The 121896-nt window shown below is 30.8% G+C and overlaps 5 protein-coding genes and 1 long non-coding RNA gene across 8 annotated transcripts; 2 read left to right on the top strand and 4 right to left on the bottom strand.

The window, feature by feature from the left end:
* Positions 1 to 300: 300 nt before the first annotated feature.
* Positions 301 to 1646, bottom strand: LOC125067873. Its single transcript, XR_007119747.1, has 4 exons — positions 1472 to 1646; positions 1150 to 1151; positions 746 to 754; positions 301 to 314 (listed from the first exon to the last, which is right to left on the bottom strand). It is a non-coding gene; the product is annotated as an uncharacterized LOC125067873 (long non-coding RNA).
* A 785-nt stretch (positions 1647 to 2431) lies between these two features.
* On the bottom strand, positions 2432 to 13762 carry LOC125067725 (poly(A) RNA polymerase gld-2 homolog A-like). Of its 3 annotated transcripts, XM_047676457.1 has the most exons (11): positions 13426 to 13762; positions 13034 to 13347; positions 8644 to 8808; positions 8081 to 8199; positions 7825 to 8002; positions 7535 to 7666; positions 7177 to 7305; positions 6982 to 7099; positions 6565 to 6589; positions 6468 to 6520; positions 2432 to 5879 (listed from the first exon to the last, which is right to left on the bottom strand). In XM_047676457.1, the coding sequence occupies exons 2-11, from the start codon at positions 13332 to 13334 to the stop codon at positions 5861 to 5863; spliced, it is 1239 nt and encodes a 412-aa protein (XP_047532413.1). In that variant the 5' UTR covers positions 13335 to 13347; positions 13426 to 13762; the 3' UTR covers positions 2432 to 5860. The 3 variants fall into 3 exon arrangements, with proteins under 3 accessions (XP_047532413.1, XP_047532411.1, XP_047532412.1); XM_047676455.1 differs by having other exon boundaries at positions 6468 to 6589; XM_047676456.1 differs by having other exon boundaries at positions 6468 to 6589; positions 8644 to 8799; positions 13426 to 13761.
* A 337-nt stretch (positions 13763 to 14099) lies between these two features.
* LOC125067748 lies at positions 14100 to 19915 on the top strand. Its single transcript, XM_047676490.1, has 2 exons — positions 14100 to 15856; positions 16368 to 19915. The coding sequence occupies exons 1-2, from the start codon at positions 14345 to 14347 to the stop codon at positions 16491 to 16493; spliced, it is 1638 nt and encodes a 545-aa protein (XP_047532446.1). The 5' UTR covers positions 14100 to 14344; the 3' UTR covers positions 16494 to 19915.
* A 3701-nt stretch (positions 19916 to 23616) lies between these two features.
* LOC125067826 (chondroitin sulfate synthase 1) lies at positions 23617 to 71128 on the top strand. Its single transcript, XM_047676617.1, has 6 exons — positions 23617 to 24716; positions 61938 to 62078; positions 66633 to 66813; positions 68070 to 68227; positions 68618 to 68819; positions 69609 to 71128. The coding sequence occupies exons 1-6, from the start codon at positions 23952 to 23954 to the stop codon at positions 70766 to 70768; spliced, it is 2607 nt and encodes an 868-aa protein (XP_047532573.1). The 5' UTR covers positions 23617 to 23951; the 3' UTR covers positions 70769 to 71128.
* Positions 71129 to 79308: 8180 nt separating this feature from the next.
* On the bottom strand, positions 79309 to 83968 carry LOC125067690 (pro-resilin). The gene is made up of 2 exons (XM_047676409.1): positions 83883 to 83968; positions 79309 to 79922 (listed from the first exon to the last, which is right to left on the bottom strand). Exons 1-2 carry the CDS (start codon positions 83898 to 83900, stop codon positions 79416 to 79418), a joined length of 525 nt encoding a protein of 174 aa, XP_047532365.1. The 5' UTR covers positions 83901 to 83968; the 3' UTR covers positions 79309 to 79415.
* A 35635-nt stretch (positions 83969 to 119603) lies between these two features.
* On the bottom strand, positions 119604 to 120511 carry LOC125067909 (retinol dehydrogenase 13-like). Its single transcript, XM_047676805.1, has 2 exons — positions 119750 to 120511; positions 119604 to 119699 (listed from the first exon to the last, which is right to left on the bottom strand). The coding sequence occupies exons 1-2, from the start codon at positions 120509 to 120511 to the stop codon at positions 119604 to 119606; spliced, it is 858 nt and encodes a 285-aa protein (XP_047532761.1).
* Positions 120512 to 121896: the final 1385 nt, after the last annotated feature.

The raw sequence follows: 121896 nt of genomic DNA, 5'->3' as shown, positions 1-121896 counted from the left end.
TTTTTTATTTATATGTTAAGGAATTTTCAGTAACAAATACTAAGGGAACCTTCGGCTTATTAAATCGAGTATCTTGTTAAACAATGACTAAATATTATTAAGACAAAACCGCCATGTGCTTTCGTTGTAACTTATCTGACGCCCCTAGTGTTTCGTGCATAATCAGAGGTTTACCTTCTTCATTGTAATCAAACTCACGTGCATTCCAAAGACAAACCAAATAAGGATACTAAGCCAAATATGAACAAGAAAATAAATCCTGAATTTGATCCCTGTCCACATTCCAAGAAGACTGGCCACATCTTATGAAATCGCTCATTACCAGATCAACAGGTTTGTTTTAATTAAGTGTGTTTTACACGGTCATATTGCTACCCGTTGCCCTAGTTCTTTACCAACGCATAGTAAACCATATGACGATTCTAATAGCAACATTAAAGAAATAAAATTAGTGCACAATTATAACGAGATTTACAAAAAGGTTGTTGAAAGTAAACGGATTTTCTTAATCTTCTTCTTAAATCATATATCGTTACGGGAATTCAAATGAAGCTCTCTACGACGAAATGTACTGACGGTAAACGCTATACTGTCATGTACTATCCTAAAAGGCTCTTCCTAATAAGCCGAGGTGTGGTAGATTTTAATCTGGAAATATATAACATTATAGGTTAGCGCATACTGAACAACAAATAGTAATTCTTTGTTTTTGGTTCTACTTTATTTTTGACCGACAGGTCAGGACCAACATACTCTTGCAAGCTGCATAGTGCACACACACTCACCCATTCCAATTTATTTAAGATGTTTGTGTTTGTATAAATTGACTACAATTTATTTATAATAATATTATAATGCAAAAGTAACTTTGTATTTCACGATTAAACTACTGAACTGAATTTGATGAAATTTGGTAAGAAGACAGCTTGAAGTCGATGAAAGGATATAAATATTTTTTAAGTCTAACACATGACGCCCAATCTCTCAAACGGTAATAACTAGTGCTGCTGAGGTTATCACAAAAACTAGATGACTTATAGTCGGGGCCCTTTATACTTAGTAATTAAAGCAGTGGCCAATGACAGATACAGGATCAGGAGCATAATAATAAAATATATATATAACATTGTTGTTTTAATCTTTAATAACTACTAAAACGAAAGGCAATGCTTTTCGTTTAAGAAGATTTAAGAACTCAAATATTTTTAAAAATATATCCAAACTTATAGGCTTTTGGTATTATACATATATTTTCAGGATAGGAAAAATCATCCTTCCAAATGAATGTGCGATTTAAAATTATGAAACGAATACTTCTCTTGTGAGCTAATAATACGTATGCAGAAAATTAGCACAAAAATATAATCAACCATTTTCTTCATTTCCTCTCACATAAATATTGTCTCTCGGCTATAAATTTGGGATATTTTTTACTTTTCAAGCAAATACGAAATAAACATGGTATTAGTACTACAGTGGATTTCATTTATTACGACCTTGGTTGTAGCGACCATTCGTCTATAGCGACGTTAAATCTAAGTCCCTTGAATTAAAGCATACTATAGTATGTACAAACATATGGCTATAGCGACTTTGGATGTAACGTCGAGTTCGGACGTAGCGACTGTTTTTATTGAATAGTTTGTAATAAAATCAGATGTTGCGACCGGAGTCGACCAACAAAGACACAAAAGAGCTTTCTTATCTTTTGTTTACATCCACACAGATGGTCAGCAATCTTTACTTATTGTTTATAGATATTAGCTAGGTAATTAGGTAGGTAAGCGTGTACGTTTCCGAGTTAAAATAGTTTAGTTACAAATTGATATTCTGAGTAGCAACTGTGTATAATAAACTTTTGAATGGCTCCTAGACGCACGTTCACTGTTAAAGAAAAGGCGGAAATCGTTTCAAAATTGAAAAATGGTGCAAACAATGCTGATTTGTGCAAAGAATACAAAGTTTCGCATTCAGCAATATCTACGATGTGGAAAAACCGTGATAAAATATTAGAGTGCTTTGAGTCCAAATCCATAAAAATCTGTTAAAAGTCTGTATCTTTTTGCCTTTGCCTGTAACGACATCCGGATGTAACGACGAAATAACAGTAGTCCCTTCATCGTCGTTATACCCGAAATCCACTGTATTTTGTAAAAATAAAAAAATCTATCCGCTTATATATTCGGCTGCCTACATCAGAGCTATAAATCGCTAAGTTATAAGATAAGTTAGAACATACAAATATATAGGTAAATATTAAAAAATGCAACATGGGCAGTTTGTATATAATTTATTGTTTATTCATTACAGTAATTTTGTACAATGTTGTCTGCGCTCAAAAAAATAAAATGCAATATGTATTTTTTTTTGCCTTATTTAAACGTTACAGGATTGTTATTTAAATATATATATATATATATATATAGACTGACAATACTAACATGCACTGTTTAATATTATTTAATTTAACATTTTTATATATAATTTTGGGATGAAAACAAATGAATAATTATGGCGATACAGAAAATAGTTTAAAAAGGTCAACAATTTCATTATTGCACTTAATTCTTTTGAACGACAAACGATAGTAAAGGTAAAGTTAAATTTATCAAGTTTTTGCGATGTTTTCACACAAAGAAAACTTACACAAGAAATTTACTTTAATTAAGTTACAATTCTAAATAGTATCAATAACTGCCTAATTTTTTAAATGCACACCAACCTGGCAGTGACGATTTATTATTAGGTCAAACCTTAATTGAAATGCAATAAAAAATTATTATTTGAAATATTTTTGTGAACTGGAATATGTTAAGATTAGTGTACGAGTTAAAAACTGAATTTTATTTATTTGTAAAAATTACTATTTAGACCAGACACTTTTAAATACTTGCAGTACAAAATAATCATAAAACAAGATTAGCTAAATAAATGATTTAATGTAAATGATAAAATATTATATTGTGCTATTTTGTTGTTCATTAACAAGTAAGTCCTGTCATAATTGTTCTAATGCTAGATTGCGATTTTTAAAAAAAATATACAAATTATAGACTATGTCAAATAATCTGTCAATTTTGTTTTAAATTCCACATCCTAGCATGTGCCATTTTCAAGGCAAGAGCAATTAATACTTTACATAAACATGCATGATATTAAAATGCCCCATAAAAAGTCAAAGTAGAAATTTTTCGTTGTTTTATTTTTTGTGTATATTTTTTTAAGGATTTTTTTATTTTTTTGTATTTTTTTTAAATATATATTTTCGCTTTTTGTTTTTTTATACAATTTTTTAAAATTAATATCTTTTGAGACACTATTATATATAAACAGTTTTCTTAGAGAATATTCATTTTTTATATTATTTATTGTACTTTTAATATTCAGCGCGGCAAAGTGCCTCTTACATAAAATCAATATAAAACTTATTTTAACAATGCTTATATAATTGCCAGGCGAAAATGTCTAATGCATGGGGTAAGAAGCGTTTAGAGGGCTGTAGAGTTAAAAAAAAATTAAAAGCATTAAATAAATGTAAGTACATACTTTTAGATTTACAATTAATTATCGGAAAAAGCAAATGTATAATACTCTATATTAAATTTAGGATTTTATTTATTTATAACTCATGGTTTAAAAAAAGATAAAATATTTATATAAAACAATATTTCATCTAGTCTGTATAACTGTCTGACTGTTTCAACGCGGTTGGTGTACATCTTAACAACATTTCATAAAGAATTCCTATATGCTAAGATATAACAATTGTACAATCTTTTCGTTTATTTTAAAGATATGCCTCACTTATAATTAACCTCAATATAGGAATTCTGAGGTGGAAGCCTATATAAGTGACTATATTAATGTCAAAAATGTAGCTTAGTTGGCTTAGCTTTATGTATACTGTAAGGCAACACAACAAATTAGCACCATAACTTTCGTTACATTACTTCTAGCTATCTTTTTAACATTAAAAAACATGCATTTTGCGGAATTTACGAAAAGTAGCACCCTTTTTTGATAAAATGACTGAATGTTTTAACTGCTACAAGATGGCTGCAATATTAGTTATGTGACAATATCTAAATAATATTTTGATGGTAATGGAATGTTTTCTCAAGGTCTTGAACATATTTGAACGTATCCAAAGAAGCAATTTTTTGAATATCGATATTTAAAGAATGATACAGCCCTACGCAACGCGATGTTATACAAATTCAACACACCGATGCACCGCCAAGCTTAAAACTAAACACAGATTATACATAAAGTTCAAAGGTTTTTTTTTCGCTATTTACTCTTTACTCGCCATATGTATACTATTTACATAAACTCAATCGTAAAACATTTTAATATTTTTTGTTTCTCTCCATCCTCACTATACACATAATAAATAACTTATAAATAAACAATATAAATATTAAAAACGAATAGGACGCATGGACGCAGCACCGTTTTATTATATATACATGTATATAAAATGTCATTGGGAAATGCATTTGCAGTTATTGTCTCAAAACAACTAGCGTGTTGTGTTTATTAGCCGTTAACGAATCGATCAGTCGTGTTGAATACAATCAACAAGAGACAAAGTTTTTAGTATGGTATCATTTTCAGTTATTTGTGAACTCTATAATTTTGTAACTAATATTTCTTTATAAGTATTTAAGGTTACTTCAGATTTAAGCTCTAACTTATGAGTAAATTGTGATGGCCTTTTCAAATAAATATGGCCGTTCCTATCCCTATTTCACTGGACCACATGACACTATGGGGTTCAAACATATTTTCATAGTGGCATCTGTTTATGTATAAATAAATATAAAATATGGTACTATTTAACAATATCGACTTAACATTATTAGTGGCTAACATAGTGGAGATAACAGCAAGGTTAGGAACTAAATTTAGCTGTTGTTTTAATAACTAAGGACTTTTAATCGACTAGGTTTTATTAACATGTTATCACTGCGGCTAAACTTTCAGTCTAAATATGTACTTTAATGAAACATTTAAGTGATTATAGTATATATTTATTTAGAGTGTAATTTAGCTGCACTGATGTTATTATCTATGTTTCTGTTCCCGAGTACTAGCTTTTTGATGGGAGAGACTTGTACAATTATCTCGAATTTCTTCGAACACATGTCTAAGTACTATGCTATATCTATGTAATATTTACATGGGAATCAGTCGCATATCACAGCCCGTGAGGTTAATTATTTATTGTTTTGTTTTTACTGGCTCTATTTGGGACTGTATCCTATATTATTTATCATATAGCACTTACTAGAGTCATGCTTCAATATATATTTCACTATTTTTGTTTAAAAATATATCATATAAACACAGAAGATTTTGGTTCCTATCGCGTCTTTGTATAATCTAAGGCTCTCATTAAACGGCCTTTAGCTATATTTACATCCAAAGTCGCTCTAATCGCATCAGTCCTTATAGCATAATAAATACAGCCTCTATATCGATCACTGTTCCCTAATAATGGCACGAGAATTTTTAACATCACTTTGGTGTGGAGGAAACTTAGGGGAGTTAAGATAATTATGTTCCAGTTGCACAGCACTAGGTCACTTCCCAGAGGGCCGTGGGCCAGCCGCGCCCCGACACATTACACGCACGCCACGGCGCGCCACTACACGCACGGTCACTGCACGCACGACTCTGCACGCTGCTGCTCGCACGACTCTGCACGCTGCTGCACGCACGGCGCGGGCGCGCTCGGTATCATCGCTGCGGCCACGCGTCCTGCAGGCGCAGGCCGGCGCTCAGTCGCGCGTAGCTCTCGCGGAAAGTGGTTACTATTTTCTCGAAAGTCTCCGGGTCGTATACTGACCGAGCAGTGTTAGTTAAGTCGAATGGTTCTGAAAGAATGTTTTTATAGATATTGTAATGAAAAAATATATAAGGTGTTTGCGGCAGCTGTTTTGTATTTATAGATAATTGTAAATCATAGGAGGATCTTTCTTACTTGTTGCCGGAAATAAGAATAAAAAAAACTGCCATTATTGCAGACGAGATGTATCCCAGTGATTTGGAAGTAAGCTATCAATTACTTGGAAGCACACTTGAATAGTTATGTCACAGATTCAGAATGGATGTAATGTAAATATAATTTCATATAATGTACCAGTTCGGAAAGTAAATTCTAAGGAACCAGAATATAAAACCAGCAATAACTTAGTAGTCAACTACATGATAATTTGATACTATTCAAGGTGCTGTGGCTAAAGATGGCAATATTATTCGAGCGAAACGCAAATTGGAGCACTGACATATTATATCCCCTTCAAATAGTTTTAATGTAAAGTCACCGACCACAGGAATTCGACCAATATAATCTTCTTCGAGGGGGTGGTAATATCGCTAGAACACTGCATGCACCCGGACGCTTGTAGGGTTGATGACGGGACTGGTCACCGTGCCTGCCTAGTGCCAAAGAGCGCGCGTACCTTCCACACAGAGCAGTTTCCAGTGCGAGGGGTCGGCGTGCGGCGCCAGCGCGGCGCGCGCGCGGCACTCCCACACCGGCACGCGCCGCGCCGCGCGCACCGACACCGCCATCTGCTCGTACCTGCACAGACATCACACACATTACTCTGATCCCAATATAAGTAGCTAAGGCACTTGTGTTATGGAAAATCAGAAGCAAAGACGGAACCACAAACACCCAGATCCAAGACGACATAGAAAACTAATTAACTTTTTCTACATCGACTCGGCCGGGAATCGAACCCGGGACCTCGGAGTGGCGTACCCATGAAAGTGTACACACTACTCGACCACAGAGGTTGTAATTATCTGTCGTCAAATTCACTATTGACGTGCATGAGAGTACGAGAAGTGATCGATTAATTATTATTCTTCGGGACTCACTGAACTGAGTCAATTTCAATATAAAATATAAGTCATCTCAGTCGCTACTCGTAGTCATAGATCATATGGGACAAGAACGTGAACACTAACGGGAACTCCGCGTAGTACTTGAGCATTTGCAGGAAGAGCTCGGCGAGCGTGCAGCGGTTGTGCGGCCGCGGACGAGCCGCCTCGCCCGCGCGCGGGAGCACCGCCGGACTCGTGCCACCTGACCGCAAGCAAATTATAGAGGACGTCGCGTCGCGTCGATAATGGTGCGTACCGATCGAATGGGGATGTACTCACACTGCAGGAAGTGCAGCACCATGAGCGTGAGCGCGTAGGAGGAGAGCGTGCGTCGTCGCGCGTCGTTGATGCGGTGCGCGCGCGCCCACAGCTTCGTGATCGCCACGAGCGGCCGGACGCGCCAGTCCACTGATAAACGATTAACATGTGATAATTGATATGAAAACGACAAAACAACAATTTTTGTTTTGTTTTTTTATTCTGTACGATTTAATAGAATTTGTAATTATAGGCATAGATAACATTACACTAGATCAATTGAGAATAATTTAAAGTAAGAGTTACGATGTCAATACTTACACAGGATAGAGTTACACGTTATGGATAAAAAAAATGTTTAAGAACTAAGCGCACTCACTTCTAGAATAGCAATAGAGGAGATTTGTGTTTCGGATGCCAACCACATTGTTACAGTTCAAGTCGACTTGAAGTCCATTACGTTCGTCGCGAAACTTCAAAATTGGCACTTTGGCCTGGATCAATTCCGCACCTGTAAAAATATACAACATGATCAAACATCTCCGGTTGATCCGGATCCGGATCCACAGAAAAAAACGTATCTGTCTTGTCATAGTCGGATTATAACAGAAAACCAGTACTACTTTCTATGATTTAAAAGTGATATGTATAAGTATTTTTTCAACTTACCAGGATCAAAGCTTTTGATATAATTGAGAATATAGTTGAGATGTAACAGCGCATGCGCTCTCGGTTCCAAATCGGCTAAAGCACGTACGTACAGGCAAAGGTCCATATCTGACGAGTCTAAGCCGAAACCGGACATCGTTGATCCTACCACGTATAAGCCGTAGCGGGGGAATATTGACTGTTGAAGAAAAAATATTTTATTGTTAGTGATATAGACGTATCAGATACTATATTACATGTAATGGAAATTGTATACCTTAATAGTGATGTAAAGATATCTCCATAAATTCATTTTCTTTCGGAATGTCTCCTCCGTCTGCTGAGATTTAACGAATTTGTCCCAAATCTCCTGTGACAAAGTGTCCCATTTTGATCCTGCCGAGTTCATAAGCAACATATAATTTCTGACTTACTCTTTTTATTTTGACGGATACAAAGGCGAAAAAAGGGACACGTAGAAAAAAAAAACTTTTAAAGTGTAAAATTGAAAACAATACTTTAGTGAGTCTTTACGTATCCAAAAAGTTCACACGTATTTTTATATCTCAACTGTTCTTTTTTAAATCACTGTTTCCGTTTCTTCTATTGAAATGATAATTGTCGTGACCTCTAACATTTTGCTCACCTGGACCGGCGAACCAACCGATAACTTGTTAGTATTCTTATATATACTTGTTAGGATTATTTTGCTAAACAGCGAGACGTGTTTTGGAGGTCAACTTCTATACGAATTCTATTGAAAGTAATGTTCTCAAGTTGTTTTTATATAGTGACGAAATTTTCATTAATAAACAGTGATACTTTTACGATGACACTTACCGTTCAGGAGGTCATCCGGTGTAAATTTCACCTGGAATGGGTATGCCGCACTCAGATACCGCTCCGGTGCGATTCGACGCTGTCGCTGTTCACGCCGACCTCGGCCGCGCCACTCGCGGGAGACCGTACCAACTTCACGATCACGACTACCTTCACCTGAAATAGCTTCTTTGATTTTTAAATCGTCCTTTTATTTGTGACGATATGCAGTGTTATGATATTGACTAACATGGAAAAATCCTATCATGCCTAACATTTTGAATTTCATATTATATCAAAATCATTATTATTAAAAATAATCACACCGTACACAAGTATCACAATAAAGAATAAGACGCATTAAAATATCGTTTGTTCAAATGCAAAATTATTTTATCTCTATTTTATTTTATACTTGGTCATCTGACATTATCTTAAGCCTTTTCATTTTAGTGCAATGTTGGACGATTTAAAATAAGACCAAATCGACGAAGTAAGTATCCAGATATATGAATGATCACTAATCGTAGTTGTTCTAATAGTTACGAGTTGCATTTTACTAATTCAGTATGATTGTACGCAGCAATAGCAAACACTTTCTCATAGATTTTTAGTCAACTATGTTATTTACATTTATGGAATTAAAGCTGAGATATACATATGAATCATGGATTGCGAATGTAATATCTAATATTATAAATGCGAAAATGTCTAGCTGTCTGACTGTTATTCTTTAACAGCCATACCATTGAACCGAATTTATTCATGACACTTGACGACCAACCACCTAATCACGAGCGAAGTTGCTGACAACTATATCACATATTTTCATTAAAATTTTGGTTGCGAACAAATTTTCACTAGAAAAACAGAGTAAATTCGTAACATTGATATTTATATGATTACTATTAAAATAGTGATGATATTTAACAAAGATAAATTGATTGAAGTATCTGCTCTATAATGAAAGCTACGATCTGTATAAATGTTTACAAACAATATCAACAAACGTTGTTTTTTAATTTAAGCATTTTCTTGTTACGTATATTCTTAAGTACTTTGCTTCGGAAAACAAGCATCATTCACTTATATATTGCATCAGTCACATATATTTTAATGATACATTTGATAGCAATCTTCAGCCTTATGTTTCTATATATATTTTGTACTTTACGAGTATTTATGTATGTAAATTTCTTAATCGCAGCCAGGGAAAATGTGTTTATTTGTGTCCTTAGATATAACAAAGAAATTTTTTTTCAACGCTTCGTATATATTTTTTAAAATCACGTGTTTTTTTATCACATTTAAATATTGTTTTTATGCAATTAAATAATGTGTGTGTTTGTGTGTGTGTAAATTCTAAATAATTCCAAATGTGGCAAATTTTATACAATCTCTTAACTCCTAGTTTCCGCCATTAGGCAAGCCCATCTTTATCCAGAGTTCAGGGGTGCATTACCTCGCGTTACGGATGATGGTCAAATCTTGGGCGCTTGTTGCGTTTAAGAAGCGCTTATTCCAATTGCCGCTGGCCAATTGTATTAGATTTTTAAGCGTGTGCGTGAAACTGCGTATAATACGCACACTACTATATTTGAGACAATCGATATAAAGCATTGTGATGCTATTAAATTATTTATTCTGTGTATATTTTCTATGGGTTTTATTTTTTATAGTGTAGAAAATAGAATGACATACATACATATGAATCATACCAAATTGCTGAAATAAGTATAATATATTGGATATCATTTATATACTTTTGATATATTATTTTGAAAATAAATCGAAATTAAAATTGAAGCTTAATATTGGGTTTGGTTTACATAACTTTTTTTCTCAAAAATAACATAGAAATACTATTTTTTTTATCAATACATTGTAAAAAAGGCAACATATTATAATATATTTGTTTATGTAGTGCTTACAGAAATAATTTACACATTTTGATGGGTAGAACAGCGTTCAAATCACACTGAATTGTATTTTTTTGGAAACAATCAATTTTAACAAATAATATCAATAAATGTATTATTATTTTTTTAGCATTAGCAGCCCTTAAATGTCCCACTGCTGGGATCCTCTCCCTTTGAGGAGAAGGTTTGGAGCATCGAGCATCCAATGCGGGTTGGCGAAATATACATGTGGCAGAATTTCGTTGAAATTAGACACATGCAGGTTTCCTCACGATGTTTTCCTTCACCGCCGAGCACAAGATGGATTATAAACACATTTTAAGCACATGAAATTTCAGTGATGCCTGCCTGGGTTTGAACCCGAAATCATCGGTTAAGATGCACGCGTTCTAACCACTCAGGATACAAATGGTTAGTGTGAGTTATCTATCTTAAATAAATATTATGACGCTGACTTTTAGGTAAATATTTTCCAGAACTACAAAACTTATACAAATTTTATACGCATCTATTACAGTTTTAATAGGGTCTGCTTCAAAAATGACTAAACCAAACATTTTTTTCCTCGTCATTTTAAACTGTAGGTATCTTAAAGAAATATGCAACATATTAACGTACTATTTAGCCTATGTCTGTCAAATTTTAACTTTAAAATAAAATAGAATGAAAGTTCCGTATCAACCCGCTTAGTTTTTGCGCGAAATCGGAATAAACATACAAAACTTTAACACTTAAACTATACTAATATTATCAAGTATTAGTACGTGAAACGCATTCTCAGCCCCTAAGTTTGTTTTGAATTGAAAAAACTTTATGTATTAATTGTTATTAGTCTCTTTATTGAAGAATAAGTTATAAAATGTTACGGGACTAACCAATGGAGCGAAACAGTAACTATGAACTTTCATATACTATCATGACAAACTAATCCGGGCTGGGTTAGTTAGTAAGCGAAAACAAGGACAGGGGACTCGGTGACGCGGTGAATTCGGAAGCGGTTTCTTGTTGTTTAAAAATAATGTCAGCCATCAAATTGAATATGCTTTATGTGACATTTATTATTTTTAAGTTAATGTTTTTTTTTTGTTATTCCACATTTAAGTATTTATTTAGTTAAATAGATTAGTTGTGATTTCGTCATGAAAGACTGCGTACAACAGCTAGTACGGTTATTATACATTATCGTGACTATTTAAAACTTTACAGGCAATTACATAACAGTATTATTTACGCAGTGACGTAAATATTTACGTTGTACTTGTAAAAAATGCGACAAATTGAACGTCACTAGAAATATATTACGTCGTGACGAACGAGTTAAAGTTAACGACTTAAAGACTGGAACGAAAAACAATTTTATAATTTACTATAATAGTACACAGAAACAGTCTACTAAATCCGACGGACAATAATTGTTATTATTAATAAAATATTTTATACAATCTTGTTTCCATTAAACATCTCAAAGTATCAGCCTGTTATATACGGACCCCCCCCCCCCCTAGATCTAATCAAGCTCAGCAATCTGTATTATAATTAATTGTGATGCTAGGTGTTCATAAGAGAAGAGAAAGAAGGCTAGAGAGAGAGGACGGTAAGAGTTTACTTACGACATTCTCCTACACCCTCAAACTCGAAACATATTTATAACACGAATTATTAAAGAAATAATTAGGAGTTGTAATTTAAGAGTTTCAGTTCTGATCTGTCTACGGAGTTCAATCCCATTTTGAGTAAATAGTACTTAATAATTAAGTAAATATTTATACCAAATGTTAATAAATGTTGACATAGTAATATCACATAGACATACAATCAAAACATAGCTTTAAATAATAACCACATATCTCGGGGGGCGATTAGGTCAGCTAAGTTATGATTTTATAGATATTATTTGTTTCACATAATCAGACAGCATACTTGCTTATAATATAATATAATAATAAATAAGTTGCTATTTTCTTTTGATAATATTACATTATAAAAATATTCTCTTCTACAAGTAAACAAGCATAGTGTAATTAAGCTTGTTTACTTAGCTAGTAATATATTATATATATCAAAATATATTTAGTTTCATAAATGTAATTCTTTAAGTATAATTTAAATTTAACATTATGCGACACATAATCACCTTTTTAAAAGGTTGTTTAAAGGTATAAAATAGCAGATGTACTATGACTCAGAACACATAAATGCTACTTTGTACTAAATCCACAGTGTATTTAGTTCAAGTATAAATTTAATGTCCATACACTATAAATTTGAGAATTATAAAAATATAACTGACAAGTTTTGATACATATAATCATAATTGAAAAGATTTTGGTATATTATTTGTCACTTGTTTAAAATTAAACTAAATAACAGTGCTATATATTAAATGAGGGTATTTACTAAAATAATAACATTCTGCTATTCTAAGGAATATCTTATTATTTGAATGCACAATTTAACTGAAAGTAATTTATAGAAAATAAAAATCAACATACCTTTATCACTTGATTTATTTGAACCAGAAGCATTACTGGAAAGGCTGGAGTCATCAGAATCATACCCAAAAGCAGTGTTATCTGTCTTAGTAGGCTGGCGTTCCTTACGAGGTTGCCATCGCCTTGGCGTGCCGTGTCCAGGAGAGCCCCCTCCTCGAGAACCTAAGCCACCTATCACTTGCAGCATTTCTAGAGGATAATGCCGTGGAGTCTGTCGCTCTACGTGACCTGGTATCATGTATATTCCTGGACCTTCGAACCCACCGTTCCCATGATATACTATAGGTGCACCTTCATTCATATTGCCTCGACGTCTGCCGGCATAAAGAAAATAATTAATATAATTAATCTGGGCAGGCCACCCTTAAATCATATGATATTTCAGTACCAACCTTTGCTCCGATCGCTAAAATTGATGACGTCTATTATCTTCAATCGATTATTGTGTCATTATACACGTAATTTTTAAAGCGACGTCGAAATTTAATTTTCTTCTTATTTACTACACCACCGAAATTCGAGACGATCCGTCAAACGTCTTTTCTTGATATGTCGATGGCTGATGTCGCTAATAATATCGAAGATTGTTCAACGTGCTTGTCTCTGAGCTCCCTCTTTGCGAACAGATCGAGCATTTATTATTTCGACGCCGGCTATAATAAATCTACCCACGAATTCGAAAGTAAATCTATAAATTAATGAAAAAATCCGCCATGACTTAAGGAAGCAAAACTAGCGACATCTGACACCCGCCAGCGAAGTCTACACGTGATACACTTTTTTTTAAATTCAAAAACTGAGTTTCGACCTATTCCATTGTCTGCCAGCAATAAAAAACAATTTAAGTATTTTTTATAGCTATAAAAGCTATAAACATTATTAAGCGACACAAAACGAAAGAAAACCACGTTGAAATTTATCAATAAGCAGTATGGTGTAATATGTAGGGTAAATTACAGCTTAGAAATTAGTACAATATTTAGATTCAAGTATCCAAACGCTTGTCACATGATTATATATATTTTGAAGTTTGATAAATTGTATTGACATTGGGTGTCAAAAGATTTTGTCAAATCAGTGTAAAAAAATATTAAAGTATTATTGTGTAAATTGTGTAATAATATTTAATTTAAAAAATAAGTGAGTAAAATGGAAGCTACAATACTGAGGTAAATTTGAAAATATAAGTGGTAAATCAGATGCCGAGAGTGATGACGTCGAAAGAAGACAATGTAACCTTAAAAGTGCTAAAAGTATACAGAAACAAACATTGTCGTCTTATTGTTTTGTCGTTTTTCTTAAAGTTTTGATATGTCTCATTTCGGTGACTTCATGGACGGCGTTCCCGTTAAAATATCAGAAAAATATAAAAGGCCACCACGAATCGAATTGCCTTATAATGTTACCGAGTGTCCTTTACGGGCGCAAAGCGTTGTAAATGCTGTCAAATACTGTTCTACATTTGAACGTAATGTACTTTCTAAACTCAGAGAACTAAGGAGTGCAAAAGAAACGAAAAAAAATGAGAGACGCCATCGCTTACAATTGTTAGAGGAAGCAAAACAAAAAAAATTAGATGCAATAGCAACTGCTGAGGCTGAAGAGAAGTTGAAACAATTAAGTGTATCTGAGGTGTCCTATCCCAGTACCGATGAGATAAGTGCTATGTCTCCTGATGATAAACCAGAAAAGAACTGTGATAATACCACACAAGACAGTAGTCCTGATGCTGACAAAGTGGTCAATACAGATATTGAGTTCCCTCATACATCTGCACAGAAGTCTCAGTTGAACATTCTTCAGCCAATACAAGTTCAGTCTAATTATCAGCATAATAATTTACTGGATGACCCTGACCCCCTACAAGAATTTAAAATGCAGAATAGGATGGCAAAAATCCCACATTATAGTCAAAATATTGATACCCTTACCTTCAGAGATTTCGAAAATGATACATCTAGTCCCTTTGATAATGTAGAACTTAAAACTATAAACGACATGGAATTGTTAGCTCAGGTACTACAGAGTCAAAGAGATTCTTCATCTAGTTGTCAAGCTCAAACATTCAATCAGGATCAAGTTTATCCAGGATATACTAGTTGTGCAACTCAGGCGCAAATCGAGGGTATTACATATTTACCCAGTGCATATGTAGACCAACAGATTCATGATCCTAATGTAATATATTCTTCTCCGCAACATTACCCAACATCCAATGGTTATTATGTACAAGCGGAAAATGTCTGTGATAATAATATCCCTATTGAAAATGTTTATGCACCTAATTACCAGTATTATGTTCCTCCGCAGCCGTATCCCGGAACTTATTATGGTACTCAATTACCAACTTGTTCAGCCGAATTACAAGGACCAAATGGTTCGACATTTATACCTCAGCCATACTATTTTTCTTATCCTCAAGGACCTTTGCCATATGTTGCTTCTCCATTGAATACCAACATAGTCCCTGAAGTTAAAAATCAGGAAGGAAATCCATCAGTAACATCACAGAACACAGTCAAGTCTCGATCAAGGAGTGTTCCCGATATTGTCAAAGAATTAAATGAGGAATTAGTATCAGCACGTCAAAGAGCCAATGAACGTTCTTACAATGCAAGCCCTGCCCCTACTATTATGCCTAGATCTTCATCGAGCAGTGATAAACGAGAAGAAAGAAGAAAACGTAAAATAGAGAAATTACCAAATCCATATGAAAAATTACCATTGCATTTACAAAATATATGCCAGAAAATACACGGTATGGGCTTTCCCCTTGACAGAGTTGCCAGGGTGTGTAGTCTTGTAGGCGAAAATGATAAAAAGGTAATAAATTCCTATTTTACTGCATTCTAAAAAAAATATATTGTCTAACTAATACTCATATTATAAAGGCTAAAATTAAAGTTCTTATTGTTTGTTATTTATTTGAAACCAATATCATTATTCTTTATGATATTTTTACAAGGTTATCTAATTGATAAATAAACAAGAAATACACTGTTATCATTGTCATATATTTAAAAATAAAAGTTAGTAAATTTATTACCAGATTATTTGGTAAGTTCTTAAGTGACATAGAAATGCCTTTAAAGTTAACAGTTGATTATATTAACTCTTAGCTCGAAAAGGATCTATAAGGTTATTGATGTATGGTTATTATTCCCCCATAAATGTGATTTTATTTTGCATATCTTATTATTATATTTTGCAATTAGAAACAGACTTTATAATAATTTTGAATCAATCAAGTAAAACTTTCATTGCTTAGATCCAACCTTGCATGCCAGATTTTTATTTATCTGTGAATTTTAACATATAGTTTATCACATTCCAGGTGATCGAGTGTCTCCTTATTTTAGGGGAATTAATAGATCTTGGGTTTTCTGAAGCAAGAGCATCGGCAGCGCTTGTCAAACATGAGTTCAACAAGGATAAAGCCCTAGATGAACTGGTTTCTTAACAATTAAAAAGGGAAATTAATTTTAAACAACTGAATAGATCTATAGTGAAGTGAAAGAGTTTATAATATATTATGTAAATTGAGATTATAAATGTGTATAAACCTGTAACCTCTGATAGGTATGTATTTTATGAAGATACTATTCTGCTATCTGTAGAAAATCTGTAAATCTCTAAATGTGTGCATTTATTGTAAATTTGAGGATATGAAGAAGTTTTTCCATTCTTGAAGAATATTGAGACTGTTCTACATCAATTTAATCTAACCATTGAAGTGTTCGTAAACTTAACATGCAAAACATATTATTCTTAATTTCGATTCTGAAAATTTTCAGTCAATTTTTATTCCAATTCATTAGAATATGTGAATACAATATATACCTCCATGACGCTACGAAAGTTGGAAAGGGACGAAGGTTTCAATATTCAAATAAAACATTGTAGTTGTTCATTCATTAAAAGAAACAAATTATTATCATTTTGTGTTAAATTTTCAGTTATGAGTTAATTTTATACAAATTCTATTGAAATGGGCTACATACTTATTTAAAAAGTTAATTTTAAAGTTCTATGTTTTAGGTAGTAAAGCATTATGATTGATTTGAAAACATAAGAAAATTGAAATAAAATTATATAGTGTATGGTAGCAAATACAGAGTCTTATTTTAGCCTCAGACCTACAGATAATGTAACAAATAACAAAATTATTTCTAGAAGGAATCTTTGTTTGGTTTTGTTATTATTATAATTGTTGTTTGTGCTCTGAACTTTAACCAATTGGAAGCACTGCCAAAAACAATAGGTAGTGTAGAGAAATAGGTTTTATATAAAAAAGGTTTACGGAATTAATTTGTGATGTGAAATTGTGTGAATTGTAAATAAAATCTAGAAAAAACCTTACATGCCCTTATTTTGTTGTTGTATTCTTGCTATTAAACAATAGCAAGAATAAATCATATATCCAATAAATATAAAGAAAGTAGAATTTATTCTTTTAAAAATTGCCGTGGCAGGAAGGGGGTGGTGTTGATTGTGTTGAGGTTTATCGTAGATTTAAATGTGACTGAAATTTTAAAATTCTTGGATAAATAAGTGCTAAGTATGCGCGAATTTTTAGTAATATCAATAGGATAAAGCATTAGATACGTATTTTTTGTGCAATTATAGAATTAAAATATTTGTTTATGCACGATTTTGCCATGGCACTGTATTTAATTATTTGCTTTCTTGCTTTGTTTGCCAACTTCCTTTTATGATTCAAGATAAAGGTTCGGCTACCTGTATTTAGCTTCGAAAGGTTTTATCTAACGCATATAAACAATAGTTTTGGTCAATACTTCGAATGAATCGAAAAATCAAAAAAAAATGTAAATTAAATACCCAATAGATTAAATTAAACGGGTTAATGTTTTGCTGAAATATTCTTGGATTCTATTTTAAACAGTCAGAACAGTAAGTAGATATTTTTTTAGACTTGTCCGTTAAAATAACACGGCGGTAGTTACGTTTTAACGCCACCACAGCAAAAAAATGCATCGTATAATGCGCCAAAATAGGTTGGGTTAGGTTTTATTTATTTAAAAAATATAACCTAATCTGCTTCGAGTGCGTTAATACGTAAATACCAACACAGCGATCATATTATTTTTTATATAATAAATTAGTTACGACTCGCCGAATCACTAATTACGAATAACACGTACGATTATTTGCTATTTACTCTTTTATAATCAAATAAATTAAAAATAATAAATTGCTTGTGTAAATGTATAAAAAAGAGATATATATTAGCTAAATTTAACTGCCAGACAAGAATGATATAATATATGTATACGTATTACGAATTATCTATTTCTATTTACTAAAAATCCAAAGCTTTCAACAAATTAATGTTCTAATAGTATAGATATCGTGTTTTCAAACATATTGACGTTATCGGTAATTTGGATTCGATATGTAAACTTTTTTAAAATTAATTATTGTGTCGAATACGTTCTATAAAGGTTCCATTATAAAGTATTAAAACGGCAAATGGTTGTTAGTGAAAAACCCGAGAATCAATTGACTTCTGTATAGCAAACTCGTTAATTGAGGCGTGTAAATCTTTCGAAGCTGTTTATCTGCATTACCATACTAATATATTGAATATCTTTAGTGTAATTTGTATATAAGGTAAAATTTGGGTATATTTTAATTGTCCATTACAGTTATGCTTATTTGGACTGTAACTATATAGTTATGTATTAATAAGATCTTTTAATATGTAAAGAAATTACTAGAATGATATATAGTAGAGTTTATACATGTTTGTCCGTCTTATTAATAAAAATTTCATTTTTTGTCTCTTTAAGTCACTGTGTAGGTAAGTTTATAGAGACAATAATGTTTATATTGTTTTTAATAATAAGGCTGCTTTTGAACATGATGTTGACTGTTAAGTAATTTTGTTTGCTATAAATTATGTATTTGGAACAATTATAATTAAAAAAAATATCATATGTCGCTTTACACTGAAAATATATTTTAATAATAGTTTTATCACCGATACACGTAGGATCATGTCATCTCGAATCGTTAAACTATGATATTTAAAATTAAAAAATGACTCGACACTTTATGAAATATCCCCATCCACATACCTTGTATCTATTTTAAATTATATGTTAGTACAAACATTTTTTTAATGACTAGTTTCATATAAAACCATAATTTATTACTGTAATTGTGATAAGCTTTTGTTTACTGTAATTATTATTGTTGGAAATTAGTTCGACTATAAACACATAATTTTTCGCTCTTATTACTTCGTTATGTAGGTATCTACTATATAAAATGGCAGAATGATACAATAAGGAATTGTCACTAAATATACCTAATACCTATATTTTGCACATGAGTTTATATAGGTATGTATTAAATAAACCAATGACACGTAAATGTACTTATTTAAAAAAAAAAAAAACCTTACATTTTATATACTTATTGCGTGTTCCTATGGTCCATTTCATTAGAATTTTGCGAAATATGAATAATATAACGATGAAATAGGTAATTTCTCTTTTTTTTTTTTAGTTTACCTTATCTTATTTTATTAATACACAAACTGTATGATTATTCTCATAAATATCATAGGCGACTAAAACATATGGATAGGCGAAAATATTCAATACCGGATTGATTAAATGTTTTATTTCATCATTTGCCGAATTAAGCTCTGATGGATTGAATTATATATTATAAATAGTTTTTATTCAAAAATATATTTATGGTTCAACATAGAAAGTTGTCTACAAACGTTACGGTTTTAATTTATTTTAGTTTAATGGAAACTGTTAGTGATTTTTCCGTGATTGCTTGGGCGTGGGGCGTGATTTTACAATGTATGGCTTCACATAAATGAAAAATTGTATGAAAAATAAAAAATATTTTCATTAAAGTGTTTTTTTTTTCACGTATACTGAATATTTTATTGTATAACAAATAGTTATTGTAATAGTTTATTACAAAAATAAACTCGTAACCCCTGCTTTCGGCTTGCATACGGTACAGAGGACGTTTTTGGACATTAGTATACGCATATATAATAAAATACAGGAAAAAATCAATTTACCATTTAATAAATAAAAAAATATTAAGAAAAAAAAATTAATAAACTTTATAATTCATTATAATATTACTTTTTGGATAAAGATACCTGGATTTAGACTTAACTCAGGTCTGATTAAACTATAATTGTGAATACTAACATAATCGTAAATCTATGGGGTTACCGTTTGAGCAACTGTTGCTATCAAATATTTGTTGCGGATTGATTAATGTTGCAGTCGATAAATCAGTATTTTTTAAAAGAGCAACTACGCAAGTTTCTTGTCGTTTCTTCTTGCTGCTTTCCGAAACGGTAGTAGAGTTGAAATATTGACGATTCAAAAATACTTTATTGAAAAGTTTAAAATAAGCTTTAGGTATATTGTATAAGTCTATAATGCTTCGGTTCATTAATAAAAAAAACAGTTTAGATAGACTATATTCTTATATCTATTTACAGTATTATTATTTGGTAAGATATTTTGTAAATATTGTCATCAATCATCATGGTTTATCCAAGAGGCATAAATGTAACGAAGAAGTATACGTTTAATTTTTATTTTATGTACGGTAAGTATGTATTTTGTAAATTATAATACTCAAACTCATTTTTATTAAAATATATTGAGAATACTATTAATAGCTAGATGACAAGGGTACTGCTCTCTAGGTCCCGAAAATAATGATTCGGCCATTTAAAATTTTTGTTTTTTTTTTTTTGTCCAAAAATCGTAAATTGAGTTAGATATTTGCTATAACTAAACACAATTATTGGTGACAAATACCGATATACTATAGAGTAAATCAAATTTTAAGTCGGTTGAGTAAATCAAATTTTCGGATTTGTGCAATACACACCTCTACCTACATTGTTTATACATTTTAAATATTTTGTACGAACAATGATTTAGAACATCTTTTATTATTCGTGTGAAATGTATAACGATCCCACACTCATTTTTCACATTTTTTACATCTTGAGTTCAGCCAGTGAGTAAAAGAGACGTCTTAAAAGAATAATGTAGCATTATTTATAAGGCATAAGCACATGAATGACCTTTTTGACTAAAAGCTTAAAAATTTGCAATGGAAACATTTACTTGTAATATTTTCATGAGGTAAAATATGGTAGGTATAGTTAGGTGCTGACTGTACTGTACTGTGTTTAATATGTGCTAAATATAATACAGAGGTAAAAAAAACGAACAGTGCCAATAAAAGTAAAGTTCGCCGTTTTCCTGTTGTAACAGACCCTTCTAATGTTACAAATAAAAATGAATTTTAGTTTTTAGACGCTTCCTAAGTGACTTCGTATTAACCACACAGTTTTATAGGGTTGCCATAATATTTTTTACACTTTATATTTTTGAATAAAAAGTGATTAATGGACCAGTAGTTTTAGTTAGTAGTTTTTTAGTTTTATCCAGTACTTGATGCACAATTCTTTGTTGGCATATATATTTTTTGTTTATATTGTCGTTTCTGAAGATAAGTTAGGAAGATCAGAAAGCATAAAACCAGCCTGTCTAAAATCTATCAAAATTGTATTCTTACAACAATTTATCAACTACGTTAGACACTTAAAAAACAATAAAGATTAATGTCGACTAAATCTTATGAAATAAAGTATGAAAAATAAATCAACTACATATTTATAATAAAATAGTATTCTCTACCTCTGTTGCACGTACCCTTATTTGCGTAATACCATCTGTCAAACAAATGACTCCCCGACGCCTTAACATCAACACATGTGCATTATTTCTTTGATTTTTATATCCGATGAGACTACATAATAATTTCTTCACTATATTTAAATAAATGTAAATAACTGTACATATAAAACTACCAAACTTTTTAATAGAATGGCACTCCAAAGGATCGGATAAAACGTCTAGGGAGATTAAAGAGAATAGAATAATAAGCAAAACGTTTATCTTGATTATAGAATAGGTAATTGTAAAAAAATTGTGCAGTCAAAATTAACAGATTTTTAAATATGTAAACTGTTTATTAACATAAACACCTTACCATTCTGAAATTGTATTCTGTTTCATATTATAATCAGAAATATAATATGTATGGATTCTAGGTAAACCTAGGTCAATTTTATGAGATACTTAAAATGGAATTATACAACGAAACTGTGCTCTGTTGTATTTAGTTAAATAAAAGCTTAATTTTACTTAATGACAGGGGTTTTTGAAATCCGCCTGGGTTTTTTTTACTTTATTACCTTCTCATCACATATTCTACAGTACAACAGCAATACTTGATATAATTGTTGTGTTCAGGTACAAGGGACATAACATCTTAGTCCCCTAAATTTGGCGGCGCATTGGTCATATAGGTAAAAAACTCGCCCTGACTTTTCACGGGTGCAATGATGGTATTAAAAATGTCTAAGAATGTCTACTATTACTATGAATACAACGTTCACAGTTTATTTGTCATAAGACAATAAAAACCGCGTTGTACGCATTTAAAAATTTGTAATATCTTCGAAAATATTCATTTAAATGACATGCTGTAAAAACCGCATCCGTAGCGTAGCGTAGGGACAGACAGACGAACGGAAAGCGACTTTGTTTTATACTATGTATATAGTGATGTCTATGGCCAGTGGTGACTACATACCATCAAGTGCACTATTTTCCCTTGGGCCTACCTGAATTATAATGCATACATACAGAAATCTACTACCTAAACTTTTCATTCTTAATTTGTTGAATAAAACTATTTAAAATTAGGTTTATCTATATTATTATTAGTGTCTTTAAAGTTTTATTAAATAAATCAGATTTTACTATATAAGTGGCGGTTATAAAGACTTAAAGCTTATTATTAATTTATATTTTTATAGCTGGTATCAATTATTATTTTCAGGAAATTTCAACATGAAATAGTCATTGGAATAATGATTAAGCACATTCTCGCGAATTTTTAATTTGAGTATGATGACGACTCTATGAACCATTAATACTTTGAATACATGCATATAGATACGTGTTTTGAGAATCTATACAGTACCTATAACTATCATTACGCTTCAATAAGCTACATGGAACTTTAGTAAATTTATAGCAATTCTACTGAATGCTTCATAAAACTGATAATTCGCGTATGAATGACATAAAAGAATGTTTTTGTTTTTTTTTTATCTTTAAAAGACGTCGGAAGCAAATAATTTACTCCTATGCAAATAGCTAGTCCGATCACGTCACTGGCATTTATGAGATCTTCGCCTTTAACGTAGCCGCGAAGTTCCTTACTAGCGTAGTGAAACGTTTCCGCCAGAGCGCCAGTCGCCTGCCAGACAATGCTTGCTCGAAATAAATAGCGAATTGTCTATCATTTCTTGTCATCGTTCGCCGATGAATGGGACAAGTTCATTCGAATCCAGTACACATTAGCTAAGATAAGGAGCGATATACGGTTACATGGGCGTGAAAGTGAGATAGCTAGCTACGGTCTGCGCGGACAGCCGGAATTACCGCTGCTTGAGTTTTGTTTTGAGACAGTCCAGTTGCAGTAGTTGGCAGTTGCACGGCGGGCGGCGCACGAGTTGAACGGGTTTCGTGTATCATCGTTTAGCGCCGTGTAAAATGAACGGGTCGCATTTCGACACGCGTCGCGACTCACCGCGCTCGCTTCGCCGATAACATCTGCAAAATTCGATATTTAGCTCGTGACATCGTGATAGTGTCGTTCGATTTCGCATGACGCGATAGTATCGGCCATGTGATAAGCGGCTCGAAGCCGCCCGCTTATGTCTACCCCCGCCGAAAAAGGGATAAAAACTTAAAATTCCTGGAATGCACACATGCGGACGACGGGTAACAGTGGGTGCGTTTGTTGAGGTAGTCCTATTACGATGCCGCGAAGAAGTAAGTGGATGCATCTGGTGGCTGGCGTCGTCGCCGGTGTCACGCTCGGTGTGTTTCTGAAATTGTGCTTAAGGACATCTTCGAGGACTTCTATTGAAGCCTGCCCAGATGCGGCGAAATTGTATGTCGCTCCAGATCCTTTGTCAATTATAGATTTAAGAACTGACGAAACTATTTACAATTCTAATAGAACTCTTGTGTTTGTTGGTGTTATGACAGCGGAACAATATTTAACCACGAGAGCTAGGGCTGTATTTGATACGTGGGCCCAAGATTTACCTGGACGGATTGCATTTTTCAGTTCAGAAGTTTCGCGGGCGCCAGGACTACCTCTTATTCCATTGCGTAGCGTTGATGATAGTTATCCTCCTCAAAAGAAATCTTTTCTTATGTTGCTATACATGTATGAGCACTACGGTGAAAGGTTTGAGTGGTTCATGCGTGCGGATGATGACGTTTATGTTAGAGGAGATAAATTAGGAGAGTTTTTACGTTCTGTGGATAGTAGAAAACCTCAGTTTATAGGGCAAGCGGGAAGAGGCACGAGCTCTGAAAGAGATGCCTTGGCGTTAGATTATAATGAAAACTTTTGTATGGGTGGACCGGGAGTGCTGATATCTCGAGAAACATTGAGACGAGTCGCCCCTCATGTCAAGTACTGCCTGAAGCACCTTTACACAACGCATGAGGACGTTGAGCTGGGTCGGTGTGTAGCCAAATTTGCTGGGGTCTCTTGCACATGGAGTTACGATGTAAGTTTTCGTTTTAAGGATTTTATTAATTTATACATACAGATAATATTGTCGAACAAACGCAAACATAACATACATGTATGCTTAAACTTTTTTGATGTTACAGTTTTTTATAATTATTATAATTATTAAGAGTTCTTGAAGGCTTAAACATTGTGTTCGCTTGTTCGGTTTTTAGCTCAACAGTTATGTGGAAACTATAATTTACTGCTTAAATAAGGTGTAAAAAGCCTCGAGGGGCCGATCAAACGAATCGAAGTTTCAAAGTTGCGAAGATTGTTTAAAACAACATTTATAATTCATGTGTGTGTTAGGCAAAGAATACTTCACAAGGAATCGGCAACGGAGAATTGAAAATAAACAAACATTTTAGTAAAATTTCTCGTACCATTTTAAACAAACGTTTTGCTAACTTGTTTCGGCTTTATCTATTTAAGTTAAGATATCTTATTATATTTCTTACAAGTTAAACATAAGCTGGTATAATTATTATAATATCATTATACTTATTATGAATAGCAGCGGTTGATATAATAACTTTTTAGAGAAACATAAACTAAAACCTCCATCATATTATTGTATTTTTTATTTTTTTTCGTAAAAGGTTACCGGCATCCATAAAGGTCCCAGTGCTGAGCTAATGCCTCCTCTAATCTTCAGGATATTGTTGAAAGCTTCTTCCTTCTACAGCGGGTTTTTCTCAGATGTGACAGCGCATAATTATCTTCACAAACGAGCCAAAGCGTGATGAAATCTCAGTGATGTTTTTTAGATTTAAAACCGTGAGCTTGATTTAATATATATGTATCGGCTAGGCTATCTCTGCTACTATGAGCGCACATTATTTTTATTTGGCGTCAACTTACTGATCTCGTTATTCTGTTTATTTTTTATTTTTTTTAATTAATTCAGAACTATATCTTAATCAGTAGTGCGTAGTTTCGAATATATCTGAAAAAAAGACAAGAAAGCATCAAGAATATATACTTATATTTTTTGTTTCATAAATGTCATGCTTTCATTTATATTTTTATAATAAATATCAAAACATTAATTGTATCTATTTTGTGTGTTTATATCGTGGTATAGTCTCAGCGTCTTTCGACGATTTCTCGTGTAATTGCAAACGAAAGTGGCTACAATTAAGTAATTCCCTCACCTACATTTCACATGTTAACAAGATTTTATAAGTAACAGGTACGAATACGTTAAGAAAAACCGTTATAGTTAATTAAAACAAAATATACCGTTTCAGCGACAAATCAATGTTTCAGTTTAGTACGGTATTGGTAACAGTATTTATCGTGATATTTTAAATGATATCAATTATTTGTAACGACTAAAAAGTAAAAGGATCCATGACTTTCGCCTTTCGCTTCAAAGAAAGTTTAAAAAGGGTTTTTCGTGTACCTACTATTCAAAAATCTCTGAAATAGCTTTATCGATCTCAAGTTTGTATTTTGGATGAATATAATTGTTTTTGTGTTAAAAGTAAAAAAAAGACTAATCAAAACCAATTTTACCATTAGGTTAACAAAAAACGCCTCAATACTATTTTATCACATCTCTGCTGGTTAATTATAATAATAAGTATTTTAATATAATTAATTTAACATACCATTAATATAATAAGCATAGTTTTGCTCAGAAGATTAGCCAAATTTTATTAAGTTATAGCTAAGCTCAGGGGTTAGAACGTGTGAATTTTGACAGATGGTTGTGGGCTTAATCCCGGGCAAGCACCGCTGAATTTTTAGAACAGGGGTTGGTCGTTTTAGGTATTAGGCATCAAAAAGTAGCCTATTTTGTAAAGTAGAGTTCATACCCAAATTTTATTAAATTTGTTTCACCAGGCAGACAAACAAGACTTACTTTCGTATTTATAATATTAGTATAGATTAAAATAATATATATATATATATTAAAAGTTTTGTTTGGTTTATGTATATAAATAATTTAACTTATTTATACATTCCTTTTATTAGAATTTAATTTAATGCAACATAAAATAAAACACCTAATTGTTACAATAAAAGACATATACGGTAACTTAAAACACTCTATAACGTACATATATTTAAAATGTTAAATGTATACAATACGGTGACTCAAATAATTACTTTCTTACGCCATTCATTGTTTTACGCCTTTTTGAATTATGGCGACTATTAAGTTTAAAGCGACTTGTTAGGAACTAAAGGAATTAAAAAAATTGTTCACGAAGCCCTTCGCATGATACAAGTAAAGTGCAAGTTATTAAGCATGACTTGCGATTTTTTTTTCTACAAACTTGGAAAACTATGGCATATTGAGGAATTTCCACATGTCTCACAATAACATGAAATATGTTAGGGAATTTATTAAGTAACAACGTTCGGATAAAGATTGGAACCTCATAACCGAGAATGGCTGGCTACAAACTCCACGAAGGAGTAAGCCCAGTCGTGAGTCATTAGTATGTTGTTAATTTTCTTAACATATTTATTGCAATATAATTGTATTTATAGATTTTGTTTTGTGACACAAAATAGCCATCAGGTAAACACTTGAGTCTGTCAGACTGGATACCATATAACTGAAGTAATTCAATATCTTTGATAGTGTTATGTCAACAGTTTTGTTACCACAGCTGTAAACATTTAAGGACAGTCCTGAAATAGTATTTATAAAATCTGTATCTTAAATCTAAACGAAAGCAATATAACAAAAAAAAAACCACTTTAATTACATTCTAATTCGAGAATATGTAAATGACATGTTCTCAGGGTAATTGTGAATACTTCTTTTAAATAAGCTCATATAATAAAATAATTATAAAGTCTCTGATAAAACATAAAATAGAAGGATATAAAACCATTCAACTTTTAAAAAATGGCTACTGAATTAAACACTGATTAAGTTTCCTGTTGCAATATATTTTCGAAACAATTTTAACTGCCGTTACGTTAGGTTCAATGTCTTTTCAAATTTAACATTAAGCTCAAATCCTGCAGAATCTCGCGCACCAGCGAAACCGGTTTCCAAAGGAGAGTATTGCGAATGTACATGTCACAGAGTGTGTTCAGTACAGACCCGACATTCTCTGAAAATATTTTGATTATATTGTTTAGCTTTGTTAATGTACATTAACTGTGACTGGAATAATCGTTAACATACCGTAGCCAATTCATTCTTCACTGTGAACTAATGTAGAACTAACTAGACTTTTTGTGGCCTTCATATAAATTATATTATACCAAAATATATTTTAATTTACTAAAACCCCCAAAAAAGGTAACATTTTCACGTTTAGATATTATATTCAAACATAAAAAGTACGATACTAATTTTTGTTAAACAGAAATTTAAATTGTTCATTATAAAGCTGTGTATCTGCACTGTTCTATCACTGGTGAGAAGTGTCAAGAAATTGTATCTATAACGATAATCGTGATCTTGTTTATCATTATTCGGTTGAGTAATAAACTACAGATTTAAAAGCAACATTACAACATTTAAATGTGAAAAATCTGTTGTAAAGGTAGGTTTTCTCCAAGTTGCGCAGTTTTTTGTCGAATTACTGATACTTAAACTTTGGTACCATACCAAAAAATTTGCAATTTTTTCTTAAATGTCAGGAACTTTTTAACAGACAATAATTAAAAAACTTTCTCGAAGATTGCGAGGAAATTTAAACTAAAATAAGTATAAAAATTTAATCATATAAAATACTATGAAACCTGATCTGGTTTTCCTACAGTTTTATAACATTGACCTTTTATTTTTTATGACTTGCGCTATTTTACTAATATTACTTATAAATATATTAATTAAAAGGATAATAAAATCGTCATAAATTACAACACTTCCAGCTAAAATAAGAAGAAAAATACTTAAAAACTCAATACAATTATGCAGGCTGACCTCTATCCAATATCGGTTATTCTTTGCACGACGTCACAAAATGGGGGACTGATAAGATAATCGCACCCAAATCTGAACTCGTTCGGCGCCCGCGCAGATAAGGTGGAAGACGGAATTGCGATTTCATTGAGCTATTTAGTTCTTATGGTATATGTAATAGAATATTTCATGCATAAACATATAAAAAAATTAGAATACTCAAAATCCAAATATACTTTATACAAGTAGGTAAAAGCCTACTTGAATCGTCATTTTACAGAATTACATATATTTAACGTAAAGCGGTAAATCCGAATTGAATTTATACGTCTTTATTTTCATACAGTAATAAATGTACTTAAAGTCTCAAAATTATTTATTATTAAAGTTTATTTTATTATTAAAGTATCAATTAAGTTATAATATTATTTGCAAGCGTTCCAATCACAATAATAAGCCAATGTGAAGTCATCCCCTTTTCATTATTTTACGAATTACTATCACTATTGAAATATATCAGTGCCAAAATGTAATAAATAATATAAGGATTGTAAAATAAATTGACGCAATAATTTCAAAACAATAATCGTAGGTTTGTCTTTTGTGTTTTAAAAAAGTAAAAGTCTCTTAAAACTCCCTAAGTCCTTGTGTTGTCACATTCATAACATCAAATAGAAACCAAAATCATCACATTAAAGTTATTATCAAATCCATAATAATTTGCATGAGGTATTCATTAAAATTTCGTCACAACTGATATATGTACACATATCGTTTAATAAATAAAAAATATCAACCGGAAATCTTACTAATCTAAGACAGATAATATTAATTTACGAGTAGGCAGTATAATATTGTGTCAATAACATTGTATGTTATGTTACAGACAAGAGACTTCTTTTCTATTGAAAAAAAAAATTTGCCAACGTCAAAAAACATTAGTCCTAAAACTATTTCTCCTATGTCTCCTTTTGCTTGGTCATATATCATTAAAAAACTAATACTATCATTTGATGTATGTATATGCATATTTTGTTAACAAAAATGATAACTTTTTGTTTTCCATGTGTTTTTGTAGCCGGCATTGTTTTCCTAATTGCCCTAACATACAGCTTGCTTTCTGGATAATGAATGGTTTCAAGGGGATGGTAAATAAAACTCCCAATTTAACTATAATTTCCTGTATGTAACATCCGATGCACTCGCAAACAAAGTCGCGAACTATAGTTTACGACTGGAACATGTTTTATTACTCTTAATGTTTCTCGTAACAATTTTATGAATAGGCTTGTTAGAAATTGTAAAAGTATTTTCTTAACACAGAAATTTAATATAATTAATTGTATAAAATCTTTGTAGAATAAAAATTTCTTATAAATATTCAGTTAATAAAATAATTTTATTAAATGTATATAAAAGATAGATTCACATTATTACACTCCCAGGAAATTAAATAAAATTAACTTGCGTTACAAGTTTCAAATTAGTTTTATTATGATCGTGTTCTGTTTAACAGCCTTGTTTATAAGGCCGTTTATCCCGAGGCCCAAATACAAACCTGGCTTGAATAAAAACTTATTAGGTTTTCTGTCAATAAGTTCTCAACAACAGCCCGGAGCTAGTAAGCTGGCTTTATACCGCACCATTTTTTAATTTGTTGCCTATCGAGGCAGGTATCATGATGGTAAAAATTCACCGTCGCTTATGAGCGTTTGCAATGCCAGGACACAGCTTTTTTTCTTTATAATAACGTAATACTTTTAATTTAGTCGCATTGGAAAAGTCAGTATTGTTTTAGAGGTAACTTAAAATATATTCCATAGTTAAACGCGTTTTGTTGCATAACGTATCATAAACGTTTTTAGTTGGTTGGGTACGGTCATAAATCATACTGGTGCGAAAAATTTAAAATTAATTAATTATTAGGCATTTAAAAGGTAAACGATGTTGTACGTTTGTTTGTTTTTATTTAACCTAGTTATGGAAAAAAATAGATACGATTAACATATAACTCTTGTATCATCATCATCATGATGTTAATTGATGGATCTAGGTTAAGTTACAACGCTGTCAAAACATTTTTATCCAAAATGAAATCTCTAAACTCTTATTTTTTATCGTCAAGTGCTGAATGAAACGTAAACAAGGCAAGATATTCAAAATATATCTAATATAACAAAATACAGAAGCCTTCGTGAGTTAATCTCAGTTGTTTGTTCAGGTTTGCCTTGAACGCGCCGGTGCCGGTGCTCCGTTCCGTGGTTTTTGCACGTTCACATATTTATAAAAGCAATTTATATTTAAACATATATTTAGGTAATTAATTTATCTTCCTTGCTAATTTAGATTTAAGAGGCGGTATATGATAATTTAAAGATTTGAACACTGTTTTGTTGAATACAAACCTGTCTATTATTTGTAATGCCATAAATTAAATAGTTAAATTATTTAGCTCGTGAAAAGAAAATCGTAGAACATAATCAGACATCATTTCTGTAAAATCAATATTTCCTTAATTATTTCGTATATTTCCTTCATCATTAAGTATTCCTTTCAATAGTTAAATCGTTTACATATAATATACATAATTCAACAAACTTATTTTTGTTTGTGATCAACTCTTTAATTACTAAATTTGTAAACATTGTTTGAACCCAAATAAAATTTTCCTTTTAAATACCTTTTGTTTATAATAATATTTTGTATATAGTTTCATAGGTCCGGGCAAAGACCTTTGAATGACGGCAACGGCTTACAAAATTGGGACGTTATTTATATCGCATGATATTCAACCATGCGGGCCGATTGTATGAATTTGTTCGCAAATATAATACTACCTACTCGTAATCCGTGATCATAGTGCAATTTATTATATATGCCCCGCGCAGGTCTCACACCCCCTGTGCCCTGTAATTGTGAACAAAAGTGTGACAGGTCTATTCAACACAAAGTTTCGTCGCGCACTGATCTATTTGGCGACCGAGGGGTTGCATCGCGATTTGCGTGTATCGGTTACGTAAAAAATATTAAAATAGACATTCTGCAAAACTAAGCCGAAGATTCCCTTAGTATTGCGCTAGTTTATATTTCAATATAAATAAAAAAATCTTTTGATCAATAATTTAGGAAAAAAATGTAATAACAAATTCGTTGGGTTCTTTGAATATTTTATCACTTCTAATTGTATTAATAGAGAGGAAGAGGAAATGCTGTGCTTTCGTATAATGAATGTTAACATATTATATATTTTTTAAGTAATTACGGCACTGAGAAAAAGGAAACGATGTCACTCAAATGCGACTATTTTGCGTTTATCCACGCCTTACATTATTGGTAATTCTTAATTAAATTTTGTGTTTAGTGTTTGTTTCTAGGGCTTTACTTTTCGTAAAATTAGATCTGGTCTATTTAAGAAGATATAAATAATAGATAAAGATATGCCATTGGGATAATTTTATCGTAATAATATTATTGCATAGTACTTATACAATACAAAAATATTGAGGAACCAAATAATTCATGGTTCATGTAATGGATTCTGTGTTGGTAATGCAGCGGCTACCTTTATAATTTATTTTTTTTATATGAGCGAGTCAAGGTGACCTAGTGATAGCGATTTAAATGTCATAACAACTTTTTTATTTGTAAAGATATTTTGATCTCCCATGGAACTAAATCTGACTTTACAGCTGCAAGAAAAATTGTAACCATAGTAATTTACATTATATATTAGATACATATTCTTTATACTAAATTGACAAATTTGTTTATTGATTTTATTGTACTATGTATATACATATTACTCACACTTTTACACTACTTTTGCTGTAACAAACTTACATCTGTAGTCGCCAGCATATTAATTATAGAATATTTCAAATAAATTGATTAAACTCTAATCAATTAATTGCGTGACTATTGTGGGGGCGGAACAATTTGCATTCGAAAATTGTTGAAGCGACTTCGAAGTTTTTTAAATTATCTAATTATCATCTTATTTAAATTATTCAATATAATACGTAAATATAATTAATTAAGTAATATATTGATAACATTTTATGTTGTTTCCACTCGCTACGGTAATTGTGAGATAGATCTATCTTTTTTTATTGATTTCATAAAATCGTAAACGAAATTCGTTTGTGTGCAATATCTCATTATACGATTTATGAGTTCACAGATGACACCACACCCTCGGTGAAAATTATGCCCGATGTTTAGTTGTAACTGATATTTGTAAACATTTATAAAATTTGATGTAAAAATAAAACCGCTGTGTTCCTTCTTGGTTCTGTGTAATTTATTTTCTTAATTATATAAATAAGCAACTAAAATGTTTCCATATTATATATAACTTTTATTTCAAGTATACCTACGGTTTGTAATAATTTTGTTCCCTTAATTGTCAGCATAATTCTTAATCGTGTTTGTATTTCACATTTAGCACGGTAATACTAAAACTGAATCATAATATATGGATTATAAGTTCCAAAATTAAAAAATAATAAGGTAAACCTCGCGGTGTATATTTATTATTTAGCTATCCGTTACAATTTTACATAGAATGTGTCTAGTATACGCTGTAATTAGCATTTAACTGAAAATAATTATAAAAAAAATGTGGCCTATTTCTGTTTATTTAAATTTTTGCAATTTGTTCAGAAAGTTACCAATCATCGTACAATGCGCAAACATTTTTTGTTGAGAGGTAATTTTTTGTCACCAACATAACATATGTTGGTGACATACTCTTCTAATGTAAAATTAGCAACATTTGTGGTGACTAATGTTGCAAATTTTACTGTAGAGACAGTCTAATACAAATCTTATTGACCATTGTTATAATTTCGCGTATCCCTTTATGTAAAGCGACTTATCTACGTCACTGTGTCCATTTATTTCGAATAGATCAGCGTCGGTACCATATTGTGCTATATTTTAATGAAAATAGGTATTATAATTGCATGAACATCACGCATCTCGGAGTCTGAATCGTTTTCACGGTCGTCGAGGACGGCACGTCACCTACATCTGCCGGGTCACTGAACTTAAAGAATTAGTTCACGATCAAATTTACTCTGAGTCATTTTAAACTCAGTATATTGAACTTTAAAAGTTTCAATTTGTCTTTTTTTAAACAGATCTAGTTTTAGGAACCTGACACGTGTTGACATGACAATTTGCGTACATTCTAAATTGTCAGACCGGTTTATGTGAGGGAATTGTTTGGGTTTTATTACACAAGATTGGTTTTTAAACGTGGACTTATAAGTATCCGAATGTTTTTAAGATAATGTTTGGCTAAAAGTTTGGGTTACTTTTGCCAGGCATTGCTAGGAGAAAATAAAAAACATTTTTGTTGAGGTACCAACTTAGTGGCTGATAGTATATAATATGTATACGGTTAATGTCACTATCTATGTATCTTAGTTGTGTGTGAATTATAAGTTTATTTATTTCATTTGTCTATAAAAAATACTTAAAATATTATTGATTACGAACCGACTGATTTTCGAAGGTTTACTCTCCAAGAATCTCATTTAAGTAAGTCTTTTTTCTCACACTTAAATCTGTACTGATATTACAAAGATGCTAAAGAACGTGTAAACCCGTTTATCTCAATTAAACAAAATATATACTGGTTTGAAAATATATTTGTACAAAATTTATTGAGCTAGGCTATACAGTACTTTCTCGTTACGATTCTAAAAAGCGGAGTAACCATAAATTTGTAAACAATCTTGCAACGTACAAGCAAGTTTACATCATCATGAAACGGGCGTGTATATTGTGTAATCCACATTTAACACGGATGAAGTCGCGGTTTTATTATTATACGATATTCCTGCTGCCGCTTTTTAAATCTTCTTTTAATTGAATTGTAATGTAACGTGTTTCCTGTTTGTGGTTTAAAACATTTGTTAAATCTTACTAAGAAAATTAAATGAAAAAAAAAGAGATAAAGTTTTTATATATTTTAACAAACCTATGTTATGTTAATGAAGATTAAGTTTCTAGAAACTCTTCCTAGGAAGACATTAATTATAGTAAATCTACACCTAATTTATTTTTTAGAAATAAAACCCCAAAATCTGTTTTCTTAAAACAAAAAATGTTTCCGTTGCGTTTATTTCTTAAAAAACGCGGCGAATATTTATCGTAGTGCATTTAGCGAGATTAAGATAATGGCCTTGTTAAAACATTTGTGTAAATATACGATACTATATTTTATTTCTGTAAATGTAATGTAATATTAAATTTTAACATTTAAAATTATATAACATGTTGTCCAAAATTAGTTTATTTAAACATAATTAATTACGTTATTGTTTTAGGACTTTTCTAACAGATATTATTAGCATAATTGTCACTAAATTTTTTTTATAAAATGTATTAAATAAAAATAACCTTACAATACCGGATATTTAAAGTTATTTCATGATAATTCTTACGTATTATGACGTCAATAGAATCATCCGAATTGTAGTATAATTATCTGTTTTGCGTTCTAGGTATAAAGTTCAAATTGCTGTGTATTTCTTTCGAAAGAGAAGGATAAGTGAGCATGTGTTTTTAAAATAAATACGAAAAGGTTTTTTTCGCCGAAACGACGACGTGCGGTTATATCAAAGCGGGTGGTATATTAATGGTGAGATGAATTTCAAGAATTTTGTAAGGCTTGATACGATGACCTAGATCCGACGAATTATTAATTTAATACGATTAAAAGATAAAAAAGTTACATAAAACGTAAAAAACAATATAGCGCGTAATTATCCACTGCCGAACATCCTATTTTATAAAAAAAACCTCTTTTTTTATTTTTATAAAAAGTATATTTCAATTACAGGAGCAGTAAATTTGACATTGAATTGTTATTATATAATTGGTCAAGATCTTGAATGATCTGTGGTAGTTAATTCGGGTTTGTATAAAATTTTAAATGTCATATATATATATATATATATATATGACATTTAAATTATATATATATAGTTAAGTGGAATAGTGTTGTATTAATATAAATAAAAAATACACAAGAACTATTTGTAGTACATTACATAGGTGATCTATGAGCACATCGCATGGAATATGTAAATCAACGGTTTGTTTATTTCTATACGCTCTATGTGCGTATTACATAATACAGCTCCAGAGTCCAGACCTGCTTGTTGGATGAACACACATAATTATGTCAAATTCTGAAATATGCAGGTTTCGCAACTAGTCTGGTATTTTACTTAATGTATGGTGCTTTGTGCATTTATCTACTGCCAAACAACAGTACTCAATACTTTTGTAATCCGGCTTGAAGGGTAAGATAGCCAGTGGAGGGGTGGCTTATTTGCACGTCCACTATTCCTATCCTATCATATATATAAAAAAAACATAATGCTTGTAGCCTTTAACCGAATATGCTTTTGGATATCTCGGCTCACATATTAATTACAAAATTGCAACAGAATACGGTGACGAAAAAACGATGGATAAAACGAAACACCGTGACTAATTATGGACGAACAGTTAACTTTTCTTGGGAAATACACAAGTGTAGCATTAAAATGTCCGGAAAATATATATCTATCTATCTAATATATCTACATCATATTCAGTATTTCCGACGCGTAAAACTCAAAGTAAAAATAAATATTAGAAGTAAGTAAAAGAAAAAAAATTGCCGAGCACCTGGTGGATTTTCAAAAACTTTTTTTATTTACTTTGGAATATTAAGGACCTTAATGATTTACCTTATGACCTTAATGATTTATTGATTACCTTTCAGCTCTTTTTAGTATATCAGTTAACGATTTTTTTGTGTAATCGATACAATATTAATTAAATCGCGATGCAACATCTCCTTAATTATAGCGGGATAAGGCGTTGTTCTGATTATACTTGTGACATTTTTCTCCATAATAGGGATTTTTTTCCAAGGCACAGAGGGAGAGAGGATTCAGCGCGGCAAATTTATCGATAGCGCCTCACCTAATCGACCAAGGTCAATATATATCCTTTTCTTATGTGGATACTTTTAAACATAAGATGTAACGGGTTTTTGAGCAATTAACTGAATATGTCAATTAGGAATCTATTTAAATAGTATAAAGTATCAAAACTCGGCAATTTCAAGGACGGTTAGCTACATTCTAAATTTTCTACTTTGTAGTAGTTATATTATTGTAGTAACATTTAAGTTACTACACGTCGAAGTAGCTAAGTTTACTTGTCGGAGAGTCGTCATGGCCACTGGGCCAAGTGTTCAATCCACTGGGATTGGACACTTGGAAGTCCCATCTTAACTAAGGCTGCGGATTCAAAATCGTTATTGTTATTTTTTAAATTCATGCGTTTCGATTAAGCGTTTATCTATATTTTTGTAACATTGCGATTTTAATATTTTTACCAGAATTGGGTTTGATTGCGTAATTACGAGTAAAAGATAATGATTCAGAGAATGTATAATTAATTCTGTTTTTTAGTAGTATCTAATCATCATATTATGTATTGGAACTTAAATATAACTATTGGATTATTTAATTTAAAAATCGGTGGCTTTCAATATGAAATAAAACATGAATATTAAACTAGCTTGAAAAATAAAATCTAGAGGTATTATTTTTGAACATAAATGTTGTTGAATTAATGGTTTAATTTATTACAATAAATTAAAACATTTATTTAGATAATCAATTATTTTTAAACATTTTATGTAAATTGTTTAGTCCCGCTGAGGTTGAGATGTTGATGGCTATTCCGTTGTGGCAGATTTGACTAAAAAGTTTTCGACTCAAATTTTGTAGTTATTTATGATTCTTTGTTAAAATACATTGAATAATTTTTATTGTTTTATTACATTAATACATTTCTTGAAAAATGATTTTCTATCATTGGAATTGTTAAAACCGGCGGACATGAATCAAAATAATGCCCTTGAAGATAAGTCCATTGTCATTAGCTTTCCAGCTATTTGATAACGAATACATTCCAAGAAATCAATCAAATGTTGTGTGTTTTTATCTGTAATTATTTTATTACCATCTCAATTAAATAATAAATTCAAATTTCGTTCGTCGGTACTTTCATGTTGATAATAATATTAATCTAACGGTTATATTGATATTGATTTTTTTATTAATTATATATTTTTCAACGCATTCCTGAATAGTGTAAAACTACTATTTAATCCGATTGATACGGAACTTTCATATTATATATAGATTGTATTTTACTAATTGTAATAGAGATATATACGTCAGATAGGTATAGGCTATACAGTATTCTGGTTTGTTGGATTTTATTTTTAGAATTGATACACAAAAACTATATGTACATACATATTAGAAATTTGTAGGCCTGTAAAATTTCAACAGAAGAGTCCGCATAGTTGGTAAAAGGGGATAATACATTAGCATATATGCATGGTCGAATTAATCGGTTAAAAAAAAGTTAATATTGTATGGTGTTATCTCTGGAATTATTGGAAGCGTTGTGAAAATGTTTTCGTATACATTTTAAATATTGTATTTAAAATTTCTGCTTACGGTACGGCAAATTAAATTGATATATAAAATATTCAAATCAAATACTTTTTATCCAGTACAGATTGCATGGTCAGTGACCCAATGTAATTATAGGCATAAGCCTATAATCACATTGGGTCATGTTTGTACATTATAGGTCATAACATCTTGCACTCCGCAGTTGCTGGCGTTTTGTCGGTGTTAGAGGTGGTTCATATTTTTATTAACTGTGTTTAGAGACCAATTAAAAGAAGCGCATTTTCCGTTTGCGTTCCTATAAAAAATAAAATAGTTCGTTCATTCCTATTCCAGACAGCTTATACATAGACCATTGACTAGGTTATATTTAGAATAAACAAAAGCGAGTAGTAATTGGTTTATTAATTTATTTATATTTAGAAATAATGAATTATACGTGCAATTTGATCTAAAACTCGTGTCAAGTTGACATTGCACGTTTTTATGTTTTATAGCGTAACATGACCCCAGACATGTTAAGTCATTTAGGTATAATCACACAGTCACCCGAATAATACCTATTCGTAATAATAGATTTCATTTATGCTAAGTCTTGGTCTGTACCCCTATTGAGGTTATAAAGACAAGAGTAGGTGTCTTTGTGTCGTGCCTTTTTGTTCAAACTACTGAACATGACGGTTACAATTTCGTGCTCAAATACATTTGGTGACCCAATCACTGATGTATACCGCAAATAAAAAATCCATTAACAAATCCAAAATATTCTACGAATATCTTAAATGCGATATGAAATTGGTAGTAGGTATGCACGTAGGTACTGGATGCCCAAATTGGAAACACAAATTGTTCTTATCTAAATAATCATATTTCCTGTCTCTATTTTAAGATTGCCAACCATTCAATTTTCTCAGGACAAAATTTTGTTAAGTGTTTCCAGTTTAAAAATTAATATACGTTTTCTGAATTTAAATATATTATACATTAAATGGATCATTTGTTTTCTAAAAAAAGTATTGTATAGCAGATGATTCAGTACATACTTATATTATGTAACGTGCATTTTTTTACGGTGAATTGATGAATAAAGTATGTATATATAAATATTGTGCTAAAAATTTGATAAATTTGATTCATTCCGTTAACGATACTCTTTATTTATCAAAGTAGTTCGTTACCAATACCTACGTAGCTGGTATAGAAAGATTTTGAATTTATCATTAAACGTCCTGATTTTCGATACATGACATGGCAACCCTACTCTATTGACAATGGCCTTGATGTTCGTTCGTCTTGCATAAATTCATCTACATACAATAAACGAAAACTTTGCCCATTTTTATGTATAGCTACTTGAGGTCTTTCATGTTTATAATCACTGTGGTCTGTAAACTTGGATTAAAAGTATTTTAAAATGATTGTACACTTTACAAATAATTTTACTTGATTTGATTGATTATATCCGAGATTGTTCGATCAATGTTGATTTAAACGTAAAGCTACCACAGGGTTCAGAAATTAGATTCAGGCAAGAAACTCAGTAGTTTCTCTTTATACAATTTATATAAACATTTTTATACATTTTAGTATTTATTGATTTCTAGGACCTGCCTAGAAATCAATAAATAGTTAGTTCACGCCTTTAAAATGTACTTGAATTGAGTAATGTGCCTTATTTATCAATGTCTTTTTGACACGAACTTTAATTATTTTAATATTTTTTTTAGTAACGGGTAGCAAGAGATATTTCTCTTACTAGTTAAAATTTATGTCAAATACTAAAGTCTCTAAGTAAGGTAACAAAGCTACGATTTTCCCATGGCAAGAACTAAGATTTTACATTAAAAATAATGACTGTAAAAACGAATATTGTTAATTTATAGTTACATCAAATACTAAAATACATAATTAATTATGTACTCGTACTTGTTTTTTGTAATATTAAAACTTGAAAATGTAGGTAAACTTGTAAATAATATGCACTGTAGCGAAGTATTGCTCAAAACCGAGACCAGGAATTATCTTTATTATATTGTATATGCATGTTAAAGTAAGCGGGCGCTTGGGGTGGCTTAAAATAATCGTTGAATTGATATATAAATACTATTAAAATATCTAAGAGCAATTAGAAGATACATTAGCGAAATCTATTCCATAAGCAATGAGGATTGCTTACAATGCATAAAGCTTATCAGATATCCATTGTACACAAAATGTAGTCATACTTAATGTATATTTTCATAAATTTGACTAATTCTGATCCCGAGATTTGGATTCAAATTCCATGGCTGCTTACTAAAAAACTTAACCTATAACAAAAAAACCTATTTACACAGAATAATCGACTTGCTTTGAATCAGTTAGGAGAGCATTATATTCATTCAAGAAATGGTTCTCTCTATAAAACTTTTAGCTTTATTCACTTTTCAAATGTGACATGGGTTCGGTCACCCTATATTAAAATAACAACAGTCAAATACGAAGGGTGAACTCGCGACCTTGAAATACATGACCGTTCTTTTCTACCGTTAAGTTTTAAGTAAGTAACCAGAAATAACAAGTCATAAACTATGAAGGATTCTATGTAAAGACGTATCCCGGATTTCATTTAACGAACAAAAGCTGCATTCAGTTTCCAATTAAAATTCCATTACAATGGCGGACCATAGATAAAATTAATTTCTTTTTTCCTTTTTTTTTATTTCAGACCATGTTTTCAAACTCAAACTCAACTCAAATTCCTTTATTCAATATAGAAGTATTACACTTTCTTATTGATTGTCAAGTTAAACACTACCACCGGTTCGGAAAAAGAAAACACCCTGACCTGAGAAGAACCGGCGAAAGAAACTCAGCGGGACTTTTTTTTTTTACGTCAAATTATATATACATAATTGTATATGAGTAGAAACAGCCAGGAGGCGATCGTTTCATTCCCAAGGTGTGCTATCAAACATAAACTCACTAATTGTATAGTAACCTTTCGCACTCAAGCGTTCCTTAACAATTTTTTTAAATTTCGCAACAGAAGCATTTTGAACGCTTTCTGGGATCCTGTTGTAGAAGCGTATACATTGCCCCACAAAAGAGTTACTGACTCTACGCAGTCGAGTAACAGGAGTAACAAGATTGTGTTTGTTCCTTGTACCAACGTTATGAGAATCACATTTTCTCATAAAAACATTAATATTTTTCCGTACATACAAAACATTACAGAATATATATTGAGAAGCAACAGTCAATATCTTAATTTCTATAAATTTATACCTCAAAGATTCCTTGGCTCCTAGGTTATTTCAACATGTTTTAAAAAATTAAATGTATAAAATGTTAAATAACCTCTGGGTAGAATCTTAACCTAATTTAATTTATTTATAGTTTTAAAGTATTCTATACATCTTAATAAACTTTGTTATTTAACTTGGATTTAACCGAACTGTTATAACATGATATATTTTTTTCGAGTTTTTTGAAAACGCTTTCAAATTAACCTTTTTATAAGTGTTTATATAATATTTTTATAATTATTAAAATAGTAATATATCATTTTATGTTGACTGTTCATTAAACTCAAAATGTAACAATTCTTTGCAAAATTAAAATGATTGCAGTGAATTTTAAACCAAACACTGAAATGAATAAGATCGAAAATTACATGTTTATAATTTATTATTTTTTAATAAATAGACAAAACTATGACTGTTAGTTTTACAATGTATTTGTAATTAGGACGTGAACTGGCGCTTTCAGCAAGTCGTAGAAAATTATGATGTAGGGTGACATAAATTTTACTACATATCGGTATTTTTGTTATTCATATATGAATGTTCTTTTTTTTTTAAGTGCTATGTTGTTTTTAATTTTGAAAACTTTGTTATCTTGCATTGGACAATAAGAATGTTTTTAATTATGAACGGGAAGATTTAAAATGAAAACGTTAAAAAAACAGTGTAATATTTCTCTATTTACCGTTCAGTTTGTATATACTTCTGCATCGACATAGTTGACATGAGTTCTTATTGGTTTTAGTTTATGGCACTTTGTGTATTTAATTTGTTTCGCAAAATAATATCGTCCGTTTTTTTACTTGCTATATGTGCCTAGATTTTTCGTTTAAATTCTGAAAGTTCTATATATAAGTTTATATTTATTTGCTTACATTCAAGGTTGTTTTAATCGCCATTTAAATAGTAGGCAATTTTTTAAAATGTCCTCAATTAATAAGCTTGATGTGCTACCTATTCCACGTAAGCGTACACCAGTCACACCATATTTACTCAGTCTATGTAAACTTTGAAATTTCAACACGGATTGCAAGATTATGCGATAATATGCAAACGTAGTCTTAATATAATTACTTCATCAACTTGTTCTCGGTTTTATGTGTAATGAATACAATATTATTTTAAACTATTGTTTCTAATAAATTAAAATCATGTTGACTCATCGTTGTTAAGCATTGATAGTGTGTTACAGCTAGAGGATTTTGAGGAAAATTAATACTGTTATACTACTTAAATTTTATTTTATATTTTAAAAAGCTTTTAGAATTTTATAATTTAGATCAGACGAGTAAATTATTGTTAGCCGGAAATAATTTGCAATACGGTTCGTTTCCTTCCTTATCAAAATATATGACTTACGAAGTGTCTTTAAAAACCTTGAAATATTTTAATATTAGAATCGTAATTTGACACAAATACTTCGATGATTTAAAATATTTAAACATATAGGTTGTGTAGTAGGTAATTATATATAATATAGCACTCTGGCACTCTCAGGGATGTTATACATATGTAATTTTGGATCTGGATATGGAAATATGAATATTATTTTAACGGTTTCAGATACGATTATGGATACGAAATAATTTCGGAATATCCGATTGTGTCGGATAGTTTCGGTTACGGATATTAGATTACTTAGAACTTATAAAAGAATTATAAGACGTAAATTTGACTTTATTTGTAGGCTATATTTAGTATTAGATATTATCAGAGAAAAACGATATTAGCTTATCTCTTTAAGTATAGCATGGAACACCATGGAAAAACAATATTATGATAAATATATTTTTTAATCGGTTTCGGTAACGGTTACTGATAGATTTTTGTTTCGGTTACGGTTACGGAGCTCCATAACATCATTGGCACTGTTAGTAGGTTTCGAGGCTTAATAATAATATAGCATCGTTCTATGGGAAAATCAGTATGGTTCCGCAAAAAGAGGGTGCGTTATTTTTATATTAATAAAATGGAAATTTATTTATTCATGCCAAATTACAATTTCATCAAGTTGCTTCCCGGGTAAGAATACGTTTAATTGTTCGCAATAATATTTGTTTTAAGTTTTAACTCACCACAGCTTTTTACAATAATTTTAATGTCACAAATAATTAATGTTTCTCACAAATGTTAAACAGCTTGATCTTACAATACTTATTGTGGTAACTCAGTTCTTTAGTGATGTCACGTTAATATCATACTAGCTGAACATGCGGATTTGCATGCGCGAAATTTATAAAATTTACCTATAACATTCAACCGTCACTTACCAATTTACCTCAATTAAATAAAGTAGTTTTTCCCTTGACTCTATCTCCAATTTCATCTAAATAGGTTCAGCAGTTGTGAAGATTAAAATATTATGGTATTATTGTCGTTAGAAATATAATTGTTAAATTTGAGATTTAAAAAAGAAACGGCTGTCTCTCAGAAGTTCTTGTTCTCTGAGGTATTATAATGTTGGTATAATGTTGGCAATCAGTAAGCAATAAGTGTAAGTGTACTGCAATAAGTGTAAGTGTATTTATATTGAATTGACTTAAAAAAAGAATCAAAATATAAAATAAGATTAGGTAGAGCCGGAAAGCAGGAAAATTTCTTTTATAACGACATTCTCTAAGCTCTCTAAGCTCACGCTTGTGGTAAGATCTTTTACAAATAATGTTAATTCGTGTAAATAGAATGATTTCTTCACCTATCTACAAAAAGTATATTAAGTAAATAATACGAGGCTCCATTTAAAAATATGAAGACAAAATATAGTATTTTATTAAAGATGTATTTTCAGCGCTCGCAAAGTGAAGAGGCATTGAAAATGATTGGCTGCTTTTGTATTATTTATTAACTTGAACACTCTTATTAAGGCCAATGTTTGGTCTCTTGAAACGAAACGAGACGGTCGCTTCGTTTCGTATTCCACTAGAACATTCGTTTATTAAGTGCATTTCAGAGAAATTAGCCTTATTCCGTTACGTAATGAGGACAAATGTTGATATTGTATTTATATCACAAATATATTAATGAATACATATCGAGTATATTCCACAGCTCAATCGTTGTGTGATACGTATTGCATTTTAATTTAACAAAAACAATAATTTTGTATGTCTTTTCCTCTTTTATGGCCAAAGTTTTGAACCGACTTTAATGAAAATTGGATTGAAGTAAGCTTGAACTCTAAGAAAGGATCAATCCCTAAAACGCGAGCGAAGCCGCATATGACAACTAGTTCTTCATAAAATCCATTCCATTTTGATGAGCGTAGTTCATTCTAGATGACATTTTTAAATTTGACATTGACTGCATAAATATTTTCTAGAGTAAAGCACCCTTTAAAAGTCTCATCGCTGGTCACAAGGTTTCTTCAGCTTTTGATGAGATGTTTTGAAACTTATTTCACCGCGCTGCAATGTGAGTTGATGGCTTATTTTCTATAATAAACTTTACCTACTAAAATTCCAAGTGGACAGCGCCAATTTTTATTTTGTTTTCCTAAAAGCTAGAACTAAATAAGGATTTTTCTTTAAATGATATAAACATTGAATCCAACCCATCTACATTTATTAACAACTAGTGGGTCGTCTGCGAAACTTGGCGTTTATTCAACAGTATTTCAGGAATTTAGAAACCTACAGGTTTTGTTTTGATTTAATTTCATTTTAAATTGTCGACTTCTGTTCGCACGTTTTTTTTACACTGCCATATCTGGCGCCGCTCTCTACCCGGCCACTAACTTTTTTCCGCTCTCTAAAATTTATTTTTTCTCAACCTTTTTAAAAATCGTAAGTATTTAGTAAGTTGAAATCAAGAATCTTCTTTAATTTTCTGCATATCCATTGCATATCTTCAAAATCACAGCCGATCTTCTACGTGCAGCTATCGTCCCATAATCACAGGGACAAAAATCGGTTTACGCTATAAATATATAAGAAGATACTCAATCTATTATTCCTAAAATCGATATTGTTCAGTTTTTAAGAATATTAGCTTTTGTTTTAATTGTTTTAAAATTAAAATATTTTCAAAATTAGCTTGAACATAAAGTACAATACTTTTTACAGTGTACATATCTATAATCTAAAAAACACATCGAGCTATGAAGAAATCTTATAACACAAACAAGTACAAGGCGATCCGATCCGATTGAGATTTTTTCACACGTATCAGTCGTTCTACGTCATTAAGTTAATATTTGTACATAATTGTATAGTTATACAATGCTCTGTCATCTTCTACCAAATATCAAATTACTTAAAACAGAAAGAGAGAATCAGTCTGGAACTATTTACCTGCTCGCTATTTGTAAGGTCGATAGTTTTAACTATAAAGCATATGATGCGCGTCTATCTGTTGTTTTTGCGATTATTTTTGCATTGAAAACTAAAAAAAATCGATTCAATTTGACAACTGTCAACATAAAAGATAAAACTTATCAATAAGTATCTTATAATAATTTTCGCACAGTAACACCATAGAAGGTTTTTATTACATTATACAAATATATGTAGCCTATTGCAACCACAAGAGGACAAAATAAACAACACACTTGAATAAATAAAATCAATGATATTCATTATTGATTTGTCAAAAAATGGCGTTTTGAACGTCAACAAAGCTGTTAGTTCTAAGGTTTGTTTATCTTTCTTCGATTGGAATAGGCTATACGTATACATATGTCTATGAGTACAATCACGGTATTAAGATGTTTATTTGAGTATTATTATCTATTGTATGACGCCGAAATAATTTTATTTTCTTAAACAATGGAGCATAAAATTTAGGTGCGTTGTTAGAACTACCCATTAAAATAGTTTGTCTTTTCAATGATTATTACGCAAGTAGCTCAAAAATATATATACATATATATACATATATTATGATTAAATATGTAAATCCCATTCGGATATACTACGGACTAAACTACTCCTTTAAATAATTATAAAATATAAGGGGATCTGTTATCATTTCCTTTATAGATATGTTATTCATACAATTTAAAATAAAAAGGCATGTAATCAAAATCAAAATATTCTTTATTTCAAGTGAGCTCATGCTCATCAACAAGACTCAGTTTTCAGCTACTCTTTTCCATCATTCTAATTACAGAGTATATCAATAAAGTACTATTAAATTATGTATATTATATAAGTATATCCTCCCTAGAAATCAACAAATATCAAATCCACACTTTTTTATCTTCTATTGAATAATTAATATGCCTTACTTATCCTTATTTTGACTTTTTTAATAGGCCGAGTTAAACATAACTGTGGAATATTTTTGTAGAAACGAATACCGTGCCCCAAAAAGGACGTATTTTTTAAGTTTGCGAAGTCGGAAACTAGGTGTTATTAATTTATCTTGATGATGACAAAAAAAATATTATTGTAAATATACATAATATTGTTGTAAACATCTTGTAGTATATCCACTTCCCGAAACATCCCGAAGCTCCGGTTTCAAGCTCCAAGATTATAAATAGACCGGACAGCTCTTTTTTTGTATAAAATAAAATTAAAATACATGAAACGCTTTTTGTTTGAACAAAAAGTGTAAGGAAATAACACGTAACGTAATTGTTGTAATCTGAGATATATGATCAGCTCTTAATGTTAATACATAATTAGAGATTATATTATAAGTATTACGTGACGAGCAGTACCTACATCGATCTGTCTCTTATGTTATTTCCTTGTAAGCTAAGGTCCCAGGTTCGAATCCAAGTAGCACCCAGTTTGTAATTTTGTAGGCTCTCATGTATTGTCAAGCAGGTGAAGCATTACCGGTTGTGTCTAATAGCCGTCTAGTCGGATTATCAAATTGAGAAACAGACAGCGAATCTCTGTTATGATGTGATTTTGATTTCAATAAATATTCAGTGTTTAAAACATATTTTCGAAATTTATGGACCATAGACTATTTATCACTTTCAGTTTTATTTGTTTTTTTATGATTTTTGATGGATGATCAAATGCCGAATTCGCCATCTGATTGGCAGCGGTCGTTGCTCTCGGTGTGGACGCTTTGCCGTTAGTTATTGGCTTAAACAGAATTATTCTGACCTGTTTAATAGGTTGGCGTACCACCTAAAGCAATATTAAGCTATTATTTTTTTACATTATGTTTTATTACATTGCTACAAGAAGTTAGAATATGATGTTCGTATATTATATAGAATTTTGATAATATGGATAAAAAAGATAATGAATGATATATATGGATTTTTTTGGAATCGGTCTTGAACTTTGAATATAAATTCTGGTTTGGTTAGTAAAAGAAATTCATAACAGTTTTGAACTTCCAGGGCATCTTTTTACATATATATAATAAATAAAGTGACAGAGTATATTATCTCTTTTTGTATTACAATTTATATTAGAAATAAAAGTCATATATGTTTATATAGAGGTGATATGGCGAGCTAGCTTTTCTTAAAGCTTTTATGGCATTGTAGCATCCTGGTCGGTGGTCCGACATTTTTCGTTGCCAATGTCAATTCAAAGAAATTACGCCAACAAACTCATTAGACGTGTATTTTTTGTACGTCTACTTGTTTGGTCGCACGATATAATACGTTTTATCTGAATAATCAAATGTATGCTTAACTACAATATAAATAAAGTCAATTTTGCTTTGTTTTATTTTCGTCATTATTGCTTGTGACAATTAAGTTGAATTTTCATTGAAAATTTATTATTGTTATGGTCTCAGGTATACGTAGGCTAGGTAGTTAGATATCAGCAATACGCAACCAAAGCATATAACTAATAATCATAAATTATTTAACTTTTTTAATGGAAATAGTTTAAAACATATTTTTGACAATATTATACCTATACCTATATTGTCAATTATATAAAACTAAATTTGTGATACCTAACATTGATAATAGTGTGCAAGGGGCCTTTGTTACTAAAGCGCATACGATTTCAAGAAACTAAAATGTTTACCACTTTTTCAATATTAGCGAAGTTTAATAATGTAATTGCAAGGAATTTCGTAATAGTAATCGAAACTGCGGTATATCCGATATAAAAATCTACGTTTTTTGCATAGTGTATGCTTAAAAAGAGCACATAAATTTGTTTTAAGGCTGTTTGATTTTTTTTTAATCATTCCTATTACCACAAAATAACCTACAAATAACAGTTACCTTGTAATTAACTCTATTACAATTTCCAAATAATCTAATGTTCGTAATTAAAAGTATTATTATATAGTTCATATCCGAAACAACATATCCATAACATCTCAGATTAATAGGTGCCAAGATGCTATATACTACGAAAGAAACGCAAACTCAATTTTATGAGTTATCATTACCCTGAAAGCATCTCTGTTTTTACGTTTTACGTAATGTCTCTAAGTTAAAATTAAAATAAAGGTACATTGTCAATACTCAGTACAATTTCACTTTTTATTGACTTCAAATATCTCTCGGGTAACAACTGTTTCATCTAGGTAAGTAAAAAATAATAAATATTTTAAATAACAATGTCTTAAACCTAACCATTTTTTTAATGATAGGTACAAAATTAATTAAATCTAGATTTTTATCACCTGTTTTTACCTTATCTTCAATTTGATATTTTGCATGCGTCGGTAATGTTTAAAGTTTGTATTAATTCTTGCGATTGCACTATCCTACCTTCTAATCATTCGATATTAGATTTTTAATCTCATTACGTTAATTAGTTTTGTTGACTACTGCAACGACATGATATGCTTTGTAAAAAAATGATTTAAATGTAAATACCGTTAAGATAATTGTAATTTATCAATAATATAATAATTTAATTAGTGATAAAATCTAACATTTTTATCATTTATGTATTTAAAAAAGTAAATCAAAATCAAATTATTATTTACTAATGTAGACTCATAAAAGCACTTTTGAATCGTCATGTTACAGTGCTGTATTAAATGGAAAGTAGATTCTACTGAAAATAACTCACTTGTTTCTCTTTTACACCATTTTAATTACGGAGTATGTCATAAGTAAAGTAAATAAAAGTTTCATTGAAAGTCTGATTACGATAGTCTATTCTAAACTTTAAATAAAGTACAACGTTTACATCTATTTAATTTTATTTTTTTAGCATTAGCAGCCTGTAATTTTTCCCACTGCTCGGCTAAAGGCCTCCTCTCCCTTTGAGGAGAAGGTTTGGAGCATATTCCACCACGCTGCTCCAATGCGGGTTGGCGGAATACACATGTGGCAGAATTTCGTTGAAATTAGATACATGCAGGTTTCCTCACGATGTTTTCCTTCACCGTCGAGCACGAGATGAATTATAAACAGAAATAAAGCACATAAATATTCAGTGCTGCTTGCCTGTGTTTGTAACCGCAATTATCGGTTAAGATGTACGCGTTCTAACCATTGGCCCATTTCAGCTCTTATAATAGATTATAATAACAATTAAAAATAAAGTAATTTTTTTATATTTTTTTAATTTGTACAGTCGTTCTGCACACATTTATTGTAAATCCAAACGCAGGAATGGCGTTGTTGCTACATAAACCTTAAATCAATGGCTTTCAAACTTCTTATAAGAAGAAAACTTTGTCCAGCATCTTCAAAGAAAAAGCAGTCAGCTTATTATGTTGAGGGCGTTACTTGATATAATTGCCAATTTTAATTTTTTATTTATTAGTAATATTTTACTAATAAATAAAGAAAAAAATAAAAAATAAATTATAATATTTCATTGCTTAACGTTGCAAAAAAACAACCAACGATAAGGGTCGATAACTAAGTTATTTATGACTTGTTTTATTTAGAATGTAAGCAATAATAATAAATATGGTTCTTATTTAAAATAATTCATTTAATTAGCAAATAAGTTATACATTTATTACTAAAACGTTTTAAATTTCTTTGTATTGTGTCTAATGTCTCAAAATCTTGCTCTAGTGTCTTTATATTAGTGATAACGATAAAAATACGATATCTTTACAATTAGGTCATAACACTCATACCGATATGCTACGAAGATTTCGGCTGTCATAAAAGTCCAAGGTCTTGTGAGTGGGTATGTAATGTACTTGTAGTTTAGTTTTTACATATTTATGTTGGTGATATAACGTTTGTATAACCACTATGTTACTGACAGAAAAAAAATCATTAAATTATGTAGCATTAGCACATAGTCAAGTATGCCAAGGATATAGATGATTTTTTCTCCAACATTTCTGACACATAATCAGCTTCAAAAATATTTCCTTGAGTTGCCTATGTAGTGTATTCTTATTTCTATAAATATTTTTCTATTATAATTTACTGTTATTAGTCAGGCAAAAATTAAACAAAAAAACAGTTTATGAGACGTAATTTTTAAATATCATATTATAAATAATAAAAAATCCTTTTTTTACTTTTAAGATATTTTTTACAGACCTTGCATTGTATGTTTATTCCTTTTGATTTTTTTCCGTCCATAAATCAGCATAGAAAAATTTACTTCAAAATATAATATATAAGCTATATATGAATTTTAAACTTATGGCATTTACTTCCTGCCAGATGAGAATTATTCTATCAAAGTTAAGCGAAGCCGGTCGCTCGCAGATGCTTGACCATTTTGTCCATTATTTCCAGAACCATTTATAGTCACGCATCGCACTCGTAATAGGATATTTTTCTTAAAATTAACCTCAATAATGCCCTAAGACAAGGTCGCGACGGAAGCTAGATTGTATAAGATTGGCGTTTCCTAGCGTGCGTTATTTTGTCTGACTTAGCATAACCGGTGGGGCCTGAGGCAAGTGGGTGCTTCCTTTACGTTCTATGATTGATGGCTCTTCTGTTTATATGATCTGTGTCTTCAATATCTCTGAGTTATTAATACGTAGATATTATATTGAATTAAGAAGTAGAAGGCTATTTGAATTGTTTCTGTATTTTATTTGTATTTAACGTTTGTCAGTTTTTATGAATTTTAAACGTGCTGTGTAATAACTATGGTTAAATAAAAATACATTACGCTCTATGATTTCAACTAGAAGTTACCACTCGAAATCACACAATACAAACATTCAGTCACTCACACTTGCTAGCGATTTCGTATATTAGTGTGGAACCTTCAGTTCTGGGATATATGAAAAATATACTAATATGTATATTGTTTTACCTTCACTATTCATCGATTATATTGATTCTTTTTTCTTGTTAATGATTACCGAATTAACTTAAAATTATACATTTGTTAGCCTACCTCATATGAAGCATTCAGGTTCTACAGCATAAAGCTATCTATCACATTTTTTTTATAGTGGGATATAAAGTAACACAAATACTAAGGGAACCTTCGTCTTAGTTTTGCAGATTTTTTAAAAATATTTTTATCGAAAATGTTTCGTAGTCGATACCCGTAAATCGCGGTGCAACCCCTTGATCATATATTAAATTACATGGCACATGGGGTGAGAGGCTTCTATGCGGCACACTTATCGGTAACGCCCAGTCGATCAAGGTCATCGACTTGTATCCAACTTTTAATTCAAGGGACCAGAAAATTCTCTTATTCTGTTTAAAAAATAATAATATTCTTTAAAGTAATATTTTTCGGTTTTAACAAATTTTGTTTGCTCGTGACTTATTGCTTAAAGGAGTTAGTCATCCTTCAGTTTACAGAATGAAAACAATATATTTTTTATTTATACTGGAAATCATTATCTTTAAGTCATTTTGCAGTATTCTTACATTCAAACCAACAGGTTTCAAATTTGTGGGTCATGAGTGGGTGTAGCAAATATAGTCAGGACTGAACCTGCTTATTTAAATGTCTAAGTGTCACACACTGCTGCAATAAAGGGAGCTATAGTTTAACTTAAAATATTAGTATCACATTTTAAATGTTACATTGCTGGGCTTAGGCTTTTCTCACTTTAGAAGATAATGCTTGGATCATGATACGGCATGATTTATAAATATAATTTTACTTATTATATAAAATTCATAATGCTTAGTTTTATGAAATACAAGTACTCTAAAATTTTCGCCAAATTCTTATATATGTATTTTTGTATTAAACCAGTACAGACAGTTCGTTATTATTATTATGTATTAATTTATTTCATCTTCATTATAAAATAACTTTAATTCACTAAACGTTTATATAAAATAATCTATTTAAGATAATCTTGATAATCGTGACGGAGTAGCACAGATGGTGCAAATTAACTCGCCCGAGCTTATCTTCGCTACTGGCTGTTGGTTTTGATAACAAGATTCAAGTTTTGTGAAACGTGTTTTACATTAGTATAGTTTGATTTCCTATTAAACATAAAGTCATATCAGATTTTATTTATCTTCAAAATGGATCCGTTTAAAATTGATGTATTTCGACACCGTTTCACCGTGAAGGTTTTAACATTTTTTATATTTTATTATGAATGTTTTTTTTTATGACTATACACATTGATGGAATTCGCCGCTAGATTGTTTCGAAGTCACTATAATATGACTTGGTACCTAGGCAGAATAACTCGTGTCTTAATAAAAAATCGTTTTGGAAAAACATGGCGTTTCACATTTTGGCGTTTTTAAACATTATATCATAATTTGTATGTCTTTACTATAATATACTAACGAGTCATATTTTAAGTGTTCAAATAAATAGTTCGCTTAAGTCTTCGTAATATTTTAGATGTATTTTTATGAATTAAATTATTTGAGACAAATTGTTTCAACATTAAAAACAAGTATATATTGCAACTAGCAACTATACTTGCTTATTTATATAAAATGTTTTGAAAAAAAAAAAGATTCTTTCCGATAGATACATCTGATTTTATGTATATGTTAGGGAAAATAAAGTAAATAACGTCAGTCGTAAAACTGGTAAATAGTACTTAGTTTGTAAATCCTGGAACTGACAGGATGCAAATATATCTTGCAAATATACTTGTCTGGTTTAGCCATTTCGCTCCATGTGAATGCGAATGTTAGCATCTTCGATGACTATGTGCGAGAAAGATACTTAAGATTGGTATTCTATTTATCTATGTTTTGGATGCTGTGTTGTAACTATATGTAAATATACATTAGAAGGCTAATAAAATTACGTGTATCTAAAGGTAAACTGGCAACACTAGCGTTGCTTAGCGTTGGTATCCCAACTTTTTGTTGTAACTTAAATCATCAACAATAATTGATTCAATATTGTAATTGCATTAGTACGTTATTCTAGTTTTAAAATTTTACCCAACGTTCTTTTTTGGAAATTCTCTTGAAAATTTTATAATAATCGTAATTAATCAATGAATCATAAACAGCGCACGGTAAAACGATGTGTGTGATTTTGTTGCATAGAATTATTACATTATATACATTATATACATTATATTAATGTTATGTCATCCAATTTTAAGGGAGACCAACAAACTACTGTGTGCGCAAACAGAAGCACTCTCAATCCGATGGGACGGCAAATTTGACACGTACGGAAAGCTATCACAAGTGTGTGCGCAAACTTTCTTGGTGGTAGGGCGTTGTGCAAGCCCGTCTGGGTACATACCACCCACGCATCAGATATTATACCGCTAAACAATAGTACTCAGTATTGTTGTGTTCTGGTTTGAAGGGTAAGTGAGCCAGTGTAACTACAAGTACATAAACATAACATATTAGTTCACAAGGTTGGTGGCGCATTGGCGACGTAAGGAATGGTTAAAATTTCTTATAGTGACATTGTCTATGGGCGGCGGTGACCACGTACCATAAGGTGGCCAATGGACTCATCCACCACCCTATGCCATAAAAAAAACACAGATGCACTCTCTATTCCCTCACTCTGCTTTCCGAGGCGCGGGAGTGTACATACTTCCTACTACCAGACTCCGGGCTGTTACTGAGAATTTTTCGATAGTAAAACCCAATAACTGTATATCATCCGACCTGACGTTTGAACCTCGAGATCTGGAGACTTATATTTAGCTACAACGAGGCATTATTAATGTGAGTAACTAATAAATGAATACCTACATGGTTGTTGGTGACTTTCGTAGAATTGCAAAGGTTACAACTGGATGCAATCTAATGTCGAATTTTGAACTTTGCCATGATACGTAATTGCTACATATAGATAGTTCAAATTCTTCGATCAGGTCATTCATTCAGTATCGATTCACATTCACTTTTTCACACATGCTTGAAACATCTATGAGGCAAAAAGTGGAACAAAAAATAAATATGAAATAGAATTATATTGTAGTAAGACTTATTGGGGCTGAAAGTGAGAGCTCAACTTTTACCATTTAACCTAAGCATAAAGCATAAAAAAATGCTATTATAGTTCTTATTTTATATTCAAAGAAGCGTGTGATTCATTTAGTATAATATAAAATATTTAATACCTCCTTGACCTTAAATGAAGTTTAATTTTCTCATCACAATGAGTATAAGAAAATTGAGCGTGTAGGGGATAGTCTGTTGGATGTTCAGAATTTACGAGTACCTTGTACATGTCTGACGTGTAGGATAGTCAGCGTACCTACAAGTCTTGCGGTGCTATAAATGAAATTACTAACTAATTAATTTGTAGTTGGTATGGTAGCTTTCGCTTGCGGTTATGGTTAGATTTCATTTGTTTCCTTTAAAGGCCCGGAGATAGTGACAGAAAATTCCAAGTTATTTGATACAAGTATGAAGACCCTGAGAGGTCAAAATCTTCCTTTATTTTTTTCAACGAGTCATCCATACGTTACTTGTCTGACGGTCGCTATATTCATGTTAATATATTTTCAATGTTCGTATGTACTGAAAACTATATTTATATGATTTATAACATTTTGTTTTATATGAAGTTAAGAAAATGATCGGAATAGAAAAGTAGCATACAAAACAGCGCGTCCGCCAGCATAGTTTTAAAAATACCGTGATTTTATGGCCGAAAGGATTCGTTTTGATTTCCAAGGCCGAAAATATTTGCGTATTATACCTCAGCATACAATTTAAGTATCTAATTTTAGGTGTCTTTTATCTTGATTTCTTGTCTCTTATGTGATTATGAATATTACAATTAGTAATTATAATATCGAAATTTTTAAATTAGTTTAAAGAATCAGACTAATATTATCTATTATTAATCTTCCGCTACACATACTAACATAGTAAATATAACATTTTTTTTGAGTTTTATGTTATAAATTTCAAATCGTAGACAGTTTTACAGTTTGAACTTACGCGATGCTTGTATAAATATATTTACCGCCATTGAACTTTATCCTATTCAGGCCATGACCATAGTGTCAATTCTGCCGAAATGTCACGTTCAAATATATATAAAGTTGCAGAGTTGACCAATACTGAAAATTTAAAAATACACACGATTCCAGAACATATTAAGAATATAAATTAATAATGAAACTAATTATAATAATCGAAATGTATACAAATATTTTCATTACGTGTTACTACAATCGCAACCGTTTTGCAAGTACAGGTAGTCTAGAGGGACCGGTTAGGCGACCTAGGTAATGTGAAATCTGAACGGGAAAGTAAAGCCCGGAATCTACAGTCCGACTCTTCATTCAATCAAGCCTACGTCTAAGAAGGGTCTAGACATGGTTGAATATTCTCCTAATTAACATTTGTCTGTTAATTCTTTAGCATGGTATTGAAGGAATTATTAATTATTATTTGTCTTTGTAACCAGTACCATCGTTGTATTTATATGTTAAAATGTGTAATTGCTTGATGCTTTGGTGGATTGCTTTGTGCAATCAGCCGCTTTAGGTAGTATTTACTCATCAGTTATTTTACCTGTAAACATAGTAACTAATAAGTGTTATAACCTTATAAGTTATAACACTAAGTTTGCCTGAGCCAGTGTAATAAAAGTATAATTTCTTTCATATAATGCAAAAGCGTACAGGAAGATGTAACCAATTACAATCAGGAGGCGCATTAGCGCATCTTCCTTTCAGATTAATGTACTACCTACTTGAGAATACGTTCAAAGAAGTCAAGAAGTCGCTTCCTACAGTTATTTTAAGAGAAAGTTCTCAACGTCAATATATCTTCTTCAGTCAGACATAGAGTAATGTGACAAGAGAGTTACGTTATTTATTTATTTTTTTAGTATTCATCTACTGATAGGAAAATAATAGCCATGTTTACATCACTTTTTGTTCCCATAGTGCTGAAATATATTTCAAGCCTATACATTATGTACTACAAAACTTTTCATTACCTAGATGAAATATATATGATAGTATTTACAAACTATTAAAAAAAGTTTTTTTTTTAAATCAGCATTATCTGTAAATATAAAATATCCTTTGGTATGTTATAGAATAACTTTAATCGCTAACTCATATTTATTGGCTATTGAACGACATGCATTAATTCATATACATGTATGTGTATATAATATGTATGTATGGTAGATTTACATTATATTTTGTAAATTTCTGATATTAGCATTTATTAGAAATAATTTTCTCTGTTCCTAAATGATCTGTGGGCTTTAAATCATTAGCACACAATGACTAACATCTGTTCGGCGCTTGCAAAAACCCGTCCCGTCTATCCTCGTGTCGTTCCTTTTCACTCTCTAAAAACGGTCATCTTTTATCTTATATCCATATTTTAAGCAAATCATTCATTCTTGGTATATATTATAATACGTCAACATTGAATGTTGTCGTTGTCGTTAAAACGTTTACATCGAAGATATCGTAATACATTTTATATCTCTATTGGTTTAGCCGGTGCACACTGGTAAATCTCGCTGTCGACATTTCATTTTTTATTTACAAAATCTAGTAAATTATACACCTAAATCCTACTCATATATATTTTTATAGGATATTTTTTGAGTTTATCGCATCCACGCAGGCTATAACGATTACTATATATAAAAAAAAATTAAAATTTAATTAATAATTTTCAACATTTCCGTCTCCACGGTTATATCTGATAGATACTATCTTGATAATAGAAATAATAAATTACCGATTTTGTTCTTGTTTTCAATGTTTAATCTATAATTTTCTTTGTTGATTTTAAACGATTGAAATTGTTACGTATAGTAAGTACATATCTTTATAAATATTCAGATATGTGAATATAATGTTAACATGAATTCGTCATCAGCCTGCTAATATATTCGAAGTGGGAACTAACCTGTTGCTTAAAAGATAATTTGGATCATTAAAATTAAAAATAATTTAAAATATTATCCAATTATTAAATTAAATTTATTACATTTTTACAAAACATCATCAAAGTCCGAACGTTTGCTGATTGGAATGTTACCAGTAATATTACAAACTGATTTTTTTGGAACATACCTAATATCGATTATAAAGAATTTGGTATATTGTATAATGATAATTATAAGAGGTATTATAAGTTATTGATAATTATATCCGTTTGGTATTAGATAAAATTTCGTTCAATTGTAATATCACCAGTAAAATTATAAAGTCACATTTTTACATTAATCCCGTGACAGAAACCAAATATGTATTTACAAATAAAAATATGATTTATATTCAGATAAAGCCATTGATGTTAAATTAGATTAACAGTATAGTGAAGATATATATAACATCGGGATCAGATTATTAGTTCTTTTCCAAATATTCAACTAAAAGTCATCAGTTCAATGTGGTATAAAATAATTCTATATGGTAATTAAATATTAAAATTGGAATATTTAGAAACGTTATTTTGTTCGTTACGTCATTTAATTATTATCATTTATTGTGTTTAATGTCAAATCAGTGTTAAGTTTCAAAGTAAAAATAATGGCTTTTTGATAAATCTTAAAATTTCGAACCTTAAAATAGTCTATATTTGCGTATGTGCGTTTATTGAGTAAAAATAAGAATGAAATCTATAAAAAAAATGCGACGCGATTTAGTTATGGTACTACCAAACTAAATTCTGATAAAGTTTTCATTTGTATAAATTGATCAGTTTTATAATAGTTAAAACAGCTTAAAGGTTAAATGAACAAATCTCTAAGAGTGTTAAATAGGATGTTCATAGTGTAGGCAGATCAAATCGCACCCAGACAATTTTCTAAATCATTCGGTCATTCACGCAAATGAAATTGTTACGTACATGAGAAGCATCTTGTTCTCATCAATTCTACTCGTTCTAACTGTTCTGTAGAATTTATTCAATATATATTTTTATATATTCTATATATGAAACAAATAATATAAATGAGATGTTTCATTTGGGAATTATATCAACAATTTTGTTAAAGCACAATTTACTTGTAGGTTATAGATATACCTCTGATAATTATAAAACTTATTTTCTAATTTTGTTTTAAAAAGACATATAACACTATTGAGATTAAACACTCTCACGCAAATAACTTGTTTAATTGGTTATTAAGTAAGAATTTATGTAAAAAAGTAATAAAATACACTATCAAAATTTATATTGAGGATGTCAACAGAACTCGTTTTTAAAGTTTTATATTCGAATTAGCCTTGTTGAACTCATCTATTAACAAAATACTTCGCTTTTGTATACAATGCGTTTTCGGTAGTAATGAATAGGGCTTGGCAAAACTCTGCTCAATTAACTGCTTCATATAAATATTGGAAACGTTCAACGTATTTTTTTTTGTGATTTTATCTGTATGACAAATTATTGAATTAATAAATATATAGTATTAAAAACGTTATTTTTATCTGGTTCCGATTTTAAAAATATAAAACTGCCCTGCCCTATTTTATTGAGAACTTTAGTCAAATTTAGTGAATCTACTTTATCGATTGTTATTGCCGGTAATAACTAATAATTAATTCATACTAAGGATTTGTAATCATAAAAAGATACAAAAGAAAAAGTATGCGTCTTAAAAAAAGAAAACGATTTTATGGTAACCCTAATGATGGAAAATGTTTTCTTAACTAGTAACATAAATACTTGTTTCGTGGCTTTGTACGTCATTCTCTATTTATGAAAGAAAACCTTGAGTTACCTGACTACGCCAACGGCCAAGAACAGTATAGCGTATGGATACATAATAATAATAAATATTTCGTAACGATGAGATAGATGGGTGGATTTTTGTAATACAAACAATGCATACCCTATGAAATACATATGTGGAAAGACTGGTGCGGTTACTGGCAATTTATATAAATACGTATACTTATAATATATATTATCTCATACATCATATTATTTCGTAAAGAAATATAGGTACTTTATTCAAGTATTGTCTCTGTGTGTGAGTATGACTTGTATTCACACTACTCAGTGTAATTATAGTAATTTTACAGCACATAATTAATTTAAATAACATAAGGTTCAAATTGCACAAATAAATTAAAATCAGTATCTACATTTTGAAGTCAATTGACTTGTTTTGTATAATCTATTTTTAAATAATATAAAATAAAAAATAACTAAGTGTTGCCATAGATAAAAATGTAATGATATGCTGATGCAAAACAGGTTACAGCTTACAGATTAATTAATTGAATCTAACTATTAGAGACAACCTTTGTCACCTTGTTTGCTTAGTCAAGGGTCACCGTTCACGGATGTTTTATACGTAACTAGTTTTTGCTTGTGGTACTGTTTGATTTATATTTTTATTTAGATATATTATCTTCTTTTTATTAATTCATTTACTATTTTATTATTTTTATTGGTATCTATAATTCTGAAGTTTTATAAATTTGTCAAAAACATTTTTAATGATTTATTTTATTAAAGGTTTTGCACTATAGAGCCTAAGGTATACTCCTAAATTTGTTTATACATAGGTACCTAATTTTATCTAATACAATGTTTAAAATGTACGCATAAAATAAACCTTTTCCTATCCGATATTCTTAATATAATAATTTTATTAAAACAGTATATTTTGGCAGAACCGATTACAATTAAAACACTAATGTTAGTAAAGTATCACAAATTATTATCTATGCCTGTGGTTTACGCGGCCATATTATTGAAATTTTAACAATGAGAAGGTGAATCTTATTGATATGAAATTATGAATATTAGTATCAATTGTCGGTAAAATTAAAGAGGCCAGCTGCAGTTACGAGACATTTAATCTTCATTCAAAACATCGCATGAACAATTAATTGATTGATAGCCTTTACGTTACAGTCATGTTCTTTGAACCGCTAACATGTAATCGATATAATTAATAAGTCCCCTTTCCATTAATTGATATATCTTTTATATATTACTTGGAAATTAAGCGAATAAGCGTCAAAATTCCTAATTTTTCTACGGAATCCTGTAGTTTAATATTCTAATTGGTATGTATGTATATAACTTTAACGAAAAACCGAGAAAAAAAATTTGAAGATTTACTGTTTTTATATACTATTTACTAAAGTTTCTTCTAACTCTGTGTTTCTAAATTTTTTCGCAGGATAATAATTAATAGTACCTAGTAAGGATAGTTAAGTTTTTCTATCCGTTTACAAGCTTAACGCTTCTATAAAACGACGCGATTAACTTTAAAGCGTAAAAATATGTTATTTCTTATCATTTCTGTTTATAAGGTAAATAATTGATATTTTCTAATCAGGATGCTGATAGTAAAAGATGCTGATAGTTTAAGAAATACATACAATGAATAAACCACTTATTCATAGGCCTGAAAATAGGAGAAGTTAGCGAAAAAGCACTGATAAATATTTATATAGAAGTTTTCCTTGCCTAGAATGCCTCTAACAGTTTGCATTTTAAACTAGTTATATTGGAGATACACATCATTTTCTTTGATTGCAATTTGAATCGACCCTAATTTCTTGTACCCAGATATTTGCTTATAGATTTTATTATGATATACCTGTTTTCGCCCGCGGTTTCGTCCGCGTTTTAGGGATTGGTTGTCAGGTATTATTTACAAAATATCCTTATAAATTTTAGCCTTTGTGTTACTCTGACGAATAAGCTATGTTATTGTAAAGTTTAATTAAAATCCATTCGGTAGTTTTTGCGTGCATACAAACTTTCGCCTTTGTAATATTAGTAAGGATAATAATAATAATGAGACGGGGTTGGGTCATTATCCGAATACATTTAAAATGACTACGCGATAGTATATAAAATTGTAGCTACTAACGCTTTTACTGTTTTATATAGTGGCGTTGGGAGATAGAAGAGGAATTGAGCCGTATATTTAGAAAGTAGTCTCTGCTTTTCTTGATATATGTATTAATATACTTGACTCCCCTATTAGTATTTATATATAATAGATAATACGTAAATTACAATACTAAAACCACGAGGGCCGCATAAAAAGAAGAAAGTTTCGGTCGTGTTTAATGATTGATAAGTAAAAATAAAACACTAGTTGTTGGTAGTTTAAAAAAAACAAAATTATAGTTTTCAAATACTTCTTTAATCTGAAGCGTTTTATTTTTATCTTCGGTAATCTTAATTCTTCTTGGAAAGGCTGAACATAATTACCAATCTAGCTGATAACATAAAAAACTAACGGTTATGTAACTTAGAAAAGTACAAGAACCCTTTATAAAATAAAATTCACATTAAAACTGTTGTCTTAATACAACGACTACTAGATAACACAGACAATATGCCCGTATTACAGATGCAAACGATCCTACATCACAACGGGAGCGGCGCGGCTGCGTACACTGGGCGGCTCAAGAAGAGGGAGGTCCACCGTGCAATTACGTTACATCCAGTGAAGGACCATCGTCAGATGTACAGATTACATACCTATTTTAAGGTAATTTATACGAGTGTTATAAATTATAATCCAGGTTATAAATCTCGTGAGTGGGCTCCAATTGTTAAATAGAAAAACTTTATATTGACATAATATCTTTAATTCCGCAACTAGCAACACATTGATGATGTAAGATGTTGTTTTTATATATTTTAGTGGTACAGTCAAGCGTGACAATATAAGATAGCCCATTAGCTCATCTGTCTACCTAAAATAAATTTAAATTTATGTTAAGAATAAGGCTTCGAGTTTTTTCTACCGTTCTATTACAGCTCGTTTAAAAGTATATTTGGCAGAATTTCATGCGATCCATGCATGCATTATCCTCTTTACCGTAATGGGTACATGTCCCCTTTATCAAAGGGCCCGGTATGTTTTCTAATGATATTGTCTTAAATGAATTATAAATCAAATCTAGCATGTGAAAACTCAGAGGAGCTTTAAATTAAATCCATCAGTTCTATGTACAAGGCTATGTCGGAGTTGAATGCCTTTAGAAAGATAGACTTAAAATGACCTATATGTCAATCCTTTAATCTATGAGTAAAGGAAATTTTACTAAAATATTTTTAACCGTGTTCCTGCACAGACAAAACACATTAACACGAACAAACGCATAGCCTTTGTGTGTGACATAATATATTGTGAGATTGTATTCATATTTGATGACTTATTTTGTTAAAAATATTTCATGAACAGATCATATTATTTTACAGTACAAGCATGCGCTATCAATTTGTACGCGCATTGTTTATGCATAAACCTTGTTACATCATTCACTGCTAATTGCATTGATAACTATTTCGTTTGTTTAGGTAATTATTTTATTTTGTTTTCTTTTTTATTGTTATATTCTTAGTCTCTTATTTTGATCGAATTCATTGACGTTTTGTACTATTATAACTCGACGTTGTATTGAAAAATAATCCTATAAATTTTTAAAGAAACTTAAAAAAAATTAGAATTTTATTAATGTACAGTAGCTATAGAAATATATGTCCATAAATAGGTCAAGCCACAAAAAAGGTTCAGCACCTTTTTATCTTCTGTTTGATGACCATTTTTTTGTTCAGAAGTTGTTGTTAGAAAAAAAAAAACGAAACATGCTAATCCATATTAAGCATAAGTCGAGATAGCCCAGTAGTTAGAACACGAGCATCTTAACCGATAGTGCGGGTTCAAACCATCTGAATTTTCATTTGCTTTATTTGTAATGCTAATATAATATGCTAATATTTCTCGTGCTCGACGGTGAAGGAAAACATCGCGAGCAAACTTACAAGTGTCTAATTTCAATGAAATTCTGCCACATGGATTAACTTCCGAACCAAAAATAGAGGAGACCTTAGTTTAGCAGTGGGATTTACAGGCTGATTACATTTACTTTTTATATGTTTTCGAAAATTTTCAATAACGATTATGGTCGATTTTCTATCGATTATATTTACGACAATAGCAGACAGCCGTCCACGTGTTTCAATAATCTTTAATTATTCATTCTCCCAGTTTCCGACTATGTTCTGTAATTCTAAACAATGAATTCGAATGATTATGTATGCACGTGAAGATATATCTAAAAAATTACAACAATAATCGACGTGTAATTCTGACAGAATTAATAAATGAAAATGTATTTCATGTTACGATCACGATGATTCATGTAACTAATTGTCATATCATTTGTTTAGTACACAACAATATCCCAGATAACAAATGTGCATACTGACGGTACCTTTAAACTTACATTTACATTTAACAAATTATCAAGAATCTATATTTGAATAGGCAAAGACAGACCTTGTTCTGCTTTGTTTATCAAATCAAACGATTTTCATTTTTTAAATTGATAACTTTTGATAAGCTTTACTGAATAAATTGGAAATATGACCTTATTATTATATAAATTAGTAGATGATTTTTTTATAATAGTAGATGTAATTAAGAAATGTATAAAGTTGAATGTTCTGTAAGTACTATGAAATTTTTCTTTAAAAAAAAACCCTCTTTAAGATAAATGATAAAAAATACATTAACATATTATATTTACAAAAGCGATTACGGTGGAAACAAAAATCTGTACAATGAAAGACGTATGTCTGAAAAAAGTATTGTACAACGCAGCGTTTTATTAATACATTTACAAAGTATTACAAGTGAATAGTAATAGACTTAGATTATTTTCAGTATATCTTTTAGCGCTCCTTACAGCGATATGATGTCATATCCTGAGTCACGGAAAACATCAGATGGGAGAGGTTATTTTGTAATATAAGCTAATATAAACACGAACACGCATAACTTTTGTTAACATGTTAAAATAAACTAAAGTTTCTGAACAGATTTGCGGGTTTGATGTATCCACATATTGCATATATACACAGACAATAAACGTTTAACTGTGTTCGAATTTTTGATAATTAATACTGCCTTTGATTTTCTGAATCTTTAAACATAAATAGTTGATGCACGTGTCTCTATTGCATATTTAAATTTAACTATGGTAAGTTTATTTACGTGTTGCTAAATAATTCTTTGTAAAATTTACACTTAGTTATTATATATATAAAAAAAAACAAAAAAATTTTGTAGCTTGTCTGTATTTAAGCCTTAGATTTTTTGTTAAAATTTATGTGATCCAACCACTGGACTATCTCTACTAGTACTAAAACTCCTCTATAAATATGATCTAAAGGTTCAGCTGAGATTAATACATCACATTTTCTATTTCTTCGTAGTGAATAATTATTCTATTCTTCGTGCATTTTGAGTGTTAATATTGTATCGCTACTGTAACTAACGTCGATAACAGGACAATGGATAATAAATTATGTCTGGATATAATTAATGTTTGAAAAAGTGAACAAAAAATTAAGATTTTGTAAAATTTGTTATAATTGAATTATACTTGTATTTAAAACAAATTCAGAACGTATATTCTACTTCGAATTTTATAGTACAGGTCTTCTTTAGAATGCAATAGTTATAGGAATATAAAGACTATAATTTATTACCCTATTACGTCTAATTTTACTTTATTTACGTGAAGGAATGTAAATTGCATTTATCTTTTTTACATGACTCCCCACAAAAGGAGAGTTATGGTTAATGCATCTATTTACGTCATTTTATTTATTAAACCATAACTTTTAAATGAGATTTGGATGTATTGCTATCGGTAGAATCCTTACATCATCCCGAGTGGCCCTGTCAATGCATTCATACATTCATAACAACATTTTTATTGTTTTTTTATTAAGATATTAAGCGAAGACATTAAAACAGATTTTCATGCAAATTATATTTAGAACTAATGCGTTATATGAATTACGCAAAATGTTTAATAGCTCCTTTACATTATGCTATTTGAATAAATAGTGTTTATTTTTTTTTCGGATATTTCTTCATGAGTTCTATACTTTGGCAGCACTGAATACTATCAAATATTCTTTATATTTTTATAATAAACTTCGTTGTTTATAAATACACATATCGTTATAGATAATCGCAATTATTAATAAAGTATCGTATTTACAAGTACTTTAAAGATTAGGAATCGACAAGGTTTAAGACATCCTGCGACACTCGATTCTGAGAGGAGATAAAACAGTGCATTGAACGGTTTATGTACGTCCAGAAACGGATACGATAAGCGAATGTATTAAAACGTACCCACAATTAAATATCAGTGGACAGATTAGTTAAGTTTATTAGTAAATAACGTTTAATGTTATATATCCCATACGAAACAAAAGTATTGGAAAAATATTAAAAGTTAACGTTGTAGTACAAATTTTCATGTTCACGTATTATAGATATTATTTAAGTATAAAGGAAAGTAGCAATATGCTATAGTAGCGCGGGTTGAACAGCCCCTTCTTAAAGAATCGAAGCTTCTTACACTTTGCTTCAACGTCAGTTAGTGGGTTTACAAGTACATGCAGATTTTCTTGCGTCTTCTTTAACCGCCAAGCATGAAATTAATTTATTCAAATTTATTAGACGAAAAAGTCGATTAAGTCTATTCACTGCAGTATCCCGGTTCTTTTATATATAAATTAAATCTAGTTAAAAATGGTAAAATACATCTACGTATTTGGTATCGTTGTGTGTACACCGTCCCTCGTATTTTACTTCATAGAAAACAAATATATCTTACATATCACAAGTTGTGTTATTTAGTATCTTCGAAACTACAGTTCTATTTTTATCAGCAATCAAAAATTGATTTTTTATTTAGTAGGATTTTGATACAGATATCAATTTTATTTAAAAATATCAAAATTAAGATCAGGTAAAAATTGCACCGTGTAAAATTCAGGACCGCTAACGCATTGCTTCACATAATCTTGTTTTAAAAACAACTAATAAGTAAGGCTCCTGTTTTTTTATTGGAATTGTATTACAGATAAGGGTTAAATAGAAACGAAAATATTTGTATATAATTTGGAATTCAAAAAAATTAATAACTATGAGTGGCATTTCACTTTGTTAGATGTAAATTTTGTAATGAGAGTTTGGAGCTGGAATTGACGAGTTCACTTTATTTGATTTCAGAATCTTCACATCCAGGACCTCAGAGAACAATCGCTAGATCTTCACAGGGATATATCATCATCTGTTCGTCAACTAGGGGTCGCAACCGACGAAGTGGCAAACTTCGTGCTCCCTGGCGACGTTCCACTATTCCCTGTAAAAATAGGAGAACCGGGATACTTGGGCAACAATAAAATACTAGGTAAAATGAATTGAGCATATATAAAGGTTAAACCTAATCAAAAACTGCTTTATATCAGTAATTACATAGGGCTAAAGATTATTTAGTGAGAATTACTTAACATATTTATATATGTAAGTAGAATTATGTAAGTGAGAAGGCGATGGTGATGCTAGATTATTATTATGTGGCATTTTTTTTTTATGGTATCGGACGGTGGACGAGCCTATCGGCCACCTGATGGTAAGTGGTCACCACCGCCCATAGACAATAGTGCTGTTTGAAATATTAAACATTCCTTACATCACCAATGCGCCAACAACCTTGGGAACTAAGATGTTATGTCCCTTGTGCCTGTAGTTATACTGGCTTCCTCACCCTTCAAACTGGAACACAACAATACTGAGTACTGCTGTTTGGCGGTAGAATATCTGATGAGTAGGTGGTACCTACCCAGACGGGCTTGCACAAAGCCCTACCACCAAGAATTAACAACTAATAATTATATAAATTTATTTCTTAATTAATATTGGTTTGGATTTTTTACGTAAGTCTCGAATACCAGTGAGGTTTACGGTTTTGAAGATCCAAATCCAAATCAAAGTGTATCGTTAATACAAATTACTGAAATGTGTCGAAAAAGTCTCGTCACCCATAATATACATATATTGCTGACAGATTTTAGCCATGGTGGCCTTTCTTATCGGTAACTAGCTAACTGCGAATGAGATTTCATGGTGCATCAGTGTGTGTGCAAATATAAGTGCACCCTCTATTGCCTCACTCTTTTAATTCGATAAGACAGCAATCCGCCACGACTCAGTAAAAACAGAGTTCGGACACTGAACTTTTGCGTGACTCTTAGTAAACACTGTCAGATTTGAACTCTAAAAACGAGCTGCTTGCTTTTAACATTTCTAGACAAATTGACCCCAAAAATATTTGGTTTCATTTCTACTTAGAAAAAAGAAACGAAGTAATACTATGCCCACTAATTTCACAGTTTTTTTTATTAAATATGTCACATAATATGCTTGTATTTAAAACTGGACATAGCAAACGTTATTTTAAATTATAAATTTAGTAATTCAGTTCACCTACGGGCACCTCTGCCATGTTTAGTGGTGCGGTCGAGATTACAAAAGCGGTTGTCATTTTCTGCCATTGAACTTGACGCTACGCAAGTGCCAAATTATATTATTATAGTAAAAGATTTTATTAATAAACATTCACTATGAATGGACACAAAATTCAAAATATTTTTTTTCCTATTTCAGGTGCTCCAATAGACTTTAACAGGTACAAACCGGACACAGTGGAGGACATCGTGCCCTTCGATTTCATTAGCAAGTCTATTTATTCCGTGAGCCATTCCAACCCTAAGCGGAGGATCGAGACTCCGCTGAAAGAGGCTCTCGATGACGTCATAAGAGAGGTCAGTTTACATCAATTCGCTATAATATTATACAATATTTTTTACTTTAGAATTGCCTTCTTGATCTTATTATGACCATTACTCATACATCTCTATTGCATTGAGCATCGCCAGTTATTAAGGCCTGTATTTGAGGTCTTTGACAACATCAGGGTTTCAATGGAGTAAGATCTTCTTGTTAACACAGATGCATTCTCTATTTTTTCACACTCATGATCAGATTGGACGGAAAAACACTGCCAATATACAGACTGTGCTGCTATTGATAATCTTTCGACACAGTAACATATTAATACACATTTATTACACCAGCATACTATAAGGCTATTAAGTGTTAAATAAATTTACAAATTTCTCTACTGACAACTGTGACGGCGTGGTCTGTTCCAGGTGATGGAGATAATAAACGCGCCGTCACGCCAGCGCGGGCGCGTGATCGACTTCAACGAGTTGCTGTACGGTTACACGCGCCTGCAGCCGCTGCACGGCGCCGACCACGTGCTGGACCTCTTGCTGCGCTACCGGCGCTACCGCGGACGCAAGCTCACCGCCGCCGTGAGGCGACACGCGTACCTGCAGCAGTCCTTCACGGGTCAGTGTCGACTATTGCGTAACTATAATACTCCACTGTATGACATGAATACCTCAAAACTTGTTCATTATTAAGTATGATTAAAAAATCAGGTTTGTAGTTTACTAAGTCGGTGTACATACATTTTTAAATTACACAAAAAATGGATATTGCCTGAACTTGGATTCAATCAATTATTATTCAAAAACTTTTCGATGAAGTTGTTTGTACTTTGTACTTGCTTACATCTGTCGATATAAAATTTATTTAATACAGTAGGTAACAAAAAAAAAGTTGAAAGATGAGAAAATGTTTCGATGTACAGACAATTTGTAGAGTTTTTTGTCCGAAATATTAATATAACTTCAGAGATTTTACTATTTATTTTATTCTTTTTTAATTTATCCGTCTTTCTAAATCACAACAATGTGGTTAAACTTTATATGAACTTATTTAATCTATGTACATTAGAGAAGAATAATAATGGTATTTAGTTCCAACTACTGAAAAATTCATTATCATTACATATTAAGAATGATTTATATATTTTAGCTTAAGTAAATGTATACAAGATTAAAAATAAAAATAACTACCATACATACAAAACAAACATGATCGCTTGGAAGGGTGCCAAGAATTCTAGTGGAATATCTTCCTTAAAATATAAATCCGATTCTCTGTACGAAAATTTTACTAGCCTCTTCACTTAATAAGACGTTCGTGGAGTGTTTCATTTACTTTAATTTCATTATATCAATTTTACACTGATAATTACTTTGGAAGTTATAATCTTTCAAAATTTTTTTACAGGGACTGACATACGAGAGTTGCCTATGGGCGAACCGCCACCAGTCGAAGAGCCGGAAATTCTCGAACAATTAGATCTCAACGGGAAAAATTATCAGAATGATTACGAAGACTTCGACGATCCACAGGGTCAAAACAGTTTCCTTGATATCAGCAAATTGAACGTCAGAGAAGCATTTGAAAACAGTTTGCTTAAAATACAGAGTAATTTACCAAAAGTCCTGAAATGGAGTGACGATGAATACGAATACCCCATCTATGATAGACGGATACACTTCGTTCTCCCATTGCTAGGAAGGTTTGAGGTCTTCAATCGATTTATGAAGAATTACGAAGATATCGTCTTAAAAAACGACGAAGCTGTGTCGCTTATCGTAGTACTATATTTAGATAGCAAAAGCCCATTAGATTACTCAAATTCAGAATCTTTGGTAAATCACTACAGGGATGTCTATGGAAAAGATATAAAAATAGTTCAAATGGGTTCAACGACATTCTCGAGAGGTGCCGCCTTAACGGAAGGTATCAAACAGTGTTCTAGTGACAATCTAGTTTTCTTCATAGACGTGGACATGATGTTTAACCACGTGACCCTCAGGAGAATAAGAATCAACACAGTCAAATACCACCAAGTGTACTTCCCAATCGTATTCAGTGAATACAATCCTGAGGTCGTTTACGGCGACGATTATAATAAGTTCAAAGACGAAACTCTCGTTATGAATACAGATTTAGGAAAATACGTTGAAAGCGAAGATGGTGCTACTAAAAGTGATAGAGAATTAGCGAATTTGAAATATAGTAAAGTGATAAATGATGATTTCGGTTATTTCAGACAATACGGTTTTGGTATACTTAGTATTTATAAATGTGACTTTGATAGAGTTGGTGGTTTCGATTTGAATATAAAAGGGTGGGGTTTGGAGGACGTGCAATTGTTCGAGACTTTAATAAAGTCGAATTTAACGGTGTATAGAATAGCGGACGAAACGTTAGTGCATATCTTTCATTCTGTTGACTGTGATAAGAAATTGGAAAAGAGTCAATTCCTCATGTGTCTCGGAACAAAGGCTTCGACTTATGGGAGCGAGAAACACATGACATATTACATGCTTAATCACCCTGAAGTTTTGTGGCCGCAAGAGGAGAAAGGTGCCAGCTAGTATAGGGACTATAGTAGGTTATTTTCGAATTTCATTATTTTTTGGTTTCAAAAATCATTTGTGATTTTAAAATATCGATATGTTGTAGAACAGTTTTTATCATTTTGACTTAATTTTGACATGTATAATAGTGTAAGAAATTATTTAATAATTAATTGTCACGTTCTGTATTATAATGTTATCGTAAAATTTGTTTATTAGATTGAAAAATTTGGTCTGAATCAGGCATTTTCAATGGCATTTGAGTATAAGAAATACTAATTTTTGAAGCATTTATACACTTAGATGTTATATTAGATAGTTACTAAATGTTCCTAAGCACTAGTAATGATATATATTTTTAGATCAATTTATTCTATTGTCCAATTTTAATAATTATACAATTATAAAAATACATGTATATAAATTTATCAATTTGAAAAATTATCAAATCGTGAAAATTGAGTCACTAGGAAACTCAACAAAACTCAACAGGATTTTTTTAACGATTATGTTAGTTGATCAAAGATCAATACTTTCGATTTCTCGTTAAATGATGGTAGCGTTTATTTCAAACAACTGTGTCGCACTCTTTTTTCGACATGAGAGTGAAAGAGACCTCATTATTATGAGTTATGCCGTCGCCATCTTAATTTTGTGTCATTAATAACATTATTATATTTGAGATGTAAAAGTTGTTATACTCATTTTAATTTTGCATGTGGTAAGAAAAAAAAAATTGCTTTCTTATTACTATAACATGTTGATACTTTACTTTTAACTGATCATTTTATAAGTTAACGTACCAATTTCAATACTCAAAATATATATTTACATATTTTATTACACCTTATAAAATATTAAATACATATTTTCAAAATTTTTGTTATTTAAATTATAGCTCTTATTGCAAGCAAAGCCCATTCGTTATTATTTGAGGAGGTTTTGAATTGTATAAACTACCTAGAGAGAAGGAACATAATTGGGTGCTAATTATTAACGGCTTTACTTAAAAAATTATGTTTAGCGGTGTGTCTAAACACTATTTGCTCTCTTTTTGTCATCATTGATTTGACATTCGAAAGAAGAAGACAGCATTTTTTATCTAACACCCCTGTCACATAATATAAGACATCATATATGTTAAAGTAGAGGCGTATTGTGTTTCCATTAAAATGATTGTCAATTTCTGGGTTTACAAAAAAAACGTTCCCAATTATCGTTTGGTAAAAACGCCTAAAATTCTGTACATTTCTATTTTTATAAATTGATTCCTTGTACTTGTAAAAATGTATAATGTTATATTCTTTACATTAATTGGATTAAAGATAGATTGATGACTACAAAATATGTCGAAATAGAATTAGGTATGGTTTATTTTCATTTGTATTTATTTATTTTGGCTCAAAAACCAAATGGCCAATTTATTAATTTAAATATTAGAAAATCGAATTGTTTTACAAATTGCCTTATCTAAGATAAATTAAATAATAAACACTGCTTACATTGATATGTAATATGTAAGTTTATGTAGGTGTATAAAAATGTTCCACGTTAAAGTTATCATTGTCATAATAAGTATTATAAATATTTTTTATTAAAATCTTTTCGCTGTAAATATAATTTTGTGCTCACTACGTGCCAATTTTCTAGACTTCTAGTGTTAAGTAGGTAATTGCATATTTCTGCGGCAATGTGATGTGAACGATGAGTGATTTTTACGAAATTAAATATTTCTCATAAGATTTTGTATTATTAGAAATATCCTATATTTTTTTTTTGTTTTGCGGAATAATTTATAAATATGTTACCTTTAAGTTCTTCCACTGGGAATTTCCATTGTTTTACACTCTCGAGCCTGTTGAGGAGAAGGTGTGAACGCTATCCCCCTGTATTTGTTTAGTTCTTCATCTGTTCTACACTATGCTTGTGTAACAATGCACTTCTGTTAAGGTCCACTATAATTAATAGCTAAATAATTTCGTATAGGCTGCACTGATATCAATTTTAGGTTAGTATATGTGAACTATAGATAAGCAAATAAGCTAACTGGTGGTAAAATATATTTACGCATGGGCATTGTCATTTTAAAAGAACTCAGCTTCTAAAGACATTGCTACTGAAGAAGTATAAACCAGTTCTTTTACCGTCAATTTACCATCAACGATGAACCTAAAATGTTATGTCCTTATTGTTCTTAATTATAATGTGGGTGAACTTATTCTTCAAACCGAAGAACAGCAACACAAAGTATTACTCTCTGGTATGCAACCAGACAAGTCTGCACAAAATCCTACGACCGGTACAATCCAATTTGATCCATAATTTATTATATAAACATTTACTTAAGCGATAGAGAAACACAAATATAGCACACGCGGAATTGAGTAGCGCTATTTATAGGTATCGAAATCTATATTACTAACCAATTATTACAGTTGTAATAGAGTCACTCGTCATTCGTGCCATTATTGGATTCCTATTTAGGATTCCATGCGGTAGGTGAATGGATTGTAGCTAAACATACGTATCAGTTCCAACCACGTGCGCAACAAAACCAAGTTTAAGTGCCCTTTGAACAACACCATGTTCGTTTCATTGCTCAATTTTACTACAATGCTTTAAAAATCATATGCAATCACATGTATTCCCCGCTTATTACTTGTATTTTTTATGTCAATGACTTTTTGTATTATAAACCAACTTCAGCCAAACTTTCGGCTTTGGCCGAAGAAACCGAAGCCGGAGGTTTCTAGTAAGTGGGAATTGCCGGACGGACGTCAATTGTGAATCAAAATAAAACAAATTTATTTTTTGTTTACGTCATAGTAAATGAAGACCATTACCCATTTATTAGATATCTGTACTGTTAGAAATATTAATAATTCCTTATATTACGAAAGCGCCGTCAACCTTGAGTAATAAGATTGGTTATGTTATTTTTGTCTGTAGTCACACTGGCTCATTCAATCTTTAAAACGTAATACGACAATACTAAGGTATTTATATATGGCGGCAGAATATATAATGAAGCAAACTTCACTTCATATGACCTAATGATAAGTTAAATCATTGTAAATTATTATTTGTAAAACAACAACATCAAAACATTTTTAATTTTACCTGTATATTTCATTCGATTTTATTTGTATATTTTTCCAGAAATGTGCAATTAATTTACCAAAGTTTAGAAAAAGTTTGAACGAGTTAGTTTTGCTAGTCTTGATTCACAACTTAAGAAAGAGTGAAACTTATTGTGATTGTTAACTTACTTTGAGTAAATAAATATTATAACTGACAGAACACTAACCAGACAGTTAGTATTAATTTCGAAAAGTTGCATGGTTATTTTAACTATTTATATCAGCATAAGTAGCTAAAAAAATACATATTTTTCCTATTTTGGTAATCCTATCGGTACGGACACGTATTAAATAACATCGATTTAAAACATTTTCGTTTAAAAATCCATAGAGAACGTTCTACATATTTAAAACAACTGGTACATTACAGAGATGTCATTAAGTGTCATTAAAATAATTAGCGAACTTTCACAGCCATTGTTGTGTATATTTCGTCATCGTGGAAAATTAGATGAGATTAGAATGCTTTGCTATTTACATTGAAGTACTCAATTTTTGTAAGCGGACAATCACTTTTGACAAAAAAATACATAATTGTTAAAAAATGTGTTCAAGTCTGCTTGTTAAATAAGATATACGACTATAATATAACTTTGAATTTAATCATTTTTTACCAAAATAAGGATAAGTAATGAAAATTTTAATTGAATATAAAAAAAGGATTCAGGTAAGCTTTTACTAGGCACTTTGCTTGTACTAGCTTTAAAATAATAAATATTGTCTATGAATATTTGTGTTTATTGGCTTATTCATAATCAGTAATTAGTAAAGCTCTCTCCTTTCAGATGAATTAAACATAAACATTATATACATTAACACTCACTACGATAAAAAAAATACGAAACATAAAGCAAATTTATAAGTACTCTAACAAGAGTACAGTACATTACATATAAAGGTACATTTCTATCTTAACATACAAAAAAAGAAGTTTCTTTATGTTGGTCAAAAGTTTTATCTTTTCTCTTTGATCCTGTTGGTTAATCAACAAATTCGTATATATATTTTTGATAATTGGATAGCGGGGATTGGCAAATGTAGAATAAGGCACCCTACGAAGCAGAACCGATGACCTGAGAAGTGAGGGAATCCGACAGTATGCGGAAGGCAAGCGGATGCAAAAGACAACGGGAGCTTTGGTGTACGTTAGGAGAAGCCCGTGTTAAACAGATTACATTTACTGATGATGGTGAAGATGATAATTCACACTTTCTACCGAAATACAGACAGGTATCTAGACTAGGTAGGACCGATTGGCGAGTGTAACGAACAATCTGGCATTTGCAATAAATTTCACAGTATGTGCCATTCATAATTTGTTTATATTGGCATATAAAATACTACATGTAGGTCTTAGCCAACATTTTGACGGTATGCAATGAATGAAATCTGATATTTTGCGGTATTCGACGTCTTTTAATCACCCAGAATACCTAATACTAAAATACTAGACAAGAAAGTATCTCGTTGATTTAGAAACTTGTAGCGGAATCTAATATCATTTCGAATTGGATTAATTCGTACCAAATGCTAAATATTCGGTTACAAGATCTGAGATCTCACCGGACATTCGTAATTCGTCGTGTGACTTTACTGTTTGTGGCAACGCTAATATGCAATGTTCCAATAGAAGAAGGAGTAAGGATGAGAAAACTTAGATTTCCGTATGTCATACAATTTACTAATAGTTCTGCTATTTACAATAATTGATTAATTATTATTTGTATTTAAAATACAGCGCTATCTCATTCGTATCAATTCACGCTGATAACTTAGCGCCCTTTCGTGACTGAATGGATCTATATTTTTTGTCCACTTTAAATTTACTTCTATTGCATAGTTCTGATAACAATTTTGCCGACATTCAAAATCTCATTTTTTGCAAATCCACATTGAGATAGATAATTCAAGATCACAATGACGATATGTTTACTTTTCTTGTGGCTTGAATAAGTTCTACGAGTAAGAACTGATTACTGCGAATTTCCTCAATAATAAAACTTTGTTTTTCATTTAATAAATAATAATTATACTTAGTTTTAGATCTTTATACAAGCCTGTCTGAATAGTTTACCACCCGTTCTTCACATATTAAACAAACAGAAACGTTATTTAGTATTGTTCTATTCCGGTTTGAAGGGTGAGGTAGTCAGTTCAACTACAGGCGCCTTTACAATGAATGAATGGTTAATATTTCTGTTTATGGGTGGTGGTGACCACTTATCATCAGATGGCCTTATTGCCTGTCCGACTATACAATACAATTTTTTTTATTTTATTTATTTGCAGATTTTAAAGTACCACTTTAATTTCTAGCAATGATAAAAATCTTCGATTTATAACGATTAGAAACTTATAATCGATTTCTTTATCTGTATGATGAAGCGCTTAATATACGACACATCCATATCGACAAAATCTAATTTGAACTAACGATGATGAAGCGAACCTAACAAAAACTAACTCAAATAAAATTATGGATGCATGAATGAACTTTCTACTTTTTTTAGTACCGTATGATTATAATGAATCGTGAAGTTTTATTGTGTAATTAATATCTATCGTTTGTATTGTAAATAGAAGTTTAAATAGTTGAATTGAAATTCGGCTTCCTCGTTGGTTCAGTGGTTAGCTTATAGGGCCGTAGATTCCAAGGTTCTGGGTTCAAGTACCGGGCCAGTAAAAAGTTATTGAGTTGTTTATCGCAGAAACTCTGAAAGGAAAACAAGTACAACAAGCTGTTAATCCTTTGTCTGAACTGAATTCGGTCGTATAATGTCCTATCGAATTATCAGAGTGAACGATTAGATAATTCACTTGATTATGCGCTCCTTATTATATCCTGTGCAGCTGACATCTAATTTGACAAAGGTCGCCTTATATATACTTGTCCATTTGTTTGAGTCATTGCAAGTCATTGCAAGCTGCTTAACCCTTCAGAAAAAGAGGTTACATTAATAATAATCAATAAAAGTAACCTAAGTCTTATTCCACGACGTAATTGTCTTCTATGCCAAATTGTTTAAGAATCTACGGAGGCCGTTCGAATTACAAAAATTCAAAGACAATATTTCTCATTTATAATATTAGTAAGATCCACGAAGATCAACTTGATTGCTTGGTACGAGTACGTGACAATCGCGAAAATCTAAACCATTATAAGTTGATGATTATTACGATTTAGTATTGTATGAGGCAAGTTTATGTAATATCGTATTATGTCCGAGATAGAAGTGATTAGCTGTGGGATTGCGTTTCATAATGATCAGATGGTACTGTTCAACTAGGTCGCGTTGTGGCCAGTAAAACAGCGGTTGAATTAAAGATATAATAATAGTCTTCATTGTTCTAATTTAGTTATTTCTTTCAATATTTACAAAAAATGTGTCAAACGTATCAATTGTCTAGCTAAATGAATATGTAACTTTATTTTTACTTTCTAGTAGATAGGAACTATCCTATAAAGTATTTCAGATACAGCGTTTGCTAATCATTACAAGTTACCTACAAAAAAGTAGAGCCAATTTCTTGCATACGAAAATACTCGGGATTATCTTTTATTAAAACGATGAGTAAACTTGTATTTGATCTTCGAAATAAATTCTATGCATTAGAAGAATACGGATTCTTATATTAGTCTGCTTAATAAGAAATCTAAATAAGTAAGAATTCAGGTTTTTAAACTTCGCTCGAGTAATGGCCACAGCGATTATTTTGAGAATAGTTTAACAAACTAATCTAAAAACGATCAACAGCAATGAGAAGAGCCTATTTGTTGTAATTTAAACCTCGAATTATATGAAACTATAGATTTTACGTAATCAAAATACAGGACGCACTTCAATAAGACCTTTATTGAACTACGGGTCTAAGGTGCAATTAGGTATAGTATTGAATTGAAATAATTCTTATGTAATGTACATAAGAGTTACAATTCAAGAGCATTGCTTCTATTTTGTTGTTTTGTTAACCTTTTAATAAGCCGGTAATAAACATGCTATGTTGTGGTGAATAATAACAACGCATTTTGTAAACCTATTTTCATTAGTTGTACCAGTGACTTTGTTTACGTTCACTTTGAATATGGAGATATAGTTTATAATGATCATAGGAAGCCTTATACGTCGTATCTATTTAATGTGAATTATTATATGTTCCTGTCTTGAAATAAAAACTTATTAAAATTTTAGCGTGTTCTAATATCTTAAGCAAAATTAAAAAAAATTATAATAATAATAATTGTTCGCATCCATATTCTCTCACTATATGAACTCGTGTAAAAATTTTAAACTATCTAGTTTAAAAATATTCGTATAAAGTCATCATGGTATCATTAACATTATCGTTTTTTTAGATAAACTAAATAAATTCAATTTGAAATCAGATTTTAAATGTCTCGTTCACGGCACGTGTATATATGATATATGAGCTAACTAGCTAGCTAGAACGCTTATACGAACCTAGGATTCAAATTATTAACTGAATTTTTCTTCTAATAAATTCTCAGTCACAGTCCTGTTAGGAACATGTCGCATTAAACTCCTGTACCCCGAAAATAATGTAAAGCAGCTTATGCAAAGGTTATGCGCCTGATCTCTTGAGCTTGAATCTTAAAAATACTTCTATTTTTGTTTATTTATATCTTCTGCGTAATTGGTTAGGCCTTGAGTTTTGCCACCGTGGTTTAAATTCGATTCGATCGTCTTGGAATTATTCATATTCTTTCTTCCAAATTGATATAAGTATCATTTATTTTAAAATGGTGTAAAGCGACTTATGATTTTTTAAATCATTGTCTGTCCCGTATATTTAGTATACTATGTTATTTTTCAATCATGCTCTTTCAAATTTCATAAATGTTCGTAACAAACGGTATTAACTATTTAGATAATGCTTACGAATATGAAAGTCCGCTATGAAACTCAAAAGCGTAGCAAAAATAATGGCTTTGAATAAACTGAGATTGTAAATTCGAATCCACTTCATAATAAACATGGATTTCTACTTTCTTCTATTTGCATATTTATGTTGTTTAAATTATTATTTTTTAGTATGCCTCTTAATTTTTTCACCTAATGGCATAATATATTAGAGAAAAAAGCTTTAAAGTAAATAATATAAACAATAAGTTACGGTGTCGAAATGTATTTATTTTTTTTTTGTAAAAAAAAACAAAATCTTATGACATAAATTAAACTAGACTTATCGATAAACTTTATACAGAACAAGAGTCGTTCCCAGTTGTAAGCCACTTCGTATTGTGCCGTTTTCTAAGCTGTCAAAATTGTCAAAAGAGTTTGTCAATTTTGACGGCTGACATATGTCGGCAGTAACGACTGGCTAACAGCTGGGTAACCCGTGAGCGTGCACAGTCGCAAGCGTTGGCCGGGATGGTGGGGCCCAGGCGACACCACCTACATTGTACGTGGCTATCAGCCCATTGGTATAAACATTCAGGTGATCGGAGATGTTACGAATTCACCCGAATAATGAACGAGCGAGCGTTCAGAAGGTCGTATTGGGACTTAGTAGGGGGCACCATAGCTGCCGGAGGGGGCACGGGATGGGGTTCCGTAGGAGGTAGAAGGACCAGATGGGTATCCACCACCGCCGATGGCGGTCTGTTCGTATTGTGCAACCTGGATAGCTTGACGGATACCTTCAAGGTTGATGCCAACTACACGGCCACCACTGGGTACACCGTAGGAGGTTGAGGGAACTCCATACGAAGATGATGGTGCGCCGTACGATGAGGAAGGAGCTCCGACGAATCCTGAGCCGAAGGAGGAGGAGGAGGATGAAGCTTCTTCCTTAAGGAGGATTTGGCGGACTTGTTCGAGGAGTTGAGAGTCGACGTTCTGGCCCTCGGAGGTCTGGTATCCGGAAGAGACGGCACGGTAGCCACCACCGCCGCTAAGACCACCGCTGATTCCTCCGCTGAATCCACCAGAAATTCCACCGGAAGGACGGTTGTAATTGTATCCGGATGGGGGCTCGGCGCTTGCGCAGGCCACCAAAGCCAGGGCTATGCACTGTGGAAGAATTTTTTTATTAATACATTAAATCGATATAAAATCCTAAATTATTGATAATAAGCTAAGTTTTTTATCAATATTATGTATAGCGTGAGTATCAAATATGTAGAACACTACACTACGTAATATAAGGTCTTGTGAATATTGCTTTACGAGCCTGTTAATTTCTGCAAATACTTGCTAATTCCTCCGAAGTGCTTCTCGAGTCTTTAACTTTCTACGTTTGATTATGCATTGATTAGAAACGGCAAGTGAATAACCGTGAAATGAACAGCTATCGTGTAAGGTTGTCCTTAAACATTTTTACGTGTGCTTGATATTATCTTTGGTGTTAGCTATTAAGACTATAATTTTCTTTACTCATAATTGTCATGTGATAAAACTGAAACTATATAAATATATATCGTGTTATTTAAATCGAATTCAAATTGCATACAAAATTGAAATGTGTTATAAATGTTTACATAATATATAAAATATTTCATATAATTACATCGCCAAAAAAGCGAATGTAAAAGAAAATAATAATAATATTTTTGTATTATAAGATAAATAAACTAGTTATTAAAATACTAAGCTTATGATTGGTGAAATTTTAACCCAATATTGACGTCATTTTAGATAATGATGTTGTTTTACATCTACTTTCTTTGTGTATGTTGGCGCACGCGCATCTCAGTGGCATAGATGTATAAATATATGTAGATACGATACGTGTTTGCCTTACGGAGGACAAATATTAGAGATGTGAAGAGACGAAATGATCCACTTTGCTCCTCATTTAAATATGTCTTTTTATAGCTACAAGATAAGATAATTATTAAATTTATAAACGGAATCGTCCCATATAAGTAAAATATAAATACGCATCACCTTAATTAACATTTTATTACAATTACGTAAGAATACGACTATACAAAAGAAAATGAGGTTAGCGTAAACATTATTTTAATTTCTATAAGCTAACGAAATCAAATTCTTTGCTGGTTTTTCCTGGTGTCAAATTTAATTGCAGGTGAAATTGTATATTCCGGTATGCTTATTATTTTGGGTCAAGAGTTGTTTTTAACGTTTCCAAATATTAAAATGAAAGCCTTTTTATGTTTAGGTATTTAGATAGTGTTTATATAAATATTAGTGGTTTACTATATTATTAACTTTGGTTTCGGGGTTTACCAATTTTATCATAGGTACCTATCGTTAAATCAATATATTTTAAGTAAGTTAGAAATAATGTGTTTATTAAAACATAGGTCGTTAAAATCACATTTGTATGCGGAAAACTTTCGAATCTTAAAGGCTTTGTTATTGAAATATGGAGCGGAGTGTGTGAAATGATGCTAGTTTAATAATTTCGAAATCTAGTCGATTTGTGACCATGAAGTAATAAAGGGAGAAAGTTGATAACATAAGTCGCGGTCGTTTCGTTTATAATTAATAGATGTAAAGAGAACAATTATCATATTTAATGGTAGATTTCTCAGTATTTTTCAACAATAGCACTAATGAATCTTGGTAAGAATATAGACACTGTATATAGCTTGGACGATATAAAATCAAGTCTGTGGAGTGAAAGTGCAGTGTCATAGGTCATTGAGATGCTAGTGGATTGTATACTTTATTCTCATACATTGACCTCAATTTTTCTTGTAAACATGATCACTACAAAACTGTATATATGTAAATTTAATTTCACTATTAATTTAATTAATTCTGAGTTTGTAAGATTTAAAACAATAAAAAAGTATTTCAATAATAAACAATTCAAAAAACTCTTACAAAATTTAATCCATCTAGTAGTCTTAAATAATATTCGCGACAAACTGTGACCATTACGCGTACCTTCCGCCATGTTTGGAAGTCACGCAGTTAGCTTTCCAGATCTTCGTGACTGCACAATAATGACTGATCTTGTACATGTGAGAAGTGGTTTCAGTTGTATCGATATTATGTAACGAATGCTCATTGTTTCAGTTTCATGGGAAAGATTTAGTTAACGATAAAGTGACGGGAATAATACTTTGCGTTTTTAGATTCTATCTGATTTTAGTAATTAATAGTACAACGCAATATTTTATGTTACAATTTCCTTTGTTTTATTATAGAATTGTCTTTGTAAATAAGAACAAGTTCTTGAACGAAGTTTTCGAGATTTTTATCGTTTTAAACAATTTAGCTGTTAAGAGTATGAATACAAGAGAGTTTTAATAAATTCTAAAATCGTTTCGGATTTGTTTTGTCTATGTCATTTGAAATCGGGACGCGTTTTCTTCGGAAATTTGTATCGTGTTTAGAATGGATCGCATTAGTTGATGACGACATTACATAGTGTAGACTGTTGAATATAGATAGTGACTTTGATTTTAGCCGATTTGTGTTAAGGATTTTTTCTAGTCTTTGAGTATTACGTAATCGCCATTATCATTAAGTTAAGCATCGAGGATTAGAAAATTTCACTTTTGTTTCAAACCAAGTTTTTTGTTTTGCGTTTTATGGAAAGTGAAATAAATTATTTACAAACAAAATAATTTTCGAAATATTTGCACTTCATTCAACGAAATATGGTCACTATATTCAAGAAAAGTTTTGTGTTTGTTCAAACTTTTAATACATTCATACTATTCTTTGCATGAGTCTCGTTTAAATTCTTATAACGAACAGCTTAGCATTTATATATTTTGAATGGACGATGACTAAGATTATATTAAAAATACGACTATATTTGTATTGAATTTTCTTGAATGGTTGTTATTAGTTAATTAAATTGAATTGAATACCTCTATTTATAAATTTATTCTTATCAATTTTTCAATGATAAGCTGAAGAAAAATCGTATTGTAATTAAGATCTTTATAATACATTGATTCATCAAAACATAGTGTTATGGCGAAAAGGAAATGTTTTTTATTGTAATGAAGCAATATGTTACGGTAGCCGCTCGACCTATGACCATTACGCAATAGCGAAGGGAAGATTCTTACACCGATTATTACCGCGATCTGTTTGACATTACACGTACATAGGATTATTAATTTTAATTTTCCTTAGATGCGATTGTACAAATTTTTGAATAAAGAATTTGATTTTGAATTGAAAAAAGTGAATTTAAATTTCTCGAATTTTCCCTTTTTTGAATATGTAAGTAATCTTGTAAGGATGTCTATATTTCAAGACTATTTGTTATAAATAATTATGCAAAAAAAGTACATATTGTCATTAACAATGAGAGAACATGTATTCCGAGTATAGAAAACTTTGTTAATTGTCGTCTAAGAAAGTATAGTAATCTATCATCGTTTTTAAATATTCAAACGAACATTACAAAGGCGAACAAAAAAATTTTATGCGTTTGTTCTCTTTGAACGAATTATTATTGATATGATTTCTGGTAAAGGAATTGAAACTTTATCGTGTTTGTCACAAGGGCTTTAAGACGTTTATGGGTGATATTTGAATGCGATACTTTTGCTTATCTATTGAATTATTCTATTATTTTTGCAATGTTCTCACTGATGCTATTTTATGATTACGTTGTTTGTGTATGTATTCTCTTCCTTAATAAGAGAAACTATATTAATACAGAATAATATTAATACAGATTTTCGTTATATGTGATAATGTAAGTAGTATAAATATTAAGAAAAATATTTTAGTTAATTCTATAAAATAAGGTGAAGTGAAAATTTATGGCGTTGGGTAGGAAACTTAATAGGTTTATAATTTTATTTAATACATATTTTTATGATTTTTTTATTTTAAACTGTAAACCCAAAATTTTAAAATAAATTTCCTATCCAACGTCATAATAGACGTCCAACCGCCAAATTTAAATAACGTTCCGAAATCAACAAGTCAATATTAATATCAATAATCACGTATTTCACTTTAGGAGACAATATGATTTCAGAACGTCACTTCACTTCACTGGACACTATCACGAACACTTCACTGACTTACCGCTACGAAGGCTTTCATGATGCTTAGTGTGGGTCACTGAGGTTCGTTACGAACTATGTGATGTTCACCTCACTGTACCAGGGAACTATATACCGTGAGAGTTCGCGGTGGGGCGGAGAAAGGACGGCTTGGATTGTGCAAGCAAGGGAGATGCTACCACTGTAGGAAGTCCGTATAATTGGAGGGCGTCATACGTTTTTTTAGATTTTTCGAGGGTCATAGGTTATAGGCCTTAATGTGAGGCGATAAGAGCCAGTTTAATGAATAAAAATACCATTTTGATTGATTTCAAAATGATTCATGGTCATTGACAATGACATTTGCGGTTTTTTTATAAATATGAGTGATTAGGAATTTGAAAGGTATAAGAATTGTAAAGACTTGTGTATTATATTAAATGTACCTATTGATTCATTAAAATCCAACGTACATGAAATATAAAATATTTTATCTTTTATAAAATAATATTGCCCTTTTTGTTCTCGTATTCATAATATTTGTGTGTATTTATTTTGTAGTAAATAATGACTCACATTGTTTCAAATTCTTAAGCTGTTATTTTTCTAATGATAAATGATTCCAATGATTCAAAATTCCATTTTTAAGTACAATCATTTAATTAAATCTAAAATAGTATTAATTTCTACAATTTTCAATCGCTTTTAAAATAACCCTATTAATAAATGATTTCTTATGTTGATGTCTGAATAAGGAAAGGAAAATCTATACAAGGAAAGTTTTTAAAATATAATTTTTGAAAAAAGCGACACTAAATATACATATATTTAAACCTCGCACCTGGTCTTGGTCTGTTTTGCCCATACAAACCGACACTGCATGAAGTTTAATTAACCCTTCGGACCGTCAATATATGTCAAGATAAGATGTTTTGGTCCTTGAGTGTTTAAATACACCGGCTCACTCACCTTCCAAACCGGACCACAAACTATTGATATTTATCGATACAATAATTAATGAGTTTAAAAAAGAAAATTAAATTAGAAAGAAAATTAAATTAGAAGAAAAAAATTAGAAAGAAAAGTTGTCTGAAAAGAAAAATGAAGTTTTGTAAACTTCTATACCTTTTCTAAAGTATTAAGCTTATACTTATTTGTTAAATTTAATTTGTTTGTCTAGGTTCTAATTATTCTCCTTAGAACCTTCTTTATTATGTCCTTTTTTGTTGTTATTTTTATTGTTCTATGATATTGCTGTAAAAATATAACTGTCGAGACACATAAGATGCTAATCAGTTAAAAAAAATTAAACGTGATTGCTGAAATCATCGTGGACTCCAACGGGAAGCACTGGTGGTACGAATGCTTAGTGTTCACTCTTTGCGGTAAGACCACCGTTCACTCTTAAACATTAGCTGATCAATTTTATCGCCGTATGTATTTAAACAGGGAATATTCGAATTGTAAATAAAATGAGTAAGTAAAAAGTAAAAATAGTAGTAACAGCAACGTTTTTGTAGAACATTAGGCAGTTTTCATCAAGCACAAGAGGTTTCTTTGCGATTTTATTTCACCGACGAGCATTAAATGAATTATAAAGACCAATCAAATACTTAAAAAATGTTAGACAATAGACATACTTACACAAGAATGATCCTACTTATGTTACGTTCTTTGCGGAATCCTAAAAATGGCCACCTGGATTAAATATCCAAGTTGGTATACACGAAAATAAATAGTTTTTCTACAAATTATTTATGTATATTTTATTTAAAATGTATGTATGTTATACAGAGTTAAGATGTACCTATTATAGTGTAACGTACCAAAGCTTATAAACTAAAAAATCTTGACCCGGTTTTTAGTATGAACGACGAGCGTGTTGACTGTTGACCAAATATAAAAAATAAATCCATGACCGTAGAGCAGAGTAAACATCAGAGATGGCACTAGAAGTATTTAATTTGAATAGTAGCTCAGTATTACAATGCAACAATATATGCTTAATTGGTGGTAGGGCCACCACCATTTATAATTTATCTACTGCTAAGTTATCGATCGTGGTGATCCGATTTTAAGAGTGAGGAAGCTAGTGTAATCTTAAGCACAATCGATAAAACTTCTTTACTTCTTGCTTTCAACTCATTGACGACGTAACAATTGGTTAATATTTCTTGAATTTTCAATGTCCCTTTGGGTGGTGATGAGCACTTACCACCAGGTGGTTTCTTTACTAGTCTCCCTGCATATTATAAATATATATTTTTTTAAGCTTTCTTTGATTGTATCAGGATACCAATAGTATATTATCATTACATAGTATAAAATACAGTCGCTTACCGCTATCTGTCCCTATATAAGCTTAGATCTTTAAAATTACACAACAGATTTTGATGCGGTTTTTATTAATAGATATATTGATTCAAGAGGAAAGTGTGTATGCATGAACAATATTACTATATTGTGCATGTATTATACATGCAAGTTTGTATTATACATGCAGTCTTGTCGTAAATATACACATTTTTTGCGCTTACTTTGCAAACGCTGGCTGAACCCTACGAGATAGATCAAAATAATGTCCTACAGTATTGTACAACTTCAAAAGGTCTTAAAAAAATCCGCGATAGTGTATGTCTATTTCATAGATATAGCCTACAAAAACCATTTTTTATCCTTTACTTTTTACGAGAAATAATGTCTTATTTTCGAAGTGATTTTAAGTAACACAGCATTATTCCTTAACAAATTCAGTACATTAAATGCATTGTGAATTTAAAATAGATCAATATGGCCCGTAATTAAAATGAATATTTTCGAAGATATTACAGATTTAAAACGCAGGGACGCGGTTTGTATTGTCTAATGACTGAAAAACTGTGAAATTTGTAAATTATTTTGTAGTATATTTAGTATCAGCATTACACCAGTGCGAAGCCGGGGCGGGTTTCTAGTAATAATATATTATTTATCATTTGTTTTTATTCGAAGTTCTGTGTTCACGATACTAACTAGTAAGTTAGTATCGTGTCTCTTGTACTAGACATTTATTTTATATAAAATACGTATATAATTACTTTGACAAAGTTTTGACATACATTTAAGTCTTCGCTTTCAAAAAATGAATTAAACATTATACTGCAAATAGCTTTATGATATTGTTTTCTTTCTGTCATTATTGATTTGACATACGAAAGAAGGAGACAGCATTGTTTAAGTAATTACCCCCTAAACCATATATATAACTTAAGCCGTCAGTGTAATTGCATAATACTCGTAGATATAGGCGTACAGACGTAATTGCATTATGAATTTAAAAGAACTGTTTTATAGGGCCGGCGTTTCTTCGTTGTTATGTATATTTTAATATGGCCTATTCATAAGTTTAAATCCATATAAAAAACTATGATAAAAAGCTTATAACTGAATAAAATAATATATTTTAATAAAATCGTGGAATTAGTATTCGTTAAGATATATGGTTTAAATAATAAATGTAATTGTTCTTAATTAAACACCTATGCAAATTGTTGAATAAGAATAACTATCTGTAGTCATTCTTGACGATTCTTTCCGGTAGAATTTATATTTATTTATAATATTTCGACTATGAATTCGTATGTAGGTATAAAGGGTAGTATTATATTTAATGTAATGATGAGCTATATAAAGAATAAGTAAATCAATTTTTTTGCCAGCCGCCATTTACTGTAAAGTAAATGAACCACAGTTTGGCTAAGGCCTCTACTCCCTTTGAAGAGAGGGTTTAGAGCTTATTCCACCACGATGCTTCAGTGCGGCTTGGTGGATACACATGTGACATCATTTTATTGACGTAAAATTTGCAGACTAAGTCTAAGACTTGCAGGTTTTCAACACCGAATTAACTTTTTCGGCGCTCCTAGACAATCACATCTTACGGTCATTTATTGTTTTCTAATTTAAATGTATTTAATATGTTATAAAGATATGCCATTATGATATTCAAATAAGAGAAAATTTGGCTTTAACAATTTATTTAAACAATAAATTTTAAGATCTTGTTTTTCTTTCTCTTTCTTTTTTTATTGTTAATTTCTTGGTCTGCGTACACTGCTTAACCCTCAATCCCGTATTATCTATACAGGCTATATCTATATATTATATAATATGGGCTTGAGGACTTGATCGATTCTTCTATGATCTCTGTAAATCTTGGTAATTTCCCAGTGTATAAGTAATCTTATGTCCCCATCATTAATATTGTTTATGCTTTCGCAATAAAATGTCAGCATTTCCATCGTTAAAAGTAACTAAACAACAAGAGACAATCATAGAAATCCTTGGTAGCCACAAATATTAAAGTAACAATTATACCAAAGTTATTTAAGTATTACATCGATTACTTGTTACATATATTAAGTAAAAAAGTTACTTTTTTAGTTTTATTCACGTTTACCTTTCATATATTTTATTTCATATTGTATAAAGAATAATAAAGTTAAGCTTAATCATAGTTTTAAATTAATTGTTTGGCCAAATATTTAATAAAAGCATTCAAAACATAATTAATATATAAAAAATCAATTAGTCAAAATATAAAATGGTTTAATGAAATATGGCGGTCAGGACAAACTTATTTCGTATGATATGTGCGTATATGTGCGGGTTTAAAAATGTTGATATAACAAAGGAAAACTCAACAATATAGTGTTAAAAATAAAATAATAGCTCGTTAATGTCTCACTATGACAATACTATATTCACGTATTTTTTTTTACTTAACTTAATCCGTAACAACTCATCCAAATTGCAAAGATGAAAGGTAATATTTTTTTGTAGAAAATGTAAAATATAAATACATTAAATACAAGTAACAATTAATTTGAACTAAAGTTACGAATATCGTAAAAATCCGCCCAGGATTTTAATAAAAAATACTTTTTCATCAAAATCTAATAATAAAACAGAATCAATGATAACCGTACATTGACGATATTCCGAAATTATCTATTATATGAAAAATCGTATCTTTTAGATTGTATAGCATAGGAAAAAATTCTTTAAATCTTCGCCATCATCGTCAAACATTACGCTTATGTCGCGATATTAATACTCATATTCACATCAGAATATGTGCCAACTGGAAATTGAACCCGGAACTTATTGTCTTTGCATAATAATGTGACAATCAGACAGATGTAACTTTAAATGATCCGTTCACTATCTTGGTATATTGTATACTGACGACTATTGAGGTGTAGAAATTACAAAAGTACAAATTGAGAAAAGGATTTGAACTAGATATGATCAATAAATAATAGTATATTTTTACATCTACATTAATACGTGCATCGAAATGAACACACTGAATGAACAATGAATTAGTTTTAATAATTAAAGCAGACGAATGAAAATTTTATTGTTCTTAAATTAATAGACAATAGACCAAAAATGTGTTTTTTTGATCAAAGACTAATAACCTTGAAATTGCATTTCTTAAATAAAGAATGAAAAAACGTCGCACCTAAATTCTTCACCAATTTATTTCATATCACGATAGATTTCAAGATGATAATTCATACATTTATTAATATGTGAACATAAAAAATTAGTTTGATGTACATTAATTATATAATTAGTACGCTTTTTTAGAATTCATAATAAAAGGAGAAGAATCATTCTAATACTCCATTTTAGAGCACAATAAATGATCGTATGAGCTTACAACATCACGTGTCGTTGCTCTCTTCTTACCTCTTCAATCAGTCTTGTATTATAATAACAAATAGTTGCCTTAATTTTATAGTGACAAGGACGTTTTTTGGCTACATGCCCGTTATGGTGATAGCTATTTTAAGGAGTTTATGTGGCATTTGGTTAAGAATATGGTCTGAAAACGAACGTCGAATATTAAGCAGAAAGTTTCACAGTTGCATTTTATAGTCTCTTGAATTTTATGACGCGATTAAGCTATACGTGGCAGAAAATATTAAAATACCGTGTAATTCAACAGTCCACCTTTTTCTAAGTATCATCAACGGAATGTCTTAAATTAATCTACTGATGGTCGTTCTTTCCTTAAGCTTTGAAACCATTAATGGGCTGGCATTAATGTCTACTGATAGACTAAGTGAACTGTAGGTTTATCGTCGAGCACAAAAGTAGACATAACACAAATTATGCATGGTAGATACAGTGTTGTTTACCCGGAATCGAACCCGCCAATTCTTGTTAGATCAGTGCTTTTTTTTACTATAATAATACATTAACTTTTTTATAACTAGGAATAAGGAAGTTAAGATATTCAAAATAAAATAAATAAAAACGTGATTTGTGGTTTTTGTTAGGTATTTAACCTCTCGTCGACGTGATGGAACTAAATCAAAGTCACACGTTAATTTTTTTCAATTCTAAATGTAGAAGTAATATACAATTAATTTAATGTTTCGATGAAAAAGTTTCGCATTTGACAATTCACATACATTATTCCTATACTTTAAAGTGTAATGTTTCTCACGAACCATTTTCCATTCTATTCACTGGTAACATTTGCATAGTCATGTAATGATGTTACGAAGAACTACGTCATACCTACAGTGATTAAAGGAAAATTGACTCTATCAGGGAAATTGTTTCGAAATAATATAAAAGATTCTAAATGTGACAGTGTCTTTGGTTCATTGAAAAATGTTAGGCTTATAAAAAAGCGTTATATACACCCTATTTTTGGTATGTTTATTTCGTGTTTCTGTCCTGAGAATGCCATCATTTGAACTCTGATCTCGGGAAAAACTGATAATTTTGGCTTTAATATTTAATGGTAAAAAGTCAAGTTTTCACAAAATAGGTTTTCCTTTTGTATACTTTGTATATTGTGATTATTTGAACGTATGTACTTAAAATATTGCGCAAAGTCGCCAACTAATTTAATTATGAGTTTAGTTGGATACGAAGCCAAAAATTTGAAAAAGGATTAAAGATGAATTGTAATATTAAAATATTTCTCTTTTTCAATGTATCATCCCGTCACTCAAGCATATTTTTCGGATCTATCAAATAAGTTATCGTCGAAGAAAAAGGAAAAAGAAAACTTCGTGGTTAATTTTATGTCATCGCAGTTTTTCTTCTTATTTGGAAATAAATTATAGTCGCTCGAAGCCAGGTCTGTACTTCAGGGTGGGTGGCGTTGTTATTTAAAACTGCGTTAGAGAATAGTAGCCGTCAAAACATGCCTTGTGGATACGGGCGGCTTGCCGTGCAAAAGGAACTCGGCTCTTCTTAGTCGAACTTGAACTTCAAGGAAGGACAAAGGCAACTTTTTTGCCTAACACATGGCAACCAACCCCTAAACCGCGAGCGAAGCCGCGGGCGACAACTAGTATAATATAAATAAAAAAATGTGATAGAGACCATATTATATTTGACTTGCACCATAAACACTAAACTTAGTTAATTTAACTAAACATATTCGTCATATGGTGTTTGAAAGCCATTCTTAAATATCTTTGAGTGGATATAAATTGATGAAACATAAATCGGAGCCATAATTTTTAGGCAAGTCTTTTTACTTCTCATAAATTGCTTACATAAAATATCTCTAAATAACACTTTGACAGTATCTTAAATTTCATATCACAACACATCACTCCAAAATGTAAATGCGCTGGGCTCTAATAATAGTAAAGAGAACATCGTACTTATTTAATGTACTTTCTAACTCAAAAATTGGTAGTTCTTTCAATTACTCGCCTTGGGCGTCTTCCTCCAAACGAAAGTCGGTACTGCTCGAAGCAGACAATCTTTATGACATTACGTGTTAATAAACGTGAATAAACCTTTGACATTTCTCACGGACACGGCTTAATAATTGCATGTGGTTCTCTATGATAGAATATTACATAAAGTTCGTTATAAACTCAAACAACGAGTGGTCGTTCAGAAATAATTTCCATAGACATTTATCTCGATTGGTTCTTAAGGTCGATGCAAAAAAAAATTGAGCTAACATTATTTTTGACATTACATCACCCGTCAGTAAGTTAGTGAGGTCCATATAATAGGCTATTTCGGTTTTTCGGAGTGTAAAATCGCAAGAAAATTAGTATATAGATAAAATAAATGTTTTCGAACATGTTTTTTTTAAATTTTATTTCAAGTTAGAATTTAAAAAAAAACATTTATTCTGTTTTTGAATACTTGGTAAACTATAAAGGTTTTAATTGTAATTTTCTACAAAAAAACGCTTACAATTTGGTCGCTATCTCCTGCATCTTAAACCATATATGATGATTTCACACGTCTCGTGTTTGTGAAATATGATTTGAGCGGTTTTTAAAGATTTCAAGGCAATTGAATTTTTTTTAAAGAATATGGTGGAATCCATTACGGTTACTAAGAAAAAATACTTTTCAGAGATCATCAACATTATTAAAAAAGTAAAAGTTTCAGAGCTATTGACTTTGTTTGTACGTGAATGAAATAAAAGTTTTTAATAACATAAGCGTGCTTTATACTTGACTTTATTGTTAGTTCTTCTTTGCATACGTTTATGTGCTGCGTGGAATAAAGAATAAACACTTAAATAAAGATTACTTGTACCTTATAGTCTAAATTGCAACAGCAGGGTTCGCTGATATTAGGACGTTGCTTCTTGTCTGTTCTTATTGGTTAACTTAGTGTTAGGGATTTGTGCAAGCATGTCTGCTTAGGTAACATCCACTCATCCTAGATGCTACTGCCAAACAGCAATTATTATTGTTGTGTGTTGTGTTCTTGTTTGAAAAATGAGTGAGCTGGTATAACTATAGGTTCAAGGGATATAAGGATTCTTACGGGGATACTTACAGTACAAATATTTATAGACAGTGGTGACCTATTACCATCACGTGGATCATTTGTGATGCCATCAACTTATTTGATATAAAAAGAAGACCCCAAAGGGTCTTCCCTAGGGCTGTGAATTTCGAATCGGCGACAATTTCTTAAATGCGTGTTAGAAGTGTATGATGTGTATGATGTTTGTTTTACTCTTTTTTTACTCTATATTTGTTTGAAAATGGGAACAATGCATTCTAGTTCTTATTAATTTTTGAAAAATAATTTTCTTCTAAAACATTTTTAGGTGTTATAAAGAAAACAATGTCAAAAGTATAGTATTTATTATTCTAATTTTAATAAAATGATGGGTTTTTTTTTATTTAAATGTTTCGGTGACGTAATTTAACTTTAGCAAGATTACTTAAATATTTCTAGAGCCGGTCTCAAGTGGTATATTAAATAAGGGTCAAGTACCACCAGACCTTCATTTCTATTCACATACTGACAGCATTCTTTTGTGAGCAAGCCATTTCGTTTTTCCTAGTATCCCAGCTTGTTTGAATTTAGATCGGGTAATATTTTTTTTTGTGTACCAGCCTGGAGATATAATAGGTAATCTGTTGACAGTTATACTCCAGTTCCATAAAAAAGCATGGACTCTAAAATCCCTCGCTCTATAAATGTTGAATGTTTGTATTCGTTTGTGTTAAGTCCATTTTTCTCATTCTTATGTAAATTTATTAAATGTAATAACATTAAGTTCTGAATAGTCCAATTGAGGGTCATATTTTATTATATATGGTTTAAAATACTAACAATTATATTTAATTTAGCTTGTTATTAACTCTTAACTCTTAACTATACTTGTCTTCAAAATATAATTGAATTTGTTCCCTCTACCGAACCGATTAATCTCATTCGTGTCTTCTCCGTCCTACGTGACATTGGCGAAATAATCTGTGCCCTGTCGGCGCAACCAAAAGCCATTAAACTAAGAATTGAAAAAGCATGGATAACTGAAACTGCAGATGATCTTTCTTCAGTTATGTCGGATTGCCGTTCCATTAGACAAAGAAAGTGAGAAAATAGAAAGTGCATGTGCTTTCAAAATGTCTAGAACAAACGCTTAAAGTATTCTAATTTCTCATTTTAGATTGACTATGATTTATCTTAGAAGGCTAAAGCTAAAAAAATCAGCTTGGTCTTAATTGATTCACGAGAAAAATGCGCTATTGTCAATTTCTTATAGTAACCGTGGAACTTAAAGTGGATTTAAGTAAATAAGTGGAATTGTGCTTTTAACAAATATATTAATGGAAAACGGTGATATATTAGAGCAAATCATATGGAATATGATGATCAAGGTTCGTTTATCATTACTCTTTTTTTTGCTTTTATCTTTACCAATATTTAGAAATATTTTTGTAGAATTATTAAAGAAAAACGATTGTAATTTTCAATTAACTGTTTTTTGGCAACCTTTTACAATTTACTATTAATTGATACTCAGGAAAGGAAGCCTTCTGAGATAATTTAATAATTAAATTTAAAGAATTCTGTAGTTCAACGTTTGTCAATTCTAACGCGGCTGTGTTTTGTTTCCTACATTTTCAAATAAATCTTAATGCATATGCTATATAGCTCGGTTTAGACGTAAGAATTTTGAAAAATTTAAAAATTTTAATTGTAATACAAAAAAAATAATTCCATGAATACAGAAAATCCTACAACCGTGATACGTATGAATAGTAAAAATTAGTAATTTTATATATACAGCTATATACTTTTTGTTTTTTTTTTAAAATATCGCATATATTATGTATTAGTATATAACATGTTGCAAACGTAAAATGATCGTTTGTTTGTAGTTGTCAATATTTTTTATAGGCCATCTGGATGTGCACTAAAAAGACTACCAGAAACTTGTGCCAAATATCGAACTTTCCCAAATAGAATCCTATACTAAACATATACTTAGCTGAATTGAGAAGCTCCTTTTATAATAACGTCTAATCTGACGTTTCACTGTCTAATTTCAGAAAATTAGACCTTTTTCTAATGGAGAAAGAGTATGGACATAAATCGCTTTTTAAGATAGGAAAGGCTACGTGGAAGTTACATATAATATAACTAGGTATCCACTTAAGTTAAATGCGGCGCCAATAATGAGGAGGACTTGTTCGTCTTTTGGACTTAATGCGAATACGTGTTTATCGTAAGCAGTCTTGTTTTTTTAATTAACTTATAATTTTTAATTCAAGTATTATATATATCGATATAGTTTAATCTACGATAGGAAGTAGTTAGATTTTTTGTTTCTTGATTAAATATTTTGATCAAGTTTACTCTAAACATTTATTGATATACCTGTGAAAATAATGCTGTTAGCTGTCTAAAGTGACGTTACTGATAATGTTTTGTCACGATGAAAAGTTTACTACTTTAATAGACATTTTTAAGTTTATATTTAGTAAAATGTTAAATTCTGTTTAGAAAATTCTTTAAATAGGTAAACTTATTGTGCCATGATCTACTATAACGTAAAATAGCCATTGACTTGACATTGAAGTTGCGAAAATTGTGATACAAGTTGACAACTGTCTGAAAATGAAACCGGTCGTAGTGTTGTTGAACCCGAGTTCAACTAACTCTTATGTTTGCTCGTCAGTTACTTTGTGTCTATTGACTTGTTATGCACAAGCTTAACATTCCTTCAAGTGATATTATTTTGCATATTATTACATTAACGCCAATAATGTAAAAATTAATAATTAAAAGCTTAGTATTCATTAAAATAAAACAGTGGGTAAACGTGAATTATTATTAGCATCGCTAACCTCATTTATTGGTAATGGGTAATATGTATATATTTATATTGTACTAGTTGTAGACCGCGGCTTTGCTTGCGTTTTAGGGGACGGTCGTCTGGTATTAGGCAAAAAACCTTGGGTTTCAATCTCGTTTCATACCAAATTTCATCAAATTCGTTTCAATAGGTTTGGCCGTGAAAGAGCAGCCGACCGAAAGATAGACAGACAGACAAACATAAAGTCGTTTTACTTTAACAGTAAGTCACACGCATTCATTTTTTTATTCATCATAGAGACATACTTGCTTGTTGACCTTCAAATATCTATTACTGGTTTGGAGAGAAATACCTTAGACCTGAGAAAAACAGGGCATCAATTCTACTAACAAATTGTCACTTCATCGCAATCGGAACGAAACGTTATCGTTGCCATTCAGCATTCCTATTTTTCCAACACAACGATCCAGTTGCGGCTTAGTTGAAGTTGGAACGGAATAGAATCGGAAACTATCATACCCGTTATACGTTAGTAGAATTCGCCCCCAGGCGGTCGTTGCGGTAAAAGCGACGACGTAATGATAATAAATTTGAATGAGTAGCTAACTAACCGTCCTTTTTGTTTTTCTATAGTCGTGCAATAATGTTATATGTTTAATTTTCTATAAACAAACACAATGAACACTTATTTTTTCATATAACTGCGACTTCGCTTAAAAACTCCTTTAACTTATACCCTCCACGACATTTAAGACTGAATCCTGATAATCTTGCTAAATAGAACTTACGTTGACAGAATATTTATGCGATTTTTAACAGTTATGACCAAGATCGTTTATTGAATGCGAATGTTACTGCTATTAGACCGTTTCAAAACTGACCTTCGTATGACCATGGCCGGACGTTTGTTAGAAAAAAATATTCAACACACGACGGTAACGTGTGCTTTTTTAAATTTATTCTATGTGCGCCTATCCAATCTACTTCTGCGCAGTGTGTAATCTGTATGAATAGGATTAGGCAATATTTTATAGCTAGCCGTCTGCTTGATTCCGATCCTACTTGTGAATGGTTTTGTGGGTTTGTGTCCTTTTTTTCGTGTGGGTTTACAAGACTGATAGATAGATTCGCGTCAATCAGTTCTCAAGATGGATCTTGTGTGCATAGCAACATGAGTGGTCTAAACAATTGTTTTAGTGAATTATGTCCTCCTGACCAATTTCAGCTCTGGCTCCATTCTCGACTGAGAATAAAACGCTCGCCAATGATTTACTTGGTGGTATAATTTTGTGCAAATCCGTCGAGGTTGGTATAACTAACTACCTCATCAGATATTCTACTATCAAACAGCAAGACCTAGTATTTTTGTGTTCCGGTTTAAATTTGTGAGTAAGCTTCTGTAACAGGAAAAAGCTTCAGTTCAGTAGTATCTTAGTTTGCAAAGTCGGTGGCACATTGGAAATGTTTATTACTTCTTGCAGCCCTAATTTCTTTGGGCATCAGCGACCACGGTGTCACATACCATGGTGGTTGGTGGTTCAATTGCCCGAACGCCACTTACTACATAAAAAAAAATATTATAGTGTACAAGATTTTTGAACAAATACTTGTACGCTTCTTTAACACCACTGTCAGAGCATAACGGACTCTATAAAGGACGGTCCAACACGAACAAAAAGTGTTGAATTCACTACCAAAATTAATTGACACTTAACCTTAATAATTATTATTCGCCTACCTTAGGCTCTCAACAAACCGCATCGGAGCGGCTTCGACATACAGCATTTAATTTTATTTTTTTTGATTTATATAAAACTAGCGACCCGCCCCGACTTCGCACGGGTGCAATGCTGTAAGCTCAAAAAAATGTGTTTATTTACGACATCATTTTAGAAATCTCTAAAATTATCAGTATTTCTCAACTATATAATGCATGTGCTATACATATAAACCTTTCTCTCGAATCACTCTATCAATAAAATAAAACTGCATCAAAATCCGTTGCGTAGTTTTTAAGATCTAAGCATACATAGAGACAGACAGCAGGAAACGACTTTGTTTTATACTATGTAGTGATGAATTGAATATAAATTAAATGAATTTGTGTTTTTGATTGTATTTTTTTATGATTACACTATGATTACGTCATAAATATATTTAAATTAATACAATATTTTTATTTCGATTATATGGTAAAATATTTTTAAAAAGTTTAGATTGCATTTTGAATTAATTAAATCTAACAATAACCATTATAAATATTCATAAGTATGGCGAGGTAAGTTTTACGTAATTTCTTAAACAAGTAGTTTAGAAGATGTTCCAATATGGCTGTAGAATGTTGTTAAGGCGCTTAACAACATTCCATTATTATAATATAAATTAATTTACTATTTTTAAATATACCATATACCTAATAATGATAATAATACCTCCTAAATGTGGTAATTTGGTCGTGGTATTTATGCAGACCTATATGATCATCCATTTACCAATGTTATACTTAGTTATATTCAGAAAAGTGATGTAGCGCCATGTCGGCAAAATAAGTGGTGTAACACACTACTTACGATACTTGTGTTTCCAGGCAGAATAACCACTGGCACCAATACTGAGCTTATTAATAACTAGTCATCTAAAGATTGTGATGCTTTCTTATTCTTAAATCTTATTACAAATACTATGACCTGATTCATGGCGGCAATGTGAAATTCTCTGTAACATAATCTATTAATAAGAGTCAACGGAATGGAAAATAACGAGTTGAAAATTTGTATAATCTCTCTTGTTTTGCCATTTTCTATGAAATAAGTATTACAAATGATTTTTTAAGTATATAGTATATTATATTTAATTTTTTTTAATCTGTTTATATTGTATAATATTAAAATAATAAAAAAAAAACATAATTGTTCTATATGTATACTGGAATTCACGGATGACTTTAAATTATGCAATGTACATATGTATGCCATATGCGACACGCACCCTTTGCACTCTATCTCAAACGGTAAATCGTATAAAATATTGTTTTAAATATACATTTTAGAAAAAAATATGTTTTACAACTTTAATTTGACTTTAATTATAAATGCAATGCATATGTATGCATTGCATAAAGTTCTTGTTCTAGTAAGATTATAGATGTATTAGCATAGCATGTTAAGCGTATACGAAAAACTAATTTTAGCGAACTCTGACCTTGAATAATTTAAGACGCAGACAGAAGATTTTATGACACAATTGAGTGCCATTAGATTGAAAAATTTAAAATTCACTTATATTATTACTATATCTTTCATTACGTTGAGACCTAATATGAAAATGGGCATAACTGCTCTGGAGATTATATTGAATATAGGTAAATGTGGCACAGGTGCATTCTTGAAAGCTAAAAGGACCGCACAGACCGTGTTTCTGTCGCAGGTTCAAAGGCGTCTACGTCATTCTCGAGGCGCGCGAGTATATACACTGCCAATTTCTGTTACTGTGAATTTTTTGACATAATAACTCGATAACTTTTATTGGCCTATCCTTGGATTTGGTTCGTGAGCCTCGGGATCTGTAGTCTTAAAAGCTGAACCAACGATGCATTTAGACATACAACATAATGTTTTTAAAAATTCACTAGTCGTTAGATAGTTTTTGTTTAAATTTTAAGCGCTTATAAAACTAAAAGTTACGTAAACTCGGGTTCAACATAACAATAACTGGTTATATTTTCATAATTCTATTAATTTTACGAGCAAGTCACGCTTGCTGAGAAAAATAGTATGCAAATATCGTTTGCATAACAAAAAATTGATGGTGCCTAAGATTTGGATTTAGTTTCTAATTTTTAACTATTTAGGTTCCCTTAAGAATAATAGGTAGAAAGTAGGTAAATAAGTGTAAAGGATTCAAAATACTACGTAGAAAGGTAAAACAAAATGTTTAAGGCAATTTTAACGTACCACTTTTTCAGGCTACCTTAGTCATATTATTTTGTTCGAGGAAGTACAGTTTTAGCGCCCGGGTGCTCCTGGATCTCTATTTTTTACTGGCCGTCATATTGTAATCCCTGATCTCGCTCAAAGCTGTAGTCTCCAACTACATAAACGTTTTTATATATACATATCGACATCCCTTTACATTATTAAAGCGAAAAACCGTCTTGATTTAAGCTAGTAAGTGAGTAGTCTTCACGTCTGATATATTTTTAGGACCAAAATCAGACGTGCGGTCGAAAACAAAAATTAGACTAGAGATATGATCATAGATGCTGTGCGCTTATTATTATGTAAATAGTTGATTATTACTGTTTTACATACGTTTCTGAAAGGCCGGCCAGTTTAGATTGGGCGTGACATAAGTTTCGAGACAATATTCATTTATTGTTTATGATTTTATTCGTAGGATGAATTAAGTCGAAGTTCAAAGTTTGTAATAGATACATATGTATATACGAGCATGTTTTAGCCTCGAAACTTATACGAACAAACGTCATAATCATAAAAAAAATATCTGTCTAAAAAGCTTTTACAAAATAATGAATGTAATTTAATTGCCAAAAGTGTTAAAAAGGTGTAAATGAATATGTTTAAATATTAAAAACAATAAGGAAAACCTTTATTTTATTTGTTTTTTTTTTATGTATAGTAAAACTTTTAATAGCTTTACAATACACATTACAAGAAATAATTACATGGTATTGTTTCTATGAAAACTGAGGTATAACGATGTTGCATCTTGGCACATAGTTGTAATATATAATTAAGATAGTTTAAGAAATAAAACACGAGGATCGCTGTCGCTGTCTCCAAAAATGGGTAAGAACCATTGATATTACGTTTATCACACGCTTGTCGTTTAAATCATCACAGCACCATAACAGCGTCGAAAGATAATTATATATATATATATATATATATATATATATATATATATATATATATATATATTCATAATGTATTTATATTGTCATTGTTATCGATAGAAAATGGCGCTGTGAGAAATTTTAACCATTTTTTACATCGTCACCAACTGGAACGGAGATGTTATAAAACCTACCAAATATGAATGTGGAATACTCCGCCTCCGCATTGAAGCAGAGTGGTAGAATAAGCATCCAAACTTTCTTAAAAGAACAAGCCAGTAACAGGAAAGACAGGGCTCTACTTTATTAATCCTGGCTACATACGGGAACAATAATAGCTCATCAACTAAATGTGGAATTGGAATTATATCTCAATATTTAGTAAAGAATATTATAAAAGCAGACGCGGGATTTATAAATGATTACGATCGACCAAAGCGTAGCCCTGACCAGACGTAAAGATCTGTTTTTTTTCTTTTAATTAGGGTGTCATGAAAACTACTCAATGAAATTGCTCGTTATGTGGCAAATTAAGTGTCAACGATTAAAATAGACTATTTCACACCTTATCTTATATTACGATGTTTATTTTATTACAAATTAAAATTGTGAATATTTAAATTTGTAAATGTCATCGATATTTATGAACTACGCTTTAGAAATGACGTTCTAAAACGTGTAGCTTTGCGATTAATTCACTGCGCCTGCGTACGATGCTAATAATTCGAAAATCCGACTCAAAGTATAGGAAATCAAAATTTGGACTTCAATAGCAAGAAAATTATTAAATTAAATATTAAATTCAATAGTCAAGCAAGTAAAACGACTTCTTGCTGTAGTCATTAAATACTAGCTAGTATTATTGTAATAAGACAAAATAAAATAAAATTTGCTTAAAGACATCCTACAAACCGTTAAATCTACACGAACGACATATCGTTATTATACTACGTTGAGCCAAAAGTGTAAGCGCCATGAAAACCCGGCGCCTATGACTGTCTCTATATGTGACTATATATGTCTAGTCTCTATAAGCGATTTAGCTATGTATGTTTTAATAGTTTGATTAGATGACATAATGAAGATTTATTGCTTCAGTGAACTTTAGTAACTCTTACCAGTACTGGGACAAATTGTTTACATGAACGTTTTTGTCTATAGTAATATATACAACAATGGTTAAAGTATTCATAAAAAATAGAAGAAAAAAGCTTTTATCATATTAATAATAAGTGTTATTTTTTAAATTCAGAATAAAATTAACACGGTAATATATTTTTAAGTTGATCCCTAATTTCTTGACTAAAATCGGCAACGGCGCATACGAATTAGCCAACTATTGACTAAGCAAATGATAATTTGCTGCACAAGAGTTCGAGAAAACTGGCATGTAGTATTTAAAAAAAACAAATTTCTTATTCTTTTAGATTTGAACATAGGACTCCGGGGTCTGCAGCCACTAGACCAACGAGATAAGAATCTACAACAGCATAAATTAAAATCAAAAGAAACTCAATCAAATTTAAGACTTGTTAATTACAACTAAACTTCTGTTAGTGAACTGATAGACATCCGTATTTTATATAGCAGTGTAAATTTTAACATATTGAAGATGTTAATAGCCTACTAAGTATTCATAATATGCTAATTGTATTGTTACGAGTAATGAGTTTTAATATTCATTTACATATGTTAACTAACTTTAGCGTCGATCTAATTTTATTACTTGATAAACATTGAAAATACTAATAATATTTATTTCTAAATATATATTATTACGATTTTTGTCAAGCAGAAAAATCATTTGAAAGTATATCGTATTAACCGGGAGATCAGGTAATATAGTTCAGATATGACCTTGACACGGATAGAAGAGGTGTGAGAATCGTTTTCACATCCATTATCAATGTTCTGCTGTTTTTCGCTCGTTTTTCGACGGATCACCGCTCAATCATGGGGGATAAGGTGATGTCTGTCACGAACCTTACTAAAAATGGTGTGTTCTGTTTTGGTATAGTGTTATATAACAAAAGACCAGCAATTATGGAATATAATTTATAAATACTGCAATACTACCATTTCTAGTATTTTTTCATCAGGTTTTTCGCTTCAAAAAGAACCACATTATATAGGAAATATTTTTTCTATGTAGGTATACAGGGTAATTTCTAAATACAGCAACTTTCTTAAGTAGCAATTGTTTTATAATCACATTAAAATTTATTCAACACGATTTTGATTACGGATAAAGACAGACGGAAGACTGTATGCATAATGTCAGAGAGTATGGGAGGAATTTTTACACAGTCCTCAACACACACTCGCTTAAGTCTATAATTTTAAGTGTTTCAAATAGTCATCAAATTTATGCCAAGCAATCAATTTTATATTTATAGCTATCGTAAGAGTTTAAGCAAGTATTACTATAATCATCAAAATCTTTAGTAACAGAATGATTAATTGAAATATCTTTAGGCTATTAGCAAATGCACAGGCAACACAATAGAATTTGTAATAGTCGAAAGCTTGGTCGATGTTCAGCTTACAACGAAAAAAATCTTAAACAATTCCTTTGTTTTTGTCTCGTAAGCAGGATCGTGATTGAAATATGATTATTTATTAATATTTGAGTGCTATGATTTTATAGTTAAATTTAATAGCCATATACAGATTTCTTGAATACCTTGGAACTGCATCATTTTCTTTTAACCATTCCATTATATTTTTGTCTTTTTATCGATGAATAAGTATGTGATGGTGTTAATAAGTTTTCTTAACAAATTCAATCTAAACCGCCAGTCGAGGTTGAATCAATTATTCCATTAGTTTATATTTCCAGTTATATATATATTTTTATTGCACAACATCACATACATTACTCTGATCCCAATGTAAGTAGCTAAAGCACTTGTGTTATGGAAAATCAGAAGTAACGATACCACAAACACCCAGACCCAAGACAATATAGAAATCTAATGAAATTTTTCTACATCGACTCGGCCGGGAATCGAACCCAGGACCTCGGAGTGGCGTACCCATGAAACCAGGTGTACACACTACTCGACCACGGAGGTCGTCATAATCATAGTTATATATGTATATAATTAAAATATTTCAAAACAAATTGACAAACTTATATAAAAATTCATTCAAATTTTATATACCCGCGCAAGGGTGAAGTGTGAACAGTGAGCTTATTGGTTCATTCCATAATATCAATCTTATCACAAAATAATACTTAATAATAGTTTGACATTGACTTGAAATTCATTGAAATTTCTATTAATTTTAATATTTTTTGCAAATACTCTCACCCATGGATGAGATGGGTGAACTTTAATGTTTTTGACCAATTTTATTAATCTTTATGTTTTAAGTTCATAATACATTTTAACAGGTACTACATATAAAACCAAAAAAAAACAATTTGCTTAATTGTATTATCTTACATTACCTCTTTTTGAATAAGAAGAAATGACCATTAAGTTACAGGTGGTATAGTAAGAAAAAAATAAACAACAGTAAGCGAACCAAAATGATGATATCAGTGACCAATAAAATAATTCCCACAAGATCTTCGGTCATCTCATACAAGTTTCATACATTATTTATCTAAACGATCCAAGGCCGAAGTAATTACAGTTTCGCTCATGTCCGCTCACTTTTCGTCAGCTATCGTAAAACATACGAATCGCCTCGAATCTCCTTAACACTGTCATCCTTTCTCTTTGCATCTTTAACATCTATCTAATACTTCAAGGAGGATCATTAGTGCCTTTACGTTAAGTGTATCTTAACCTCCAACACGAAAATAGCGATGCATGAGTAATTGAAAATACTTTTTTTTTTACATTCGTGTTTAGATACTTACCTTAAAAAGTTTTTAGTCTGTAACATTGTATCTTTATACCAGAGGGACTCTTATTGATATTGGCCACTTTGATAAGTGATAACGTTTGGACTCGGTGAGAAGTACATAAGGCTTATAAGATTGTAAATTTTTTTGGTAAATCTAGGTCATTATTAGGGTACCAAGTGGAGACAGTGTCAAGTACCAGCTTTGGATCCCAGGTTGTGGTGTATTTGAATTGCGATTTATACAGGAAATTAACTCTGTATTCTTCAAAAAAAAACTTTCAATAGATTATGATCAAATTCATGTAGACGTATATAAATTAACTTTGATTTTGTGAGTACCTACGTCTGTTGCAACAGAAAACAATTAGAAATGAGTTTTAGGGCATCAGACAGCATTATTAATGGATTTTGTTATCAAGTTCATCGGATGGTTTTTTCTTTTAATTGCCTAACATTATACTTAAATATTGTACTTTCGCAATATGTATTGCAATTACGCTGGCAGAACATATTGGTAATGTATTAATTTTTATGTTTTGCTTCATGGTATGTTCAGATTCATTAATTTTCTTAGTTGGCACAGATCAAGACGCCAATGGGTTCAGACGGGTGGATGAGATCTATTCTCTTCTGCTTGGGTTTATTTCAATTGTTACAAAGCAGGATTGACATATTGGGATATCGGATTCTCTATTAATACATCTATGCCGAATGTCTTGCAAAATTATAGCTGTTCCCGCTCAGTACTAAGCGTGAAGCATTAAGTTATAGAAGCATTCTCTTTCCTTAGCATCAATTCTATCTAGCACACGACTACCTTTAAAGTATATTACTGATGTCTCAATAAATCTTAAAAAAAACACTAATGCGCTGACTTGAAATATTGTCACAGGGCCGACGAGTCGAAGATGATCAGAAATAATTGCCTCTTTTCCCAACCTCGACGTATATGAAGAATAAATATATCTTTAGGTTATATTTAAGCATACGGTAATATTGTCTTGTCAGGTGTTGGTAATAAATATCCTAACGATAAATCGTTATTCGAAAATATGTATTATTAAAAAACTCGGAACAGATTAAAAACATCATCACCATCATTTGATCAGGATCTGATTTAGAGGAGATTATAAGGTAAAATATATCGAAGCATTATATTTATATAAAATAGAAAAGAGTACTTTTGGACTACATTTCAATATGTCCACTTCTAGTTTGTGTCGAAAAAAATCTTTAGATCTTAAAACTTTTAAAATGTTTATAACTTGTGCACAAATATGTATATATTCACAGCACATCTTCTACCACGAATCTAATAGAAAATGTTAATAGATAATTAGAAACAGATTTAACGAGCCGCTTCATTAATTAAAACCGACGAACAGTCATTGCAAAACTTAAAAATGATTTATAGTACTCGATCTGAGTACGATACGACGTCTTGATACTGCAATCATTATAATATTTTTAAGATAGCTTGAGACCGATTTGCTTTTCGTGATATTTAAATAAATTAAAAAATAATTTTATATCAAGAATTCGAGTAATAATGTATGTGACTATATTGATGACATATATTTACGTTCGTTTATTAAGTGTGTTTTTAAAATCTATTTTTTTGCATCATGTATATCATCAAAAAAAAGCATAATATACAATGGACGAATATTATGTTAATTTTTTTCATTCATTGGTTGCAAATGAAAACAATAAATAAAATAAATAAATACGACAAATAATAAAGCACAATCATGCAACGAGACTGAAAAATAACCATTTTTCAGTCACGTTGCTCGTCAGTTTTGTCCTTAAAAAGAATATTGATCAATTTGGATGCATTAATTGCAGAAGCAAAGTGAAAATGTACTAACACTAAAAAATAACGTTGTTTTTTTATGTACGGGGATGTCTGTTAGAGGAGTTGGGAAGACCGTGTTATCCTGTTTAATTAAGAAGCCATCTATTTATAGTAAAAATAACCAAGTAGTAGATTTAATCATCAAAACAAAAGTATTATGAAATCTTATGTTGTAAATAGTATTATGTTAAAGTACTCGCATTCGTGTTCGACATAATTAATTCAAGTCATACTAGCCTCGACCCGTCTAGGTCTGGTAGGCGACCTGATGACCTAAAGGATGTTCACATGGTCAAATATGACTAAGCATCTATATTGATCTAAATACCGTATAACTCGAATGCATCAATATAATATTTACATATAAACATTAATTGTACCTATAGGTATTTTACCTGTTATGGGAAAGGCCTTGTATGTGTGATGCATTTACGTACACAAACATAAGATACCAACAATTATATACTCGATTTTTTTTGAACAAATCTTTTTGATTCCATTTCATTTTTAGCGGATTTATATTTATCTTTACGACCTACGAAATCCGATTTACCAACAAGTAAAATCATGTTAGGTAGGAATGATGTTAAGGACTTTTATTAATATAATTGAGATATTTGGGTTGTCTGGAAGAAATGGCTACTTAGCCATAAGGCCGCCCGTTGTACTCTACAATAATATCTAAATTTTTCTTGTAACATATTTTAATCTGTATCATGTGGTGTACAATAAAGTATAAATAAATAAATAATATTTGAATTTGAAATTCATATGCTACATCTACATAATATATTGTCTGAAGGAAGTCTAGTTACGTATCAATTCAAATTTCTTGATTTATTATGGAATTATAAACTTAGCTGTCACTAACCGCAAAATTGAGACTATTTGATATTATCTATTTCAATGGAGTCATTGCGCCTCAATTTCCAAGATAGTCTTATTCTGATTTACCAGTGTCAGTGTTTCTTTCGATTTTTATTTAGTCCAGCACATCGATCCCGATTTAAATGAGAGGCGTCAACTCTCAGGTAAAACATAAGTTCCGGTTGGTTCAAAAACTTGTGACTTGTCATGCGAATAAATTTTTACGTCTTTCTTTGTAAGGAAAAGTTTTTTAACGGCCCCATATACTCATACTACTATAATATACGTATATAATTATTATTTTTTTATATAAAAAGTTTGTGTGCGATTGTTTTGTACATCACTATTTCGTTCCATGTACTAGTAATCGATTTAGAGTCATTTCATCATACGGAGTCATCCATACGCGTTACGAATCATTGCTATTGAATTGAATGCAATATAATTTATATGATTACTATATCTCACACACATACATCTTTCTAAAATAACACGGATTCCAACTATTTAAAAATTTATAAAGATTTAATTTATTCTTATGAGCTACGATGTAACAAGTATCCCTTTTGTAAATATAAAAAAAAAATACATATATTTATTATCCAATCAGTTAATAGTTGTCAACTAGAAGTCTATTAAAAATGAAATTGTTGGTGTCAACTAACATTCACGTTATAATTTCAATTGTTTTCAAAACAAAATCTACTTCCGTTTGCAAGTAGGTGCATAGTTTCGGATAATGTGTATGAAATCAACTTCAATTAATGTACCTACACTTTAACCAACAGCGTATTTTAGCAGGAGGATAGAAAAGCCAATGAACTGTCTGATGGATTGTAATCTTTACCCACACATTAAATATTGACATTACATAGCCAAACCACTGTACTGCAAACCAGTGAATCTAATATGTAATAAGCGTGCAAATATACCGGCTCATCTTTGAAATCAAAATGCAGAAATATAAATTAGATATGCTGTAACACCTTGGTTTGATATTATGTACAGGAAATACAAGGATATCGAACGTATAAAGCTTTAATCGGGAAATGTAGTTCCCGACAAAAGTCCCATCAGTGAAACTATATACAACGATACAAATTCGAGTACGATATAAATAAACCAATTTACTAAAAGAACTAACAACAAAATAAAAACGCATCAAAACTGTCTGCTGGATGATTCTGGATTGACGTGGTCGAATTTTCATTTCAAATAGGTTAATAATGACTTCTTAGGAAAGACTATTGGTGCACCAAAAGAACTATTAAGTGAGGTTATAGCAGAACTAATAAATATTCGGGGTATATTTGAAAAAAGAATACATTTTTATAATAATTGAATATAGGAGCTTGATCTGTGAAATACACTTTATGTTGCGAGTCATACATTAATTAGGTATGCGTTAAACTGTTCCGATTTACGGTAATGTACTATTTTGATTCTGTACTACTGTAGTCAATGTAACTTATCACTTTTTGACATTCCATGAAAACACCTCTGATGAATTGCGAGTTCTTTTCATTCAGAAATAGGTATTCAGACTCGCTCCGTTTAAAAATCTTAAAACTTTATCTAATAAGATAAATTATTTTGTAGTAACCGTAATATACTTACAATTTCTTTTAAGAGACAACACCCACGTGCTGCTATACAAAAAAATCTACTATGTTTTTGACTGTCACTTATCATAATATAATTCAAGTGTAAAGAAAATAGAAAACTATCAATCAAAATAGGTAATTATATATTGAACAATTGAAAATAATTCTTTTAAAATTGAATTTAAGGTACAAAGTTGTCTGTTAATATTAGAATGTGATCTATGGCCTTATTCGATACGTAACATCTACGAGTAAAAGTCATAGTAATGATACAGTGTGACCACGTACAAAAATGATTGATTTCTTAATTTTTTTCCTCATCGATATTCCGCAATATTCATATATTACAATATTTATCGTAAATTAATAAGTTTTTTTTTTTCGCTATTATATTTTCTAATATAACATAAAACTTGATTGTTATCATTTAGAATCTCAGTCAGTTATCATATAATTTTATTGATAAATTATTTAAAGCCTTTCTATGTAGACACTACTCATAATTTACTCAATAGGTTTAGGCTTATTGACATTTATTCTCAAAAAAGATCTAAGTCGCTTACATGAGAATACACATATATGGTAATATAACATTCGCGTTCGTCTTAAATAATAATAATAATAGCTATATTAATAGCTACCCATTTAACGCATTGTCGTATTATTGTTATTTTATTTTATGTAATTGGCCAGTTTGGTCTTAATTGCGTTAAATGAGTTTACATTTTTTATGTGAGCAATTACAATTACTATTTTCATGGCTGGGTTGGTTTAAAGGGTGGGTTGGTTAATAAAAGGCACCGATCTCATGATTGTCAATACTTTGACGGTAAATAATTTATTTTTATATTTCTTTTAAGTTCAGTGTCAGGCAGAAATGCCTTTTTTATGGCCTCGCTTGGCTTCATGCTCGCTTATGAAAATGAAGGCAAGGCCTTCAACTCCACGAAGTAAACTTTGAAGAATATTCAGCAAAACAAAAAAAAATATTTTATTTGATTTTTATTAAATTTACATCTAGTATCGTTCGAGTCAATGCCAGATAGAGGACAATCTTCGATATTTAGGTAAGAAAGGAAATTCATCGAAGTATGATAAGTGTGGTCATGGATTTCGTTAATTTTCATTGCATTGCGTACATGTAACTATATCGTGGAAGCTTTATATTCAAATTAATCCTGTCACGTGAAAATTTAAAAGTGTTTATGTGAGCCTTTTTTGCAGCATAGGTAGGTGAACTAGCCACCTAATGGTAAGTGGACACCACTTAAATGCCCAAAGACATTGATGCTGTAAAGCTAAGATGTTATATCCCTATATTTGCACTGGCTTACTCATCCATAAAACCGGAACACAACGATCCTAAATATTGCTGCTTGGTGGTATAATATTATTAAATCAATGGCGATCAACCAAGCAATTTAAAAGGGGGAGGGAAAAGTAAGAAAGCTACATCAAGTTAGATGATAATTTAAAAAAAAAACTGACCAGGTTTTATGGCAAATTATGATTTTCAAAGAATAGAAATTTAATCCATTCATAATTATGTAAAGATTATTATTATTGGATGAGCAATTAAGAGAAAGATCACGATTTCACGTTGACGTTGTTAGAAAGTCGCAATTAAGGATCAGAATCTGTGTCATTGTTATATCGACATTTATATTATTTTTTTGACCCGTCTCAGACACCACGAAGGTAGTTGTTTAATTCTTCTTTCATATTAAACAAGCTACCCACACACAGGTACAATAAGGGTCTACATACAACTTCTTCATTGGATATCAAACATAAAAAGGAAAATTATTTTTTATTTTCCAGCTAGGAAATTTAAAAATTCTCGAATTTACATATGCATATACTATACATTTAAACATTCCTCTTAAAAAATTCATAAAAATCTGTTGCGTACTGTTGAAGATCTAGATATATTCTTATTAATGAATATTGATTTTTTTTATTTTAATGTAAATTAGTAATAAGTATGGTGCCTCATAAATCCAATCGATAACAAATAATCTATTTGTTAGGATGCCAGTACATCAGTCGTAGAATAATATGTGTCGTAAATAGAAATTTAAGAAGGTCTTTGGAAGCCATATTCTAAATCCTGTTTACGCGATCGCATTTGATTGTTTTTTCTATCAACAAATACTACTCCGTAGGGAATTTTATAACGTAATTTAAAATGTAATAAAAAAAAACATGCAAATAATATATATACAAAAACAAAACTGAATACATGCAATGTTCCGCATCTTCTTATGAATACGAGTGGTTATTTTAATTATTAATGATTGGCTTTAAGAAATTTTTACTTATAACATATACTACAGAGTATTAGTATTGAATTTTGCTGCTTCATTATAATGTTTCGTGCGCTCCACCTGCCTTATGTTTTATAATCTTAGTGCTTAGTATGGTTTTTGACTTTATTTTCTATTACGGTAATATATGAAGTCCTTTCATCTTGAAAGTATTATTGTGTACTGTATGTTATTTCCATATTACTCAAAGAGTTTAAAATATATATAAGTTATAATATATGTTATATTCAGCGTAAAAGGTTTATTTAAATCGAATGGCGTACGATATAAATCTTAATACTATTGTCGACCTCTTCGAGTTAACGTATCTCAAAGACGGGCTAGGATTTTAGAGAGGTGATAGCGCCAGCTTACAGTAAAGTAAGTGAATTAGCAGCCTAAAAATGACCCACTTGTGCCCTCCTCCTTTTGAGAACTTTTAGGAATTTCTCCACCGCTCTACTCTAATGCGAATACATAATGCGTATAATTATAATTTCTCAATGTAAATAATTAAATTTTACTTAATTACATTGTTGTTCTTGTCGTTTCGTGTAATTTTATTATCCCCTTAATATTATGATACAAGCATTAAATAATTAATTTAAACATTTTATGCATAAAAGCAGGTGTATTTTCTATTCACTCGCTCATAATGACCAACGGTATTACGGTATGTTCTTTGCAAGGCGTGTGTATATAACAATGGCAACTTCGCGATGACGCACTCATGAAATTTTCACCAAAAAATTCAAAAATATTCATGCCTTATAAGCTTCCCAACTGAAGCATCGAGACTAGAAACATACAGACACGAGTTCTTTTTAAGGCTTTCAAAAATAAAGTTGTACTAAAATGCTACTAAGGAGTCTTATAACGAGCTATATTAATTTACAATGTACAAATTATATTGGACCCAGACGAGGGAAATTTCATGACAGTCATCCCAAAAATTACTCCATAGTAATTAGCGGACGTCACTCTCGTCTTTGATTACGCGATAATCGTGGGAAGAATGTGTTACGTAATATGAATTGTCTTTAGATAATCATTTGATGTGTTTGAAATGACAAAAACAAACAACAAATGTTTGTGTTATTATTTTTTATAATACTTCAGTTTTCTAGCAGTGATAAATAATACATGTACAGTCGGGGTAAGAAAAGGTTCGTCACCTTAAGGTCTATTTTTGTGTGCTCAGTATGCGCGATAATCTGCTTTACCGATTGAGTATGACATATTGCGTCGTAATGTACACTATTTTGAATCTAGTTATCATACTATGTTAGTTTAATTTTAAGTGCAGTTTTCTTTTTAATGCTTTAGTTTCAAAATCTACTAAGAGTTTACGACTTGATAAAGGAATGAATTTGAAAACTGACGAAGGTTTTCTTACTCTGACTGTACATACACTAAATAGTTATTATTTTCTTCACTTTTATTTCATGTCTTTTTAAATGATCATTATCATAATTTAAACGATAGGCCCAGTAGTAGTTTGATCGTATTACAAATGTGAATAGGTCGAATGAAATACGTATTTTATACTAAAGACATTTATTTGGTCTAGATTCGAACATTTGCAAGACAATATTCTATCGACTAGACTGGTATTTACCTGGAAGAAGCCATGTTGCTATAATAGATGGCATAACCTTTGCTTCATACTTTCCAATGACCTGTTACAACTGTGTAGTGATGCAACATGTCGATTAAAGTATTTCAATAATATCGATATTTTTATAAATATTCAGGTATTTTATAGCTGGGACGTGATAAGTTTTTAAAATGCATGTTCTGTCAAAGAATACATTATCATATAGATAAACTGTTAAGTCTTCTAATATAATTACTAGCTATCCATCCTGGTTTACGGTTAGGCGAATTAAGGGATCACCGTGACATTGTTCTAATAAATTACATTTTAAGTAATATGATATTATCAGTAATATAAGTTTTATTATATAATTATACATTTTGATTTTACTGGGGAAAGTACACCATTACATTGATGTAGTAGGATGACAGCTGACAGAGAGGGATGGCACAAAATCCTGAAGAGAGTAACATCAGCTACTAATTAATGACGACCGCACTGCCTGGAGTGTATTGACTAAGAATAAAAATCTGTTTAAAAAAGTTTTTTGATAGCTCTCTGAATTTATGTTTTGAGTTATTTTTAACCTTTATTAAGTTATACTAATAACTTATATACTATATTAATAACGTTTTAAGGATATAAAGTATATTTTATTATTATCTACATTTTACTTCACAATGAAATCATTAAACCTAGATCAAAAAGAAAACACCCGATAGGTGAACAAATATTTAGCTTGAGCGAAAGGTCGCGACTGTGAGTGCAAAAGCCTGTTGCAGTGATCGTTGAACAAACCGTCGCATTTTAATATTTGTAAAGTATTGCCAGTCATCATTACTTTTATTTTTACTATATAAGTGAAAAATTGTAAGCGATTTTTTTTTATTTTTCGATATTATGTTGCATGTAAAGCGCATCACTAGCTTCTTTCAATGATTATTGTATCACATTCAAATTATACTTACATGGCCGGCGTAAATGATTACAGATATAGCAAGTCATTTGTCATTATAGGAATTCATAATATTTTTATTATACGGTTTCAAATGTTTTTCTCTCAAAATTCTTAGCTTTCTCTGTTTTATAAAAAAAATGCTTTTTTTTTCGTTGCCGTATTTGTTTACTGTTCCGGTCCCATGGGTTGTAGGGTTATATAACCTTCATTCTACTCTTCAAAATGGGCTATGTAATGCAAAAAATAGCGCGTTTATTCATACAAACTCTGGCTTTAACAAACGTTTTTGATATGGGTAATATTTAAAAGTTCTTCCAATCTACTTTTCTCAGATTTCCTTTGTCAACACTTAAGAGTAGCATCTTCAACTATTAATTTTTAACCATTGAGTATTCATTCCAGACTTAAATTAACTATTCTTTAAAAAGAAAACAATTTACACCTGTGTAAGTATTAGTAGATATAAAACATCTAGACTTGAATCAAATAATTTGACATGTTCCTCATAAATACACTACAAAACAAACTATGTCATACGATACAGCGTAATCTTACCGTCAAGAAAATACGTTTTGATCATCACTTATATATAAATATTTTAACAGATAAGCTCATCAAATATAGTCTTTGGACCTTTCAAAGATTAATATAGATACGCGTTATTGTGTATTTGCTATTTATTATCTGTAGATACTCAAAAACGTAAAGTATTACGTTAACGTTAACTCTATTAGCAGTAACATAAATTTAACTGTGACTTTTAACAATAGTATAAAAGTTTTAAAATATTACACTAATGGTGTTCGATATATCCCAGCGAAATGGGAGCATAGTAAATTTAATTTATTTTAAATTTGGGCTATATTATATAGTATGGATATTCATGTTTTATAGTCTCTTTAGTCCAAATCTATGTTTTTAGATAAATAGAAGTGTGAATATACATGTATGAGTTGTCATCTGACATATATCGTCAACAAATAAATATGAACCCGCTTCTTTCGACGCACGATCAGATGACTAGAAACAAATTAAGTTTTTATCGACGTTGTCGTTGTATTTTATTAAAAAAGTCTAATTACAATATTACAATTATTATATGTATAATAATTATTAATATTAATAAATAATTTACAATATTCATATGATGTAATAAATAGTATTTTTGAAAGCTTTGAATATTGTCAATCATGATATGATGTCATTTAATCATTACATATTCTTAGAAAACTATTAATATAAATAATATAAACAGTGAGTATTGTAACTTACAGCAATATAAAAGGAATACAATAAATTTATCGTGATGCTACTTCATAACAAATGAAACATAAATAAAAAGCTAGGTTTCCTTTGGGAACAGGGACAAGCACATTTACACAGAAAGTCCGTCACTACTGAAGATCACCGTTCCCATGATATTTACGTATACACTGTATATATATGTGTGTATATATGTGTGTTTATCGATCTAGAATACTGTTGTGTGTCCCATCTATAACTGCTTGCGCCATCGCTTAACGAACTGTGAGTATGTAGTCCTAGAGAAACAATATTAAAAATCTAAGCTGTAACGGAATATGCCCAGGCGATATTGCCCAAATATTCTACTTTAATTCCAAATATATTAATATATATGTAGTTGAAAAACTTGAACCATGGATATTTTTTTTTGTATATTTCGCTCAAATACTTTGTCGAATAAAGACTACACCTCAAAATGGCTGCAATATTTTTTCTATCGTGCTCTATCACTGAAAAGTAGTAAGCTATGCAATATAAAAATAAAGGCAGGGGAGAACTAGCAAGTGAAAAACCCGACCAACCTAAATTGTCTATGTTCCATTATAAATGGAGCCAATTCAATTGCGCAGAATATATTACAAGTTGCGCGCAAACACTGAGATTGTCTCAGTTAAAAGACGAGTCAAAAGACTTAAATTACTACTTGACTATTTGCATTCGCATATCGCCTATACCTTGTACCTTACAAAATCAATTGTTGGGAGAATTACTTCACCCAACTCAAAATTTACATTCGAGACCGAATGGTCGGCAGCCATACAAACTAACCACTGAACATCTATAAAGCAGTTTAGTTTCTGACATATCAACACACATCATAAAATGAACATTATATAAATATCTTTCATATTGAGAATACAGCCTTATTACAGTTTTGTAAGACGTGTTGCAAATATAGATAAAATATATATATATCTATGTATGTGTTATTTTAAAACGCTAATTTCTTGTGACAGCGGTGATGACACGTTTGTTTTACAAATAAAACTATATTACGCGTATTAGAATATTTGTGATGCACGATGCATAGTGGGCAGTGGAAAACAACTTTCCAGTTTCACCGCAGAATCCTTTTAGCGTTCTCGATGTATGACGCCGAGTTATAAGCGTAAGCGAATGTAACAACCATCTTCTTAATTCTATATACTTCTTGATTTGAAGGCATTATAATTCTTTGAATTTCTGTTTGGTATTGGCTAGTTTATAAGGCGTCGGAGGTTTTGGGTAGCCCCGGGTAGGATCGATAAAAAGTTATTATTCGTGGTATTTCGAAGTTTTGGTTGTGACCGATTTACGCGTTCCATTGGATAATTAGTAGGTATTGAGGAACCTGTGTATACGCGTTATGAAACGAAAAATACGTTTTGTCTGGAGGACATGATGGCGCTGTAATCGTTACTGAAATTTTGTTCTGTATTCAAAGTTCCCATAATAAATTTTAAAAGAGGTTCGTTTGTAGTACTTACGTCATTCCCATTTTCATCCGACGACTAAATAAACAACGACAAATGATTTAAAAAACCTGTTAATTATTCTCAGTGTTAAAGGAAATAATGAACAGGGTATGGCAGGCATAACGTGAATATTACATCTGGCAACATATAATAGCAACACGATGAGGTTGGATAATCACCGCTCCTTGAATAGCATATGCGATGTATTTGAAAGTTTTTAAACGAAATATGCTACGAATTACAATGTCTCAATATTTTATAGCTTGTACCAAACGATATTTGCGTAATTCACACGGAAGCGAGATGAGTGTGACTGACATAATGATTTGCGCATTACAAACAAACAGAGAGGACCATATTCTTATGACCTTTCTATTGAATTGCATTTAAGACTCGTAATTAATTAACTGAGAAATTATGACATTTGACACACACACACATTTGCCGTTGTTCGTTTGCTTACGATTAAAGTATTCGATTCATATTATTCCTAATTATTGGGAGGTTAAGAAGAGCGGGAAAGTGTATTTAGTATATATTTTTGTAAATAGTATGTAATCACTCAAATTCCGACATTTATTTACTTCAGTAAAATGTCACTAAATCTTAATGCACCCGTTGAACTTTTTATATATATTAAATTATTGATTTAAATTCACGCAAAAACATCATTATTATCTATTACACAAAAAAAAACAATTTTGAACATTGAAATAAAACTTTTTTATTTCAATGTTCAAAATTGTTTTTTTTTTATTACTATTATATACTAATTATTTTAACATTAATATACGCGATTAAATCCGTTAAAAACTAGTTTTATTTCAATGTGTAATAATCGCGAAAATCTAAGACAATTTTGAACATATATGTTCGGATTCTGATATTCTGATAAAGTAAGTAAGAGCACGTAAATGACCTACTTGTCGCCAAGGCCTCCTCTACTTTTGATGAGAACGCTTGAAGCTTATTGGAATAAGCAGATATATCTTATTGGAATAAATAGATCTACGACCATATAAAACTTAACACATAAAATTTTAAATCCTGGTTATCCTGGATGGTTTATTTTAATAAATGAACCTTCTACAAATAATATAAGGACACTATTCTTGATCTGCGTGAAATTAGGAGTTTGTAAATAATATAAATTAATAATAAGTTTAATAGATATTTAGAGTGAAGTGTTTTTGTACATTTTTGTGTACATCTTTATTAGGGGTTATGTTATTATTGATAAAACTAAAATAAAGTAGAATACTCACACAAAATAAAAATAAAAAATTTAAAACATTTCATTCATTTTTGTGTCGTACCAAAAATGTATTGATATCTAACAAATAAATTTATTTTTATAGGATAAAATGGTATCACATAATTGGGGTTTTAAATTCACAATACAAAGGCATTTGAACACCTAGCATCACTGTATCCGGATGCTGGTTCTTGAAATATATAATATATAGGGAAAATATGTAAATTGATATATTATAGTGTGATTTGAATACATTACTCACTTAATTAATTCATACGGTGGGATTGTTCCTTTTTTATAATTATATATATAAATTATTTGTACATATATACCTATATAAATATGATATGTATCCAAGTATGGTGTTATCACTTTTGGCGACTATAACAACAATAAGTCACTTAACAGTGACAACTTAGCTTATTGGCTGTTCACATAAATTATGTATATTAATATTTATAAACATCCTATTCGTCTATAGATATAGATCTATTCTCTTTACTTAGTGGTTAGTACTGTTGTGTTCCAGTTTGATGAGTAAATGAGCTACGGGAACCAGGGACGTAAAATCTTAGCCCCGAAGTTTGGTGGCGTACTATCATTGTAAGGTTAAAAAAATTCACTACTTCAGTGGTGAGCACTTACCATCAGTGACTATAAAATAACTTACGAGTGCGTGCATGTCTGCCAGATCGTATAATTGGATACAAAAAGTGTATAACTTAGTCATCTTATGAAGCCAGTTTTATGACTGATTGTCTTGTATAATTGAATAAAAAAGTAACTCAATTGTATTATAAGATAATTGAACTAATTTGTAATCTATAATTTTACGTATTTGTAAAATTATAGATCCGTAGTAAAATAGGAAGTGGGTCAAAGAAGATGTGCCCATACAAATTAAACGTGAAATGCACATACAAAGCAAATCATATATTATTAAGGTATTACGTGTTCCTTTGTCCCGTACATATCTTTTTTCGGTTCCGTACCTAAAGGGTAAAAACGGGACCCTATTACTAAGACTTTGCTGTCTGTCCGTCTGTCTGTCACCAGGCTGTATCTCAAGGAATGCGATATGAAATTTTTGATGAAATTTTAACAAATTATGTATTTGTGTTGCACTATAACAATAAATACTAAACACAAAATAAAATAAATATTTTAAGTGGTATACAACAAAAGCGGTTTTTTTTTGCCCTTATTTGCTCGATATCAATAATTACAACAGTAGGCAAGTGCCTAGTGCCTGAAATATTCACAAAATACTCAGTTGTACCAAAATTAAAATAAAATAAATATTTAAGGGCTACAAAAATGGCTTATTTTGTTATGGATAACAAAATAAGCCATTTTTTGCCTATTGCTCGTTTTCAATAAATGTTATTTATCTAGTCAATGGTACGGAACCCTTTGTGAGCGAGTCCGACTCGCATTGGCCGGTTTTTTCATGACGCAAAAAGCTTAGTTTAATCGTAATGCGTAGAAATAGTCCAAAACAAAGCGGGGTTCGGTTGGATTCATTTAATGGTTTGACTGGAAAAGAGCAACAGACAGACTGACAGATAGACAAAGTTACTTTCGCTTGTATAATATTAGTATACATAACATTTACAAAACAGATCTTTAATATTTTACTTACGCTTAACAGCTAGTCCGTTAGAAGCAAGTTTATTTATAAAATTTACAAAAAATATAGGTATATATATTTATAAGATTAACGATGTAAGTGGATGACTCAACAAAGATTTGCGTGAAAAAACTACTCGTAGTACGTAGTACGATATAATTACATAGACCTTGATGAAGTAATGTAATATCATTTTTCAAGTCATTATCAATGCTACCTCCTTTCTAAATTTTTGGTTGTGTTTATGTATTTACACTTAGGTATATTTAACAATGCAAAGTAAATGAAAATATCGGCAGATCATATTTTATTAATTTTATCTTTGTATTTTATAATATATAACATTTTACAAGACCACCCTTTACAAGACTATTTTTGTCTTGTATAGAGAAATGCTGTAGGTGTATAATTCTATTACAAATTAAGTTTTATTACTTAAATTATATTCATGGTCGAACCGTATTTTGTTTACCTTGACCGATAATGTCAAACTTTATATCATTATTGAAGTAACATAAATAAAACTTAGAGTTAATATTTAAAATAAAACTGAAAAAAGCTACCGCTATACCTCGATAGATAAGACAAGTTAGAATTTTATACTATCTGTTATTAAAATCGCTCCCAGTCTTCTTCTGGTGTTATTCGAACCAATCTCTTAGATTCTTCCCACAGTCGTTTTGTCAACACTTTGTTGTTAGAAAAGAACTGTAAAATTCCGCACAATCATGAAAGTGTTTCCCGCTAGCCTTTTTAACCCGTGGATCAACTGCCAAAAATACAGGCATCGTCGCTACTCTGTCAAGTGGTCTACCGACTATAAGGAGTCCAGTGTTTAGCACAGTCTTCCAAAATGTTACATTAGAGTTCCGAAAAAACTCTGATTTACCTAAACCTGGATCCATACTGTATATATTAACCCCGTTACCTTCGATTCTGTTATGCATTTCCACTGTAAATAAAATTTCAGCTAATTTTGCATTAGCGTAATACTCAAAAGTTGATTTTCCAACGTCATTCATATGTTCGAAGTCTATGTGTCCTAAAAGAAGAGCCATCGAAGAGACATTCACTATTCTACTCGGCGCTGAAGATTTCATCAATGGGTACAAGAGAAAAGTTAGTAAAAATGCTCCAAAATAGTTTACTTGCATCATCAAATGTAAGTTATCACTTGTCAATCGATCTTCTAAGGCGATAGCACCAATGTTGTTGATTAAAATATCCAATCTGGGCTCGGATAAATACATTTCCTGAGCAAAATTACGCACTGATTTGAGAGACTCGAAGTCCATTGTTCGAGCAACAACATTGCCGTTTCCAGAACTTTTGATGATATTTTTTCGAGCATCTGATAGCTTTGCTGGACTGCGACTAGCGATTATGACTTTAGCTCCTCTTTTCGCTAAATTCTTAGCTGTTTCTAGACCGGTTCCCGACGTAGCTCCAGTGACGATAGCCACTTTACCATCGAGTCGCACACCATTCTCACAATTAGTAAAATCATCCAATATACGCATTTTTTCAAATGATATGAGACCGGACTGACTGATAGTTTCTTTAAAACTGAGCACTGAGTTAGAAAAAGCCCCAAGGTTAGAAGTAAATTAGCTAAGAAGGTTTACGTAATCACTTTAATGTTTATTTTTCAATGAACGACTAAAATATTAAGAGATAGCAAAGCATCTGTGTAAATTTGATTAATAAAATAAGCTTAGATCGAACTGGAATGAACATAGCTTGGCTTCAGATAGTTTACTATGCATACTTTTGTTATAATGTAATTTTTCTAAATATAATTAATATTTTTTTTTAAAAAAGGATGTAACTGATTTATGAAATATACTGTAAGTCGCTTAAAATAATCAAATTGTTTCGAATAAAAACTTAACAATTTTCATTAATAATGAAATTGATATACCTTGATCCTATATTGAATCTAATGTAGAAACAATCTACATAATCGGTTAAGAAACAAAATAGTAACAACCAAACCAAGATGACATATGTCTGTAAACTGCCGCAAGATTTTTTGCCCTATCTTTGTCTAAAATATAAATATGTTAACTAACGAATTTATTTTTTACATTGGTAAATAAAAATGTAGTAAGTATATATATCAAACATATGGTAATCCATTAAACCACTAAAGATCATAGAGGCATCATCCTAACTATTCTTCAGAATATATTTTATAAAAAGATAATATTTTAAGTTAGTTAGTAAATTTTTCAAATTGTTTTTGGTATATAAATTACGACATTTTTAAATTCTAAAACGATTTAATAACTGTTATTAGTCATATTTATCTAGAAATGGAAAAATGCAAATATATTAATTTCTAATCTTTGCACGGTATAATTATTTTTCATAATAATAACGTGTAAACATCTTTTGAGGCCTTATAATTTAGATTTTACACAACTCGTATGCCGTGACGGGAAACGGCTTGACGCCTCTTAATGCATGCCCGTTCCGCCGCCGCTCTCTTCTACCTTGTGTATCCGTGGCGCGTATACCACTTACTTGCTGTTTATTATTATAATAATGGTATAATTTAAGTATTCATATACCATAAGCTTAATGCAAAAATAATTCTAGCGTAATTGCCGGAAGAGTTTTTGTTCATTGCAGTCATTTCAATAAAATAAAATAAAAGATTAGTCTGGAAGTTCGTCACTTTTTAGGTAAGAAGCATGAAACTTTATTTATGGGCTGCTGGTTAATAATGAGTAGATACGTATATAAGTGTTTCTTGATATTCTACCTCTGAGGGGGTGAAATAAAAGATGAAAATTTTTATGGAAGTCCGTTATTTTTAAAGTTAGATGCCTGAAGTTTTAATTTTTGGCTACTACGTATTTAAGCGTTTCTTGATATTTTACACCTAAAGGGAGCCGCGGGC

Source organism: Vanessa atalanta, chromosome 12 (genome assembly GCF_905147765.1).
Source record: "Vanessa atalanta chromosome 12, ilVanAtal1.2, whole genome shotgun sequence".
In the NCBI taxonomy this organism is placed as follows: domain Eukaryota; kingdom Metazoa; phylum Arthropoda; class Insecta; order Lepidoptera; family Nymphalidae; genus Vanessa; species Vanessa atalanta.
Note: the sequence above shows the minus strand (reverse complement) of the source record. Positions and strands in the feature narration are given on the sequence as shown.

Coding starts and splice junctions, on each gene's coding strand:
- LOC125067725 (XM_047676455.1), bottom strand. CDS start 13,334: ATGAATGAAGGTGCACCTATAGTATATCATGGGAACGGTGGGTTCGAA. Junction 8,809..13,033: donor AAATAAATCAAGTGATAAAG/GTATGTTGATTT, acceptor AAATCAAAGAAG/CTATTTCAGGTGAAGGTAGT. Junction 7,100..7,176: donor GGTGCTGCACTTCCTGCAGT/GTGAGTACATCC, acceptor GCTTGCGGTCAG/GTGGCACGAGTCCGGCGGTG.
- LOC125067826 (XM_047676617.1), top strand. CDS start 23,952: ATGCCGCGAAGAAGTAAGTGGATGCATCTGGTGGCTGGCGTCGTCGCC. Junction 68,228..68,617: donor TCGATGACGTCATAAGAGAG/GTCAGTTTACAT, acceptor GGTCTGTTCCAG/GTGATGGAGATAATAAACGC. Junction 68,820..69,608: donor CCTGCAGCAGTCCTTCACGG/GTCAGTGTCGAC, acceptor ATTTTTTTACAG/GGACTGACATACGAGAGTTG.
- LOC125067909 (XM_047676805.1), bottom strand. CDS start 120,511: ATGCGTATATTGGATGATTTTACTAATTGTGAGAATGGTGTGCGACTC. Junction 119,700..119,749: donor TTTTGGCAGTTGATCCACGG/GTTAAAAAGGCT, acceptor GGAATTTTACAG/TTCTTTTCTAACAACAAAGT.
- LOC125067748 (XM_047676490.1), top strand. CDS start 14,345: ATGTCTCATTTCGGTGACTTCATGGACGGCGTTCCCGTTAAAATATCA. Junction 15,857..16,367: donor TAGGCGAAAATGATAAAAAG/GTAATAAATTCC, acceptor ATCACATTCCAG/GTGATCGAGTGTCTCCTTAT.